Source organism: Coregonus clupeaformis, chromosome 35 (assembly GCF_020615455.1).
Source record: "Coregonus clupeaformis isolate EN_2021a chromosome 35, ASM2061545v1, whole genome shotgun sequence".
Lineage (NCBI taxonomy): Eukaryota > Metazoa > Chordata > Actinopteri > Salmoniformes > Salmonidae > Coregonus > Coregonus clupeaformis.
In genome coordinates this window covers 8,055,515-8,199,693 of record NC_059226.1, presented here as the reverse complement: position 1 = coordinate 8,199,693, position 144,179 = coordinate 8,055,515, and the positions used below count along the sequence as shown (strand labels likewise).

General features: G+C 42.7%; 5 protein-coding genes across 8 annotated transcripts in view; 1 reads left to right on the top strand and 4 right to left on the bottom strand.

The window, feature by feature from the left end:
* Positions 1–60,616: 60,616 nt before the first annotated feature.
* Positions 60,617–72,912, bottom strand: LOC121551736 (MICAL-like protein 2). The gene is made up of 18 exons (XM_045210776.1): positions 72,575–72,912; positions 71,551–71,599; positions 69,362–69,503; positions 68,801–68,979; positions 67,473–67,603; positions 66,322–66,834; positions 66,008–66,177; positions 65,601–65,667; positions 64,936–65,141; positions 64,704–64,814; positions 64,540–64,602; positions 64,298–64,362; positions 63,996–64,119; positions 62,742–62,844; positions 62,544–62,617; positions 62,298–62,412; positions 62,076–62,122; positions 60,617–61,994 (listed from the first exon to the last, which is right to left on the bottom strand). Exons 1-18 carry the CDS (start codon positions 72,715–72,717, stop codon positions 61,891–61,893), a joined length of 2,406 nt encoding a protein of 801 aa, XP_045066711.1. The 5' UTR covers positions 72,718–72,912; the 3' UTR covers positions 60,617–61,890.
* Positions 72,913–75,309: 2,397 nt separating this feature from the next.
* On the bottom strand, positions 75,310–84,349 carry LOC121550629 (retinal homeobox protein Rx1-like). Of its 2 annotated transcripts, XM_041862959.2 has the most exons (5): positions 80,565–84,349; positions 80,308–80,415; positions 77,990–79,025; positions 77,526–77,683; positions 75,310–77,253 (listed from the first exon to the last, which is right to left on the bottom strand). In XM_041862959.2, the coding sequence occupies exons 3-5, from the start codon at positions 78,222–78,224 to the stop codon at positions 76,813–76,815; spliced, it is 834 nt and encodes a 277-aa protein (XP_041718893.1). In that variant the 5' UTR covers positions 78,225–79,025; positions 80,308–80,415; positions 80,565–84,349; the 3' UTR covers positions 75,310–76,812. The 2 variants fall into 2 exon arrangements, with proteins under 2 accessions (XP_041718893.1, XP_045066710.1); XM_045210775.1 differs by lacking the exons at positions 80,308–80,415; positions 80,565–84,349 and having other exon boundaries at positions 77,990–79,529.
* Positions 84,350–84,451: 102 nt separating this feature from the next.
* Positions 84,452–114,489, bottom strand: LOC121550628 (integrator complex subunit 1). 3 transcript variants are annotated; one of them, XM_041862956.2, is made up of 48 exons: positions 114,340–114,489; positions 113,921–114,002; positions 113,539–113,823; positions 113,212–113,408; positions 112,985–113,122; positions 112,720–112,885; positions 112,333–112,438; positions 112,003–112,189; positions 110,375–110,520; positions 109,922–110,063; positions 105,288–105,464; positions 105,015–105,123; positions 104,822–104,942; positions 104,602–104,679; positions 104,323–104,504; positions 104,107–104,203; positions 103,893–103,984; positions 103,732–103,792; positions 103,431–103,628; positions 103,086–103,215; positions 102,808–102,987; positions 102,484–102,633; positions 102,207–102,386; positions 101,961–102,065; positions 101,569–101,736; positions 101,268–101,379; positions 101,004–101,162; positions 98,907–99,053; positions 98,624–98,722; positions 98,326–98,447; positions 97,786–98,043; positions 95,051–95,210; positions 94,703–94,834; positions 93,936–94,116; positions 93,390–93,519; positions 93,209–93,324; positions 92,992–93,079; positions 92,561–92,832; positions 91,301–91,430; positions 91,059–91,192; positions 90,689–90,881; positions 90,264–90,391; positions 90,023–90,129; positions 89,701–89,814; positions 89,534–89,604; positions 85,215–85,306; positions 84,905–85,014; positions 84,452–84,769 (listed from the first exon to the last, which is right to left on the bottom strand). In XM_041862956.2, exons 2-48 carry the CDS (start codon positions 113,976–113,978, stop codon positions 84,654–84,656), a joined length of 6,624 nt encoding a protein of 2,207 aa, XP_041718890.1. In that variant the 5' UTR covers positions 113,979–114,002; positions 114,340–114,489; the 3' UTR covers positions 84,452–84,653. The 3 variants fall into 3 exon arrangements, with proteins under 3 accessions (XP_041718890.1, XP_041718889.1, XP_041718892.1); XM_041862955.2 differs by having other exon boundaries at positions 114,345–114,489; XM_041862958.2 differs by having other exon boundaries at positions 93,390–93,516; positions 114,345–114,489.
* A 3,545-nt stretch (positions 114,490–118,034) lies between these two features.
* On the top strand, positions 118,035–133,831 carry LOC121550627 (transcription factor MafK-like). Its single transcript, XM_041862954.2, has 3 exons — positions 118,035–118,230; positions 131,195–131,272; positions 131,361–133,831. The coding sequence occupies exons 2-3, from the start codon at positions 131,228–131,230 to the stop codon at positions 131,796–131,798; spliced, it is 483 nt and encodes a 160-aa protein (XP_041718888.1). The 5' UTR covers positions 118,035–118,230; positions 131,195–131,227; the 3' UTR covers positions 131,799–133,831.
* Positions 133,832–141,959: 8,128 nt separating this feature from the next.
* LOC121550626 (transmembrane protein 184B) overlaps positions 141,960–144,179 on the bottom strand; it is a 19,045-nt gene continuing 16,825 nt past the window's right edge. Inside the window, exon 9 of the mRNA XM_041862953.1 lies at positions 141,960–143,992. Coding sequence (XP_041718887.1) covers positions 143,754–143,992 — 239 coding nt within the window. The 3' untranslated portion in view covers positions 141,960–143,753. The remainder of the gene's footprint in view (positions 143,993–144,179) is intronic.

Here is a 144,179-nt window from a genome sequence, read left to right as displayed (position 1 = left end):
TCTCTTTAATCTAACCTTCAACTTTATTCAACTTTGAGTACGTGACTCTGAACATTTGCACATAACAGGTAAGAACACTCATGTGGTCTGGGAAACCAAAGCTGCGCATGTATTATTTATACACTTAAAGATGCACTCCAGGATCTTAAGCACAACAAATTCGTAAAAAAATAGTAGGAATTGGATTCGTAACATATCATCCGAAATGGATGACGTAGTACACAATTTGATGACGTAGTACACAAAAAACGGGGACCACTTTTGGCTCATGAGCACCACTTTCAAAACGACTGGCTGAAATTATACCAAGGTTCGAGATTGCATCTTTAAATCATAGTAGTTCAATCTAAGGGCTTCCATTGAAAAGCACTGAGTTAGCCCGTCAGTCTGCAGATCGAATTACTGCTGCTCCTCATATCCTCTAAGTGCAGTGGAAACCCATTTTAATTGATATTGAGATGTTTATGCCCTCAGAAAGTAATTAAGATTTTCAATTAATCCTTTCTAATTTCTGGACATCTTGGCTCAGTGTCCTTGAGCGTCCAGCGATTAATTCCCCAAACCTCCACCAAATGAAAGAACTTCAATTACTCTGCATTGAATCATGGCCCTGTAAGTGACCCCATCCAAGGCTGAATCAACATTTAAATTAAAGCAGATACAAACTCAATTCAATCAAATCAAGGTGGCACCCTCATCCAATGGGGTCATTGATGTTATTGCGGAGGCCTTTTTAAGATCCTTGTACATACGGCTGCACAGGTGCTGTAAAACCTGGGAATGCTGCTTATGAGGGTGTGAAGAGGTTGGTGGGCATTAAAACCAGAGGCTCTTAAGTGATCAATACTGTAGTTCTGGAAGAATCAATTAAAACAGCCCACTCACAAAGTTATTCTGGCTCCTCTGGGACAGAAGTAATGCATGCACTGACCTCTTCAACTCTCACCATGCCTTCATTTGATTGTTTGGTTAATACATTCAAATGTGCACATGAACAACATTGCACTGTAACAACATCCAAAGATAAATATGTGCCTTGGTGCTACACAGCTCGCCCTCAGAGGTGTGTATAGAAGGTGGACCATGTCCTTGCCCTGATATGAGAAAATAATCCATCCTCTACAGTATTTCTTTTTCCTTTGGAATTACATCTCCCCAAAACCCAAATGTGTACATGCAATATAACAACACGTTGACTGTCCAAACCTCTGTTGCCATGCCGAGAATAAATAACAATTCCTCCTTGCTGCCCTTGCACTGGCTGTTTTGCTCACACATAGAATCACCTGCCCGTCTAGGCAACAAAACGCCTGCTTGGGGATTATGGTGACATCATCTCAGCAGTGGCCTGTAGAGTGGGGGCTGAATGGGGTCTGAACCCTCTATGCCAAGCTGAGATAACATTTGTCACTGGCGCTCCTGGGCTCCCCATTCATAGATTAGTGGACTGCGGCCTTTCAGAATGTGAAATGGCTTTGGCACTGCCACATGTTTATTTAAAAAAAAAAAAACAGGCCTCCAAGGACAGGAGGAAGCATCTTCTCTTTCTTGAGAGCACCATTGCCTGCCCTCATCCCACCTCATCCAGTTCAGCCGCTTCCTTTGTGGAGGCCATCTTTAAGAGGGGTATGGGGATCACTATGTCTATGGCTGCTACCAAGGCCAGAGATTTCACCTTATTGTTGTTTCATGGCTCTTTTACAAATACCTATTCATGTTATTCATGCTACATTTGGCTGTTCAGTTTAGCGGGTTTGAAAAGCAGAATATTGAAAACTAGGAGTAAACACAACATACTGTATGGGATTACTCTTGTTGGACTTTTCCCTTTTACCTAAAGATTGAAAAATGATACCATCATTTGAAAGATTATTATTCCAATTCTGTTACCAGACCAAATCATCTTATCCTACCCTCTTCGTACCTAGACCAGACAGCCCAGACTTGGAAAAAGGCCAAAAACAGTTGCTTAGTGGTGAAATTAGCCAGCGTGACAGAGCAGATGATTTGGGAACTCACTAGGCCTACTTCTTCATTGACTCTGTATCGTCCTCCTCATAAACAGCCACAGTGGTTTTGCATCATCTGGCCTCCCTGCTAGAGAAGCTTTAATCAGACAGCATTCCCCATAGTTCTGATTTAAAGATAATTTTTGCATCACAAAAGGCCAAGACGTGTAAATGAGATGTGACATTTTATTTGTGCAGAGCCATGCCGTAAATAAATAAATATCTGTCCATGACAGCCAGAGTGAGGCTGCTGGGAGAATCTCTCTACACGTTGAGCTCCCTGGTTAACTGTCACACCATTAAATTGTCTTGCTCTTCGACACATCGCTTTCCGATTGGTTAGCAGATGTAAAGTGAGGAAACACTTGCCAAATAGTTTCCGAAAGGCATGGAATTGAAATTGTGAATCATATGTGACACAGGGACTTCTCTGCCCTGTAATTGATCTGCATTTAGGCTACAAGGCCTGTGAACACTGGGCACGACTCATCATGAAGCACTAGACGAGAGCTACCGTACGTCCCCAGACAGGAAGTCTGTTTGAGCAGTTTATTCTTACTTCTTACTGGGACTGATTGGATCTTCAATTTTACCTGGGGTGTAGGCAGCTATATACCTCAGTGGGTCAGAAGATATCTGGCTCTAAGTGGGACCTTAGTTATTGCTCTTTCATGTGGTGGATCTATCCATTCACTCTAATTAAATTGAGTTTTTTAATCAGGCTCTTTTAATCCGGAGTCTTGTGTGTTGGGACTTGTGATTTTGAAAGGGAATACTCCTGATTCACAGAAACATCCTTATCTCACTCTCCTTAACTATTGAAATAAAACTTGAAAATTCGGTTTGTGCACTTAAGCACCTTACAATGAGATCCCTGAGCCTTGTGCTCTGGGGTAGAGTGCGTTCAAAGCAGTTCAGAATAAGAGTTTTAAATGTAAAAAGCTTCTCATCAACAATAGCTACAAATGATTTGTTCAATTGAAATCAAAATAAATTGTTGTCACAGTTTGAACTTATATACTTTAAAAATAAAATATGTTAATGATCCAAATCCCTTAAAATCCCTTTAAAAGCAAATAATGGTTGCATTTAAAATAAAATAAAAGTTTGTACATACAGTAAGGACACTGTAATGAAAGTGGTATGATTCTGACAAAGAACAAAACGTTGAATTTATATGTATACTCTCCTCTCTCTACACCCTTCCTGGCAAATTGAGGAAAACATCCCAAGACAAATCTCCAGAAGATTGAAATGACCAATACTCTCCCTTCCCAAAATAAATAGGTTATATCTTTTAGACCTGGGTGACCACTCTAACCTATCCCAGGGTAAGCTTACAATTTCAGACCTAGTAAAGCATCCACCACTTCCTCCACTGTATTAGCTCTCTGCTGGGGGAATTCATGCAGTTCGGTCTTTAAGATCCAGATCAGGGCCAGGGTTGATAAGGCTTGTTCTAGCTGGGTATCCAGAGATAGGGGTCTTACCTATGAGTCATTTTCAGCATGATCGCCCTTATCTGTGCTGAGCTGGGCTCTCCCCTGGCCACTCGGGCCCTCTGTTTAACTCTGGTCCTCGCCTCGCGCTGCTCCACCACCAAACACAAAAGCACTCAAAGCCAAAGATGCTTGTTTGTCAGGGATTATAGCTTTTTCCCTCTGTAGCAGCATCCTTATTTGGCCACAACAGTGGTATAATTCAGCTCTAATGCCATCACTCTCTCTCATCAGCATAGGCCACTGGCCAAGTTTTATTAGCTCACTTAAACCTGAGCAAACCAGGTTGAGTAAACATTGGAGCACTCAACCGCCACAGAGAGAAAACAAGAGAGTGTAAATGTATTTGAGGTCAAATAAAAATCAGTGGTGAAAAAGTGTACTATATATAAGCATATAAAGTAATGGAGGGAAAAAGGGAGAAAAATACAATTGCTGGGAAGAGATCATAGCCATGAGAGAGTTCTGTTGCTAGGATGGAATGAAAAGAATGGAACGATTAATATATTTTAAGCAATTACCTCATTAGATTGAGAGCAGAGTTCCATAATTTATCAGGCTGACGACGATAAAAGTAATCCACAACATAGAAACTAAAGAGCTGATCTCATAATGGATATTTTAATCATGTCCCTCGAAAATAGCAAAGAGCCTATTAACTTCCAATTTCAATTTATGAATAAAAAAATGAATTTGCACCTCACTGAAATTATCAAGGCATCCCACAAGATGTTGTTTTGGATTATATTGATACTATAAAATAAATTAAACCAGAAACAATCTGAAAGCTAAGGATATTACATTTAAAATGTAATCTATATCTTATTATAATACATTTTTTAACCATACATTTTTTCTTACAAATAGAAAAAAAGAAACATTTCGTGACCTAGTATGTTGCTATGGTTAAGAAATAAAGGATGTATAAATACTTTTGAAATGGGAAGTATATTTCTAAAAGAATTTCCATCAATATTTCAGAGAGGTGTTGGAAACCCGATAAGGTTAATAGTCTAGAGAGTTGTCTCTATGGTAACAATAAAAGTTTATCCAGTATATTTACATCTTCACCTTGAGGGAGCAGGCATAAGTGTATTCCTAAAGGAATATCACTGGAAGATAATCACCAGCCTCTGACACAAGCATCTCTCAGACCCCTGTCTCTCTGACACTCAGGAATACTCTCCACAATACTAATTGCCAACATTAACACCACAATGTGCATCCATTGAGACATGATTGAAAATGTCTTCCCCACTTTATTAACCTATATAGCAAAGATATATATTGTTATACTGTTTTTCTTTTACAGGGCCTCATCTTTCAGTCTCATCTTTCAGTGTGAAGGAGGGATCTCATCTTAAGGCTTGATTTGGATAATGGAGAACACCAATTCTGCTTGCCTGATTCCATCTATTTGGATTGATGCACATTACAGCTCAAATAGCTTAAATTAGTGAGTAAACGGCAGCCTAGTGAGTCCAACCTGCTGTAAACAAACAGCAGCGGGGTGGGAATGGGCTGTGCTAAACCCCACAGCATCACACTCCAGGGGGTTTCAGTAGGGACTTCTCCATAGTGACAGCCAATGTAGCAGCATCAGGAAATGTCCCCACTGACATCTATCCAGGTTACAATATTTCACAGCATGCGATAAAGACAAATGTGAACCCTGGAGCTGAACCTTCTGTAAGAAAAAGGACTATTTTGTTTTCTTCACTACTGATGACTATTTGACCTGATACACCTGCTATAGCTTCTAAAAGTCGCATGGAGGGTGTTTAGGTGTGTGTCTGTCATCAAGAAAGAGAAGGAGATAGCGAGCCAAAAAAAAGAGGGGGTAGGGAAGGATTGGGGTCATTCTGACGGGCACTGAATTGTGTTGTGAATGAAATGATCTCATCTCTAAAAGGCTACTGTGGATTTTCCCCTTTATTGAGAGAATAGCAATATTATCATCCGATTCTCTTTGTGAAGTCAAAGTCATATCCGATGATGATTGGGTTTGGGAGACGTTCTGATGGAAAAGTAGAGCCCATTGCATCCCCATCTCCATCTCACATCGCGTTGGCATATGCGGCTCACTGCTCCCCAGTTTTGGCCAAAATTGAAGAGCTTACACAGAGGAAAATAAATAGATGTCTGAATAGCAATGGCCTGTGCCACTGAACCTTTTATCAGTGGGAATCTAACAGCCCTGCTGTTTCAGAATTTCAGTTTAGCTTCCGATTAGGGTATGTCCCGGCATTTTATTCCCTACATCTCTATGCTTCATAGCTTTCAAACACTTCTGGGTAACTGCCTATTATCCAACAGTTCCACTCCACTGACCCTGCCAATAAAACTTTTCATATCCTTATAAATGAACTCGATTGCAGCGTTCTAAACATTTACACTGCGCTAACAGATCATCTCCACACCTTGGAATTGGCTAAATTCCCTTTTCCTGATGAATATATAGGAGGAGATTAGATATATGATAGCTTTTCAGATTGCTGCACCCGGAGAAATTAGTTTAGTGAGCGTTTACAGAGGCTAAATTGGAACCATTAAATAGCGGATTGAATTGATGGCACATTCATTGTCTCTCCATCGGTATCACTGTAAAATCAATTAGCCGTCACTTTTCCATTCTCAATAAAGTATGATTGTCAGCCACGGATGGATACAGAAGACCCTGACAGCTACTCAGGGACAGAACACCATGTGAAAACAAATGTGTGTGCAGGGCGGTGGATGGTAAACGTGACCTGTAATTGTGTGGGGAAGTGCAATTGTCTTCATCAAAAGCCCAATGTGCATGGTATGGGCTATTAGTTTAAAATTCTACCACGGCAAACTGATAAGGAGCTAGTGGAAATTCTTCAAATATTGTTTCAATGCAGGGTGGTCAAATATAAAATGGGATGTTTATTGAATATTTATTATTCAAACAGTAATATTTTGGGTTATTCTAATAAAATATATCTCCTAGCCACTTTATCTATACACTACCAATTAAAGCCATAATGAACAACCCTCTGTTCTGTGTTAAACTGATATGTCTACTGCAGCATCAGATTTACAAAATAACTATTATTAAGGTACTATTCAATAGAAAGTCCTGAATCTTCTTTAGTAGTGCCTTGCATAGACTAAGAGACACCCTATTTGGTATGGTGGATTGGGCGTAGTGATACTGTATGGTAGAGGTCTTCACAGGTCCAAAAGGTCCAACCCGAATGGACCCGAGGACAATCAGACCTGACTCGAATGGACACGATCATAAAAAAAATGTAATGGCGTCCTGGACTCAAACTGACCCGAGAACAATCAGACCCAAACCCGAATGGATCCGATGACAACTCGACCTCGATCCGACACGTACCCTAACTGTTCCCGATTGGACCCGAGTTACATATTTTTTAAAATATCAGCCAAGTTCCTCATCTGGTTAACGAATATGTTGGTTAGGCCTTCTATAAGTCAATAGATTCACCTTATTAGCGTAAAATAAATATGCTATAGGCTATGCAGAGCATTGGTCGGATCCATTTGGGTCCACTCGGGTCTATCAGCTGTAGTTACATAGACCCGAGACCCGATGACAATCAAACAGGACCCGATCGGGGACAAGTTAGAATTTCAGACCCAAACCCGATTGGGCCCGGGTCGGGTCTCAGGTATAAGGGGTCCACCGGAACCCGTGAAGACCTCTACTGTACGGCAATGGTCAAATATATGACAATGGCCAGATCTGTGCAGCATGGCTACAGTAGTCTCCTGAGTGGCGCAGTGGTCTAAGGCGCCGCATCGCAGTGCTAACTGTGCCACTAGAGATCCTGGTTCGAATCCAGGCTCTGTCGCAGCCGGCCGCGACCGGGAGACTCATGGGCGGCGCACAATTGGCCCAGCGTCGTCCAGGGTAGGGGAGGGAATGGCCGGCAGGGATGTAGCTCAGTTGATAGAGCATGGCGTTTGCAACGCCAGGGTTGTGGGTTCGATTCCCACGGGGGGCCAGTATAAAAAAATAAAAAATAATAAAAATGTATTCACTAACTGTAAGTCGCTTTGGATAAGAGCGTCTGCTAAATGACTAAAATGTAAAATGTAAATGTAAATGCTTTTATTCTATAGCTTAATCTTCCACTTATTGATTTGGTATGATAAAACTAACTATATTAAACATTATGTCCATGTCTATCATCCTCAGACTAACTAACAATGACAAACCACAGATAAAGCAGGACCATCACACATTATACACTGTTGTTTCTTGTTTCTTGTTTATTATGTGGAGGGGTCTCATCTGCCGCTTAATAACTTCAAACAATCTGTTTGCGGGAATATATTCAGAGCCAGTCAGCTGTTCAGTTTGGGTTGCAAATAAAACAGCATTATGCCTGTCAATTTGCCAGAGGCGTTGCTAAGTGTCCTCTGAGATCAAGACTTTCATCAAATTTTGCTTCCTAATGAAATCAAAAAGGGGGCCCCGATATCCCTTTCTCTCAGCAATGAATCCCACTATCTTCACATTGAATGAGCTTCTGCCCCCAACAGCTGAAATCCTTCCCTCCTTATTTGCATGACATAGAGACGTGCCCAAGAATACCAGTGGCCGCAGCATCGCATACGGTATGCTATGAAATCCTAAACGATTCGATGAAATGATGCCAAATTCTAAATGTGACCAGTTTGTTGATTTGATGGAACAACATAAATATTTTTTCTCAACACTCCAGCAATAGACTAAGCCTGGAGGAAGACAGTGTTGCTAATATCAAGTTCTGGCTGGAAGAGTATGTTGTTAATTGATGTGTTATTATTTTGCTTGCAGTAACACTTGCCAAGGTAATCAGTGACAAGTGTTCCAAATCATTAAACCTAATACCCTCCATTATTAGACATCTAATACACAAGAGGTATCTTGAGTTAAAGATAAGCGTAGAACTGCTATAGCACTTACAGAGCAGGTTTGGGTATTAAACCCATTGTCCTGGGCACACTCCTCTAATTTCTATGAACCAAATGAACGGTTCTTCATCTCCCTCGCTCTTCACCACAATCACTGCTATGCATCCACCATCTATTGGTGGAGGATTGGTTATCTCCACACAAAGTGAAGGCTTTGGTTTTCACTGATGAAAGGTGAGATGCCTTCCATTATTACTGCTGCGTGTTATCAACACTTGAGCTTTCGCTATATGCATGATATGCATGACACATCATAGATGCTCACCTCAGAGGTAAATACTTTCATTTCATGAATACAAAATGGCTGTACACAAAATGCAGGATAAGAATGCCTTCTATAAATCTGATTCGATGACTATCCTGGGTCCTTAGTGAGAGAATGAAGGGGTCTAAAAGAAAACCTTCAGGTGTCTATGAGCTCAATGTTTGGTAAAAGGGGTGGTGGTTAGAGAGTAGTAAAGGGCCAGTGCATTTTGACTGTTGTCCGCTAGCTGTAGGGGTTCAGGTTTCGTCGTGTGAGATTAACGATGTTTGTGGAAGGTGGGCAGGGCAGCGGTAGGGCAGCGTGGAGGTCAGAGGATATCCCAGGCAGCGGATCATCCTCAGACCATCTGAGGAGCCCTTTAATGTTCAGGAAGCTAGGCTGACGGAGGAAGGTGAGAAGGGCCGACTGGGTGTTTTCTCATGATCCTGGCTGACCTGGGGAGGGAGGCACCATGGCTCTGTGGGAGGGAGGCTGTTAGGCTGTTGGCTCTGGTGCTGGCTCTGAGTAGACAGCTGATGTTTAGGAGCAGGTGGGCTGGCGCTCTGTCCACAGGTGCTGCACAGATGCCTCCAGAGCTAGGGAGGGAACAGAGCGAGAGAGCACCAGTCATGCAGGGACACTGGGACACTGGGGCAGGAGCAGCTGTACACTGGCGACTCCCTGGTCCTGGTCTTGTCTCAGCCACAGCTTCTCGGCCCCTCACATCTGCTGGACCAGTCTGGTTCTGGGCGAGGAATTACCCACACCACACGGTGCAGGTGCATGAGGGATTCTGGGAAAACAGGAGCACAAATACAATAGGGACGTTTTTTGTTAGTTTTAAAATAATTACTGCAACCTTTTATTAGATAACTAATTCAGCATGATCTGATTCATTTTCATCTTAACCCAAAGTTAGATGCTTTGAAGTTGATCATTCTATCACTAAAACAATCTGCTCTCAGTCATGCCTCACATGTCTCCCTCTTCAAGGGGGCATTTTCAAGGAGGTACAGTCTTTGAAAGCCATCAAGATGAATAAATGGAAATGTATGGGAAATGCTGTCCAATTGGTGTCATGATTGCTGTTTGGGAGACTCATAATTACAAAATAGAGGAGTGCAGATAAAAGAAGTGAGTCTGGTAATGGGAATCTGTTTGGAGAGGAATGGACTCTAATAACTCATTTTGCCTAATAAACTATAACCGATTTAATCTCCACCTTATCAGGCCAAGATTTCACCACTTTCCTTTTTAATTGGCTATTTTGTAATCCTGAGTCCCAACAGAGTGGATGGTCTGTCTCCCTCTCCTGAGAGTTAGCATGAAATCAGTTTGAAACGCTGTGTCAATCTCATTCTGAAATGGCCATCTGGCCAGTATACAGGAGCCGGGGATAGCACACTGAACCATGGGGTCTCTGTGAGGCAATAATCAGCAGATTTACACAATGTGTTAATGCAAATGTAATAGAGATTTCCTATTGGCCACTTTAATCTTCACTGTGTCCTCAGTGTCAGCCTGACTGGAGCTTCTACTTCTACCTATCTCCTAGAGAGAACACACTATCGAGCTTCAGCGGACTGGCTCATGTACTGCATATGAGCTGTTTTGGATAAAGCATTGAAAACAGTGACTATAATGATATGCACAGGATCCATCTGAACATGATAACTGTATACATTTACGTAGCTCATATACAAAACTTGATTCTGATTTTGACACTGGGTAATACCAGAAAATATGATATCTAGGATACATAAGTTATATGGCTTACGTTTCGTCATACTGTATAAGATATTGAGTTATGTTCCCATGAAAATATTAATATAAAAACAAAGTAATAACCACATTCAAAAGGGACGTGTACATTTTATTATTGTTTGCTTGTATGAGGTATCTACAAATATAGCATTTTTAAAGTTGATATGATGAGTAACTAGTAATGTTTTTAATCCAAATAAGTTGTGATAATATGTAATATAATTTCACTCTCTGCTCCAGAGCAGAACAGCAACAATAGTATGTAATGAATTGTTTTTAGTTTTCACCATTTTGTAAATATTTTGAGTGCACAGTGATTATATTTGCTCAACTTTGCTTTTGAGACTGGTCTTTCAATGTTATCGGTCACGCTGAATTCCAAAGCAATTAAATGTTTTTGCAGGGCACACAGAAATATTCTCAAAGTTGCATTGTCATATCTACACAAGACAGGAAACAAAATATAAATGCTTGACAGCAGTTCCATGCAAACCTTTGATTTCATTTAAACTTGAATGTTTTTTAACAAAAGGGAAGAGGTGGCTACAGAAATAGAAAAATGGATATCGAAATGGAAATGTTCCCTTTCTATTTAATTGGACCGGCACTTTTACTTCACTTGAATGGAGAGGCCTGTGCAGAGATAAGTAAAGTGAGCTGTTCCACTGAAATGAGAAATGACTGTTTCCTTTCAGTTCAAAAGACTATGATTTATGGCATTTAGGCATGATGGGATGCAACAGTGTAAACAAGTATCTCTCCTGTGTCCTCTGTAAACCCTGTATGTGTCTGGAGACTTAAATGGGCCTGTAGAGTTGTACCCATTTCAATTGCTGTGTTTTATAACATACTGTACATATGTCATTCAAGATCACATTAAATTGAAAAAAGGTTATAAAACATAAAATACCTGTGCTTATATTTATAGCTGTGAGATGATTCTGGCAAAATGAGACACAATCACCCAGGAGATTCTGTGTAAGTAAGTCATTATGACATGAATCAAGATGGAGGACATTTTAAATGGTCCTAAGTTACAATCTTACCACCATCATGAGGTGAGTTAATAGCACATATTTTCATCCTATATAGCTTCCGAATAATGGGAAAAGACCCTACATTATTACCAGTTCTTCCTGGAAGCTATAGAGACTGACATTAATCCTGACTGTCTGTAGAACTGAAGCAATAAAAACCACTAGCGGTGCTTCAAATTTCTCTGTGGCGATGCTTTAGAAAAATATAGATCCACAGACAAACAAAGATATCCAGCCTTGATTGTTTCAGTAAATTGTCCTGGGCTCTCACTGTTCCCTTTGTTGTACATGAGAGAGACATTACACCCATGGCAGGATATGACCTCATTTGCTGAGGAGAATAAATTTAATTAACAAGGCAAACAATGTCTGCGACTATGCCTCAGCAGCAGAGCCTCCAGGAGATAGCTGCTACCTTTCAGTGCTGCCCAAACTGGTTCCAGCAGAGCTTGATAGACAGATTTGAAAAACCACACTGTTGGTGTTAAATCATGCACTTTGTGGCTTTAAAGCAGTAAGTCAGTCAAGATCATAGAGAAAATATACACCCCGTAACAATTGTAACACCAAACAGCATACATAAGCCCATGCTCATGAAAACAAGATGTGTGGAGTTTGTTAAACAGATGCCAGCTGAGCTGACAATATGCTCCTGGTCCTCAGCTGCATGAAAAAGCCTGGGACCCTATGGGCCTTGACATTCTCAAATCAGTTAGGCCTTTTGTATTACACTAGAGCACCTTTGAAAGGAAAGGCACTGATGTGCCAATGTATAAAAACGACATGGAATTCCATGTGAGACCTAAACTTGAATGCAAGGGAGTAGAAATACCTACAATCACAAATGTTTGTTACTGAACAATGTTTGTGCTGCTACCATGTTGTGCTGCTGCCATGTTGTGTTGCTACCATGTTGTGTTGTTGTCATGTTGTGTTGCTACCATGTTGTGCTGCTGCCATGTTGTGTTGCTACCATGTTGTGTTGTTGTCATGTTGTGTTGTTGTCATGTTGTGTTGCTACCATGTTGTGTTGTTGTAATGTTGTGTTGCTACCATGTTGTGTTGTTGTCATGTTGTGTTGCTACCATGTTGTGTTGTTGTCATGTTGTGTTGCTACCATGTTGTGTTGTTGTCATGTTGTGTTGCTACCATGTTGTGTTGTTGTCATGTTGTGTTGCTACCATGTGGTGTGTGTTTTGTCCTACTTTAAAAATGTTTATCCCAGCCACCATCCCCACAGGAGTTCTTTTGACTCTTGGTAGGCTGTCATTGTAAATAAGAATTTGTTCTTAATTGACTTGCCAAGTTAAATAAAGGTTAAATAAATAACACATGTAGAGGTATAAAACACACATAATATAAAGGGTAACAGGAGCCAGCCTTGCCCTCTCCATTCTAGGGAGAACAATGGCTTGACAGCCCAACCAGTAATAGAACCAGTGTCCCATTACCCATGAAGCCCATTCATGATAATGATGTACACCATTACTTGTCTCTCTTCTTTGTCTACTGTGCCGTTCCCCACACTTCTATGCTGTACAGAGGGACTAGCAGCATCTCTACATCCAACATCTCACTGGATGTGAACTTTCATCGTCAATTATATGAAGCACAAACAGCAGATCATGCAGTGAAAGTCACACCAGAGAGTTGTTATATTTGTTGTTTTTTCCCCGTCCAGATTATTCAGTATGGGAGCATATAATTGGTTTTCTGTGATATTAAATTCGTAGCTAAAGAGAGCTGCATCAAAAGCAGAAAGCACAGCAAAACAATTTTAAGCCTAATTTGGTAGGAGACATGACTGGCCCAGTGGCAGCGCGCAACACAGACAATTACGATAAGGATTAAACGCGCGCAATCAAAAGATAGAACAAGATAATGTGCAGAGATACATTTGGAACACAAGCAATTAATTGAAGAAGCATGACACCCTGGCTGCTAAAGATGAAGGAGGAGATGAAGTTTTAACACTTCATCATTATTAATGCAGCCCATCTCACAGCAAAAAGGCTGCCTTATGTTTTGGAGAAGCCAGACGATGCTGTCAGGAAGTCTTCGCTGGGCTGCATGGCGTTCTGTGGCTGCTGTCTCTCTATTACTCATGTGCCTAGTGAACCCAGGAGGCAGAAAATGACTGAGTTCACAAGGTGATTAATGAGTGCTCTGCCATGTCGTGTCAAAATCGGACGCCGATTGTTAACACCGAACTTCTCGCAGGACAGCCACGATGATGCACTCCTCTTATAGGAAATCAATTTACTTGAAGCCATTGAATTATGATTAATAACGTCCTTCAACGTTGTAAACATACAGATATAATCATATTTACTTTTTACCCCACTGGGTAGATACAATTAATCTAAAGCTCAGATTATGTTTGTCCAGAGGGGTGTGGTGGAACGAATCAACCATTCTATACATGTCAGAATGCTCATGCTGACTATTCTCACCAATTGGTCCTAGCAAAGGAGAGAGCATCTCTGTGTCTGAGATGACAATGATTGGACAATAAGTCTCCCTCTCACTGTATATAATATATAGGGAAGACACTAATTTAATAAACTGGGCTGCTAACCATCCAACTGTTAGGAGAGATGAGGAGATTAATCAGTAGGAGGATGACTGCTGAGGGAGAGGAGCGTGTCATTCTAGCTGTTGAGTAATGACTGCTGCTCTGTCTTGATCTTCTGAACCACCCTTCTTTTCTGCACCAACTCTGCCCCAATTAAAACCACAAGTGGTCACTGGGTTATTTCTCCAGAGAACAGCTGAAATGAAGCTGTACGTTTCATCGGTGTATCCTGGTTGGAAAGTCAACTTGACAGAACGCAGGGGCACTTGATAAACAGGCTATCTAGGGCACACACTGTATTGCAGGCCTCTCAGGGGGCGTTGTCAAAACCCCAGACAGTACAGAGAAACCCGAAGCAAATTATCCTGACATGGATGAAACAATAGCAAATTGGACAAATGATATAATTTGAGTCCTATAGTCCCCAGCAGAGCCCTGGCTGTTCCCAACACTCACAGGGAATTGGAAATAAGAATAGTGTTTGTAGTAAAGGTCAGGTGAGATAGTAGCTCTCAGCATGGCTCCCTTACTGAAAAGGAAATAGGATTCCCTGAGAAACATCCCAGACACCCAATGTATTCATTATAGTGTTGCGGTTTTGTAATACACTTTCTATTAAAGGTACCCTGCTTCCATTATTCAAGTCTCTCTCTCAAAATAAGAGCAGGTTTGATGGACTCGTTGAGATGTCACTGACAACCGTGAATCAGTCACGTCTGGGGCTAGTGTTGCTCTGTCACAAAGCGCTGTCCCTCACTGGTTATAGCCCCACTGTTAGACAACGGCTGCAAATGAACCCAGATCAGCAGAGAGATCTAAAACGACAAACGTCTATTTGTGACCTGATTTTTCAGCTGAAATAAATTAAGACCGATGAACAACCTTTTTTTTGTCTTCAATGAAAGAGTCCTTTGGGTTTTCGACGGAATTCAAGCGATAAACCATGAGGGGATAGATTGAATTAAATTGAAAGTTCTAGATGACTTCTACCCTTTTCAATGTTTGAACCTACTTCTGTGCCTTGATTTCACTTGTCTTGAAAATCAATTTGTTTTTATGTCAGGGAACAAAGGTGTTTCAACAAGTTCAAGAAGACAAAGGTCATTGGGACTGAAGTTCTGAATGTTTGGCTATGTCTGTCTCCCATGGTAGGAGAGGGTTTTGGAGGTAATCTTAGTCTAGACTGTGTGTGCTCTGTGCAGCAGGAGGGAGCCATACCAACTCATTAATCAGACCCTACTGACACTGGAAACCTTCCGCCCCTCATAAGGTCAAAATAGCTCCTGCCAATGAGGAGAACTGTGGAACTAAGCAACCAGAAACAATGTGATGTTTTGTCTTACTTCATGTTACTCTCACAAGGAGGCTGGTCAGCCTCAGTGGAGGCGAACACCCATTTAATGCAGTTCCCTTACTCCATCCACCAATAAGGATGGACATTACATGGCCAAGATCACTGGGAGGGAGTCAGTAGACTCTGGGAGCAATGACAGGAGCTGGCTTTCTTTTGGTCACATCTACCTGCCTCTGTGCAGGGTCATTGCATAGCCATTTAGAAAATAACCCATTTACTGATAAAAGGCAGAAAACCACAAACAAACTTGAAAAGTCTCAGGTTAAATGACACAAGAAGCAACTACAATATTCTGGTAATTTCTATTATCATGAATTACACTACATGACCAAAAGTATGTGGACACCTGCTTGTCGAACATCATGGGCATTAATATGGAGTTGGGCCGCCCTTTGTTGCTATAACAGCCTCCACTCTTCTGGGAAGGCTTTCCACTAGATGTTGGAACATTGCTGCGGGGACTTGCTTCCATTCAGACACAGGAGCATTAGTGAGGTCGGGCATTGATGTTGGGCGATTAGGCCTGGCTCGCTAAGGTGTTCGATGGGGTTGAGGTCAGGGTTCTGTGCAGGCCAGTTATTCTCGACAAACCATTTCTGTATGGACCTTGCTTTGTGCACGGGGGCATTGTCATGCTGAAACAGGAAAGGGTCTTCTCCAAACTGTTGCCACAAAGTTGGAAGCACAGAATCGTCTAGAATGTAATTGTATGTTGTAGCGTTAAGATTTCCCTTCACTGGAACTAAGGGGCCAAGCAGAACCATGAAAAACAGCCCCAGACCATTATTCCTCCTCCACCAAACTTTACAGTTGGCACTATGCATTGGGGCAGGTAGCGTTCTCCTGGCATCCGCCAAACCCATATTCGTCCGTCGGACTGCCAGATGGTGAAGCGTGATCCATCACTCCAGAGAACGCATTTCCACTGCTCCAGAGTCCAATGGCAGCAAGCTTTACACCACTCCAGCCGACGCTTTGCATTGCGCATGGTGATCTTAGGCTTGTGTGCGGCTGCTCGGCCATGGAAACCCATTCCATGAAGCTCCGGACGAACAGTTCTTGTGCTGACGTTGCTTCCAGAGGCAGTTTGGAACTCGGTAGTGAGCGTTGCAACCCAAGGACAGACGATTTTTACTTTTGTATATATAGTGTATGTTTCATTAAGTATGTTTGATGCTTTCATAAACATGACACCTGTTCAGACTATTTATTACAGTTTATGACAATGGCGTCATAAATCATTACTTTGTAAGCTCATTTTGCCATGCACAGTCATGATGATATATGACTGTTCATACAGATATAATGTGTAATGATAGCATTAGGATAGGCTTAGCATGGATCTTTAAAATATATTGGTAGCCATTTCTCTAACCCCATGCTAAAGAGTCAAGTACTGTTATCAATTCACCACACATTTTCCCTTGATTTGATCAGCCCCTCAGCAATACAAGTAGGTTACCAGAAAGAGGCACAGGAGAGCAGACAGAGCAGAAAAACACAGGGAAATGAGACCTTTAGCATTAACATGCATTTGCATCCCAGTTCATGAGATGGTCTGAAGCCGATTGATTAATGGAGACAGGGCTTGGCGAGCCATAACAGGGCGTCTGCTCCGGTTAAGTGGTGCTTAGATTGTTTTATATCGGCTGTGATTAGAGGATGAAGCCCGAGAGTTTGATCGTTTAGAATTCTCAACCCCCCCTAATCGCAGGGGCCTTTCGATCCAACCTGCCCTGACAACTTCAATCAGACATAGGATACCTGTGCCAGTGGAAGCCTGTCAAAAAAATTGAGGAGTATGAAGCGTAAAGAGAAGAGAGGGGCAAAATAAACCCCTTCATAAACCATAACCCTATGTTATATCTTCATTCAGCATATGATTACAGTTTTTATCAACTTTACAGCACAAATGATTTACCCAATAGTACAAGATCAGAGGCTGTGCAAATATTTTTGTAATTTCACACAACCTCAAACTCTCTGGGGAGACGGCATTATTATGGACATCATCAAAAACAATCATGGCTGCATAAATCTGCCTGCCTGTCTACACCCCATTGTCCCTTGCTTCTTGGTCACTTGCACAGATAACACACTATTACCATCACAAAGGACACAGCATAATAGAACCGCCCAGCTGGTGAAAAAGGGACACAGTAATGAGTGTGACGAGCCGCAGTCAGTTGTCTGCTACAAGAAAACGTCTCATCCTATTCAAAGGGTGTGTGTGTACAGTCAAACTAGAACACAGAGTATGTAGGCCTGTATTATGACGCCAGACATGGCCATGGAGGACACATTTGATCCATTTCAGAAGCATCTGCCACTGTCCTCAGATAATCATCGATACTTAACCTTCTCATTCAGCAGCCTGCTGGCAGGGTAGAGCTGCTGAGCTCTGTGGCCACCTCCGAAAAATAACATGAGTGCTGTCATTGTCAAACCCCCCTGCCCCTCAGATGCACTTCCCTCTCCCATAAGTGAAATAGGTGACAGTTGCATTATTATCTCAGTCTGTTAGCTCATACGGTATCCTGTATCTGAACTTCATCGTATGTCTCCTATCCCTCAGCTTTTCACTGTGTGAGTTGAGACACTCTAGAAAATTCCTGGCAGCTCATATATCAAGGGAGCTTCTCACAGCACCGCTCCTCTTCCGTTTTCAATGCACCGGGTAAGTATTTTAATTAGTTGGCTAATTGTCTAAGTAATTGGTAGACAACTTAGCTCAAAGAGTAATCAATCTCTACAGGGCTGTGTTCTATCACATCAAATGATCTGTAATTAACACTGCTAACCGTGGGATGGTCTTTGACTGAGCTCGATAGCACGGGGGTGTACGATCACAGATAACACTAGGCAGAGCTGGGGAGATGGATCTGAGAGGCCTCCAATGAGCATCGAGAGGGGTTATCATTATAGACACAACAAGCCCACTCCAAGCTTAAACCAAAACACACATTAGAGAAAGAAGCTAGTCTCATTGTCAAACACATTTCCCATGATGCAATAGTTGCATTGAGTAGACAAAGGTAATGGTCACTACAAATGGTGGGCTTTCATACTTTGGAATTTGTATGGTTTTATAATTCAGAATTGTAATCATTTTTGTGTTGATATGAGTGAAATGCAGAGGCATAATCATAGCACTCACTCATGCTGACTTAATTACTTAAAGCACTTCGTTTCTCAGTAAGGCCATTGGTTAAAGCCATGAATTGGCTTTAAATTGTAAATCTAGTCACAAAACATTGACTGTTTTGATGGTTGATTTGTTTTCTGCAATTGTCACACCACAACTAATCTTAAGGGAATTCAAACAATGAAAGTATGATCTCAAAACCTGCCAAGAAATTGAGGGCAAAACTACCCTAAATTTCATCAAAAAAATCTATTTCACACTCTCTCCACTCGATTGTGACAGCAAAATGGCAATTCATTCTTTCCCATCTAATTAATATTTCCAAAGGAATAAACATTTTGATGTAGGCAGTATCAATTTCAGTTAGCAGTAACGCTCTACCCCAGCAGTAAGCAATTATACATTTGGGATGAAAAAGACTAATCATGCCTCAAATTGATCCATTTAGGGCATTTTTAATTTCCCCACTGTAGAAAACAAGATGTATAATGAACAATTATACAAACAGTCAATTTCAATCCTGTGCAGAAGACTTAATTAAAATGACTAATGAAAAATGGGCTGCTTACAGTGTAGAAGTTTACTTATCAATTTCCAAATGGGGAAATGCTTTGTCTTCACACAAGTCAATGAAAAGTGACCTGAATAACAATAAAGACCATTATATTCACAAATAAAGTACGAAAAACAAGAAGCCCAGGTATACTGCAGTGAACGGCATGAGGATATGACACAAGATGGCTTCTTCATTGAGATTAGTCACTGGGCCCTTTTCAGCAAGGCATTACAGTTCAGGATGATTTAGCTCTAACATCTCATCTCATCTATATACAGGCTTTATTCAGTGCGAATGAATGGGCGTCAAGTGTCATAGAGGCCCAAACATCTAATTATGATGAAGTGTCCAGAGCAGGCATAGGAGAACATGTGATCCCCTCAAGTCATCCCCTCCCCCCTGGCGCCCTACAGTAAGGGCCAGTCCACAGAGTCAGTGGCACTGACAGATTGACAAATACGGTTAATAAGTACTTTCCACTTCTCCTAAAGGCTAATCAAATATTAATCCTCGAGGTGTGGTCAGCAGAAAAAAGAACAAACAATTGATAGGAAGGAATTGATTAAATTGATTCTCTCCCCTCGCAATGTTAGAAGCCATTCAAATTCCTTTAGCATCTGGGGGACATTGAACAGTCTAGCAGAAGGCTTTTCTCCCTTTATCAGAGGGGCCACTGCCTAAACACTGCTTAAACAATAACATGCTTGATAAACCATTTAGTAATTTATTTATTTATTCATTTTCCTTTACTGTATTACTGTAATATTACAATTATTATATTACTTTATATCATTAGCAATGAGTGTTTATTAGTGATTGAGTTAATGATGGATCAGTGTAGCCTATAATCTCAGGATATAGGAATGATGTCTGATTCTGGGTTCTTTCTGTTTTACGACTCATCGTCAGGGAACCTAATAAGCCAACTAGGCTAGCATTGGACCAATGGAGTGCATATGAAATAAAACAATTACAGTATGTTTGACAAAATGTGAATTACACCTGGCACAAAGTCCAGTGACATCTGAAACAGAGCACTGACAGACAAATAAAGCACTGGCAGTAAATTGGTGTTGCTATAGGATTCTTTTTTTCTACCCACATAGCTCTCACTAATCACAAGCCCCAGGACATCTCAAGTCCTAACCTAGTGGACCATGTGAGCAGAGCCACACACACGTACTGATAGGACAAAATTGGATCCAGTGAGAATGCAAAGAAGCTTATCAGCCAGCACTTCCAGGCAGTGCTCCCTCCTAGAGCATATGTCAACATCATTTATTAGATGTGGCCAGGGACTAAATTATGTATGATCACAAAACGAAAAGAGAAAAAAAAGAATCTCTCCCAGCAGGTGGGTAGAATAATATTTGGAAAGAATATTAAATTATTAATAGTTAGCCCTTGAGGGAGAATATTTGTTAACATTATATGGTAAGTAATTTGCAATGCTTCAAGTCCATAATTAATCATATGGGATGTTTTGAATCATATTATATATATGCATATTTTTTGCCATTTAGCAGAAGCTTTTATCCAAAGTGACTTACAGTCATGCGTGCATACATTTTACATATGGGTGGTCCCGGGAATCAAACACACTACCTTGGCGTTACAAGCGCCATGCTCTACCAACTGAGTTACAAAGGACCACCAAGGACCATATAGGTACTAAAGACTATAAACTAGAATGAAGGCTTTGCGTTTACAGTTAGTTGTACTAAGACTATCGTTACTGAGGTCCATACAATAATTACTATCATTTGACTCCCGAGTGGCGCAGTGGTCTAAGGCACTGCATGGCAGCGCTAGCTGTGCCACTAGAGATCCTGGTTTGAGTCCAGGCTCTGTCGCAGCCGGCCGCGACCGGGAGACCCATGGGCGGCGCACAATTGGTCCAGCGTCGTCCAAGGTAGGGGAGGGTTTGGCCGGCAGGGATGTGGGTTCGTTTCCCACGGGGGGCCAGTATGAAAAAAACAAAAAAACAAAACATGTATGGATTCACTAACTGCTGGATAAGAGCGTCTGCTAAATGACGTAAATGTAATACGTATCCCTTTGGTACTGTATATGACATAGCATTTGAACATCCAACTAATTTTAAATGTGTATTGGCCCAACAGCAAGTTAATCATGTGTTTGGAAATCTAGATAGAGTTTGCCACTTTATATCTAATTTAGCTTTTATTACAGGATTTACGGATGGAATTGGAAACCAGTTTGTCAGTGTATTTCCATCAGTCCACCCTAACATACATTAAATACTTACTAAGTAGCTATATTGCCAGATGAGCAATTCCTCAACCAAAATACACTTCAGAGATACTGTGTAATTGACTCTCCATCTAACAGTATGGAACAAATCCCACTAGCTCAGGGAGTCTACAAATTGCATTAAAAATACTAAATTGGCCCAGGATTGGATAGAAGCTCATGTTCCTCTTTATCCCATTAAACATGAAACAGTTTATCTGCAAACCTGCTGACACACTGGGAAATACTCAAACATGTGTGTTTGTTAAAAACATCAAGCCAAAAATGTTCACTCTGAAAAATATACAGAAACTACAACTAGCAAAAGCCTACAACAACGGAACCTCATGGTTATTGCCACTATAAAAAACTATATCATCATAATCATGAATATCCTCATCAGTAGCAGCATATAAAATGCAGCTGTCTAGAGTCAGATGATGAATTACAGTCGACAGTAAAGATCACGTTTCAGCATTCCCTAAACTCACAGTGTAATGTCAAAAGCGAGACAAAGCCTCGAACTGTCAAATCATCCGAGTTTCTCTGTCAGTGGCTTACCCGATTTGAACATGTTCCGCTCCTTTTGATTACATGTAAACAGGTTTTGACATGGGTCTGGTTAAATGTGTAAGACATGCTGAAAAAAGGGAAGGGAAATGCCTGTGCAAAACCGAACCTGTCAACACACAGTACCTGCTTTAAATCTGTTCCCCATTTCAAGCAATCTGTGGGAACCAGGCCTGTGGAGCCTAATCCTGTTTCCATCCTCAGCCCCCTCCTCTGTATCACACTTTCAATTCCACTTCCCCGTTCCTTTGTGTAATTTTCATTTGATCTTGCTTTTAAAATTCAAAATCTATTCAAGGTTTTTTTAGTTGAGTTTCATGCAGCAGCCGTGAAGCCCTATTTATGTTCTAGATTTGGAATTGCAAATCAAGTGCGTATTATTTAAGCGGGAATGAGAGTGCGAAATTCCCTGGCATCACCTTTTATGATTCTGTAGGTTTAAAATGTTAACAAGGGTGTTTTAGCAGGCTGATTTGTGCAGTATCAGCCTGTCATTGGCTGTGTGCAGTCGTCTCAAGCCTCTGTGTTTGTGACATACAACAATCAGGGGAAACTCACTCTTTGAACAGGCATTCCATCACTATCTCAGGTGAGGTGTATACCATAGGAGTAGAATGCTAATGCTAATTATATGGTCTAGACACAACACTGTACTAGCAACACAGACACCTGACTACACACAGCACCAATCAGATGCAAGGATATGATTGTCACAGGAAGTGATCGAATACCATTATTTTATTAAGCCTTTTTTTAGAGTAGACCAATCAAGTACACTCCTTCAAGACACTAAAGATTCCAGGGCTTACATGAGAGGGGTCTAGGAAGATGAACTCAATGAAGGTGAAGAAAACATTCAGAGACAACAGATGCTCCATTGCATGTCCAAACAACTGTACAGTGTGAGTACTTGTTTTCCACCAAAACGTGTGAAAAAAAGGAATAAGATTAGAAAATGCGTGTGAGAAATCATCTGCTTGGATGAGACGTCAGTGTAGAACTGTGATCTGAGCACAGAGATGAAACGGAATAACCTTTTCTTCGTCATTTCAAATTGTGTTTTGAAATGTCAGCATGTATTACATTGTACAACAACAGTGCTTTGCAAAGAGAGAACTGTATGTAAAACAATAGGAATTCTCTGACGAAGCCACACAATACATAACCAAGAGCTGCAATGTCTATATTCTCCAGTATTAATGGCTTTCGTCTAATACCATATGCTGCTGTTCTGAGATTAACAGACGACATGACTTAGCTACATAATAAATAGGCATCCCTTTGGAAATATCAGTGTACTGTACTGACAGACAGAGAGACAGAGAGACAGAGAGACAGACACACACACTCACACACACAAACACACACACACACACACACACACACACTCACTCCACTATGAATATTATATTTAGAAAAGCTTTTGAACTATTGAATACAGAAATGTATTCAAAGAAATGCAATATTGCTCCTCGGTGAACAAATTACTATTTCTCATAATTCTCAACTGAAAACAAATTCCAAAAGCACAAAATACAGCAGTCGCGTCACATCAGGAACTGATTCATGTGTATTAACATTCAGAAAGGATACAGCGGGTTGTTTTTTAAAATGTCATGGTGAAATAAACAACGGAATAAAGATCTTTATGAAATTTGTTTTGGCACTATGCATCAGAATATCCGATTTAGCTATGTGAGCCTCTGCTCAATCATCATACACGTCCTCTCTGCAGCTGCATTTGTTTTGAGACTGATAAAGTTATTACGAAAATACTGCATAGCTACCTATCACCAATATACTATGGCCACACATGGTACTCTGCCAGGGTGCAGGTGAGATATATGAACTCAATCATAATAAGCCCTACTACGTCCTCTGATTATCTGGCACAAGGTGCTGGCAGCTCTTCACTGTTGACATTTCTATAGATATTGACACTGGAAGTGATAGCAATGACATAGACTTACTCTCTTCTGCGTTAGTGTGCTGCTTTATGGGACTTATCGTCAACATTTCAATAGGTGGAGGGAATGACCTGTCATGGCCGACACAGATCACATTTCAGAGCTGTTTTCTCGGTCGTTTCAGTTGTTTGTGACCAGGCCATACTGCTGGAACTGCTGGAAAACACACTATCAGTGGTAAAGCACCACTGTAAAAATAATAAGCATTAAAACAAGCACTAAATCTAATGGACGTAGGGTCACTGGGTCAGTATGTCTATGTTGTGGTCATACCATTGACATTGTGAAAGGGAGTTGAGTTCTTTTTAGAACCATTATTAGGGCACCCGTAGTAGAATAACTCGGCCGTTGTTTACCATAAAATTACAGCGGAGGTTAATAATAAAATACTATGTTGCATTAAAATCAGGCAGAGAAAAATTAGCTTGCACCTGAATCCCTTTTATTCTAATGGATTTCTGGCATTCTCTGAAAAGTACACACTTCTGTGTAGAGGCAGAGGTATTTCCAGGAATACAAGGTCACAGGCTATGAATTCATAATTCAAATAATTTGCCTAAGTAGAATATTACAATGAATGTGGGAAAAATACACTAGAAGCAGAGAATTTTGGTAAGCATTTAAAATATACTGTTTACATGTCTGTATGGAATGAATGTAGGATGTTTTTTATCTTTAAGTGGCCTATATGGCTTTTTTCATGCTCCCGACAAAAGTTTAGCAGAGATTTTAACATTTGTTTCACAAGCATTGTGTGTCTGGTCTGGTCTTCAGTCTATAGACTAGAGTAACAAAGTAATATAAAAATGTTCTACCTCTAAGTGGATAATGGATATGGTATTGAGCTTTCCCATGACATTTAGAGGTTAATTTGTGCTGGTTTCATGGTTACTTATTGATGGCCGGTCCGGATCTTTCCATTCTCCACGCTTTTTATTGACAGAAATGATTAATATACCGTCAAATCAAACAGGATGGTAAGTCTGAAGTGGTGTTGTGCCCAAACGCTGAGGCTACTTTTTCACATCAAATTGCACATACTATAATACTAAGGCCAGGCTCCCGAGTGGCACAGCGGTCTAAGGCACTGCATCTGAGTGTTAGAGGTGTCACTAGAGACCCTGGGTCGATTCCAGGCTGTATCACAAACTGGCTGTGATTGGGAGTTCCATAGGGCGGCACACAGTTGGCCCAGCGTCGCCGGGGTAGGCCGTCATTGTAAATAAGAATTTGTTCTTAACTGACTTACCTAGTTTAAAAAAATCTATCTCAGCTCTTTGAATTCAACAGCTCTCATCCTCAATCAAATTGTACCTGTAGGAACAAAATAAGTTAAACATAACCCCGCATGTAGCTATGTTGAGGTCAACAACATCTGCATATTCAATCAAAATGGGTATTGTGGTAAACATACCTCAGCAAACTTAACATTTTGTCTGTGTTGAGGGATGGGTTTCTTCCTGACGGGTCAGAGATGTATGGCGAGAGGTCACAGTGTTACTGATCCAGCATGTCCAGTTTTGATCCAGCCTATCAACTACCTGGGAAGACAGAGGAGAGGAAGTAGGAAGGAGAGATTCTTCACAGCCTGGTATCTGCTCCTCCTGACCACAGATTTGGTTCCCCTCTTGGCCAACCTTCTGACAGCCCTGGAGAATCAATTGTTTCGCTTTTTGCCCCTCCACCAAGAATGCACTCTTCTCTGATAGAGTTTTTCACTGTTTGTTCAATTCTCCTAACTTTTTTTACACAGTTGTTGTCACATTCATTGAGTCAGTGAAGAGTTGTTTGGGATTGAAGGTGTGATCAGATTATTTTAGATGCTGAAGAAGTACACTGTGGAGCCCTCCACCATATGCATTAACAATGAGGAAGTCACAGACACTTCATCAGACACGGCGCTGACACTTGTAGTCAGCACACATGAAAATGGATGGCATTTTTGTCTGGGAAATTTGTTCAAGTCATAAAACATACCATTCTGTGATTCTTAGCCATCTTCTTTATAGTTTCACCTCCCTTCTCATCTCTCATCCACTAATTCCAAGCGGTTGGGCCCAAATGTGTATAATTTCACATCCACAGATTCACACGGCATGTCACCAACTCAGAATGAAGTATACTTATGTTCAGAGTCCTAATATGGAGTGATGGGGGGCCTACAGTAGCTCAGAGAACTTGACACACAGCTGTCTTTGCTGTAAGTCTTGGCAAATCCACTCTACAAAAAATCCTCTCTTGAGAATTCTTTGTGTGGTAAATTATGTCTGCTCTGAAAAATGTAACTTAAAGTGAAAAGGTACTGTACGGTACTTTCCTTCACCATTGAATGGTAGGAAACATGAAATTAATGATTAGACTCAAATGTATGAACGAAAGGCTATTAAATAACATTTCCAATGACCTACTAAACTCATCAATTGTTTAAAGATCTTGACATTTGGTTAAAAAATTTCAAAAAGTAAACACATTAGATACATAGCGTATGGTTACTAGACAAGGTTAATCTCTTGGGTTAATAAATACAACATTTCCCCATCTTAATAACATGCGTGGCCTTGTCGGGAGTTCCTCTATCTGCAAGCTTGGTCTATTAAGGCTGGTATGTTAATTGTATGATTGCATTTGTCATTTGTGCTCACCCTTGGGGTCAAGAACAAATTACAGCACTCACTGTGTTAGCTTTATATTAAGTCCGTCTGCATGATAAAAGTTCATATTTTTTGTGTAATGAACGTTACATTATTTATGTCATGAATTATTGATGAATTTGAGGAGAATTTCACAGTCCTGAATGGGGATTGGTTGATAATCAATCCCTGTCTGCGGCACCTCTCCAACAAAACAGTCATTAGTGGCTACTTCTTTCACTCGCTGGTGATTTGAATCATCTTAAAATAACCTAACTAACCTAACCAACTCAATAATAGAGGCTATTATCTGCAATGAGGGTATAGATTACAATGTTATCTAAGGTGGTGTAGCCGCTTTGTAATTTGAAAATAAGCATTGAGATATTCTACCTGTCTGATAAAGACTCAAACAACTGAAGTCCCCTGGTGCTTTGAATATACGGAATGCAAGTTAAATGACAGAGTCCTTTGAATTAATACACTGTAACTTATCATGCACTGCTATGGAGTGCTGAGCTGAGATAGTGATGAGAAAATACCATTCATAGTGTTTTTCAACCTCCCCCAGCTTTCTTAGCTTATTTGATTCCCCATGCTCCCTTTAGTTGATTCAATACATTTCCTATTTGCATAAAACTGTCCGGTAAGATTATCTTCACTTATTCGATCTATCGTAAGAGTCACCTTGTTCAGGATCTTATAGGAATAATGAGATTTTAAATTGGAAGACACTCACACAGAGAATGAGCCATTTACAGTTAATTCATCTCATTGAGGTACATTGCTTAGAGGTATTGGAGGGTTTAGATTTTCATTCAAGCATCATATTTAACAGTGTCTGCTTCCCCCCACTTTAGTTGCATTGAAATTTAAATGGCCTGAATCTGACAGATCCAATATTGTGGTCCTCCGTTGCTATTTTCCTGAGTGCAAATATATTGTCAGAATCCCTTTATTCACAGAGAATAAAGAGGCAGAAAGAGGGTGATCACATGGGGGTCCTTCGTCCTGGGTTCTTTCTATTGTGCAGATCTCAATGGGAGCCACCAGTATTTTTTATTGGGCCTATTTATAGACTGATTCACACCAGGAGTTATTGATTCTCATCAACTCCATAGTGTGGGAATTTGAAAATGATTTTGTATGATCATCGGCTTTGTTGCATGATGAAACAAACCTGTTGGCAAATGAAACAACATATCTTCAATTACTCAATTAACATCACACAAAATATACACACTGTGTGTGTGTGTGTGTGTGTGTGAGAGAGAGAGAGAGAGAGAGAGAGAGAGAGAGAGAGAGAGAGAGAGAGAGAGAGAGAGAGAGAGAGAGAGAGAGAGAGAGAGAGCGAGAGAGCGAGAGAGCGAGAGAGAGAGAGAGAGAGAGAGAGAGAGAGAGAGAGAGCGAGAGGGAGAGAGAGCGAGAGAGAGAGGGAGAGAGAGGGTGGGGTTAATTGGCTTTTTATGACTCCAATTAAATAACATTATGCATATACTGGCTTAACGGCTTATATGTGGCCTCCATTAACAATGTCCTCTTGATTGGTTCTTGGGCTTAAGGTCTCCTACAGCTCAGCTACTGCTTGTCATGGACTTTAAACCCATAAATGAAAAAAGCTTTGACAATAATAATAAAAAAAGATTCATATTGGATGTGCTTTAAATCCTGAAAAGGAGAAAGATGATGAGAAAACCTCTTTCGGGGCGCACCACCTACGGCAAAACAACCTTTGCGCATTGTCAACCTTTAAATGACAATTAAATGAAATAAATCTCATCATTAAGGCGCTGGTTTGTTATATTTAAAAAGCGGTGGTGGTGGAGAAAACAAGCCTGTCCTGAAGCTGAAGCTGAAGCAAAGCTGGTGAGGTGTTAACTAATCTCTGGTGGCCAGTCTATGCACTGCCGCCTCTAATTGCTCCCTGTATTTCAGTCTGGTGTGAGAGCAGCCATTGTAGCAAGCGCCCAGCTGGCCCCCAGAGGTCTCACACCTTCATTATCACTCTTTATTGCACAACCTTATACGGGCACTCAGCAACAAACAGCCGGCCCGTTAAAAACAGAGCCTTCTCTCCTCCTCTCCTCCCTCTCTCCTCCCTCTCTCCTCCTCTCCTCCTCTCCTTTTGGTGGTTTCAGTTTTAATTACCAACACGGAGCCAAAGCCCAAGTCCTCAGCAGGCTGGGGTTTTTTGTTCACTAATTAAAGCGAGGAGGGAGTTTATTGAAGGGACTCTGACTCTGCTCTCTCATCTATTATTAAGAGGGCAGGACAAATCATTTTCAAATTTAAACGCTGAAACCTGTCCAGGGACAGCTACAGCACAGGGGCTGGCTGGACGGCTGGTTGGGGGAAGGTGGATCGAGGTAAAGTTGACGACGTGGTAAGGCAGTCAAGGAGGCAGAGTAAAAGGAGGAGGAGAGAATGGGAGTGTTTTGATTTCAAAGGATAAATGCAGGCTCACATCTTCCTTCCAAATACACATATGCGGGTCAGGTTTAAGTAGGTGTACAACAAGGGTGCATCCAAGGTCCAATCACCTTTGCTATCTGTTTTTGGGGAGCTTCAACTTAGATTATACAAGTGGAAAACTTAACTACACTACAAATGTACCACACCACACCACCAGTATCAACAAATCGAATGTAGTCCTGTCGGGATTGATTGGTGGACCCCACTGTGTGCTCTGGGTAAACAGTGGGCATAAATACCAAAACAGCAGGCTGGTAATGTGAGAGCACAACTTCCAGGACAGATTGATGTTCCTTGTGATTCTCTAACCCCTCCTGTCTCACACTCCTAATTATCTAAACAGCCATGACCCTGACAGCTGCACAGGTACCTCAGTCAAAGAGCTCCATTCAGAGAGGACTCTGAAAAAAGAGACAAACAGCTGAAAACAACCATTTTGAGATATGGCAAAGCCAAATAGAGGACAAGAAGACCAACAGTAAAGACCTGCAATCTCTTCATCATTCACAAAGTATATGTAAACTATAAAATGTCAATAAGGTCTTTTAAATAATTACACAAATAAGAAATACATTCAGAAGTGAGAATGGACAAAATAGCCTGTTTCCTGATATCTTTTAATCTGGTATTCTAACCTTCATATGAGAAGGTGCCGTGAAAAGAAAGGGAGAAATAATGAATTTAGCTAGGGTGAGGAGCCAGTGAATCTTCCTTTGGCCTAACAAGCAGCTCGCGTCCTTAGGGCAATTAGTCACTGTCAAATGGGGGCATATGTAGAACCCTCTGCATGCTTGTTAAGTAAAAACCTACATAGAGGTCACTGACATTAAGAAAAATGCAATGTAACCACTGAGCTACATAACATTTTCCAAGGTATAATGTCAGATAAAAAATTAATTAAATCTAATTAAATATTATTGCTAGTATTGATATAAAACAATACTGAAACAGGTTTGTACTGTATTTGCTTAATTTCAATAATACAACAAAGTAGTGGATGCAATGATATCCAAAATTGCAATTGAATTCAGATACTGGGGTTATACACAAATACACATATTACCTATATTAAGAAAATAAATTGACCAAATAGGTGCATGCATTTGTTTTAAATCAGATAGCAAACACACATTTAGGTGACTGTGACTTAAAATTGAATTTCACAGGCTTTCAATGCATCAGATTGTTTAATTTCACTATTTATATGCATTAGAAAAAGGTACATTTCTTTCTGGGGATGTATTTTTCCAATATATAGAGGGGAGGATATATAGGTCAGAGACGTCCAAGCCTTATCAGTAATTCACCATTGCCTGGTTATTAAGGACAGCTTAGGTGGAGAGGGCTGGAGTACCAGGAGGGGTTAAGGTGAATTGATTGCCTGTGGACATGTTAAACATGACCCTGTCAGGTCTCCACTCCAGTCCCAAAATGCGCCAACCTGTGCGCCTCACTCCAAGTAATCAGCTGTACAGATGCTTTAATCAAATTCAGAAAGCCCCGAGAACTTCCCCCCAGGGACTTTTCTACCAACTTGAAAATAATCGAAACCTGCGGCAACAGACATTTGCACTGTTATCGTACGAGAGCATTGAAAATGCTTCTTGATCTGAGCCTTCTTAACGCTTGCTCCAAAACTCAATTGTTTACGGGTGTAATAGAAACGGACGGTGTGTTTTTGTTGTTGTTTAAGGTTAAACAGATCGGAAAGTAATCACGCGAGTGTCTGTTACTCTGCGTACCGGGTTCAGATGCAGCAGCTTGCGGCATAGGGGGCAGTGGGAGGATAATTATAGGGTAACTTGGGCTCAATCTGTCTGTGGGCGCCCTCCCCCTTTCAAGGGGTGTTTCCCTTGATTAGCCCAACTCAGGGTGCAGCCCCCTCTGCGAACGGCAGATTGAAGTTCATCACGGGGGTCTCAGCTGCCAGTGTGTTGCGATGAATTGCCTGCTGTAAGAAGGTGTTGACAGGACCAGCTGGACATCATAGAGTGATGATGAAAAGAAAGGGAAATTCACAGAGTCACCCCAGACACAACGGCCCATTGGGGACAGAGAGGATTGGTCACCTGCTGGCAGAGGGCAGAACTGCAGCCACAGCAAGGCCAGTGGGGGTGATAGGACCAGTGTAGGCCTACCTAGAAGAAGTAGGGCGGTCTCCCATCGTTTACCCCTTTGTGTGTCACTGTCCCTATTCACTGAGATGCACTGAGATGCATACTGCTCTAGAATTACTACCATATACACTGAGTATACCAAACATTAGGAACACCTTCCTAATATTGAGTTGCATTCTTGATACACATGGTAAACTGTTGAGTGTGAAAAACCCAGCAGCGTTGCAGTTCTTGACACACTCAAACCAGTGAGCCTGGCACCTACTACCATACCCCGTTCAAAAGCACTTAAATATTTTGTCTTGCCCATTCACCCTCTGAATGGCACACATACACAATCCATGTCTCAATTGCCTCAAGACTTAAAAATACTCCCGTTCATCTACACTGATTGAAGTGGATTTAACAAGTAACATCAATAAGGGATCATAGCTTTCACCTGGTCAGTTTATGTCATGGAAAGAGCAGGTGTTCTTAATGTTTTGTATACTCAGTGTATGGCTTTCGATAGTAGTATAGATTATCTACAGTCAGTTTAATTATAATAATATGCCATTTAGCAGAAGTTTTTATCCAAAGCGACTTACAGTCATGTGTGCATAAATTTTTACGTATGGGTGGTCCCGGGGATCGAACCCACTACCCTGGCGTTACAAGCGCCATGCTCTACCAATTGAGCTACAGAGGACCACAGTTCACAGTACAATAGTACTCATGTGTCCTCATATCTCGCTCTAGCACACGTCATCCCTACTGGTAACGAATGCTATAGTGAAAATTAGGTTTTATGGTGAGTGTTTTGGTGAATATAGCCTGGTTCTGCCCATGCCCTGAGGTGAGCAGACGCTATATTGGTGTGATTCTACCATTCAATGTATTAATGAACTGCCTAAAGGTGCAAATTAGGTTTTAATGGGTGTTACTTTACTGGGATGTCTCTACCCCACACAAAGCACCCCTCATTCACGATCACCATTTTTTTCTGTCTCTGCAAGAATAACCAATTACAGTTTATGACCACTCCACTAATGCTCAAATGAAATGCAAAAACATCATAATGTTAAACTTATTAAGATAAGATTGCACATTCATTTGGTTGTCATGATACTCAACTGAAATCATTTCTCCTCTAAGATGGAATACATCTCTGAAGTGGCAAATCCTTTTCCCCCCGAATGGGGCACTGGTTTATGGGGCACTGGTTTATCGTGAACAAGCCCAAACCATTATGTATTATACATTGTGGTTCCTGCACTTTTTCTGATTCATTCACAACGTGATGTAGGCTAAATCAATGGATTCAGGCTACCCTATACAAACAACACTTGATTATTACTTTGGAAAGGCGTATCATGTGTATTGTTAGGATGTATCCCTGTCAAGGAAAATATGGTAAGATTTTATTCTGGTGCCTAATAAAGTATGTCTGTGTCCATAGTACCCTGGTTATGATAACATGTCTCTCAGCATCCCTGACACCAGCCACTACTTAATTAGAAACCATCAGCCCAGCCCCGGAGGGGAGGGGAGGGGAGGGGAGGGGAGGGAGGGGAGGGGAGGGAGGAGAGGAGAGGAGAGGAGAGGAGAGGAGAGGAGAGGAGAGGAGATGAGAGGAGAGGAGAGGAGAGGAGAGGAGAGGAGAGGGACTAATGATTAATGATAAAGCTACTTGGAAAGAACCTCTGACAAAACACAACATGTCACCGGGTGTGCTCCAGAGTGAACTATGGATGTATTATCTCCTCCTTTAAAGCCACATCGATTATTTATGAGATCAAACCCTGATTTAAGCTCTGATTTGTTTATCAAGCTCTGTTGGTTCAACACAGTAGGAGCTATGTGATACTGTTTGTTTGCTTTCCTAAACCATATGGTTCCCTCTGTATGCTAAAACCAAATTCAGAGCAGATATGCTAATGGCGGTGTCAGCCATGGAAAGTGTCCGAAGTCTATGGGGAAATTTGAAGAGCCCTGTCTCTCTCTTTGTCTAATGGTTGAATTGCATAGCATTTTTTATGGTTTGACACCTTGGCTAAAGCTCTGGGTGAATTGTAAAATCAATTGCTTTATTGATCTATAACTAATTAGGGGAAGATAAACGGTCTAACTACACACATACTGCCCCTCTGATGAGCCAATAGAGTATAATATATATTTATCCAGTATTGGAGGATTTCAGGAGAGCTTTAGGAGGGATATCTAGTGGTATTTAAGGCCTTGTTAAAGTGTAGTACAGTATGAGGGAAATTGATCATCAAAGAGCATTTTTTAATATCATTTCTTAGGGGAAATTAGATTTGTGTGTAATGTTCAGCATAATTATAAAGACTTAACTTTATAAACATATAGTAAAGCTTCCTTTTGTCTTCATGTGTCCTTTTCTTACCCAATTATTTGCTTTTTTATGCCAATTTACTACCATAGGCCTATTAAAACTGCATCTCCTGTGTGACTGTTGCTTTATTGGTTGTTGTAACAGTCACAAGTGATCAAACCCTAATTAGTTTCAGCTGACAGGGCGTGCCCCTCAGGTCAAAGATCATGACTGATGTCATGGGGATGATGGTGAGGAGAAAGGGTCAGGGAAGAGCCAAGGGATCAACCTCTCTAATTACCGCGGCAACCGCTGCTCATCAACAGCCCAACTAAACATCTTTGTGCTTATAGTTCCTATTATAATCACTTGTAGATATCATGTTCGAAGAGACTGTTTTGGATGTTTGTTTGTCATGCACCACCTCTCTCATGTCCCTGGACATGTGTCTTGTATAGCAGGACAAGTTGGTCCTCCTGGACAGACTTAGAACCAGGGGCTCCCTCTGTAGGAAGGTTCTGGAACTGTACTCACCTCACACCGGTACCCTCACTCACTGCAGCTGAGCTCAATCTTAGACAAGACAAAATGCTCTCAATGCTTGATTTGTCAGAACAGATGTTCCAAAAACTATTTCCCCCTTCAAGCCTAAAAATGGGAAGAAGTAAATGAATAGCCACTCCCTCCCATGTTAAGTCCCCCAGACTCAGTTCTTAGCCAGTACTAAGTGCCCTTGTTGACTCAATTGGATTAGCACTAATATGTAAACACAGGAGGTAATCCTCTAATGAGAAGATAACATTTTTTTAAATAAATAAGTGGAAATGCCATGTCTTCCTTTAACTGAGGCAGATGTCGTATGTAAGCTGGATTGATTGAAATTGGGTCTTAAAGTTTGGGCCCGGAGATGTTCGGAGGCGACTGTTTTGACCATCCAGTGGCAACGTAATTACCCGTTTGTAACTTAGTTGGATAATAGGAGTGTACCCTCCAGGGGATAAGACAAAGACTTGTTAATTATTAAAAGCTTACATCTGCCAAGTGCCAGAGAGTTGCAATTATTAATGTTGTTGTTCTTGTTTGTGCTCAAACACTACTGCTGCTGTTAATATCCTCATTAACCAAAATGAATGATTTTATTACTCTTGATTTGGTTAGGGGTTTGTTAAATGCATCAGAGCTCAGTTGTCATTGCTTATTGAAGGATAAACAGTGCTGGCTCATGTCATCCTGCAGACGGGCCTCTGCTTTGCAGCTTATCTTGTTTCATATTTTTAAAGCTGTGTCCCAATTCAACCATAAACAGCACACTGCTCACAAATTACATTTCCAGATTGATATTGAAATTCACAACACTGTTAGCAGACGATGCTTGTTAATCATATACTGACTAAAGTATAACATGTCCTAGGATGTATTATATTACTTGATTTATTGAAGGTATCTTGACTGAGAAGGAAAACTTGGTAACACAAACCATGTTAGAGTTCAAAATCTATATTATGAAGATAGTGCTTAAAATACATGAATGTGCATCTAATTAAGTGGATTCTCCTCACACAAAATCACTTTCAACAGAAATAATAATTCTCATAATTCAAATTGTAAGCTAACATAATCACTTCTGAGGCCATTAAATGAAAATGGCTTCATGTTAATTACATTATGTCTCAAATATTCATTCTGATTTAATTACAGCATTACAAATTAACAAAATGAATGCTTTTCATGTAATGGCCTGATTTATCTTTTTTCATGTCATGTGAAAGGTCTCACATGGTCTCCTATATTTCTAAATATCATATTCCCGTAAATGGTCTAACTGCAGCACTATTGAGCTAGAGTCAGTGCTACATCTTGCTTTCATGCTTGAAGAAAGGAGAGCAGTAGCTATATAAAAGTGTACATTCTTGATCCCTAAGGATCTAAGATATAGCCTAGCGGTATTTACAATCTTAATAACATCCCTTCAGATTGTTTGGGCACAGTGTTTGGCTGGTAATAGGTCTTAAACAGAAGTGTTTCTCTTGCATCTTGCCAATACTGATTACTGGGCTCTCTACTGTTGCTGCTGCTTGAAAATATTATTTAATTGAGCCCATCTTTGATTCCCCCTAGTGAGGGGGGAAACAGAGGATCTCTAAACGGGATCCATTAATCCTATGCAAGATCTCTCAAGATTTCACATCTCGCCTAGAGCCAATAGGACTCCATGCAACAACACTAGACAATAGTCAGTAAAATAAAAACAATATAAATATTAAAAGATGAGAAACTACTTCACATATATTGATGTATTGAGAACAATTCTATGTCTCTATTTGTTTATTTCATAATATGTATGTTCTTTTCAGTATATAATATACTGTACCATGTTCATGTTCTTTTCAATACCTTATATCAACAAGGTTAACTATACATTAGCTGCTGACGGCTTTGTTTACTATAACTGTTAACCCAAGTGTATTCCAAGCACAGATGTAAAGCTTCTAAACAAAGCCAAGACATTTGAGATGTCTCATATACACCAATCTATAAGTAAAACAGAAAAGCCCATACAATCGCTCCCACTCACCATTGCAGAGCCTAATCTGAACCATATGCAATTTTAAAGGGTGTTCCTCGTTCTAATGGGTCCCTGGGGAGGAAGGGGTTAATTGATGCAGATGTTGATCGCTTCTACATGTGACGCAGGGATCCGCTCCCCAGTGGCTCCTATTAGAGAGACTTTTAATGAAGTACTAAACAGAAGGCTTTCCCTTCAGTGGGAGAATACTACCAACAAACAAAGCACTTCACTGAAAAAAAACAAGGTTTACCATTGATTTGCCTGTCAAATAACTGAATCCTTTTTGCATCAGTGCTGATTTCTTGACTTGCAGGCCCTAATGGAAGACAAAGTGAGAGAAAGTCAATTGGAGAGCCATTATTTTGACTCTGAAACTTGCCCAATGAGAGAGAATCTTTGTTTGGAACCAGTATTTTGACTACTCCTCTGTAGATAATATCCTCTTTCAGTCATTATCCCATTGCCACACATTTAATGAATGCTTTGTAGAAGGATACATGTCATTTTTTGTCATTTCAATTAAACCTTTTATAAGAATGTATAATCATGCTTGCCACCCATTGTAAAGTTAGGAAATTAAAGTGCAATTAATGTTTCAGAAATCCAAATAACAGACATGTGCAAAGATATTTAACAGGCTGACTGAAATACATAATAAGCTAAGAAATGTAAATGACATTATTGGTTTATGTTTAATAAAGAAGATCCTATCAGTAAAATCATCCAGCCAGCTCTAGGAGATTGCAGTGTGTGGTGGTGAAAGTTGGCTGAACTGATGGTGGTGTGATGAGGCTTCACAATGAGGATTACTAACCCATAGTCACTAAATCCTCCTCATTAAAGTGACAAACCCAAACACATAGTTAGTCAGGCGTGATCTTCAGCTGTGTGCGGCATCTGGCCCTGACGTCCCAGCCCTCGCCACCACCCCCCACCCGTCTTCAAGAGCAACACACACACATGCACATGCACATTAACTACAACCTCTATCCAATTTAAAACAATCAACATTCCTTTCATTTCCAATTTACCCACAAAACCCTAGTAGTGTCCACCATGATAAACTAGCTGAGTTTATGAAACCAGGCCACCATCTTCCTCTCCTCTCCTTCAGTCTGGAGGAGTTCTCTCTCTCTCTCCGTCTCTGTCTCCCTACAGTCTGCTTCTCACTCGATCCATCAGCGCTTCCATCCTGATTATCAGGAGACGCCAATTTCAAAGAGACATCTTAATAGTGATGTCAACGTATTAATTAGAAGTGTTAATGAGCAAAAAGCAACCCAAATTAAATTAATGCAGCAATAGACACAGAGAGCGAAATTAGCTTCAATTTCGGTAAATGATTCTGAAGTGTGCATAACATATCAGCCTGTCTGAACATTCCCATCCCCCAAAGCTAATCAAGAGCTACATTGCAATTAGCTGCTTAATTAAAGCAACACTCTGCTCGGAAAATCCGGCACAATTAAGTAATGGCTGTTATAGCATGAAGACAGACTGTATTTTTCTTCGGGAGGAGAAAAAAATTGAAAATAGAAAAACAAAACATATTTTGTCCCTAATGGCCTGCGGGGGATTGAGCCAGCCAAGATGTGCCAAGATGGAGAGATCCATGCCGTGCTTCAATGGGGTTCCTGTGCTCCAGCTGGAAGCTGTGTGAATCGATGACAGCTCGCCAGATCAAACTGCTTTGCCCAGGGTCTCCGAGCCATCTGAATTGGCAGTGACTGTGTCCTAATCCCCAGTTTTAGTGTAAGCAGCTCACTGGTTTCCAGTTGGACGGGGTAGTTCCAGACTATTAACTCTGTCTACATATTTCAACAGTGGACCTGTTACTGACCTCCAATCTAGTCCGACAACGACACTGGACACTGCTCTACTCCAGTTAGCACTAGTTAGTCAAAAGGCCTGGGAAAACACTCTCATAAAGTGATATTTTCTATAGCTCTAGTGAAGAGTAGCATCAGCCAGTAACTCCTTTCATACACCTGTGATAGTTTGTATGGATGAGCCATAAAAAGACTTGAATATGGCTTCGCTTGACTACTGTGCTTGGAGTAACGTGATATAATTTTCCTAACGAGTCATGTTTTTGTTTGCTAAGAGGTTGTATAGGTCATTGATTTAAATAGAACGCAGGCCTGTACTCTCAAATGTTCATTTGTGATGACTTTCTCACTTTCTCCATCCAATAGATAAAGCATGTCTGTGAAAGGACACATTATAATTGAGTGGAATTAGTTTAAATGTTCTGCCATTTCAAACCACACACAGTAGCCTACATTGTGCTTCGATATACATAGCTTAACTAAATAAGTTCCGCTGCCTTACAGGGAAAATGATAACAGTACAGTATGTCCATAGTGGCAGAGACCCTGCAGTTGTGTATTCAGTTATTTACTGGTTTTAAAAAGTGTGTGTGAGCAGGGTGAGCTATGAGCTGTGATTAACACCCCACTTGGCGGTGGAGCCCAGGGACGGTGGTGTAAACGCCATCCTTCAGCAGGTGTAGGTTACAGCAGAGCATATGCCGTCAGGTTGGATGGGGCTTCTCTGCAGAGACTGTGCTCCATGATCGTTTCCCTGGGCCTGCCTCTGCTGGGAACGGGCGTCACTCACACAAACACCATCTGCCAGGAACAGGTTCACCTGCTAGGAGCATTTAACAGAGGGTCTAAGAGTGGTGCCTTCCACTCTAGAAGAAACCCCATGCACCTGCAGAGAGTGATGCCTTCCTCTAGTAGAACCTGCAGAGAGTGATGCCTTCCTCTAGTAGAACCTGCAGAGAGTGATGCCTTCCTCTAGTAGAACCTGCAGAGAGTGATGCCTTCCTCTAGTAGAACCTGCAGAGAGTGATGCCTTCCTCTAGTAGAACCCGCAGAGAGTGATGCCTTCCTCTAGTAGAACCCGCAGAGAGTGATGCCTTCCTCTAGTAGAACATGCAGAGTGTGATGCCTTCCTCTAGTAGAACCTGCAGAGAGTGATGCCTTCCTCTAGTAGAACCTGCAGAGAGTGATGCCTTCCTCTAGTAGAACCTGCAGAGAGTGATGCCTTCCTCTAGAAGAACCTGCAGAGACAGACAAAAGGTCAACAAAAACGCTTTGTTCTGTTTTGTTCTGTTTCTGCACAGCGACACGGCTCGTAGTTTCTCTTTAGAAATCGTCCATGTAAACATTAGAACACCAGAGACAGGAGACACAGGGATGGATCCTCCGCCCCAACCCAAGACTGCTCCAGGATACCTTTCCCTTTGCTAAAGAGAGGGGAAAAGACACCTGAAGTGTTTGACGCTAAATTAGGTTTTCAAATACAATAATTAGCAGTCTCCCCCTAAAGGTAAATTACCTGCTACCCAATTGAGCTGCGTTCTAATTATAGGCGTACGCCTCAGAGCCATTGCCAAGGATTCTCGTTCCTGTGGTGGAAGATGTGAAACATGTTCAGATACATGGAGACGTGGTAACGAACGGCCTGAAGAAGACAGAGCTTAAACACATTGTGTGTGTGTGTGGATGGACCCATGCTGTGTGAAACGCTACTGTGAGCCTGACACTTCAGCTTCAATGGAATTTAGTGATTTCTCACATATAATAATTGCATTGTGTAATGGCTACTCTATGGTGGATCACTCACGTTTTTCACTCACGTCAAAATGGACAAATTAAAAACATTTTTGTCAGACTATCTGTGCAGACTAGTTTTGGTCTCTTGCATATTGTAGACGTCACAACACTGTAAAGCACTTTGTACAGATACAGGATGGTGAAAGGGTATAGAATATTTGCACTCACCAGGTAATAAAAGAGATCCAGTCTGTGATGGAGGTCTAGGTGCCCTTTGGGTCTTGGCATTTTCCATTGTTATAAGGACTCTATTCTCCGCATGGCGGCAGTGTGACTGCAGACTGGTAGGGAACGGGCTGGGGAGACACTGGAGAGAGGGGCCAGTAGTCATTTGAATTCATCACTGCTTCTGATTCCCTGACACTAATTAATATGTAAATTTCACATTGTTTGTTAGCTGCTATGTCAAACTTTGATGTGAGGAGATTTACTGTAGATTGAGGCCTGGATACCTGCCAAATATCCTAGCCAGTCGGTAATCTAATATTTTATTTAAATAGATAGACTAATAAATGTCTCTATAGCTTAGAACCTGGGAGACAGGCTAATGATATTTTATTAAGCCAGAGTAATTGAGGATCCCATCAAAATATGTAATTAAACACTTAAGCATAATTATGCAACACAGTAGGAACCCTGATGAATGAATTAAAGAAACGTCAATACATCAATTTATTTGGATTCCTTTGTCCCTTTTCTACTTGTCATGATTAACATTTTAATTGGCTTCATTTGTGGCCGCGTAAAATAAATGTATACTTTATTTTTCATTAGCAATAAAGCTGGGAAATTAGAGCTGAGATGTGTTCATTGTAAAACAGAGAAGAAAGTTGTCATGGACACAAATAGATCTCCTCAGTTTAAGGTAAAATGTGAAAAAGAAAGAAACTCAGTCAATTGATTCTCCTCTGTTCTAAACATCATGCATCCATTCTACAAAAACATGTACTCCTGCTGCATAAGGAGCAGCACAAGCTCTATGTTGGATTGGATATGGGAAAAGTGTGCTTGTGCATATGCATGTTAGTGTGAGTGCCTGTGTGTGCCTGTCTGTGTGTGTGTGTTATCAGCAGGCTGCCTAGGTTTGATGCATACCTGGAGAGCAGCTTAATATCCTTGGGCTGCCACTACATGGCAGGCCAGGAGAAAGATTCACACACACACACACACACAAACACAGAGACACAGGCAGAGACACATCCCTGGCCCCGGTGGAGCCATTTACCTTTCTCCAAGTAGGTTCAAGATATTAATTAAGATAAATCTAACTCAATTCACACATTCTGCCATCTGGTTATTTATCAGAATTATGTTAATCATTTCTGTAGGGCACGAGAATTATTACCCATTTTGTGTATAATTCATATTAATATTCAGAATGAAATAATTCAGTATTCTGGGTCCATATGGACCCTGTACACCGTAACATCTCTTCAGCAGAGTAGAATAAGGGAAAACACACAGACAACGCATTCACATAATGCATGTGTCAAGCATTCTCCCTTAAGTGTTTTCACAAATAATATGGCCATGCAAAAACTGTAATCACATGCAACCACACAGCCTGGAGTGATTATGATATAGGTCATACATTTTAATTGCCTTAGACTACTAAACAATAATTTTATTGGTCCAACGATCCATTCGCTCTACTTAAATGTCAGAGGAGCCAACCCACGATATGAGATGAAGTAGTCTGACAATGACACATTCTGCTCGAGTTGCTTATGATTTGGACTAATCCAAAGCAGCATTGTTGGCTGCGAGCGGGGGTAGTTAATTAAACACAGAGGAGATAATTAAGATGAGATGACTGTGTGGATCACTGGTCAGTTTGCCATTATTTGGGGGACAGGCCTGGCAGGTGGCACAGTGCTCTGTCAGGTGACAGCTCACAGTCTGCCCAGCAGATCAGATCACATGATAGCAAGTCAGCTCCCTGTGGTTCCCCCTGGTACAACCCCCTACTGTTACACTGAAAACCTTAGTTGTTCAACCAAGACTTTATTTCTGGGCAGCTTTGAGCATGACTTTCCAGCTATTTAGTTGCTAACTGGTTATGTGCCTGGGGCAGGGGAGAGGCAGGGGTAAAGGGGAGTGCCAGGGCTGAAGCAGATCACACTCCAGCACAAGTCAAGCACTAATGAGGGTGAGGCTGGGGCCAGACGACGGCCATGTGATTACATTTAGATCTGGGGGGAGATCATGACCCACGGTGGCCCGCATCTAAGTGACATTTACCCAGGATAACCACACTGCAGCTGAGGCTTATTAACCTTTTATAGACCTGAGCACCTCCGCCCGTCTTACTTGGCAAATGGATTATTAAATAGACCAACTACAACATGTAGGCTATTTTGGGAAGTCCCGTGACCATCTGTGCACTAGCTTTGGGTAGGGGTTAAGTGTAGCGAAGTAGTAATCTTTTCAATATTCCTCTAGCGACATTATTTGAGACTTGTAGAGCACCGTCCCACAAGTACCAATGATTCCCTGCAGGGAAATAATCTGGCATACTTTCAGGAAATGATATCCTGATTCCCTTCATAAATTGTAAAGTATCGCTTCTTTATTTCAGCAATTTGGACCATTCAGCTGAACATGGAAGAAAAGCATGGATATTGAACAATTGTAACTATCTCCTACCCAATCGATAATAAATATTGCATTTCAATGGTTAAAATCTGGATCACATTTGTTTTCGAATTATGTCAATGCGCTGCCAGACAGACTGAGATTCTTGTACTTAATAGAAAACCACAGAATGCATAAAAAGAAGACAGGCAAAGCTCCAGGCCTAATATCATGCTTGTAACCACCATACATCGGACTCCTATGTCTGAAATGCTATATAGCTGATTTTCCACCCAAACCAAAAGTATTTTAAGTCGTGTTTAAGTGTGCTGTATCCACCAGAGTCTGGGGTGCTTTGCCATGTCAAATCAATGCTTTCGAGTCGTGGAGAAGTCAGTCATATTTGACTCGGTTCTGCATTTAGGAGTAAGTGGATCATACTTTAGGCATTACCATGCTTGTGTGGCAAATGCTTTCTCATATTCAAATTGGAGATTATGGCGCAGTGTGTGAGAAATGTCACCTAAGAGCAATGACCTACATTATGTATAGCATTCCTTCAGGAGCCAGTGGCTTTATTCTGCCACCACCACTCAACACTGGCCACCATCTCCAGGTCTGAGACCATGCCCCTGAGTCAAATATGGGCTCCAGTTTAACTTAACAATGCATAGAAGAAACGTTAGCATTGGGTAATATAGTAAACGTTTAGCATCAAGCCTTTTTGTGTTCTGTAAACTAAAGATCTCACCTAATAGATCTCTAGATAAGTATATTTGATAAGGGGGCTTCACTGAGATGTATAGACATTCCAAAAGGAAACTTCCCATATACATTTTTGGCATTTCTCAACACTCACAGTCCCAACATTTGACTCCTCCATGATGTGAAGAAATTAAATGCAGATATGAATTTGTCAGTAGACTGTTACTTGCGCACTGTCAGTTCAGAGCCACAAGTTCAGAGCCACAAGTCCCATACATCTGAGATTGCAAGGGTGCATGCATTTTTTAACAATGCAAGCTGATGGGCACAAAAAGGCATACCAATGAGATATAGAATGAATTTTAGCACCTTGAATGTCAGCATTAACATACAGGTAACTGCCTAAATAAACGAAACAATGAGGGATACAAAGTATATTGAAAGCAGGTGCTTCCACACAAATCCAATCAAAATTAATTGTCACATGCGCTGAATACAACAGGTGTAGACCTTACAGTAAAATTTTTACTTACAAGCCCTTAACCAATAATGCAGTTTTAAGAAAAAGAAGTGTGAAGTAAAAAATAGATAAGTAAAGAAGTACCGAGTCAATGTGCAGGGGCACAGGTTAGTTGAGGTAATTGAGGTAATATGTACATGTAGGTAGAGTTAACAATGCAAATAGTCCAGGTAGCCATTTGATTAGCTGTTCAGGAGTCTTATGGCTTGGGGATAGAAGCTGTTAAGAAGCTTTTTGGACCTAGACTTGGCGCTCCGGTACCGCTTGCTGTGCGGTAGCAGAGAGAACAGTCTATGACTAGGGTGGCTGGAGTCTTTCACAATTTTTAGGGCCTTCCTCTGACACCTCCTGGTATAGAGGTCCTGGATGGCAGGAAGCTTGGCCCCAGTGATGTACTGGGCCATACGCACTACCCTCTTGCCTTGCGGTCGGAGGCCGAGCAGTTACCATACCAGGCAGTGATGCAACCAGTCAGGATGCTCTCAATGGTGCAGCTGTAGAACTTTTTGAGGATCTGAGGACCCATGCCAAATATTTTCAGTCTCCTGAGGGGGAATAGGCTTTGTCATGCCTTCTTTACGACTGTCTTGGTGTGTTTGGACCATGATAGTTTGTTGGTGTTGTGGACACCAAGGAACTTGAAGATCTCAACCTACTCCACTACAACCCTGTCGATGAGAATAGGGGCATGCTCGGTCCTCTTCTTTTTCCTGTAGTCCACAATCATCTCCTCTGTCTTGATCACGTTGAGGGAGAGGTTGTTATCTTGGCACCACACGGCCAGGTCTCTGATCTCCTCCCTATAGGCTGTCTCATCGTTGTCGGTGATCAGGCCTACCACTGTTGTGTTATCGGCAAACTTAATGATGGTGTTGGAGTCGTGCCTGGCCATGCAGTCATGGGTGAACAGGGAGTACAGGAGGGGACTGCGCACGCACCCCTGAGGAGCCCCCGTGTTGAGGATCAACGTGGCAGATGTGTTGTTACCTACCCTTACCACCTGGGGGCGGCCCGTCAGGAAGATCAAGTGCAGAGGGAGGTGTTTAGTCCCAGGGTCCTTAGCTTAGTGATGAGCTTTGAGGGCACTATGGTGTTGAACGCTGAGCTGTAGTCAATGAATATCATTCTCACGTAGGTGACACAGGTGTGGTTCATGAGTTAATTAGCAATTATGCTTAGGGTATAAAAATGCCCAGTTGCCCATTAGTTTGGCTACCATGGCTAGAAGAGATCTCAGTGACTTTGAAAGAGGGGTCTCAAAGGAGCATAGGGGGTTTAAAGTGTGTGTGTGTGTGTGTGTGTGTGTGTGTGTGTGTGTGTGTGTGTGTGTGTGTGTGTGTGTGTGTGTGTGTGTATTACTATCCTTGTAGGCACCAAAAATTCTCAAAAGTCCCCACAAGGATAGTAAAACAAGAAAAATTACCCTGCATGGGGACATTTCCCATGTCCACACGAAGACAAAGGTTATTTTTAAGCTTAGAAGTTAGGTTTAGGGTTAGGGTTACAATTAGGGTTAGGGAAAATAGGATTTTGAATGGAAATACATTTTAGGTCCTCACAAGGATAGTAAAACATATGTTGTGTGTGTGTGTGTGTGTGTGTGTGTGTGTGTGTGTGTGTGTGTGTGTGTGTGTGTATTACTATCCTTGTAGGCACCAAAAATTCTCAAAAGTCCCCACAAGGATAGTAAAACAAGAAAAATTACCCTGCATGGGGACATTTCCCATGTCCACACGAAGACAAAGGTTATTTTTAAGCTTAGAAGTTAGGTTTAGGGTTAGGGTTACAATTAGGGTTAGGGAAAATAGGATTTTGAATGGAAATACATTTTAGGTCCTCACAAGGATAGTAAAACATATGTTGTGTGTGTGTGTGTGTGTGTGTGTGTGTGTGTGTGTGTGTGTGTGTGTGTGTGTGTGTGTGTGTGTGTGTCACCAGATTTCAACCCAATTGAACACTTATTGAAGATTCCTGAGCGGCGCCTGAGACAGCGTTTTCCACCACCATCAACAAAACACCAAATTATGGAATCTCTCATGGAAGAATGGTGTCGCATCCCTCCAATTTATGTCAAGGTGCATTGAAGCTGTTCTGGCGGCTCGTGGTGGCCCAACGCCCTATTAAGACACTTTATGTTGGTGTTTCCTTTATTCTGGCAGTTACCGGTATAATGTAGGTTAATATTTGATGGCTCATCTGGGATGATATTTGGGAGCTCGTCCTGGACGATTGGTTTAAATGATTGACGTTTTGACCAATTAACAATGCATTTACAGACTTTATTGTAATTTAGCATTCTGTAATATGGGGCATTCTTTATTTTTGTCTAACATAACCACTCACAGTTAATATTATGTAAATCTTTTGCGAGATAGACCAGACCATGGAATTGCTATCAAGCTTCCATTGAGTAGTTGCACATTTTACCCAATATGTTTTCAGCCCATGGGCTATAACCATGCTACAATCTAGGATGGCACCAAATTTAGCCCATGACAGCATAGCCCCTGGATAAGAGTGCTGTGGGTTAGCACGGATATGTTAGCCGAGCTACAGTAGTACAGGGTTGAACTAGAAAGGTCATTTTACATGTAGTATAATAGTGTGACTTGGTTCTGCTGTCTAAAAGTATTTTTATGTTAGTGGAAGAAGTTTAAATTGTTAGAGGCTAGTGTTGAAAAATGTAGGCTAGTGTAGTACTGACTGTATTGTAAATAGTAGTGGGATAGTAGCCTTTAGTGGGATAGTAACAGAAGTAGTGACTGCAGCAGTAGTGGACATAGTATTAGTAGTAGTAGTAGTAGTAGTAGTAGTAGTAGTAGTAGTAGTAGTAGTAGTAGTAGTAGTAGTAGTAGTAGTCAAGGTTATAATAGTAAACTAACATTGAAACTAAAACGTATCATAACAAAACAATTTAGTAAACTGAATTCAAATAACTAACAAACCTGTTTGAAAAACTAAAATTACACTGACACTATTATGTTCAACTCTAAAATTAACTGAAATCAAATAGAAACCTGATTTATGTTCAGTTTTAGTTTTTTTCTCTAAAATGTTTTTCTAATGGGGTTTTCAAGCTTCTGAATCTGGCAGGTCACATTGAGATTGACTTTAATTTAAAGGTAGACTCAGCGAGATGCCGTTGCCACAAGCAGCACCGCAGATTTTGGTCGTGTTCCCCTGCTCAGACGTTGCACGCATCAACCAATGGTTGCGTACCACGTCATCGACTGTGCAGTCGAGCACCAAAGTGCTATAACATGTAGGTCGTGTTCCTCTTCTCAGACATTGCTGACGCATGCCAGATCCTACAACGCCTAGATAGGTATTATACATGTGAGTTAACCACATATGGTATAGCAGTCTTATGCCTGACTGCATAGTCGATGACGTGACACAAAACAATTGGTTGATCCATGCAACGTCTGAGCAGGGGAACGCGACCATGATGTGGTTAGCTTATAAGTAAAGTACCTATCCAGGTGTTGTAAGATCTGGCAGGCGTCAGCAATGTTTGTGCAGAGGAACGTACCCATTGCAATGCAAGACTTTGCTCTCACACAGTCACACAGAGTATCTGTGCATGCGCACGGGTGCGCGTCACACTGCTACAACGTGGTAGCTACGGGACCAAAACAGTGGAGAAGTTTAGCCTCGCGCTTCAACACTCCTGGTTGTTGAGGAAATTGACCCACTACTACTGTTTACTTGGTGCTTCTATTTCATCTTGCTGAGTCTACCTTTAAACCTGACCAAACCTAACATACTGTATGACCTGACCCATCTCCTTATGCATTACTACCCCACAGTGGCAAGAAGTAACATCCCAAAAAACACTCAAACTATACAACACGTAAATGGCTCCTAACCTTCCACGCTACTTTCTGTCACTAACACTGAAACTGAAGCTAAATCATATAAAAACTAAATAGATTTTCTTTATGAAACTTAAACTAAATAAAAACGTGTAAATAAGATCTGAAAACGTACTGAAACTAAACTGAATTTCAAATAAAAATCTTTAAACTAATATAAATAATATAAAACATAAAACTATAATAACCTTGGTAGTATTTGTAGTAGTAGTACATTGACTGTGTAAAAGTAGGCCTAATAGTAATAGTGATTGATGTAGATTGGTAGGTTTAGCTATGCTAAGTAGGGTAGTGTTTAGTGAGTTTCAAGTTTCAAAGTTTATTTGTCACGTGCACAGGATACAGCAGGTGTAAAACAGTACAGTGAAATGCTTACTTGCAAGCTCTTTCCCAACAATGCAGAATATAATATTTTTTTTTACTAATAATAATAATCATAGAATAAAAGATAGAAACACTAGGAATAAATACAGAATGAACAATGACACGGGGTACCAGTACCGAGTTGATGTGCAGGGGTATGATGTAATTGAGGTAGATCCAGAATGTACATTTAGGTAGGGATACCTATATGGCAACAGGATAGATAAACAGGATAGAAAAACAGCAACAGCATATGTGATTAGTCAAGAGTTAGTGCAAAAAGGGCCAATGCAGATAGTTAAATAGTTAACCATACCTACCCGGACAAACTATTTAGCATTATTATGGCTTGGGGGTAGAAGCTGTTCAGGGTCCTGTTGGTTCCAGACTTGCCATGCGGTGTCAGAGAGAACAGTCCATGACTTGGTTGGCTGAAGTCTTTGACCATTTTTAGGGCCTTCCTCTGACACTGCCTGGTATGGAGGTCATGGATGACAGGGAGCTCGGCCCCAGTGATGTTCTGCCCGTACATACTACCTTCTGTAGCGCCTTGCGGTTGGATGCCAAGCAGTTGCCATACCAAGCAGTGATGCAGCCAGTCAGTCAGGGAGTACAGGAGGGAACTAAGCATGCACCCCTGAGGAGCCCCGTGTTTAGGGTCAGCATGGCGGATGTGTTGTTGCCTACCCTCACCACCTGGGGGCGGCCCGTCACAAAGCATCATCACCGGGGTTCAGCTGTGTGCCCACTGTGCCACCATTAGGCACAAATTGGGCACATTGCCCTAGGATGAGCTACTTTTGTAATTTTTACCATGCTTGCCAAATCAGAGCTTAATATCAAACTGATGATGCAATATAATATGCTTTGATGTATTTGACCATTTTCAACGATGTTGTCTACTTTAAACGTCTTCTGCAGAACCGCTGGACCGATCGGCACCAAATTTGGTATATACTGTAGCATCTATGGTTGCACATCTTCAAACGCACGATATTCTAAGACTCTAGCTGAAACAATATGGCCGCTATGAGCCAATGGCTTGATTGAATGGTTTTTTCTGTCCAACAGCGCCATGATGTGGCCAAACTCAACCATACTGTACAGGTTAGCTAGACTCATATCCTTGAGCATGTGTGTCAATTTTCATCATTCTGAGTCAAACAGATCGAGAGATATAAAAATGTGCCTATTACAGCGTCACAGTGTGGTCGATATGAAGGTACTTTCATATGTTGAGTCTTGACAGTGTTTGCAACCTGTGTTCCAAGTTGTGATAAAATACGGATATCTGTGACTGATTGATGTGCCAGACCACGCCCACGTGAATGGTTATTGGTCAGTAGTGGCCATGTTGTTTAACATACTAGCCTGGAAAATAGTGGGTTGAGAGACCTTGGTCCATAGATGCCAGATATCAAGTTTAGTGCAGATCGGTCATTCGCTGCTAGAGGAGTAGCGTTGTTCTTCACAAAATTCTAAATGCCGGAAAATCCATCATGGCGGACTTTATGGGTCCTTGAGGCAAATGTGTTCCTTGTGAGGAGAGGGACATGCATACCGAATTTCAGGACTCTAGCGCAAACAGGGTGAAGGGTGTGCGCTTTCAAAGTTAGCATTTTCAAATCGCTTGTTATAGCGCCACCATGTGGCCAATTGGCATGACATAAGAGGGTGTGGCCCATGGGCCTTTACGATCATGTCAAGTTGGGCTGTCCTAGGCCTTACCATCTCAAAGGAATTTGCATGTTATTTTCCTTGGGGGAAGAACCTGGAATAATAATAATAATAATAATAATAATAAACGCCAACAAATACAATAGGGTTGCACCAGCTTAGCTGCTGAACCCAAAACAGTCATCAATATAGCAGCAGTGTTAGTGGTTGGTGGGTGTGTGAATGGTGATGTGATCGTGTGCACATGAGTGTCAGTGTAGGTGAGGATGATGTGTGTAGAGACCAGCAAGTGTGCATAGAGTCAGTGCAGATAGTCTGTGGGTGAGGGTGGGCAGTCATTGTCAGCTGTTCAAGAGTCTTATTGCTTGGGATAGAAGCTGTCTCGGAGTCTGTTGGTTTGCTAAGGTATCGCCTGCCGGAGGGTAGCAGAGAGAACAGTCCATGGCTGGGGTGGCTGGAGTCTTTGGCAATTTTTCGGGCCATCCTCAGACACCGCCTTCCTGTGTTAGGTTGTTACAGTGGGTTAATTTACTGGGTTGGAGTGAGCTGTGTGGCATAACCAGTCTTGGAATGTGTTCCCCCAGTGCTATAATACATTTTTTTTTGAAAGGCCTATTGCAGTTAATTTAACAGTGGGAAGTTAGCTTAATGAAAGTAGCTGATGCAGTTACTAAAACAGCAGTACCTCTTGATTGGTAGATGATTGGTTATTTCTGTTCTGATTTCACATTTGAATAGCATGGAAACAGACCAAGATTTCATACCCTCGAAGTTTGTCTAAGTTAAGAGAAAATGTAGTTGATGTGGTTACTAAAACAGCTGTATCATTTGATTGGTAGAAGATATTGTTATATCTAGCCTAGTTGTAAAAAGAACGGACATCTGCACAGTTTCACATTGAACATCACTCTGTCGTTTAATGACATGTGCCACGCATTCTGACAACCCATTCATCCGTAACGCAGCACCCTGTCGTAAACCATAACAACGTACAGTACGACGTACAGCACGTCGTACCATACATAACATTTCCCCCCTTTCCAAAACCAGGGACTGGTACCATATATAAAATGTCCATAGGGCAAGAACCTAGAGTGATACCTGTAAGAAATAAACATTAACCCTTAAACGGATGGACTCTCCAAACTAGCCAGTTCAGTCCATTAACCTGGAGGTTGACTAAGACACCTAACGGAGCCTAAGAATGAAAAGAGGTTAAGTAGTCCCCCAGATAAGCAGGGCGAGTTCGTGCCCGCATAGGCCTTTCTTCCACCGTCACCGCTTGTGGCTCTGGCCCTTGGGGAACCCACAGAGGCTGGGGCTCAGGTGGTAGTGGTGGAGGAGGTCCATCCGGTGGCGTCTCTGGCCTGCATGTCTGTTTTGTGTGCCTTCGTGTTCCTTGAGGGGCAGGGACTTTTCTGAGGCGGCTGGCGTGCCAGCGTGATCCATTGCTCATCATGAATGTGGCGGGCCCCAGTTGTCGACTGACCTGCAAGGGGTCCGACCAGAATGAGGCCATTTTGTTGCACCGCTGAGGCCGTCGGGCTCGGACCCAGTCTGACACTTGAATGATCGACTTCTTCACCCTGTGTGCCTTGTCAAAACGCTGTTTCATTGCTCTTTGGTGCCTGGTCACTGCCTGCTGTTCTTGGGTGCGCCTAGTCGCCGGTTCTGCTACTCTCTGTGTTCTGAGTCTGTCCAGTGGCAGTTCCATCTCACGACCTAGCATGAGGGATGCCGGGGAGACCTGTGTTGTTGTGTGTTTGCTTGCTCTGTAGTGCATTAGCGTTTGATTCAAAGCAGTTTGGAACGTGCACCCCTGGACCAGGTGCGCTCTGATGCCGTTCTTCAGCGTTTGGTTGAAGCGTTCCACCCCCTCCGTTAGCTTGTGGGTTGTAGTAGGCCGTGCGGATGTGTTTGATTCCCTTGTTGCTGAGATATGAGGAGAACTCGGCAGAGGTTAGCTGGGGCCCATTGTCCGTGGTAAGGGTGAGGGGTAGGCCCCACCTTGTGAACAGGCTGTCTAGGATGTCCACGATGGCCTGTGCTGTGACAGTTCCGACAGGAACCACTTCTGGCCACTTAGAGTGGAGGTCATACACCACCACCAGGAAGCGCTGATGGTGAGGGACTGCGTGTCCATGGATCTCGCCACAGATGTCCAGTTGGATGTGCTCCCAAGGTGGGACGGCCATGCGAGAGGCTGCAGGGGGTGGGGCGGACTGTCCTGTTTTCCCACTGAGGAGGCATGCAGCACAATCCCTGACCAGGGCTTCAATGTCGTGGTCGATGCCTGGCCACCACACAAGGTCTCGACATCGCTGTTTGACCTTGACTATGCCCAAGTGACCCTCGTGCGCCATGGATAGAACACGCGCACGCAGGCCACTCGGGACCACAGTGCAAAACCCTCGAGAGACACAGACTTCTTCCCAGCAAGAAAGTTCGTGCTTCACTCTGGCGAAAGTCGCCAGCTCTTCCGGCACATGTGCTGGCCATCCAGTGCGTATGTAGGTGCGCAGGGTAGACAGTGTGGGATCCTGTTCCGATGCTTGCTTCAGCTCCTCCAGTGAGACGACTGACTGAAGAGGAGCGTAGAGCATTTGTACAAGCTCTGTTTCGTTGTCGTCTGGCAAGACGGTTGGAGTAGGAGCGTCAAAGGAGCGTGAGAGGAGGTCTGCCACCACGTTATCCCTCCCCGGAGTGAACTTCAGCTGATAGTCATACTGTCTGAGGCGGTCGGCCCATCTGTGCAGCCGAAGTGGCTTGTGGCCAGTTCCTGATGCTGACAGTAGCGTTGTGAGGGACTGGTGGTCGGTTCGGAGTGTGAACAGACGGCCATATAGGTAGAGGTGCCACCTTTCGCACGCCCAGACACAGGCCAGTGCTTCTCGTTCGCCCACAGAGTACCGTTGTTCTGTGGGGCTCAGGGCCCTTGAGGCGAAGGCGACGGGCCTCTCAATGCCATTCTGCAGCTGTGAGAGGACAGCTCCTAGTGCTCCAGCTGAGGCGTCACATGTGACAATGGTGTGGCAGACGGGGTCAAAGTGAGCCAAGACTGGGGCTGTGGTGAGCTGACTCTTCAGTGAGCGGACCGCGTCTGAGCAGGCTGCCGTCCAGGCCCATGGCTCATCCTTCTTGAGGAGCTGGCGAAGGGGCGCTGTGGTCTGAGAGTAGTGGGGCAGAAACCGGAGGTAGTAAGCTGTCATGCCCAAGAATGAGGCCACCTGAGAGGCTGAGGTCGGTTCCGGGATCCGGTGGACGGCTTCAATGTTCGACATGAGTGGGGCCGACAGGCGGAAGCCCACAAACTCGACGGCTGGAGCTGCAAAGGTGCACTTTCCACCGTTCAGGGTCAGGTTGTTCCGCAGTAGAGCACTGAATACTCTGTGGAGTCGATAATCATGGATGTGGAGGTCAGGGCCGTGGACCACGATGTCATCCAGATAGACCGCCACCCCAGGTATTCCAGCGAGGATGGTGCTCATCACCTTCTGGAAGCAGCTGGGGGCGGAGCTAAGTCCAAAAGGCATGCGTAGTATATCTGAACACGCCAGCGTGTGTGACAAAGGCCGTGAGGTCTCTGCTAGCTGCATGGAGGGGTACCTGAAGATAACCCTGACGAAGGTCAAGCTTCGTGAAGATCGTGGAGCCATGGAATTGTGCGGTCAGCTCCTCAGCTGTAGGCAAGGGGTACTTATCCGGGGACAACGGCCTTGTTCACAGCACGGAGATCCACACAGGTCCGGATTCCACCGGACTTTTGGTTGCAATGACCAAGTTTGAAATCCAGGGGGCAGCGTTGACTGGCTCAATGATGCCTGCATCCAACTGTGACTGGAGATCTTTTGTGACATCATCACGCAGTGCAAAGGGAATGCGCCGCAGGGGCTGCATGACTGGGGTCACTTCCCGGATTCACTAGGGGCCTGTGAGTAAAGGCTGTGAGGCAGCCCAGTCCATCAAACAGAGTCGGCCAGTTCTGTTGCCATGTGCAGGTAACCTGGTAGATAGCTGACCCACTGTCATCTCTCAGTGTGAATCCCAAGCCTGTGAAGAGGTCGAGGCCCAGGAGGTTGGCACCCCGCTTTGCAACATGAAATGTGAATGATGGCAGATGTTTGGTGCCGTAGTGTACTGGGACCTGGAGGGTGCCTACAATGTCTATCTTAGATCTACCGTACCCACACAGGGCAGTGGAGGGCTGTTGGAGTGGTAGGTGACTGAAAAACTTGTAGTAAGTGGCAAGGTTGAGCAACGACACCGCAGCGCCAGTATCCAGCAGCAAAGGCAAACCCACCTCACCCAGCTGCACAGTGCATGTCCTGAATGACACATGGTTGGTGGAGACGGTTCGGATTTCCGTGTGTTCATGTTGAGAGTGAGATGAAACGAAGGGCCTGTTCTGGGTGGAGCTAGTAGCAGGGGCAGAACGACACACTTTCGCAAAGTGATTGTATTTTGAACAGTTCTTGCATATTTTCCCACGGGCTGGGCAGTTTGAAGCCCTTGAATTGTGAGAGCTAGCCCCACAGTTGCCACAGCTAGTTCTGTTTGTTTGTCTGTGTGCCTGCTGCACGGGCATGTCGGTGTCTGTGTCCATGCAGCTATCGACGCGGGAGGGCGTGCGCAGCGCGTGATCGTTGTAGTGCGCCTGCTCGGGCTGAAGCTGCTGTGTGAGAATGGCTGGGGGCCGAGTGTATGCTGCAGAGCTGTCTGTTAGCATAGAAGAGCATTCCAACGCCGCTTCAACCTGGAGTGCTATTTTAATAGCTCCATCTAGTTGTAAATTATCCGATTCCAAAAGCAGTTTCTCCCTTGTCTTTTCACATAACGTCCCCTCTATCAACTGATCCCTGATGATCTCGTCCTGAAGTGTCCCGTAGTTACAAGAGCTAGCCAAATCCCTCAGATTAGCCACGTAGCTTTGAATGGACTCACCCGGCCGTTGGTGTCTCTTCCGTAGCCGGTAGCGTCGGAGGAGCACTCGCTCTTTCCCGCGAAGTGGTTCCGTAAGAGGCTGACTGCAGCAGTGAATGTAGGAGCCGATCCAAGCGCTCTGAAAATCCTCTGTCCCTCTGTACCAAGGCAGTGACGGAGCAGTGCTGTCCTCCGCTTGTCGGAGATTGTAGAAAAAGTCCATAGCTTCTAAATAAGTGTTAAAACTATCAAGCCAGTTATTCCACGGGACTGGAGGTTCGCCAGGCACGGCGAGGAATGGTGCTGGCGGTGGTAAACTGAATTCAGCCATCTTCGTCGCCAATGTTATATCTAGCCTAGTTGTAAAAGAACGGACATCTGCACAGTTTCACATTGAACATCACTCTGTCGTTTAATGACATGTGCCACGCATTCTGACAACCCATTCATCCGTAACGCAGCACCCTGTCGTAAACCATAACAACGTACAGTACGACGTACAGCACGTCGTACCATACATAACAGATATCTGTTCTGATTTCAGATTTGACTAGCAGAGAAGTAGACTAAGACTACGTTTTTGACTAAGTTGTTGGGAAAGTGGTCAAAGCTGATGTGTCAAAAGTTACATTGTTAACAGTAAATAAAAGGTTGGAAGTGATGGGAGTTAACAATGGGAGCTTTAGAATGTTGAAGAAATCCAATTAAGGTGGATGAAGTCTTTTTAGGATGACAAAAAGCTTAGTTTAAAAAGTATAAATGGTTTCAAAAAGTTATATACAAACAACCTATTCCAGACCAATCTGCATGTTTTAAAGTTTGAATTGAGTTTCTAGCGTAAACGGTGTAAGAGGAGCAGCGTTCCAAATAACTAAGTCAGAATTAAGTTGTACATTATTTAAAGTGGGACTGGCGTCGCAACATGTTAGCCCTGGGCTAATTACTGCCCTAGGTTAAGTATAGCCCGGGGCTAAGACTGCACTGCACTGCACTCAACTCAACCTTACAGTGCATAATGCAGTGTTGGAGTGTGAGGGAGAGTCAACAGCTTTTTCTAATGGGCACAAAGCAGGCTCTCCTTCATGCACATCCTCAACATGTTAGATAAATGAAAGCGTACAATAACCATACAACGTAGTTTGGGTTTAATGCTCCAAAGTCATGATGAAGTGTGCCAGCATCAGACGGCTGGTAAAAAGCCATGTGAAGAGGCTCAACTAAAGCCACAGACGTTCATCATGGCTTTTACGCTATCAAAGTCTAATCTGTCGGGGATTTCATGTGTGTTAACACAACTACAAACGCAGAGAGCAAACACTTCGACAACAGTGCATAAATGTCTCGATATATTAAACAACCAGACAATAAACAACCTATTCAATTCCAGGGATTTGCATGAGAAATGGGAGTATTAGTGAACACAGACAGACGAGTCCTCTCAACACAGACATCCTCAATATCTACTTTCAGAAGAAGCCTGACTTCAAACATTATCCTGTGAGTGAGAGGAAAGGAGAAGAGAGCCAAGCCCGACAGAGCGAGAGCCATGTCTACCTCTCAGTTTTGGGCATATCTGTACTCACAATACCATAGATTAGTACAGTGTCACCACAGAGCTGCAATAAGCTAATTGCTTAATTAGCTGACCCAATTCAATAAGCTTCTTTTAGCATATTAACAAGAGCTATGTAACACATAGCTGTGATTCATGACGACTGGGTTTATTTACGGGATTACAATTATGAGGGTGAAATACAAAATGTTATGGTCAATAATGCTCCTTTCATGAAAGTTCTGTAAAATAACATTTGTGATCATGTAAAACAACATTTCCAGTCCATCACATATTCATGATTAGAATGCTCAGACTACTTGATATGCACAGCTACTTTACGTCCTCTCTGCGTCAGTGTCAGTGTGTTACTGTCTAAACAATTCAGTTCAATCTGGGAATGATTTCACTGCACTCTCAATAATTCTGGACAATGGAGCATGAGGGTTAAACATAAAAATAATTTTCTTATTAGATTGAAATAGACTAATTTACATTTTCTCCTCGCATACTTTACATATACTGTATGATCTTTTGCACAGCGCAGGGAGGTCTGGGTAAAAGAGCACTATTTGTATAAGATGAACTCATCTATATGCTAATTCATTGCCATGTAGACCTGCTTCATTTCTCTGATTCATTCCTGTTTACCTATTAGCTGTTATAGATGCAAAAGAAAATTAGAATATTAAAAACCAAAAAGCTGAGGGCTACAAAGCATTAGCAGTACATCACCTGTTATTATAGTCATATTAGGGTGCCATTGCTGGCCTTTGTTTAAGCTGCACCCAAGAGCCAGGCTCCAAGTGAGGTTTCATAAATAAAATGAGCCATCCCTTTAGTTAAGTGGGACCTGGTGCACCTGACAAACCATAATGGGGTTTCAAATGTACCTAAGCCGAGACAATGTCATATGGAAACGGGTCCAAAGCCTGTCTTAAAATGTAGCTAAGGTTTCTTTTCAGGGGGCAGTCAAACTTAGTGTCTCAAAGCAACTCTGTTACACTTGCTTAGAACTACTGTGCAAGTTGAATGCAACTACCTTTACTAAAACGACGCATGGCAACACCAACATGGGCTTATATGGGAGATGTGACAGATCATATTACAACCAGAGCCTAAATGCTAATGTAATTTCACATGAACTGTGCTTAAAGAGATCCAATCGACCATTCGCTGATACCCACTTCCATTGTGTTTAAGAGGATGACAACCTCCCTCTTATTGTCTAAGTAATTCACTAAAATTGCCACTTATAGCCGCTCAGAGTCATACGTTTCATCTCGGAGCTTCCTCTGGTCTTTGCTACTCATCCCATTCCGACTTCCTTCCGAAAACGCCACCACTTCATTAACCTTGCCAGGCGATAGATAAGACAGGCATTGCATCAAAGCCGTCTGCCCACAGAGAGAGAACAGAGTCCAGTCTCTCCACTACACAGCAGCCTTCACACACCCAAGCAGAGACACTCCACTTTTGTGTTCTAAACTCTCTGCCACACATAGGCTGTCTGAGAAACTAACTACTGTATATCCGTTATGTTTTAAACAGTTTTGAGGGAGGAAAGTGTGTTGTTGTTTGAAAGCAAGATGAACGTCCCGCAATGCACTGTCCACAATTGGAGCACTGTCCAGAATACATCCAGTAGTCTGAAGGGAACATATTGTTTCTTGTGCTCAGTTACACAGAAACACTGTCGATGCTGCATTGACCTCTAACCTTAGAGGCATGGACATGACAGGAGTGCTTGATGGAAAAGGCAGTGGAAAATAACTATTACCAAAATACAGTAATTGCATCTGACAGCAATAATTACTGTAGCAACATAATACAAATATTTACCAAAATAATTTACAAGACTTCTATTTCTACTACACGTTTGTTTCACTTAATCCCTCTGCCCACAATTTCTCAAAAAAATGAAGGGTAGAAAATGATTTTCCTTTGGAGGAAACTGCAAATCCCTGTCTGGATTCTGTTAAAAGGCTTAAAATGTCACTAAATGCCAGGGCTGAAACTCCTGCTAACATGTAGGTCTTTAAGACAAGATGTTAAAGCGTTGAAAGTTACCTGAAATTGATGAGGTTAATATTCTTATCGCAAGCTGAGGGTTCTGTGAAAGTGGATATTGAAAAAAGGTAGACTGCACCGTAACCCTTCATATTAGAGGGTATCAAACAGGACTTCTGCATTGTAAACAGCAATTGCTCATTGAATTGTTTATCATAGTATTTAGATACTGGAATACAATGGCATAATTCAAAGAAATTAAATATTGTGGAGAAGACATCACTATCTTCATATGGGGGTATTACTAAAATATTACACCAACCAAGCTGTTCTTCAATAGCAGACTAGAATTCAACATTAAATCACTTAATACATCCCTTTACTGAACATCTGAAATGCCAAATATGTCCACAGAGGCCTCTCACTTATGATTAGCACACTTTCTGATATCAAAAGGACCAAAGGCCAAATTTTGTTCCTAGGTTTCTTTGGAGACCATCCTCTCTGGGTTTTCAGCCAAATGTGAATCACAGGTAAAATACAGTGAAGTCAGTCATCCACTGAGCCAGCACATAGGCTGGTGAGAGTGAGACATTCTGGCATCTATTAAGAATTACGTTATGTATATTGTGTTGGGAGGGGAATTTTACTGATCCACAAAACCAGCAGGAAAAGGATAAGTGTGAGAGTTTTATAAGACCCTGTGGTAAAGCAACTGCATTGCAGAATCTCTGTTAAGTTAAAAGTTGCTGTGGCGTTGAGCAGAAAGTCAGGCAGAATCCTGCATGCCCACTGATAACATGGTTGGATTAGGGATGTTTAAGGGAAGTGAAAATTATTCATTTGAGATGGATGAAAGCTGCACTTGTCAAGTCTACCAGTCATGCACTTTATATATTTCATTTCCACTAGCCAGCATGCATAATTTCTCCTCAATGCAAATTTCTACACACTGTAATTGTGAGCATATTTACCTCGGCCCTCTCAAAAAACGTTCTCTGACACAGAAAAAGTATTGTCTCTAAAATATGAATTCTCCATTGAAGGCAAGCAGTGAACAAAACAATGCGATTCAGTTTGCCATATTGAGAATCTAATTTCCTACATGCATTTACAATTTAATAACTACACAACTAATAACTTTTATTTTAAATAATACTTTAAGATCAAATTAATGTGATGAGGGTTAGACCCTGGTTTTAGCACATCTCAATTGTGTATAGTGTCTGTCAGTCCACTAAAAGGGCTGCAACTACTGTATGATTATAAGTCATAAAGTCTTTCCCTTTCACTTAGTGTTGGTCTTACAGCCTAGCAACTCATAGAACATGTCTGTCTCTGTACAAATATTATGATCTCTCTGATGAGAATTAAGTCTCCAGCCTGGATGGCCAATAAATTAGAGGCACGCTTCTCGTTTACTCATCAGAGCTAATGAGCCTGATAAAATTACCTCGAGGATCATAATTACAGGCTAGTGGCAGAGACTCTGGCACTCTGAATGAGTACAACACACACACACATTTTAAACAGAGAGGGTTTTAACCCATAGGCCCTCAAAATGCTTACTGGTGCCTTGTTACTATAGCAATTAAGCTAAAACTATCAAATAGAAATGATTATACTATATATGGGTAGTGTATTTGATTGTAAAACATGCATAAGAATGCAATACAATGTTCTTTTAGGCAATACATTTCTATCCTCTACATTGAGATCTACTGGTAAGAATACCGTCGGTGCCTGTAGAGTACTGCACCATTCCTTGTAAAAAATAACTTCAATTAATTGAATGTAAAAACCTGAATAAGTCAGTATAACATGTGTAATTTGTCAGAGCCAGTCCAACACATTATTGCCACCCTTTCATCAAGACTAACCACTCCATCAGTAATGGCATATTTTGATGGACGGCAGCAGCGTGGACACAAGAGCTTACCTCAGAGGATTTCATTTCATCACATTCACAGGACAAATTGTTTTACTTATGAATATTAATGTCCCTCTAATTTGAGGCCGTTGTTAATGCTTGTCGCTAGGAGCCTAGCAAATCAGGTCCCATTCCTGTTAAAACCATGTATTAGACACCCCCCTGACACTAAGCCCTCGCCTTTGATTCTTAATTGCAGAGGTGCAAGCATTTGCAGTAGATGGGGCACAAAGCTTTAATTAACTCTATCACACGTATTCGGTCTTGACTGTCACCCACATCACGCATGGTGTACTGCACCAATATCATCCCCAGTTCCTCTCAGCTAGAAAGATGCTGTTCCAAGTTCGTGATCACAATTTCACGCATCTTCAAAAATTGGGGGATGTCGTTTATAAGTAGCTGCAAATATATTGACTTGAGCAAATTCTTGATGCCTTCCCTAAAACCCACATTAAATGCAGAGAAGTATGTAGCTCTGAATGATCACTGCTGTGCTTTGATACTTAAGTAATGTCCCGGCCTAGCTGCTCCAGAACATCATGTTGGATAAGGACTGTGGTCTGTATGGTAAAATCAGGCTGTAACTTTATGCTTGTATGGGATAGAAATCAAGGAGTATAGGTTTAGATTGTACAGTTCCTAATGAAAAGTCTGACTTGTGAAGAACTCTAGGAATCAAATCATATTGAAAATACATCCCCTACAGTTGATCAAGGAACATGTTAATTGAAACTATAAGCAATTATATGCCATGAGATTTTGAAGTAAAAAAAGGCCTACCATTAAATTCTACAAGACCTTAAAAAAAGTTACATATTAGTGCTTTCAAAACCAAGGATGTTCAAATTATTTATTGGACAGCAAACTCATTACAATTAAAAATATAAATACACTTTATGTACACATTCATTTAACATCCCTTCCAATTTTTTAAAGTCACGAGACATTGGGACCTGTGCATACCTTAAACAGTATTTTTACAGATGACTCCAAAATGCCAACATTTTTTAAAACTTAAAATATTGCAATTATGGACCAGGCATAAAACAATGCTTCAGTACATACATTAGTATATAATGTTTAATTAAACCAGGTTTAAGATTTAAAAAGCTCAACATAACCACTAGTTTATAAGCCTTTTCCTGGCCCATAAGCTACTGCTCTACGTAATCTTTCAATGTTATTGCATCAGCAGAGTTGGAACATTTTGCAGCATTTATAAAATTAGCAAAGAAATTAACTGTCTGTACTGTGGCAAATTGGATTCAGGTTCATATATATATATATATATATATATATATATACACATACACACACACACAGTAAAACCATGGTGCCACCTACAGCACAACAGGAGAAATACAGCTTTTAAAATGTGGCAGCGTAGAACATGCTTCTCCCCACGTCATCCGGTCTGCAGACTGATCTCACTCAAAATGTTATTAGATGTTTGTGGTTACTAATAACATCCTTTTTGAAGCATAATAAAATAAATACGTCGGTATTAAAATAATTACACCTACTGGAGCTAAAAAACATCAGCACGCATTAAGGCAATTTCTCTTCTTTTGATACTAACAACTTAAAATCACAGTGATATGGATTTCCCTTTACCATTATACGGTGCAACAATACCAGTTACATTATTTTGCATTTGACTCATTTTAACAGTGACTCTTCAACACCTCTTCACAACAATCCCAAACTAGATGTGAGGAAAAACAGTGAGTGAAAAAAACAAGAAGCAAACCATAAATTATGACATCTTAGATATACACCACAAGGAACAAAACATCAGATTATGATCAGTCAAGTGTCATGAGACCAGTCTCAAGAACAACAACTGAACACTAAATGTTTTCAAACAAAAAGCCTTTCTAAACAAACCTTTGCGACGAAACACCCACTCGATCTGATATGTAGCTGAATGTTGGTCTTTGACCTTCAGGCTCAGCAACATAAACTTGTTACTTATTAGCTGAACTCCAATACCACAAGTTGATGTATACACACATACACACTCCGTATCACTTCTTGAAAAGGTAAACCCAATTTAAAACATCCCAGACACTACGACACATACTGCACCCCCCAGAGCAGGATAGAACAATTATAACACAGTCCCCTGATCACTCACTGTGACCTTTTTACTACTTTTTCGTCTGAACAGCATTTTGAAGGAGGACTTCCTCTTGATTTTGGATTTTTTAAGTCCTGTCCACCAGAACAAAGAGGAAATTACATTAAGCAAGGCACGTCCCAGGGTTTAAAAACAGGGGCATTTTAAATACTCACCAAGAGTCTGCATCATTTCATTCAACTGCTGATCCTCTTCATCTTCCCTGAAATGGAGAACATGTTGTGGTTTTTCAAGTTAGACATCCAGCTTGATCTCAGTGACACTCCAGTCACCACTTGAGACCATTGCAGATATTGAAATGCTCCAAACATTTTTTTTTTAAAGGGTCACAACGCACATCATATTGTACAAGCAACAAAGTTGCACTATTTCCCTACCTGAGCCTGTCCTCATCCAGTCCTTCTACGATGGCGTTTCTACCGTTCACAATCTCCATCAACCTCTCCATCAGCCTGTCCTCTCGCCGACGCTCCTCTGTGGACTTCAGATGATCTGTGATACCAGGGATAAACAGACCTGTGTTAGAAATAGGAGCACTACACTACAAAATGGTAGCTGCAGATCTGTTTGGGGGATGTAAAGTGAACAGTTGAGATGCTGTGTGTGAGCCTTGTGCCTCCTACCTGGTTTCTCCAACAGTCTGCGCAGCTCACCTTCCACCCCAGGCTGCTGCTCCTCCAGGTCTTGAGTCTTAGCTCTGACAAACGCAATAAGTGATTTTTAAGCCACTATAAATCCGAAAGTGTGTGTGTGTGTGTGTGTGTATATATCTATATATATATATATATATATGGGCAACATTTCACTTGACAAGTACTCACATGTACACAAGCTCCGACTCCCTCCTAATGTACGTCTGCTTCTTTCGGATCAGGTTGAACCAGTCAACCATCAGAGGGTCCATCAAAATGTCCCCCTCGCCCTCTGCAAAAGGCCAGTGTCAAGGAAGTTCATTGGCAATTCATAAAATAAATGACATTTATTTGTGCAAGATTGAATTAACAAAATGAATCACATTGTTCCAGTCCAACATGCACATTGAGCCTTTGTCAGTGCCTAAGGGCTGTGTGTATACAAACACACACCAGCCACAGCCAATTGTACAAACTGGCCTGGGACAGAGAGAAGAGTGTCCCATTAACTCACCCTGCCTTCTATCAGCAGGACAGCCAGGTGCATGTAAGGAGTGAGTAAAGCAGTGAACCGGATGATAATACTAATATAACTGTGCCCAGATGGTGACCTTGAGCAGAGCAATCAGGCACCCTATTCCTCCTGCTCTGTCTGCAGCCACAGCCAGTCTCTTGGGCTGTTCGGCTCTTCAGCACCACCTCTCAATCGCTCAAGGGGGACGGCTAGTATCAGAGGGAGGAGGTGCCCTCATGTGGGCAGTGCCCGCCTCTCGCCTCATTTGGCCATGGAGGGAAATGGAACCTGTTCACCAGTCACACCTCTCCCCTCCAGGCTGTGTGGGTTTGGATTCCTGTGTAAAGTCCCAGGTGGGATAGCAGGGATAACAGGCTCACCATCAGAGTACAACTCAACACTGAGAATAGTGGAGGGACTGGGCCATTTCAATTGAAGTACATTAATAAATATCTAATCATAAAGGCTGGTCTATTTGGACATAAACTGACGCAGAACCTCAATTGCATACTCCTCGCATCCTCTCTCCTTCTCAAAACCCATTGAGGAGAAGGTCAGAGGGGAGGGACCTCTGGCTTTCTCATCCAATGGGTTGAGGCGGCGGCGAGGAGAGAGGACACAATTGAGATTCTCCCATGGTGTCCTTCAAAATCCTGTCCTGAAAAAGACCCAGTTAGGGTTGAAACATAGTCAGTCTTCTTTAACATAACTTTAGTATCATAACTGTGTGCAGAATCACTTGTTGTTTATGTCCTTCAAAAAGCCAGACCAGTCCCAAAACCAACAACTTAACAAAAATGTAAAAGCGAAACAGTATGCACAGGACACCACTCTCCCACGTGCTTTGGCAAATGAACAAATCGCTATTAGTCAACATCAACAAAGGAGGGAGGAACACGTGGAGTAAAGAGAATTTCCTTGGAAAGTACCTTCCTCACAGCTGCGAAGCCTCTTCTCCATCTCCACTCCCTTCCTCTCCAAGTCACCCAGGCAGTCGTCAATCTCACGCAGCTCCTTCACTATCTGATCCATGGGGATATGATGTGACTTACACTGAACAAAACAAAGAACAACCCATTGTGTAACTACCAATTGCTAATCCTGTGTAATTATCTAACTATGAACTAGAAATTTCATTAGAACATTACATAATTTCACATAGGATCGTTACTGCCTCTGATAAGCTTTAGTAACGTGCCACTATTTATGTATGAGAGAACTGTCAACTTACCAAGGGTAACCTCATTTCAGACCTGCAGTTGTTTGTGGGTGACAGATACTTTCCATTTTTGGAGCCTAAGAGGTAGATAAAATAGGATTATTACATATTTAATGGCTGACAGTCAGGGAGCCATTGTCACATGAGACTTAACTTCTGAAAATAAACAAGCTAAGACATAAAAGATTAAAACATCTCAATGGTTGAGAAAGAACATCTGGTAATGGTGATAGAACATGAAGGCCCAGTCTAACCTGTGGGGCCCTGGAGAGGCTGTTTAGGAGACATAGGGGGAGAATAACTGACATTCTTTGAGCCTAAAAAGCAATCAAAATGTAACTGATTAATAAACTGCAATATATATAGATTCCAAATACATTCTTGCGATGCAATCACTGAGTGGAGTTCTTGTCTTTACCCGATCCCGCAGAGCTGTGGTGAGGCTGATTTGGAGTGGGGACCCTGTGCCAGACAGGAACCAGGGGAGGAGTGGACGACAGAGTAGTAGAATAATTCCCATTTTTAGTACCTAGAAGGTGAAGCGCGATATAATTTAAAACCCCAACAAGTCATCGAAAATGTTAACGCAATCATTTACATGACAGTAATCGCTACTCTGCCAACTATAGAGGATAATCAAAAGCATGTACCCAAGCCTCCGGAGCCGCGACGGGGCTGCCTGGGAGACGGAGCTCTGTGAGACAAAGGGCCAGGTGGAGGAGGGTTGAAGGCTGCTGGGGGATTCCGAGGAGAGGTAGAGCTGATGTTGACGATGATACGAGTAGCGAAAGACTTCGAGATGGCTTCAGGTTTGGGTTGCTCAACAACGATCGCTCGATCCTCAGAGTCAGAGGTACTGGAGAAAGAGGGTGCATGTAAGGAGCAAGAAAATATTGGACTTTCCCTGAAATCAACCATTTTGGATTGAACATACAGTAAGTTCAGACAGAACATTCAGCCTCACCTTATATATTTAGGAATAATGGGAGGTGAGAAAACAGTGGAGGGGTCATCAGGGGTAACTAGTTAGTGTTGCACTAGGGTTCATTTCAGCCATAGCACTCCTTGGGACTTGTGAGGATGGGGGAGGAGAGTGGCTGCAATTTCAGCCAGTCAGCCATAACAGAGCAGGGTGAGGCAGGATTAATCCGCAGGCTGGAGGAGTGGATACATGAGATGCCCAACTGGTTAGCTCTCCATATCAGATATAACTGAATCTCTCACCCGGGTGACAATACCTGACTTCCCTTTGTGTGGATGTACAGGATTAGAAAGAGGTTGATTAACAGATAACTGATGAGCAGTCCAGACTTACTTCAGTCCTGGTCCATTTTTAACAGGCTTGAGCTTTGATCGCCAGTTAACAGGAGCCTCTGCACAGTCTGCATTTACAGCCAGAGAAGAAAGGAGAGTGCATGATTCAAGCTCCTTATCAAATTCTACAATTCAATTTAGTGTATATAAAAAAAAAGGGCTAAACAAGATGGGATGACAAAAAAACAAGAAAAAAGTCTGATAGTGAAGACTGCTAATGCACTAGCAGCTTATCTTAATGCTCTTAAACTGGATGGAAATGCTGTTCGTGGCTACATCCTTGTCTTAACAAGGTAATAGAAAGCGTTCCAGCTTTTGAAGTTTCTCTTGTTCCATATGACCTATAGTAAAAACCTGATCTTGATTTTAAAAAAGTTCTCAAAATTAAGTGGAATTGAAAAAGCTTGCCTTTGGTGGTGGAGGATACAGTTGTTGGTCTGGCACTGGCTTTTTTGACAGTGTTCAGCAATTCCTTATTGCTGGTGAAGGGTTGGGCTGCTTGTTGTCCTGCTGTGCCTGGCCCACAGTTAGCCTGCTTCCAGCTGGGGAGGTCAGCTGAGCTTGGCAGGTCTCCAAACCTGGGGAGACAATACTTTCACCATTAGGATGGGAAATGTACATACAGTATTAGCTGACATCCACAAAATGAGATGAACTGTGGCCATGCGCACTTGAACAAGAATAAAATCCTGTAGGTAAACCCACAGGCCTTCTTTTCTCACCTCCTTTCTGCTGGTTGGATAACAAAGTATCGGGTGTTATTGTTGTTGCAGTTCGCCTCAACTAGTTTCTTGGTAATGACAGCCCTAGCTCGGTTCTTCTCTTCCTCAGGACTCAGGGGCACCCTCGGCAGTCCTGAGGGGGCTGGGGGCTTCTGGCTGCTGGGGGGCCCCTCTGGGGATGAGGTAGATGACTGGAAGAACCTCTGCCGTGCTGCCTGGGTTCTCTGGGCCGAGCTGGTCCAGGGTTGGGGAGCTGGGGTGGTGGTCTCCACAGGCTTCAAGACCACCTTGACGGGGGTCAAAGGCACAGAGGTGGGACGGGTGACAGACTGGACTCCGCTGGTGTCACTTTTGGATTCAACGTTGGCACTTGGGGATCCGGTTTGGATGACAGCCCCAGAGGAGGGAGGCTTGTTGCAGCCATTCTTGGTGTTCTGGTGGTCATTACAGATGAAGCTACCTGGCTCCTTCCCTGGTTTATAGGCCCCAGCCAGGAGGATGTTGGAGCATTCACTGCACATGGTGAAAGGTGGAGCGTAAAGGTGTCAACACATTTTATTTTATAATTTTTTAGGGGGTAGATCAGCTTTAATATTGCAGATAGATTGTAACTTCCATCAATGTAATTGTCTACATCACTTCCAATAATAGATATATAGATACACATACCCTTTAAAAATATATATTTCCCTTTATTACTTTCCAACCCCACCACCCCTCCCCTAACTGGAGTAAACAACAACGCTTTGGCCTCTACTTCCATCTTATACATACTATATACATTTTATGGACAGTCAATTTTACAATAATTCTATTTTGTTTGTTTTTACTCCTGAACTTCCTCTACCCTCAACCTCTCCGATCATTTTCATGATGTCCATCCGGTTTGCTTCTATCGGCCATATCTTTCTAACTGTGCTCTTTCACAAAAGCTCTCAACCTATAACCTACATACTTATGGACACAGTATGCTTTACACTAGTTGTTGTTAGTTGTTATTAGTCCCATCCTTCAGCTCCATTCAACACCTTCCATCTATCTCTTAACACCATCCATATTGGATTTCTATTTGTCATATATTTTTCAACTGTACTCAACACATTTTAACCATAATGATGGAGCTGATTTCTATGTTTAAAGTGGACATTTACTTGAAGCAGCTCCTGTGGTAAAGCTTCCCCTCGATGAAGTGCCGTTGGACCAGATGAACGTGGCATTTGCACACAACACATTTACTGCTCAGAGTGCCTGTCTTATTGGAGCTCTCCACCAAAACCTCCGTCTGTGGAGGAGAGAGAGAAAAATAGATGTTTTAGAGACACACTACATGACCAAAAGTATGTGGACACCTGTTCGAACACCTCATGGGCATTAATATGGAGTTGGTCCCCCCCTTTGCTGCGATCACACCCTCCACTCTTCTGGGAAGGAATTCCACTACATGCTGGAACATTGCTGCAGGAACTTGCATCCATTCAGCCACAACAGCATTAGTGAGTTCAGGCACTGATGTTGGGCGATTAGGCCTGGCTCGCAGTTGGCGTTCCATTTCATCCCAAAGTTGTTAGATGGGGTTAAGGTCAGGGCTCTGTGCAGGCCAGTCAAGTTCATCCACACCGATCTTGACAAACCAGCATTAAGATTTCCATTCACTGGAACTAAGGGGCCTAGCCCAAACCATGAAACACAGCCCCAGACCATTATTCCTCCACCAAACTTTAGTTGGCACTACGCTTTGGGGCAGGTAGCATTCTCCTGGTCAAACCCAGATTCATCCATAGGACTGCCAAATGGTGAAGCGTGATTCATCGCTCCAGAGAACACGTTTCCACTGCTCCAGAGTCCAATGGCGGCAAGCTTCACACCACTCTAGCCAACGCTTGGCATTGCGATCTTAAGCTTGTGTGTGGCTGCTCGGCCATGGAAACCCATTTCATGAAGCTCCCGATGAACAGTTATTGTGTTGACATTGCTTCCAGAGGCAGTTTGGAACTTGTTCATGAGTGCTGCAACCGAGGACAGACGATTTTTACGAGCTACGCGCTTCAGCACTCGCCGGTCCCAGTCTGTGAGCTTGGGTGGCCTACCACGTCGAGGCTGAGCCGTTGTTGCTCCTAGACGTTTCCACGTCACAATAACAGCACTTACAGTTGACCGGGGCAGCTCTAGCAGGGCAGACATTTTACGAACTGACTTGTTGGAAAGGTGGCATCATATGACGGTGCCACGTTGAAAGTCACTGAGCTCTGCATTAAGGCCATTCTACTGCAATGTTTGTCTATGGAGATTACATGGCTGTGTGCTTGATTTTATACACCGGTCAGCAACGGGTGTGGCTGAAATAGCCAAATAAACTCATTTGAAGTGGTGTCCACATACTTTTGTATATTCAGTAGTTCATCAAAATGTATGCCAGTCAAACATCTGATAAAAAATTAAATAAAAGAGACATTAAAAAAGCCATTTGTACTCCTCTAACCTGGACAGCAGCTCTGGTTGCTTCGGGGGAGGTTTTCACCATGAGAGAGGAGCGAGGTGGTCGATTCTCTATGGCTGTTTTAGACACTATGGTTTTGGCCACCACCGGGAGATTCTTCTTTCCAGACGGCTCCTCCTTGGAGCCCTCTGCTGGTCTTTTCACAGCACCCACCCCTCCAACTGGAAAAAACATTGGCCATCAGAAATTAGAGCGTTGAGCCACAATATTCAAATCTACAATCCCTGAACCAATCGCTCAGTAGAGATGCTTTGTGCATGTGAAACTGAAATAGTTTGGATATACAATATCTTATAAAGCAATAAGCATTAAAAAAAACATTTGCCAAGCTTTAAATGTACTACTGATCGTAAGGACAGGCACATTAGACTAAACAGGTTTGAAGCAATGTTTTCACCCAATTTAACCCTACATGACACCTGTGTACTTCCCATGATCACCTTAACTGTACACCTCCCCAGGAAAGGAAACTTAACACTTATAGTGCAGCATATAGGCTAGTGCTCCAATGTAACAAAGCTGCCTCAAGACAGACAGTCTTACTAGGGTTGCGTCCGTGGAAGTAGTTGTAGTACTGGGAGACGTAGGTGAGGATGCTCAGTCGGTCTGGGATCCTCAGGGCCACCATGTCCTCTGCATCCAGCAGAGCAGCGATCCCCAGCTTGTCCTCCGCAACCCGGAAAGCCTGAAGTTAAAATAAACACTTGTTTTATTAACCAACCCTAAACCCATAGAGAGCCAACAATTAGAGGGGCCAGATGTATTAGAGTACCCCTAGCAAGCAGAACACTGATAACAATGGTTTATAAAAATAAATAAAAAATACTTTTTTGAACATTTACAAAGCAGAGTTAATACTAAGGAAAAATCTTTCATCATTTAAATAACACTTTCACAATGTTCTTGAGGATTTCTTAATATACATAGCAGCTACTTAATTTAACTGTAAACATAAGCCAGACAAACTGGTCTCTTCATAAATAGAAAATAGAAAAGTCCAGCCAGCAGCTGTTTGTGGCCCCATGCTGGGGAGGTCTGGACAGGGGGTGAATAATGAATAGCACATTTCCTGTGCACACTCAGCCCTGGAAACACAGAGGGAGTAGGAGAACGGGACATTGTTTAGGATCAACCTGAATGTGCTCATTAAAATGTTAAAGTACAGCCTTGCAGAACGGCATATCCGTTCGTGTTGGAGCAGGAGAAAGGCCAAACAATTTCTGCATTTGTGAGATTCTCTGTATAACAGTAACGGAATTGGCCATTGTTGCTGTACCGTAATGAAACAGAGTCTGGACAAGACAACTGCATATTTGAGTTTGTAGTGACAGATAGACCCACCACTGAGAGAAACCTGAGAGACACACATGAAGGACTGGGACCTCCTTGTCATGAAATACAGAGGACTACTGTCACTGTGTATGGGATTACCATGGGTAATTTACATGGGTGTTTGGACTCCACCACAGAGGAATTCGGTTGGTCAAATAGACTAGTTACCAAAACAAAACTGTACTCGTCAAAGGCCCAACTGTGGGTTAAAACACATTCTTCTTATGCAACCCCCCAGCAGTGTAGTGTCCCACCGTACTGTCTAACATTTGTAAACAGAACTTTATCGTGCGGATCGAGTGGCCCACGGATAACAGTAAGCCTCATTCATAATGAATACTCCAGGGAGCCTCTTCTGGTTCTCAGGTTCTTAACGGACACTGTGGGGGATCGGCACGACTAGCAGCTAGTGTTTTGCAACAGATCCTGGAGTGCATAGCACACTATGTGGTCTATAATCCTCAAAAACAGAGGAAACCAGCACAGAGAGAATTCCTAATTATGGACAAGTCCCAACTGCGCTGCTGTTTGACTCATTCTTATCACAACGGTCCTCACACACTTCCTGGTATGAAGGAAATAGGGGGGGAACATAAAACATTGTCAACTTAGACAGTCCGGTGAACGGAAAAACCTCAACTCCACAAAGAGTTAAAATCAAGTTAAATACAACCAAGTCAACCATAATGTCTGATGTTCATCAGGTGTTCATATTTAAGCCGCCATCTGTCGAAGTAGTATCAATAGAAATGAGTGTAACTAGCCAAAGTCACATATAGTAATGAGCCAAAGTCACTATCGAGTGACTTGTTAGGCAGTGTAAGACTTACTGACTTGACACGTTCCATACAACTCGCACATGACATTCTCCTCACAATAAAACAGCAACATGAGACAGACCTTGTATAGCACCAATAGCAGAGATGGTTTCCCAAACTACAGTTGGTATATGAATAACCTGAAATCTTAGGAATACATGTTGTCCAGTTATCAACTGGGAAAGACGTTCTGCATTTGGCCACTGCGTGTACATACTATGCATGTTACAAGCAATAGGTCACATTTATGGTGACCCATCACATTCTTTTAATGAGTTGCATTTAATATCACCCTTCAGAGCAAAACTTTTGCCCCAGTTCTATAGAAACACTTCTGAGGGATATATCAAAAATAACCATGAATTGACTGGTGCACAATTCCAGTCCTTTGGAGACTTCGCTAATAAAGAATAGGCCTAAATGTTACCACAAAGGACTTGATGCATTTCTAACAACGCAATCCACTCAAACACAAACCAACAGACTTCCTGATAAGATGGCCAAACAGTTCAGTAAGGTCATGTCAATTTACAACCTTGAACAGTGCTGATCTTACATGCATAAATAGACAGTAAATCTTACCAAGTTGTTGTTGTCAAAAACATCCTCTTTATTCAGGGAGTCGTAGTCTCTGAATATACAACACAGGGAAATGAATCATTCACATTGTGGCAGTTGATACAAGGTCATTCTCATGTGAATTTGGGTGACTAACTGCCCAGGTTTCTGGGATACATAAATAATATTATAGTGCACTAGTACAGCAAGAAAGCTTGTGGGAATGGTTATGCTGTGAGGTTTCTTTCTGTTTTAGACTTTGAGTACATAAAATCAAAATGTGTTTTCTTGTTAAACAAGAATGATGTTTGACTTAAGATTGACTAGGGAACATTTTATTTCCATTCATGTGACATTATGCAATGTGTTGATTTAAAAATAAAGGATCACACGTATACCTTTATGAAACGAACATTTCTTACTTGTAGTTCAAAATTCACTTATATTCATATGGATATTTGCCTATGCTAATCTAGCCTCATCTCTCAACCAAAATGTCAAGCCTCTGGCTAAATCTGACAAAGGGATCCTTGAGAAGGGGATTCCCGCCACCATTGTTAAGCAGACAGGAAGCCACTGGGAATACTTTCTTTCAAAATAAGTAGTAGAACTTGATAGAAACGATCGCTATTTGCTATTGTATGTACTGCTCAAGGGATTACATTAGGCCTACACGAGAACATTACTTTTCTAAATCATGATTTGAAGCTATAGCCTAAACTACAAAATGTGTTTGTAAAGTAGAAGACAAAGTAAAAGACAAAAACATGAACTGCTTGGTTATGATAAAAGTACGTTGACAGAAGGCCAAGGTTTCCCTTACTCGTGTACCGAGTTTGGGAAACGCCGAGGTAGCTATTCATCATATAATTCAAAATATTACAAGTTTTAACTGTGGCTTTAACAGTGAGTACCCACTGTAGTGTTTGACGTATTGATTGTTTGCAGCTGCTAATGATTTGTTGCACCTGATTCACCATAACATTGAACATCAATTCTTCAACCAAATCAAATTATAATTTTTTGGTTAAGTCATTAAAATGCTTACATTAGGTCCGGTCTGTACTTATGGATAAGCGCACAGAACGCCAACCCGTCCCTAAAAGAAGTTGTCATGTTGATGATAGCCACATCTCGGTACCCATTGCACTGAAGTTTGCACCACTGTTGAAGCGCCTTGATGGCAGCCATCCTTCCCGGAGCGCGTTGTCCTGTCAAATAATTGACTTCCGAAAAATATATATATACCAAAGAGAAATATGCAACCAGTGGGTGTTATTTCTTATTTGAGGGGATGTGCAGGTAGTAGAAAGAAAGATATCGATTACCGAGAAAGAAAAGCCAGCTCAAACTATCCAGTGTTCAATCATCAGCTGATGCTCGCGACTGATAGGCTACCATTGCATACCACATTTAAAAGTATATTGGCGTGACGCAAGGGGGCGAGGCTTTGGTTCAGTAGCCTAATTACCGCTGTTAATTATCATTTTACACCACTGGTGACATAATTGCACTTTTCAATAATCACAGTGTTGACAATTAATCGGTCCTTTTAGTCTCTGTCCGGTTATCAAATATATCATTTGCATTATGTCCTGAATAGCCTGTTTCAGAGAGGTAATCATTGGTATAAAAAAATATATATATATAATCAACGTTTACACTATTGTTGAAGTCTGTGTGGGTTTAATTTCAATAGTTTTACATTTTACATTTTAGTCATTTAGCAGACGCTCTTATCCAGAGCGATTTACAGTTAGTGAGTGCATACATTTTTTTTTACATGGACAAAATAGGCTATAGTCCAACATTAACGCACTAATGAGCAGACATTAGTGTTGAAGCCTTAATGAGCAACTCAATTAGGCTAGGAATACAAAGGATTCTGCTGAGCCCTTGTTTGCTCATTTGCATATGGGACATTTTCATTGGAAAAAACAATTAGACATATTTTAAGTTACATGTTGCAAACTCAGAAGAGGCTTAAAGTCTCCATGAAACGAGTTAACCCAGAATCCAGACCCATTGACCCATTTTGGGTCACCAATGGTGGTTTCAAATTTGAAGATGGAGTGACTGAGGGATACTCTCTAATTGAGATTGGACAAAAGAACAACTTGAGTGTGTCTGAAATTTGAGTATGACCCAACATAGGAGAAACTGACCCTCACAGAGAACTCGACAACCTGAACTAGATGCATAGCCTACAAAGAGATTAGATGGACATTGATATATTTACAAACAGAAAAAAAACATTTACTTGGTGTAAATAATACAAGTAGCCTAATACAAAGTAGGAACAACATACCAAAAAATTCAACAAAGACCATGGGAAACACTTTACAGTTGCTATGTGTAGTAACACTGTAATTACACTAAAACATTGTATTAACATGTTTTTTTATATTAATTGTTTTAACATAAGTGCAAAATAAGTGTTACCAGACCTTGAAATCTACAGAATATAAAGATATGGATAGTTTAATTATTACTGAAGCAAATGCACACGGGCAATATGCATATTGACTACAATATTGACTGAATAAAGGAAGGACAGGACAGGACAGTAATAATAATACATATGGGTTTTTCTCGTTTGGGCAAGACTGTCCTCCGTCCTCTCTCCTCCGTCCTCTCTCCTCCATGACTCAGAAACCGATAAGGGGTCGAGGAGTGTGTCAAGTCATTAGTAGGCAAACGAAAGTATCCTCCCCTCCTCGATAGCCAACTTTCATCGAGGATATTCATGTGTATCCTACTGCGGAATAGTTTTGAAATCTTCCACACCCCCTTTGAATCAGCTTTTGTTTTGTCAGAGGAGAAAGACATGCACACGTTTAAAAACAATATGCTACTTATTGTTTGTTTTATCTATAAAATGTCTTGCACAACTAACGTAATTTGTTTTTATCACTTTACACTTATTTTGGGATCCACCCCTGTAAACGTAATTTGCCTAATGATGTGTGAGTGGAGAAGGACCATATCATTTCAAGTAAGCGCATTTCCATCCACATTCACTCTCCTCGCCGACTGTCCTCGATTAACCTTTTCCTTTTTCAAAGGAGGCAAGAGAGGATGGAGGAGAGAGGACGCAGGGGGTGTGCAAAATCTAATCGATAAAAGGCCCATGAATGGAGAAGAGAGTTCATTACCAGAGGGGGGCACTGTTAGACTACAGAGAGACTTTTGAAAACATACAGGAGACTCAAGCATGGGCATAAGTGACATAGGCGGGCATAAGTGACATAGGCGGTCACCCCCCGGCCTTTAGGGGGCCCCCAACCCCAGAAAAACAGAGTCGGGGACTCAATTTAATGTTGAGCTTTAGAATAGTAGAATACACAATGTGCAATGTCGAAAATTGGTTGTGCATGAGCAGTTCTCCTCTTGCTATGTCAGTCACTCAATTAGCTCTTGTCAGTTAGCATTTTTTAGATTGGTAAATTAGTCTACCCAGCTATCTAAACTTGTAGTAGTCATGGACAAATTAATTACCGACCTGACACGAAGGGCATGTGTGCAGGGGCCCTTACCTCCAGGGGGCCCCCATTGATTTTGTTAGTCACTCTCAATCAGATATCATATTAACATGGCATAAGTCATGGCAAAATATGTCGAATTTCAGTAAATAAGCTGTAAAACTGCACATTTTTCTCTCTGCCCCATGATTAGAATTGCATGAAATGTATTATAAAATTGCTAAAAAAAAAATATCCGCCTCATGGCAAAATATGTAGAATTGCAGGAAATTAACTTTAAAACTTAAAATGTTTCTCTCCGCTGTCAAGAGGGCCCCCAAAAGGCTAGGGCCGGCCCTGCACTCAAGATTTACATTCTCCTTTCATTTAATTCCTTCCAACTCGCTATTCATATTCCCAGATTCTGCATTGGAATTTGCAGTGACCTTGGCCAGGTGGTGTCATATCCCATGTTTCATCCACAGAACTAAAGGCTGTTCATGTCGTACAGGAGATTGGCCATACAAAAAAGGCCAACGTCTAAACCCAAAGGAAGTGCTCTGACTGGGAGGCTGAAAATCCATTAGACTTGGAACAGCTGCTCTATCCATGCTCTGAAAATCAACATAATACGGTTTAGTAGGACAAATAGTGCCACCTCTGGAAATGTACTGATAATGATGATACAGGCTATTATTATAGTCCCATCATGTAAATATGTCTTAGCCTACTGTACTTTTTTTTAAACATCGATATATAGTATAGCTCAAGACGATACAATATGTGAGTCTTATTGATCTACATTTCTACAATACTGATAAAATATACAAACAGTGGTAGCCTATCTGATGTATTTAAATTACAGCATTGTTTTCAACAGTTTAGCTTTCGCAGGAAACAACAACATGTATTTGCCTCGTAATCTTCAGAAAGCGTTCCTGTCATTGGGGGCAGTCATGTTTCAGCCACTTCCATTGTTTCCTGCGAGGGCCTGTGGCAGCATGCAGACATCCTGCTTCTCGTTCTGCAGTGAAGGTAACAGGATAGCCCCGGCCAGGGCTTGTCATCGATGAGATCACTGAGAAGTCATCAGAGCGTTACCTCTTTTAATCTTACCCTAATCTGATGGCTAATGTAAGAGCATTTAGTCACCAGTAATGCAGCAGAATATCTAAAGACCCTATACCTAAATAACACTTCACATCCAGAGGTATTGGATGAAGGTCATGACTGCATATCTGAGTTTTACATGTATTATGTACAGATTTATTTAGGTGTGAAAAACGATGAATATATTAAATTAAGAATTTGTTCTTAATTGACTCACCTGGATGAACAAAGGTTAAATTAAATACAAAATTAAATGAACCACCTCAGTAGGGAATGTAAAATGATAATAATGTAATCTTAGTTTTATGTTTTTTTTTTAAGTAACACTGCTTCCAACAGGAGTTCAATATATAAACTGAACTCGTTCAGCCAAAGTGTAAAGAAACATGAAGGATAATATGTCAAGATGTTGCTATGGATATACTATATATTTTGGAAAGCATTCACCTCTTGCTAGTCTGAGCATTTAAAATACACGTTTAGCGTGATTGTTGATAGAAAAGGATGTCCAGTACAGAAACATAATGGCATTTCAAAACACTTAATACATTTATATAATATTAAACAAAAAATCAGCACCTTTTGTAAATGTTAGTTCATATCCTTATTGAATAACAGAATAATACCCAGGATGGGGTATTTAGGCAAGTTGCCTCAACCATGATGAGGTCTTAGGGACCTGTTTGCAAAAGCCATGCAGAGAGAAAGAACCATATCAGTTGCTCTCTCTGTCGTCAGTGTTCTGTGTTTGTGTCTGCAGTGCCGCTGTCTCTCCTCCTCCTGACCTGGTCACAGTGCTGTGGATCTCAGCCTCGTGCTCCCTGGCCTTGGCCCGCAGCTTGGCAATGCTACAGGAGCGGAACTCTTCTGGACTGGGCCCTTCCATCCCCTCCCATTCCCCTGCTGGCCCCTGAATCGTACTCTGTATGGGGGTGGTCACCACAGCAGAACGAGGTAGTTTATTCCAGGGATAGTTTCCTTTCTCCTGCCTCCTCTCCCAGTGCTCGCCGTCAGAGCTCTCTAGCTTTGGTAAGCTCTTGTTGGGTTTGTCTGTTGTTGTGTCCTCAGCATTGTCCTTCCTGGGAAATGGCTCTCCTAGCTGGCCCTGCAACTTCAGCTGTCTCCGCATCTTAGCACGGCGGTTCTGAAACCACACCTGGTGAAAATAGAACGAATGTAATATGTAGAATAAGAGAGAGTGAAATCTCTTACAATGCAAAACATTAGTTTTGAAAAATGTTTCAGTATCCACTAGATTTAACAGTTTTATTGTGTATTCATAAACAAATAATATATTTTTTAAATATATAAAATACAGTAGCATTGTGGCATGAAAGCTGATAGAAACATAGATGGCTTCTAGAAATCAGAGTTCATGCATTAGTGAAAAGTGTATGGTTTGGAAGGAAGAAGGTGTTGGGACCATACCTGCACTCTGGCCTCGATGAGGTCCAGTCTGAGGGCTAGGGCTTCCCTCATGAAGACGTCAGGGTAGTAGGTGGTCTCAAAGGTCTTCTCCAGCTCCTCCAGCTGCCAGCTGCTGTAGTTGGCCCGCGCACGACGCTGCTTCACTGGCCTCTGTTCATCTGGAAAGCACGGCACAACCGCCAATTACACAATCGCCAACGGTTGACAAGGAACTAATGGCTCTAGATTGGATCATTAGCGCCGACGTTCATTAGGCCCTCTTTAACCGTGCTTGATAATTGATTGTTAGTTAAGAGCTGTTAGAAAATATTTTGTAAACATTTACACTGCCATCAGATGGTGCTCAATGAGTCTCTATGAGAAAATACATTCCAACAACTAACAAGCAACACATATCTGTAATAAATGGTCACACATGAATGTAAATATCCATGTGCTAAGGCAGACTGTTGGTTGGAACTCACCCATGCTGTCTGTGAACTGCCCCATCCCAGCTGCCTGTGTGGCCAGGAACAGAGCCTCCTTGCAGGGCTCTGGTTGCAAGTAACTCCGCAGGGACTCATAGCTGATCAGGGGCCCAGGGATCAGGAGCTGTGGAGGGGAGCCCAGTCTGGTGGGGAACACAGGGAAGAAGTGTGCTGCAGACGAGTGGAAGACCGCAGGCAGAAGAGTGGAGACCAACTGCCCAGGGCCAAACATTATCCAAAAGCTCTTAGAGGAGTCCAGAGTCTTAAGTGTCCATCCACTGGTATAAAGGGGACAGTCTGATCCCCAAACACTGATACCAAAACAATGGGACGTATCTCAGGAGTTATTTCACAACATCAGAGTAAACATTCTTGTTGAGGTTGGCTCAAGATGGAACAGAGTCAAGTCTTGAGGCTTCTTTACCACAGTGAAATCAAATAGGGCTGTTAATGAGAAGTACATCACCAGGTCCAGAATGAAAGAACTCACAGAATCTTTAACCATCAATTCTGAGGGATGAATTGCAGTCATCAGCCATACATTGACTCTCAATCCAGAAGGCTGCCTAAGATGAAGGTTGACATGGAGACTCAGGCGGAGCTCAGGTGAGATGCAGGTGATGGGTGGGGAGGCAAGAGAGGACTGCACTCAGCAGGTAAAGGGAGTCTCACCTTAGTCTGGTGAGGTTCTCTCCTATCCTGCTCTTCCCCCTCCTCCCTCAACAGTCACATGACTCACAGTGGGCCCAGACTGACTCCTGGGTGTGAGTGAGAGGGCTGGGCTTCAAAGAAATGGAGACAGGAATGTGAATCTGACCCATGATCCATCTCCAGGTAGATTTTCACACCATGGTATCATTCAATCAAAGTCGATTTAAAACCACAATGTACCTCTTCAACACACCAATCCCATACAACGTTTTGCATTCAACTTACATTATAGAAGCAGCTTCCACCCTTCATTTCATGTTGCACTCTGCATGGATTTGGTGTCTGAGGTTTACTTTGGACAAGTTAAGACACCTTTTAGCTTCTGAAATTTCAATCAAAGTGATGGATCAGACATCAAGGTGTGGAAATGACATTAAAAAAACAAAGCTTGAACGTTCAGTTGAACACGTACACCACAAATATTTGAGAATATATCTTGTCTTTTAATTAATAGTTGTCAAGCAGAATAAGAAGAAACGATTCCGATGACATAAACTGGTACAGCCCTTCGGAGATGATCAAAACAAGCTCAGAGGTGCCAAACACAGAGCCACTGTTGCCAAGGTAAACAAGTTCACGCTAATTACACCACCTAATTGACATGAAGTTGAATGATGACAATTAGCTGGATCGAAAATGTTTACCTAACACTTATTTCCTGATCTGATGTTCGTTTTGGATGTTAGATACTCTAAATTAAGTCATTATACACTCCAAAAGTTTATACAATTAAAAAGAAATGCTTTCCTAATAGCTAGGTCTAATCTTTCAAATTAAACGTTCAACAAAAACAATGGAAATGCTGTCATTATATGACTCAAGTGGTCCCATCTAGTCTCTACTAGTCTTCTATCGAGAATAGGTTCAAATAGAAGCTATTGTTTGGTCTTCGGTTGAAGACAGAGTTCACTGACAATGGTTGTGGGTCAGGGCTCCTTGGCCTTTGAAAACAGATAACTTTCACAGCTAAGCTTCAACTGGAATTTGCACCTATTTAATGTTTTTATATATTTATTAAAAGGTCTTCTCATTCTCTCTGAGTAATATACACAATCCTAACATAAAGACTATAACAATTACATTGACATAGAGATTCAAATCGATAGGGATGTAATGGAAATAATGATAACTGCAAGCGTTGGAATTGTAAATATGGTGAATTTTTATGATTGTGTGCAGGGCTCCCTTGTAAAAGGGGCCTTGGGTTCAATGGGATTTTCCAAGTTTAAATCAATTTAAATAAAATCAAATAAACCTATAAAGAGGTATTACCAGTGTTATAAACAGATGCAAGCAGGTTTTGTTCCTATGTAATAAGTTAAAGTGTTATTCAATCCCTCTTTCATGTCATCAAGTAAACTGCCCCAAATCACAGCTTAGTACGGGGCCTCAAAGTAAATCTCCACACACGCTGGAAGGAAGGTAATACAGCACTGTACTCCAACAGACCGTGACAGAGAGAGCACATTCTCTCACATAAGAGCACGTATCCACTACACTTATCCACCACAAACCTTATACACAATAATTAGGTCTCACACCTTCACACACACTCTCTCTCACACACAAACACACACACTCCTTCTCTCACATAGTCAACTCACGTTCCTGTGCATACTCTTAGAGATCATCCACACCTTTCCCAAGCGGTCCAGCTGTAGCCTCGGTGTTGAAGGATCTCTGATGAGTTGATCATGATGAGCACTGACTGTCTATGATGTGAATGAAACACAGGTGTGTCAATTAATCCGGAGATACATTTCACCTAACACACCCCGCTAACTGCTTATCGGATCAGACGGTGGCTAGAACACGCCACTGTCATGGTTGTCACCACTAACTGGCGGTTTGAACTGCATACCTTTGATCAGTTCCAGAACATCAGCAGGAGACATCTGGCCAAAGCAATGCTCCCAACACCAGGGGAAGGTGAATCACTGTCTAGTCAGAGGACAGCACCTCTCTCTCCTCTGCAGTGGGGCTTTCATCCACACCTGTTCAAACACAAAATAAAGCCTACGCACAGGTATAAAGAGGTCAATAGGCAAACATCAGAAATACCTGGACAATCTCTATGTTAAGCTGAATCTGTGAGCATGTTCATTGGTGCGTGTGTATGCGTGCGACAATGGGGCATCAATGTTCACTCTGATCCAGCAGCCCCCAGTCATTTCTTGGCTTTGCCATTTCTAAAGTGAAAAGGAAAATAGATTAAAAGTGTCTAGTTTGAAGGGTGGCTAAATAAACATTGTGTGTGGGGTGGGACTGAAATACTGAATGGCCATCTCCGTTCCATTTGTCCTTGGCACACGGGTAGACAGAGGGATTTCTGGGATGTCTGAAAGTAGATCCCACTCCTCCTGCTGTGTTTGGTCTGTCCCGGGTTTCTCTAATGCCCACTGATCCAGCTAATCAGGGGAGAAATTGGTGAAGAAACAGCAGGGGTGGTTTAGCCATCAGTAAGGGGCTCGTGCACAAATGAGCTGCTTGTGGATAATTGAAGGAGGCATTAGGACAACAATGGCAGTGGCTCACACCAGTCTTCACTGGTCTCTCAGGTATTCCCAGGTCCCTGGATCACATAGCAGCCCCTGAAATCCACAGCAGGCTTAAATAAAAATCACAGCATCATTAGTGGGCCTTCAACATTGGGGGGCAAAATGCACCTTCTCCATGGATTTAAAAAACCCACCAACATTGTTGTGCCTCTTTTTCCATTACTGGCTTTAGTTTGAAATGGACTTGTTTGAGCTCGTATTTATGGCTTACAAATGGAAATGGAAAGGGATAGTTCCAAAGAGGACAAGAGAAGCAATTTAAGGAATGTGGGAATGAGAAATACCAATACTCTGCAGTATAAGAACAAAATAAAGAGAAGCTATTTAGGTTAGTGCAGTGTTAGGCAATACATGTATGATACATAACAAAAGCCTTCAATGTTCTTTTTAAAGGACCTTTGAAACTGGCTCAACTATCAGATTTAACTGTGGATGTGTTAGTACAGGACCTTAGATGACAGAGATTGGTAACAATGCACAATATCATTCATACTCATCCATTAGTGACACTTCAAAACATCAGACTAAAGTTCTGCCAAATGTCTTGTGAAGATGGATGATGTTATTTAGTGTCATGGAAATGTGCATATGGCTGGTGTAATTTGCAGTCTGAAATAGCAGCAGTGAGCACTGATAGGATCAACTTTTAATGAGAGCATAAGTGAAGCTTAAGGGTTGTCACTTAACTGGCTCTGTTGTTAATGACTTTTCAGATGATCAGACAGCTTTTTCAGACAGGGTCTACCTAAACTCCAACTCCCTCACTCATTTATTTCTGATTCATTGCAAATTGTCAAAAATCTCATATGAAATCACAGCAAGGTTATCTGATCATCGGTTGCTTGTGGTTGCACTTACTTTTACTGACCAACTTGAACTTTAAATCAAAGCATGGCAATACAATTGAATTCCATATTTTATTAAATCATTATGATGGATGTGTTTGTCACATCCAGGGAAGACAAAGGGACATGTGTTTTAGAGCAGAGAAAGCCCCTATCTGCTCGATGCCTCACTCTCTCTGGTTGCTAGGAGTATCCTGCAGAGAGCAGGCTGATTGGTTTAGTGCTGGATCACTGGCTATGGGATAAAGCTGAGAGCCAAGCCTGCTTTTCATGACAAAACGTTCAAGGGAAAGCGGCCACGATCCAAGAGCAATCACACTTTAGGCTTCAAAGTGCCAGGGAAAAAGAGAGGCGAGAGCCGGTCCACATTTTTTCCACGCCGGCCAAGTGCAACTCATGCGTGGAGGAAGACGAGATGATCTAAGGAGAGGAAGACAGGTGTGCAAGGGCAGGTAGAGGCACATCGGGGCCCCTCCCAGGGGTGAGTGAGAGACAAGGACTCACCCCCACCTTCCACCCTCCTGCACTGTCCACTTTCACATGAACTAGCAAATCAACATATTACACATTAAAACAACTCTTTAAACTCATCTTTATGGGTTTACAATCTGTGACTTTTCATAAAGCCATGATAGGGCTTAGTTACAAAATACCTCATGTGCAGCAGTAAAGATGATTGATATAAGGGAGTTCATGAAGCTTAACTCGGAGCATGGCACATTGAGAGGGTTTTAGTACAGACCACAGCACCAGCTCCTTCTGAGGGCATCAAACGCTAGTCTGATGTGATGATGAATCAAGGCAGAGGTTGTTAGCATGTCAGTGGCCCATCAGGCTAGTTAATGACAGCCCCCACTTTCCACCTCCTCTTCCTCACTGGCTGTCACTCATCTCTGTTCTGCCTCACTGCCACCAAGCCAATGGGATGCTGGCGCCTCACCAAGAGCCCAGGCAGCTACGGCATTTGTTGCTAGCTGATGGATAACCACAAACACAACTTTCAACTCACTGTGTGCTATATAACACCTTAAGGTGCAATTAACACATCAACCAAAAAACAAACAGTGGGAGGAGAGCACAGACAAGTATAATTAGGGCAAGAATAATTGCAGTACATAGAAATTGGGAAAGTATAGAGATACAAATAAATACACACAATACAAACGTGAGGTGACATGTTTTCATACACAATAATCCAAGGCTTTTTTGTGAACAAATTGTAGTACAATAGTTTGCAGTACACGCAATAAGAAACACATTTGGACAATTAGTCAACCAGTCCAAGAGACAATTTGTATCCAATTGATTATGCACAGCAGTACGTATGATGGTGAAAACCTTAACGGGCAGAATCACTTGCACATTTTAAGACATTTCCACCCCTAGCTTCCCATCAATTATGACATGTTAAAAGGATAGTGGGGAGCAGATCATTGGACATATGTGGACCTCATTGAAGGAGGCTGCTTTCATCAGGCCCATGTGTGCAGTATCTAGAGTGGCTGTCAGTCCCAATGGACAAAAGCGTCCCCTGACCCACCAGTGTGGGCATGTTCCACCTTCACATAGGATTCTCCCATAACTAAACAACTGCTTCCGCTCCATGTCCCACCATGTAATCCAACACCAGCAAAGTACATTTCAGTGCTGGCCAAAACAGCCTGCCCACATGCAGCCTTCAACGAGCGCTTTGGTCTGTGTGATTGAACAATTACTGCCTTGGTTAATTTCCCATAAATGGGCGAGGAAGGAACACTTAGCTGGGTTACCTGCCCCTTTGACTCCACTGAGAGGGTTTCTATGGCACTGGGCAAAACAACTCACACTTTCATGGCAAATTGGTTTCCATCACAGCGTTCATTGCATGCCTTTAATTTGTCTTCTACACCCCAGTGCAAAGACTGCATAACTATGACAGCCATTTCAAACATGATCAGGCTCAGAGAATGCATGGAATGAAATATGAAGGCACCAGGGTCTTGCTCCATTAACAGTTGCTTCGTTTCTGTTGTTTGAGGTAGTGAAATGCTGATGCACAAAAGCAATAATTAGTTCTGGTGAAATTCCAAAGATAGTTCTACACAATTTCAGCTGGTAACTGACTTCTCACATTGAAATGCTTAAACATGCCACTGACACCATTATAGTATGAACTCTCTGGGATTAGAAGCAACAGAAAAAAAGACATGTCATTTGGCACCCTGGTTTTATGTAATGTTATTCCTATTATATTTGAGAGACAGAAATCCATCATTTCAAAAATAATATTTTTTAAATTCAATTTATGACAGTGGTTGATAGCCAGTATTCATTATTTCAAAAATAATAGAAGCACTACCACTGCAAAACAAGCATGAGTGAATTTATTTTAATTTCCTTTTTTACAAGAATCACTATCACCATCTAAATCCATAAATCCTGATAAATTGACCAAACAGATAAAAAGCACAGGGCAGTTGTGTATGACTTGAGTCTTACTCCACAATACAAAAACGTTATGGTGACACTGTCTCCCGTCAGAGGAGAAGGACTTGTACCTCCGGGTCGTCATGTTGTTGCCTCCATGTGCAGGACCTTCATGGACTCAGAGATCATAGAGCTGGTGTCAATCTGCCCATAGATCCCCACCAAGAAGGCCTTGTGAAGTAAGATGTCTGCATGCTCTGAGGAGAAAAGCACAATGAATCCTTATCCATCTTGAAACACAGAACAGTTAACTTTCCAACTTGTGAGTTTAGACCCATAATAAGGACCAAGCACAGAAGCTGTGAAGTGCTGAGAAGATAGGACAATCATACCTTGACAGAGCAGCACGTATTCTGGCAGGTTCCTAAGTGCTGTCTGCACCACGTCAAAGTTCCCACTGCCCATACAGTACATGAAGGTGGGCAGGAAGTCTGCTGCCGTGCTGCAGCACCGGAAAGAACACATCTTACTTAGGACACGTAACTTTTAAAAAACATTATTTTACATGAGGCAACACCTTCCAGGTACCACTACAGAAACATTTGCAGCCAAACATTCCTAGACCATGACAACCAGCTCTGTCTCTAGATTCCTATATAAATCAGCAGAGAAATCCTAGAGGTGTCAGCAGGCTAGTCTTACCATGGGTTGTTCTGGATGCAGCGCAGGGCCAGGCTGAAGGCCATGTTACGACACAACTCCTCAGTAGAACTCATCAGTCTCTGCAGGTCATTCTGAGGGCAGGGAAGGCAATGAAAACCTGTTTATTTATACTGTACAGTGGGGGGAAAAAGTATTTAGTCAGCCACCAATTGTGCAAGTTCTCCCGCTTAAAAAGATGAGAGAGGCCTGTAATTTTCATCATAGGTACACGTCAACTATGACAGACAAAATGAGAAAAAAAATCCAGAAAATCACATTGTAGGATTTTTAATGAATTTATTTGCAAATTATGGTGGAAAATAAGTATTTGGTCAATAACAAAAGTTTCTCAATACTTTGTTATATACCCTTTGTTGGCAATGACACAGGTCAAACGTTTTCTGTAAGTCTTCACAAGGTTTTCACACACTGTTGCTGGTATTTTGGCCCATTCCTCCATGCAGATCTCCTCTAGAGCAGTGATGTTTTGGGGCTGTCGCTGGGCAACACGGACTTTCAACTCCCTCCAAAGATTTTCTATGGGGTTGAGATCTGGAGACTGGCTAGGCCACTCAAGGACCTTGAAATGCTTCTTACGAAGCCACTCCTTCGTTGCCCGGGCGGTGTGTTTGGGATCATTGTCATGCTGAAAGACCCAGCCACGTTTCATCTTCAATGCCCTTCAGGGGCGGTGTGTTCAATAGGGCGATATGGGCGACGCACTGCCAAACGGGAAAAGGAAGGGATTTTTTTTCTAATCAATTATATCACGGCAACAGTAGTTATCAGTGTTGTAATCTAGACCTCTGATCTGCCACAGTGCCACACTGCCACTAAATGTCCAATCAGGCTAAAGTCGTGCTTCAAATGGCTCCCCCCCCTTTTGGGGCGATTTCAGTCAGGTTGAAAATCGCCCAGAAGTCTGTCATAGACTCCCATGTAAAATCAATTTTTTTCAAATTTCAGAGCTTTCAATACAATCTCTATGGGTGTCTGAGGGCTTGCACTTACGCTTTCGTCATACGTAACGTAACCATGAACGTAACTAAGAAAAGACCGGGTAGCAGCCTCAATCAATTCACTACTACTATCAAAATGGCTAGGCTTCAGTGCAACTCGATTGTGTCTTTGAAAGAAGTTCCTTTTTGTCGGCGAACAAATGAAGATAAATTGGCAACGAAACAATTAGGACCTCCCAGACCAAATTTAATAATTCAACAGGTTTCTACTAAAGGCGGAAAGTCCTACACCCGAGGATTTTCCAAAAAATTGGTACGAACGAAAAAATAACATTGCCACTCAACTGGATGAGGGATACAGGCTAGCTGTCCGCCGCCACAACGATGAGGTTAGTGTTGATAATCACAAGTTTACTGGAGAACTGAGACCAAGTAGAGACTTTGGACAGGGTGGATATGGTATAATAAAGGCAGTTTATTCAGAGGTAAAGATATCTGGAATCGCGTGCACGGACCCGTTCGTCAAACTCTTAGGGAGCTATACATTAAGCCCCATTACTTACCATATCAGATAAGAGAAATTGCTGCAGCTACATATATTTTACATCCTGGCCCTACATAGTTCACTATTTGCATCACTTACCAAAATATTACATGTGGTCATATATGCTTGGAAAGTGGAGATGCCATAGAACGTCAAAAGTAAACATTGCTGGAGACACATTGCCGTTTTGGAGAAGACATCGCGTTTGCTAGCGAAGAGATTTGTTGTGGCAAATGAACTTGGGCTGGGAATTGCCAGGAACCTCACGATAAGATATATGCATTGCGAGTCTCATGATTCTATACGTATTGCGATTCGATACTGTGATTTTATTGCGCACCATATGTCTGTTGCAGAGGGATCAGAAAGCCATGAGAACGAGTTTTGATCAGTCATGGAAATAAAAGTGCTGAAAACAAATTGGCTCCCAATGTGAAAAGATTGAGAACAAGCTATGAAGGAACAATAATGGTGTTTTGGTGCAGGTACAGCCAACTAGCGCTAAAATATTGCGATATTGTCAATACAGTATATCGTAAAGTATCACTATGTAACTCGATTTCTTTCACCCCAATCCCTCAAATTAACGGTAAATAACTGAATTGTTTGCCCCACATTTAGCTAAGATGATTAGCTAGCCAGCTAAAATGTTTTATTTAGTTAGCAGTCGCATCTACAATAGTTTACTGTCAATAACATGTCTCCAAAAATGACGTGGTGTCTCCAATTGTGTTGACATTTTACAATTGCGATGCGCATCCATGAGTATCCACTTTCTGTAGCTCAGCTGGTAGAGCACGGCGCTTGTAATGCCAAGGTAGTGGGTTCGATCCCGGGACCACCCATACACAAAAATGTATGCACGCATGACTGTAAGTCGCTTTGGATAAAAGCGTCTGCTAAATGGCATATTATTATTATTATTATTATTATCTGAAGAGAGCCCCGAAACATTGTGTGCAGACATTTTATGCAATAAATGAAGTAGGTTGAATCTAGTAGTTCTGATCTTCTGATTGGTCCTGATGAGTTGGGCGAGGTCCCCTCCAGGCTACTGTCACTGTTGCATTGGCTCTGAGTCGGGTTCTCTGTCTTCAAATGTTCAGCCTAAGAGAGGGGATTTTTTGTGTGTGTGTGTGTGTGTGTGTTTAACAGTGATGATGTGTGTGTGTGTGTGTTTAACAGTGATGATGTGTGTGTGCGTGTGTGTTTGTGTGTGTGTGTGTGTGTGTCCTCAGAGCAAGAACTCGTGAGTTGGAAGAACTGAGAGGCCTATGGCGTGGGTGTTGTCCTTGGCCACCTGCTGACAAGGCTGACAAGATAGGACCCTTTTGTCCATTGTTATTGGATAGGAACATAACTTATAACCAGCTCCTGACCTAAATAGATCTTAGCACAACATTTTACTCAACATATCATATTCCATATTCACTATAACAAATATATTTACTACGACATTAGCAAGAACCGCCACATCCTCAGCCGGCTAATCCAGTGTGTGAAGTTTTGCGGAGTGTTTGAGTTAGCTTTGCGAGGCAAAGATGAAACTGAGGGCTCCACCAACCCTGGTAAGCCAACACTTTTGAGATCAGTCAATAAATGCTTCTGGTATTGACTTATATGCTGCCCCTGTCTTCATGTTGTTGCTGGACATATCTTTTTTAAAATGTGTGTAGGTCACCTAAATCATCAGAAAAATTGCCCCCCCTGAGAATTTTTTCAGGAGCCGCCACTGATGCCCTTGCTGATGGAAGGAGGTTTTCACTCAAAATCTCACGATATATGGCCCCATTCATTCTTTCCTTTACACGGATCAGTCGTCCTGGTCCCTTTGCAGAAAAACAGCCCCAAAGCATGATGTTTCCACCCCCATGCTTCACAGTAGGTATGGTGTTCTTTGGATGCAACTCAGCATTCTTTGTCCTCCAAACACGACGAGTTGAGTTTTTACCAAAAAGTTCTATTTTGGTTTCATCTGACCATATGACATTCTCCCAATCCTCTTCTGGATCATCCAAATGCACTCTAGCAAACTTCAGACGGGCCTGGAAATGTACTGGCTTAAGCAGGGGGACACGTCTGGCACTGCAGGATTTGAGTCCCTGGCGGCGTAGTGTGTTACTGATGGTAGGCTTTGTTACTTTGGTCCCAGCTCTCTGCAGGTCATTCACTAGGTCCCCCCGTGTGGTTCTGGGATTTTTGCTCACCGTTCTTGTGATCATTTTGACCCCACGGGGTGAGATCTTGCGTGGAGCCCCAGATCGAGGGAGATTATCAGTGGTCTTGTATGTCTTCCATTTCCTAATAATTGCTCCCACAGTTGATTTCTTCAAAACAAGCTGCTTACCTATTGCAGATTCAGTCTTCCCAGCCTGGTGCAGGTCTACAATTTTGTTTCTGGTGTCCTTTGACAGCTCTTTGGTCTTGGCCATAGTGGAGTTTGGAGTGTGACTGTTTGAGGTTGTGGACAGGTGTCTTTTATACTGATAACAAGTTCAAACAGGTGCCATTAATACAGGTAACGAGTGGAGGACAGAGGAGCCTCTTAAAGAAGAAGTTACAGGTCTGTGAGAGCCAGAAATCTTGCTTGTTTGTAGGTGACCAAATACTTATTTTCCACCATAATTTGCAAATAAATTCATTAAAAATTCCTACAATGTTATTTTCTGGTTTTTTTTTTTTAAGTGGGAGAACTTGCACAATTGGTGGCTGACTAAATACATTTTTCCCCCACTGTACATAGTGGTGCAAAGCAGAGTCTGTGTTGGGGAATTATTTGTTCATAATAAAGGTCTGTTATTAGAAGGTGAACTTACAGTGAAGTGCTGAATGATCTCAGGATTCCTCTTGGACTTGTCCTCCACCTCGGTCAGAACTTCCAGAACATCTGAAACACAGCGGGTAGTAAAATGTTGGTAAAGTTCAGCAAAATCCCTGAAGTTACGTGTTAAACTGACATGAGAGTATATTATACATGAATGACCTTCTATGGCTTCTCCCCTGGAGATCTTCTTCAGGTACTTGGTCATGTCAGCTGCAGTCAGTGGAACGGAGGCTGAGATACTGACCATGGGCAGGGAACCAGAGGACGACTCATCTGATAGGAGGAAACACAGAGACGTGTCAAAAACACCACAGCCATTGATACAAATCAACCTTCTCGCTAAAATGGGTATGTATCTGTATACAGTCAAAATATGTAATTAATATATTATATTTTCTTTCATTTGCCAAATTGTTGATGTGTTCTGATTCTCTTATGTTTTTTCATTCAAGACGAAGTTTCCACAAGCGGATAAGCTTACCATCTCTGTCCTCAGCAGAGCTGTCAGAGGAGCCAGTCTTCACAGGCAGGGTGAGGCCAGCTAGCAGGGACTTGAGCAGCAGGTCAGAGTGCTCTGACGAGAGCCCCCTAGTGGGACAAACAGAGAAACAAAAGTCACTCCTTCGCTGCGCCACACAACATGAAATAACAATTAACATTTAAGCAATTGTGTTGCCAATCCTAACGTCCCAATAATAATTGTGAAAAACTCAATGACTTACTGCAGGATATCGGAATGCTTCTGTAGATAGGGAATGGCTGCTGCTGCATCGTGGGTAATGTACTTCTGAATGAACTGCACAAATTTACTGAAGAAGGCCAACGGATGCATACGAGGTCTCCTGAGGTTCTGCATGGAATATGGACAACAAACATGATTAACTCCATGATCAATATGAGCTTTATTTGAATGCACAAAGCAGTTGACCTTATGGAAATACTACTGTTCTATGGAAACATATTAGATCTAGTCAAGATATCCAGCCAACCACAGCTGTAACAGTGACAACAATGTATTCCTTCCCCACCTATGAGAAGACAAATACCTCTGAAACACTAAAAAGAAAAACACAAGCAAATATCACCAAACCACCTGTAAAAGCCTCTGAGGTTGATCTGTGAGTGCGTTCTGTGTTCATCCCCTCACCTGCAGGATCTTCATGAAGGAGAGCAGGCAGTCCTGCAGCGCCCTCTGGTGTTCACTGTGGAACACTAACGGCTGCAGCAGCTCCAGGATGGCCAGCACGTTGCTGAAGAACGTCAGGTGGTTCTGGCTCCGGAACTCCTGGAAGTTGAGGTGGATGCGTCCGTGGAGAAGCGCTCCGATCATCGGCAAGTGTCTGGAAAGTCAAGAAAGGTAAGCTGAGATCATTCTCCAGATGTTCCACCTCACTACAGCAAAGGTGAGAACAAAAACATTCACCATCAGCGAATGTAGCTACGAAGCTACAATCTACCATAAGAGGTGCATGAATTCATATGTCCAACATGAAGTTTGTAATGAAGATGGTGTTCACCTGAGAAGGAGGACAGGGTGGGACACAGCCAGCTTCCTGCAGGCCAGGTTAGCGTCTGACATCCGGTTCTCAGCCGACTTGGTGTCTCCCGTATCGCCTAGCAACGTGACCAGACGGTGAACCAGGACGTCGCGCTGAGAGGGAAGGATCACACATCAGTCATTAAGACTTCTATAACGGCTTCTGTGTTAGTCAATGACTGAGAAACAGTAAGGAGACTGCCCGCTGAAGGTCTAGTCTACCTTGCATGTGGTGCCGTCGGCGGCCCCCTCGCTGCTCAGAGTGGCGTCAGGTAAGGTCACATGCTGGATGACCTCTGGGAAGTGCAGGTAGAGCTGGAGCAGGAGGTTCTGGCACCGCTTACTCATCACACTAAGGAACACACAATGCAGTTAGTTAGCGAACATCAGACAACAGTTTCTACACAGCAGACAGTGACAATGGTCTCCTACTACAATCCTCGTCTGATGTGGGCCTAGTTAGTTGGCTCATACATGTCAGACCGCCTACGAATCAACAGAATTTGTGTTCACTGGTCATCACTGCCGGTGTTTTCCATAAACAGCAACAACCTTGACCAAGAGTCAGATTCCACTCTGTCTCTTCAACAACCATCATGTAATTGGAGTACACACCAGCTAATCAAGCGATGAGCTTTAAAAGAGGAGCCTGTGAGGAGAAGGCCTAGCACACAGGGAAATGTTTATCTCACACAAGGCCAAACACAGTCTGCTTTGTAAGACGGGTTTTAAGCAACCCATGTTTTCAGTCGCAACTATTTGTACAAGACAGCTTAGCTGTGCTTAAAAATATTGTAATTGGAAAGATAATTTTGCTGCTTGACCTTGGCCAGAGTTTCCCCATTAAAATGGTTTAATAACCAGAGGCAGACTCTTGAAAGAAGGTTTGGCTTCCACAAAGAGGAGTTGCACCCTGATCTCTGACAGACGGCTAAGTCTGAGCAGGAATCCACAACACAGGCAGCAAGTTTAGAGCTGCAGCCCTAATCCTCTTGGCTTTATTATAATACACTGAGCTTTTAAAGAGATCACAGAACACAAGACTTCTGGTCGTTTTCATTTAACACCAATAGACCTAATTATCGCCTTTCCCCTGGTCCACACAGCATTGTCTGACAGAACATTCAGTCTGTGAATTTCATCTGTTCGGTCCAGGGGTAATCTAGTGATATGGCTCCAAGTTTATCAGCTCGGTTTAAAGAGGTCAAAGACCAAGTTCAATACTGGGGCTAATTAGGGAGGGTGAAAAATATGTCTAACTAAATGAACTGTGGGCACTTTAGTGAACCTTATGGGACCAACATTTTATGGAGTGTCATGTCTGCTGTTGCTGAAGGAACAGATGGGGTATTGAGAGAGAGAGAGGTCGTCTCTGTCTAGAGTAAATCACATGGCAACAGATCACCCTGTAAATACTATAAAATTCACATTGGACAAGCCTGACTAAGCATGTCAGTCCGAGAGCCAACACCCCACCCATACCTGTCTCCCCATTTCTTTGTGCAGTTGATGAGGTATTCCGATACTTTCTTCACTCTCTCCAGGTCACCATGGCAACAGCTTTGGAGCAGGGGCAGCCGTGACTGGATGAGGGAGCAGGAGGTGTGGTCCAGGGTGCTCTTGCCATTGCCGGGGCCGTTAGCAGTGGGCGAGGAGTCGCCGTGGCTGTTCAGCTCAGACTCTGACATGATGAGGTCCACCAGACTGATAAGCTCCTCCAGGTTCAACCGCAGGACAAACGTATCTGTCTGTTTCTGGAGAGAGAGCGAGAGAAAGAGAGAGGGAGAGAGGGCGAACAAGAGAGAAGTATTGGAAGCAGTCAGGCTGAGGAACAACAATGTTCTCTGGTTTGTGTCATGTGACTGGATTAATTGAAGTCATTATTTGAGGGCTAGACTGGTGTACTATACTACCTGTGGAGTCTTCTGGTCCCGGCCCTGCCAGATACGAGGGATGTGACTGCAGGCCCACAGGAAGTCCAGAGCAGAAGATGGGTCCAGTCTGGAGAACAGCATACGCAACACCATTACAGAATATTACAATACAACTTTCACTATTAGGGCAACACCATCATGTCAGTGTGAATATTACTGCTGAAGGTAATGATTTGACTTTGATAGGCTAACTGACCGCTGGTCTTGCTGCTTGCTGAGAAGAGCACTGATGCACTGATGAAGAGTTGTCCAGTTGGACTGATGGGTCAGCAACGCCAGAAGGTATGGTCTGTAGGAGGGAGTTCCTTTACCCTGGAATAAACCACATGAAGTAAGGTGGTGTAGTACACACACACACTGATATTTACTGAGATTACCTTGTTGAGAGCAAAGAGCAGCTTCCGCTGAAGGTCTGGACACACAGATGTGACCTCAGGGTCAAGAAGTCCCAGCCAATCAACAAGCAGCCCTGAGCTGGACCCGGTCTTTGTCACCTCGGAGCTGCTGCTGAAAGGGAAGTGAATAGATTGACAGGCTCAAGGTCGGGCTACATGAATGATGAATCTATAGAATCCCTCAGTCAAACAAAGTACTGATTATTAAACATACAATAATAACATTTCTAGGGCATTACAAAACACATAAAGCCATAAACAGACAAACAAAATGCCTGTTTGCTGTTTTCTATGAGATCAATGCCACGTGTAGCTCAGTTGGTAGAGCATGGCGTTCGCCAGGGTTGTGGGTTCGATTCCCACGGGGGGCCAGTATGAAAATGTATGCACTCACTAACTGTGAGTCGCTCTGGATAAGAGCATCTGCTAAATGACTAAAATGTAAAATGTTAACCAGATTTGTTTGTTGTTGTTTGAGTAAGTCAAAGGGACAAAATGATTTGAGCGTGATAGACTTGACCTGCTTACTTGTTTATATCCACCTCTATTTTCACGGCTTGCTCTTCAGTCTCCTGGAGAAGCAGTGCCATCACCATGGCAACAGGGCCTGCGGTGGTAGAGTCGGTCCCCGTCTCTGTTCCAATAGTCATTAGCAAGGATAGCAGTTCCTCCAAATATGGAGACTTCCCCTCCACTAGCCCCTGTAACACTGGGAACAACAAACAAACAGTACTGAGTGTTATGAGATTACATGTGATGTGATGGTTGCAACATTCCCGCAGCTACGGTGGAACATTCAGAAGTTCAAAAAACAAACCTGGCCATGACGCTGAGCTCAGGAAAAATCTTGTGATTCAAAGGAGAAAAATAAACATTGTGGGGGCAAGCCAATACCACACACCAAAACGATGAACTACCAACTACAATTATTGCGTAACCTAGATCACCAGCTTGGCCGCAACCAGTTTAAAGTCAAAACATCCTTCATCTGGGCTTGATGGAGACCTGAGCTCATATTGGACATAAACAAGCTGGAAGCCGCTGGTCTGGTTTGGTTTCAGAGAAGAGCTTATAAAAACTCATAAGGAACAGGTCAACAAAGGAAAAACAGAGACACACAGACGGCAATGAAACAAACTGATGTGGGGAAATTGCGTAACATCAGCCACCACATCCAGACTGGGGCAAGAATAGTTGATGTTCTAGCCTGAGAGAGAGTTGTGAAAGTGTCATTTCAGACTGAAAAGAGACATACTGTTCCACAATAGAGTGAACGAAGCACTAAAGTACCACACCTTTGCCTATCAGTTCTGGCTCTGCGTTACATCTCTCCCCTGCCTTCAGTGTGGCGATTATGGCTCTCACGGCCACCTCGGAGTCCCTCCGATAAGCCAGGGCCTCAGCCAGGTGGAGGAAGCCTGTACGAACTGCAGAGGATAGGCACACTTAGTTATCATCACATCGTTAAGGTTGAGATAGAGTGGAATACTCGACTAACTGTGACTAAGCCCAAGTGTGAAATGACACCCCATTCCCTATATAGTGCAATACGTCTGACCGGCATCAAAAGAAGAGCAATACATACTGTATATGGGCAATAGGGTATCATTTAGGACGCAGCCAAGGACATAAGGAGCACCCACCATCAGTGAGCCGGTGCTTCTGGGAATACTGTCCAGCGAAGGACTTGAGCAGGGCCCGCAGCGGCCCCGCGTCCACGGCCGAGTTCTCCAACCATGTCATCATCTCCATGACTGCCTTGAAGAAGAGAGAGGAGAAGGCCACGTCCTGCGACACCAGACGCTGAGTAGAAGAGATGGAGGAAGATCAAGAGAAGGAGAGAAATACATGTTAAATCAACTCAATACAGTCACATCTGTTTGGTGTAATGGCAAACAGCCATATATTCAGTGATGACTGATGAATGACAGACACACACATACAGTACTCAATATTCATACTTGAGCAAAAGTAAAAAGATACCTTAATAGAAAATGACTCAAGTAAAAGTCACCCAGTAAAATATTACTTGAGTAAAAGTCTAAAAGTATTTGGTTTTAAATATACTTAAGTATCAAAAGTAAATGGAATTGCTAAAATATACTTAAGTATCAAAAGTAAAAGTATAAACCATTTCAAATTCCTTATATTAAGCAAACCAGGCGGCACAATTTTCTTTCTTTTTTTTTTATTGACAGTTAGCCAGGGGCAAACTCCAACACTCAGACATAATTTTACAAACGAAGAATTTGTTTTTAGTGAGTCTGCCAGATCAGAGGCAGTAGGGATGACCAGGGATGTTCTCTTGATAAGTGTGTGAACTGGACCATTTTCCTGTCAAAATGTAACAAATACTTTTGGGTGTCCGGGAAAATGTATGGAGTAAAAAGTACATGATTTTCTCTAGGAATGTAGTGAAGTAGGCAAAAACATAAATAGTAACGTAAAGTACAGATTCCCCAAAAAACTACTTAAGAAGTACTTTAAAGTATTTTTACTTAAGTACTTTACACCACTGCACACACACATATACATACATATATATATATATATATATACATACACACACACACACACACACACACACACACACACACACACACACACACACATACATACATACACACACACAGTGAGGGAAAAAAGTATTTGATCCCCTGCTGATTTTGTACGTTTGCCCACTGACAAAGAAATGATCAGTCTATAATTTTAATGGTAGGTTTATTTGAACAGTGAGAAACAGAATAACAACAAAATAAATCCAGAATAACGCATGTCAAAAATGTTATAAATTGATTTGCATTTTAATGAGGGAAATAAGTATTTGACCCCCTCTCAATCAGAAAGATTTCTGGCTCCCAGGTGTCTTTTATACAGGTAACGAGCTGAGATTAGGAGCACACTCTTAAAGGGAGTGCTCCTAATCTCAGTTTGTTACCTGTATAAAAGACACCTGTCCACAGAAGCAATCAATCAATCAGATTGCAAACTCTCCACCATGGCCAAGACCAAAGAGCTCTCCAAGGATGTCAGGGACAAGATTGTAGACCTACACAAGGCTGGAATGGGCTACAAGACCATCGGCAAGCAGCTTGGTGAGAAGGTGACAACAGTTGGTGCGATTATTCGCAAATGGAAGAAACACAAAAGAACTGTCAATCTCCCTCGGCCTGGGGCTCCATGCAAGATCTCACCTTGTGGAGTTGCAATGATCATGAGAACGGTGAGGAATCAGCCCAGAACTACATGGGAGGATCTTGTCAATGATCTGAAGGCAGCTGGGACCATAGTCACCAAGAAAACAATTGGTAACACACTACGCCGTGAAGGACTGAAATCCTGCAGCGCCCGCAAGGTCCACCTGCTCAAGAAAGCACATATACAGGGCCGTCTGAAGTTTGCCAATGAACACCTGAATGATTCAGAGGAGAACTGGGTGAAAGTGTTGTGGTCAGATGAGACCAAAATGGAGCTCTTTGGCATCAACTCAACTTGCCGTGTTTGGAGGAGGAGGAATGCTGCCTATGACCCCAAGAACACCATCCCCACCGTCAAACATGGAGGTGGAAACATTATGCTTTGGGGGTGTTTTTCTGCTAAGGGGACAGGACAACTTCACCGCATCAAAGGGACGATGGACGGGGCCATGTACCGTCAAATCTTCGGTGAGAACCTCCTTCCCTCAGCCAGGGCATTGAAAATGGGTCGTGGATGGGTATTCCAGCATGACAATGACCCAAAACACACGGCCAAGGCAACAAAGGAGTGGCTCAAGAAGAAGCACATTAAGGTCCTGGAGTGGCCTAGCCAGTCTCCAGACCATAATCCCATAGAAAATCTGTGAAGGGAGCTGAAGGTTCGAGTTGCCAAACGTCAGCCTCGAAACCTTAATGACTTGGAGAAGATCTGCAAAGAGGAGTGGAACAAAATCCCTCCTGAGATGTGTGCAAACCTGGTGGCCAACTACAAGAAACGTCTGACCTCTGATTGCCAACAAGGGTTTTGCCACCAAGTACTAAGTCATGTTTTGCAGAGGGGTCAAATACTTATTTCCCTCATTAAAATGCAAATAAATTTATAACATTTTTGACATGCGTTTTTCTGGATTTTGTTGTTGTTATTCTGTCTCTCACTGTTCAAATAAAGCTACCATTCAAATTATAGACTGATCATGTCTTTGTCAGTGGGCAAACGTACAAAATCAGCAGGGGATCAAATACTTTTTTCCCTCACTATATATATATATATATATATATATATATATGCGACAGACAGAGAGCGAGACAGAGAGCGACAGCGAGAGAGTGCGACAAAGAGAGAGCGAGAGATGCAGCACTGTTGCACTGTTTAGAAGGACAGCAGAGTACATCAATCATACCTGGTAGAGGTGCAGCTGGCGCAGTATGGGGCAGGACAGGGCGTGGCTGCGGTTCATGGCCATGACGAGGGGCCCAACGTGGGCAGAGCTGAGCAGGGCAGCCAGGGCCTGTAGGAGACGCACTGCCACCCCACCCTGCTGGGGGTGCCCCCCCTGTCTGGCACGCACCAGCTCTTGGGCCAGAGCCTGCTGCAGGGCCAGGGAGAGGGGCCGGGGAGGGGTGCTGGGCCTGCGGTGGTCCACCTTCAGAGGGAACATCTGTGGAGACAAAGCCAGAAGTATTAGACCCTCAGTCAGCACTCTGAGAACAGGTGGTAGATCTGACTACATTACTAACCACAAACAACTCTGTCAGCTAGGATAATCAATCATTTCACTGTAGGCTACTTGTGCAGGTATGATTAAAAAATCCTTGGTGTCTGTTTTATCAGACAAACTACAAGAAAATGGTTGGTGAAATCAGAGATAAAAAAATGATTGGCTCCATAAACTTCAGACAGGTATTAATGTGTCAATCTCCAGGCAGATATACATTCTTACCTGAAGCAACATGCCGGTGAGGTCATTCTCAGGCCCAATCACTGGGATCTGATTGGCTCTCATCTTCAAGGAGCCACTAGGAGTTTCCACAGTAACTTTGGCCCTGTTCACCTCAGTACTATCTGTAAGGTTAAACATCATAGTCTTCAGTTATTGACAGGTATGGACCCAAAATACCAAAACTGTGTTTTTACTGGGCTGTTCCAAAACTTTTATAAGAAATGTACCACAGAGAGGCATTAGAAAACATAAATAGCATATTAATATGTAATCACGGAGTAGTAAGAGACTGACTGACCTCTGCGAGGAGGGAGAGAGGAGCTGAGCAACCCGTGGAAAGTGTGCCCCCCTGTGGCACCTCGCTCATGCTGCACCTCCACCAGATGAGCCATGTAGTCTGTAGCACAGGACATACAGAAACATCAGGAATAGAGAATATACCGACAGCACTAAATAGTCAGACTTAGACACAGAATCATCAGGAACAAATTATATGAGCACTAGCTAAATAACTGAGGCAAACATTATCCACGTGGAATAGACATAGTGTTGTAGGATAGTTAGTGGTCAAGCGCTCTCACTCTTGTCCATGATGTTCTGTTCCAGTGTCTGTGAGTCGTGGGACACGGCCTGGTCCAGGTACTGCAGCAGTTTACTCATACTGGACACGGGGATGCCAAACGACTGGACAAACAGCAGCAGCTGCTGGGGCTCCAGATCCTGCAGCGCTGCAGAGGACAGACATAGTATCAGAAATACCATCATTATTTACGGTAGTATTTTACACCATATACACTGCTCAAAAAAATAAAGGGAACACTTAAACAACACAATGTAACTCCAAGTCAATCACACTTCTGTGAAATCAAACTGTCCACTTAGGAAGCAACACTGATTGACAATAAATTGCACATGCTGTTGTTGTCTATTCCATTTGCACAGGTGGAAATTATAGGCAATTAGCAAGACACCCCCAATAAAGAAGTGGTTCTGCAGGTGGTGACCACAGACCACTTCTCAGTTCCTATGCTTCCTGGCTGATGTTTTGATCACTTTTGAATGCTGGCGGTGCTTTCACTCTAGTGGTAGCATGAGACGGAGTCTACAACCCACACAAGTGGCTCAGGTAGTGCAGCTCATCCAGGATGGCACATCAATGCGAGCTGTGGCAAGGTTTGCTGTGTCTGTCAGCGTAGTGTCCAGAGCATGGAGGCGCTACCAGGAGACAGCCAGTACATCAGGAGACGTGGAGGAGGCCGTAGGAGGGCAACAACCCAGCAGCAGGACCGCTACCTCCGCCTTTGTGCAAGGAGGAGCAGGAGGAGCACTGCCAGAGCCCTGCAAAATGACCTCCAGCAGGCCACAAATGTGCATGTGTCTGCTCAAACGGTTTGGCATTTGCCAGAGAACACCAAGATTGGCAAATTCGCCACTGGCGCCCTGTGCTCTTCACAGATGAAAGCAGGTTCACACTGAGCACATGTGACAGACGTGACAGAGTCTGGAGACGCCGTGGAGAACGTTCTGCTGCCTGCAACATCCTCCAGCATGACCGGTTTGGCGGTGGGTCAGTCATGGTGTGGGGTGGCATTTCTTTGGGGGGCCGCACAGCCCTCCATGTGCTCGCCAGAGGTAGCCTGACTGCCATTAGGTACCGAGATGAGATCCTCAGACCCCTTGTGAGACCATATGCTGGTGCGGTTGGCCCTGGGTTCCTCCTAATGCAAGACAATGCTAGACCTCATGTGGCTGGAGTGTGTCAGCAGTTCCTGCAAGAGGAAGGCATTGATGCTATGGACTGGCCCGCCCGTTCCCCAGACCTGAATCCAATTGAGCACATCTGGGACATCATGTCTCGCTCCATCCACCAACGCCACGTTGCACCACAGACTGTCCAGGAGTTGGCGGATGCTTTAGTCCAGGTCTGGGAGGAGATCCCTCAGGAGACCATCCGCCACCTCATCAGGAGCATGCCCAGGCGTTGTAGGGAGGTCATACAGGCACGTGGATGCCACACACACTACTGAGCCTCATTTTGACTTGTTTTAAGGACATTACATCAAAGTTGGATCAGCCTGTTGTCACGATCGTTACCGGAAGACACGGACCAAGACGCAGCGTGATAAGCGTACATCTTTTATTTCGTACACAACACACGAGCAAAACAACAAAACGAAACGATACGTGAAGTCCTGAGGTTATAACACAACAAACCTTTACGGATCAAGATCCCACCAAGACTAGTGCAAAACAGGCTGCCTAAATATGGTCCCCAATCAGAGACAACGAGCTACAGCTGCCTCTGATTGGGAACCACCCCGGCCAACATAGATCAAAACGATCTAGAATAAAAACATAGAAAAACAAAACATAGAAAATCCACAACCTGGCTCAACATTTAAGAGTCCCCAGAGCCAGGGCGTGACACCTGTAGTGTGGTTTTCCACTTTAATTTTGAGGGTGACTCCAAATCCAGACCACTATGGGTTGATAAATTTGATTTCCATTGATAATTTTTGTGTGATTTTGTTGTCAGCACATTCAACTATGTAAAGAAAAAAGTATTTAATAAGATTATTTCATTCATTCAGATCTAGGATGTGTTGTTTAAGTGTTCCCTATATTTTTTTGAGCAGTGTACTTCTACCTGCATGTATTTAATGTGTTTGGACTTGTACCTGCATCCACCAATCGTGCGACCTCTGACCGGATCATCCTCAGCTTCAACCAATCAGGTAGCAGCAGGGCCTCCTCGGAGGTGTCCACCAGGAAGGCGGTGGGGAGGGGTTTCTTGTCGGGGAACCAGATGTCCAGGAGGTTGAAGAAGTCACTCTCCTCTGAGAACAGAGACACATGAATCATTCTATATACTGAAACTGATAATGAGGTACAGTAGATAGGCCATGTTTGTAACAACAACTGTGGTATTCAGAGATACATACCTTTGGGTGGCCCCAGTGTCAGGAGAATGACCATGGCATGGACCACCAGAATGTGCATGGTGGCTGTCTCTCCTGTGGTCCAACGCAGAAACACCTGGTCCTGAGATTCTGACTATAGAAAGGGTCAAAGGAGTAATATAATTTCAGTGACAACTGTATTGACAGCAAGCACCTCTAGTTGAAATTATCGATAAGGGTCTACCAATATGAAACCGTCAGTCTGAAACCATCTTCCAGTTAGATGCAAAAAACGTATGGTTAGCCCCGCCCCACCCCCTCCCAGTAATGATCCAATCCTCACCCAGCTGTAGAGGTCCTCTCCTTCCTTGGTCTTCCTCATCCTCCTGATGTAGCTGGAGAAGATGGAGATGAGGGCTGAGAGCACAGCGTCTGACTCGGGACGGCAGGAGTGCTTGGAGAACAGGCTGTTCATGATGGTAGAGCGCTCGACAATCAGACGGGCCACATCCTACAGGATCACAAATCAAACCCATCTCAGTATCTAACTATGAAGGCAATACAGGGTGTTGTTCAGTGGGGAAGAAAACATTTTGAAAACTACCTGAACTTGTTCAATAAGAACACAGACTTTAGTTCCGCTTGCAAAACGTTTTGCTACGGGGTGCTCTACTGAACACACAACCCAGGTAAATAATAGGAGGTATGACTGAGGATAAGAGGTGTCATGGCTACCAGAGCGAGGTCATTGTGAGATGCCTGCTCCTCCACTGGTGCATGCTGGGACAGGTAGATGAGGTAGGCGCTGATGGTCTGTGGGTCTGTCTCCATGTGGATGGCCTGGGGAAGAACAGAAACACAACACACATTCTTACCACATCTCTTCAGCAAAAAAACTCACTTAGTGTCAACTACAACCTGACAATGAGGCCAAATACGGTTCACATTGGTATGAATGGTCTAGACCAGATCCCCACTGACTTGCTGCAGAGCGGTGGAGGTCATGCCCCGGACGCTGTCGAACAGGGGCAGCTTGGGGAGGTCCTGCAGGAGCCACTGGTACCCTGGCAGTAGCTCAGCATCTCTGGAGTCCTCCTCCATGGGCTGGTCCCTCTCCTCTCCATCCTTCAGACCCCCCTCAGTCAGCACCAGAGACAGACCCTGAACAACAGCAGAACAACCATAGTAGATGAATACATCTCCTGAGTAAATCAATGAAACACTCATATTAGTGTGTGTCCTGTCTCTTATAATGCACCTTCATAGCCAGGACTCTTGATGCCACTTGAGAAGAGCTGAGGCGGCGCAGGAAGTAGTCCAACACCTCACATGTGGTCTGTTCGTCAGCTTTAGGACCCAGCAGCAGATCCTGCAGCCGTCCAAGGAGCTGCCTCTGCTTCTGTTGCCTCTGGTGTAGGGAGAGGGAACAGAACAATGACATTTGTTGGTTTGTGTGGATGAAATAATGAAATAAAACATGACAAGTTGATTCTTTGAGATGCTGGAGTCAGTGATTTCTCTGACCACAAAAGCCATTCAAAACAAACAGAAATATGATAGCTGTTAAGAAACGGCAGCATACTTGTCTTTTCTTGGCTCTCTGCTCTTTGCTCTCTCCTTCCTCATCATCCTCGATGGGCAAGTTGTCATCTGCAGCATCGTGAAGCAGGAATTCACACAGGCACTGCACGGGCAGCACGTCCAAGGACCCCTCACTTGACTGCACCAGGTCAGCCAGCCAGGGCATTGACTGAGAGGAGGCCTGGGGGAAACATCGAACACAGTTGTAGAGTTCCTTCCAGAGAGAATACTTTCTATTGGAGAAGGAAGAGCGGTGAGAGAGGATGTGCTCTCGTTTACCTGTCTCTGGATGATGTTGAGCAGGAAGTCAGGGTTGCGAGAGCGGCAGAGTAGGTGACCCAGGCGAAGGGACTGGTTAAGGCTCTTCACCTGCTCCTGGACTGCGGGAGGGGGTTTGCGAGGGGGGCCCCTAGAAAAAAGAAACAAGTAAGATTACCATTTATTATCACATGACTGAAAATGGGTTGGTTTTCCAGACCCAGATTAAGCCTAGTCATGGACTAAAAAGCCGATTCAATGGAGATTTGAGCATGCTTTTTTTGGTCTAGGACTACACTTAATCTGGGTCTGGGAACTGTCCCTAAAAGTGGTCTACAAGGTGCAGGTATGAAGCAGGAGTCTTACTGTGGGTCCAGACTGGTGAGCTGGGACAGCAGCAGGCTGTTGCTCTCTGTAATGGTCTGCTTGGTGGAGGCAGCTGCCAGGTGGCTCTCGAAGGCCAGGATCTCTTGCTTCTCTCTCTGGGACACCTGCAGCTCCCTGTTGATCATCTCGGTCTTGGTCTCCTCATCAGCCACCGTGCATGGAGGGTAGGAGTAGTTACTGCCAAGCAGGAAAAAGTGGGAGGAGAAGATAAGGTTCGTTGAGTAGTTAGTCTGGTATGTGTTGGGTTTAAAATGATAAATGTTTCATATTTGTGACTTACTTTGTCATGACCATCTCCATGAGCATTTTCAGTGTGGGATAGCCGTCCCAGGCAGCCAAGCCTGAAGAAAAATAAATGATTATAACAAAAGGGAAAACCTGTGGCTAAGGTTCTAATATATACATTGATGATTTGTAGGGAAACCTGGTTGAGACCCATACCTATTTTCTGTGGATTGAAAGCCGCCACCACAAGTAGCAGGAGCCACGCCTTCCAGTAGAGTGTGGCTATCGCCAGGTTCGGAGGAGTATACCTTGAAAAACATCCAATGTGTTATTTACAGAAATATAATTTGTTTTAAGAAAACGACATGAACGTCGACTGCCAGCTGACTGGCAAGTTCATTAATCATACTAAAAAAAGAGAGCAACGTACCCTGCAGGCAGCTGAATGTTCTCTGGGTGGTGGTAGGTGCACAGATTCAGCACTGCATCAATCAGTTGGATCCTCTCCACTCTCAACACATCCAGATCTACAAAAGCAAAACCGGGAAACAAGCTCAATATCCCTCTTTATGTAATGCCAAAAAAACAAAGTTCCCTCAACGTCATCTCTTTTCATGAAAATGTTGATGAAGTAAACTCCACTTACCCATTGCTGTTGCAGATGTTGTACCATCGGACTGGACTCCGGCTGCCCTCTTCACCAGGTGGTCCGCCAGCTCCATAGCGTCGGCCGGGCCCAGGGGCAGGTCTCGGGACAGTCCGATGACCAGGATACGCATCAGAGTGTCCTCCAGCAGAGGCACTTCAGAGCACAGCCGCAGGAAGAAACTGCCGGAGGCCAAATATTTAAGTGATGTCAACGGAGCAGGGACAGACAGACATGAATAAAACAAATCTAAAACAAAGGTTCGGAAGAGATGCTCACTTTCTGTCGCTCTCAGGAGGCCAGTTATCCCACTTGTAGTAGGTCTCTGGTTGCTCCGTGAAAAGCACCTTGTGAAGACTGGGGAAAATAAACACAAGTATATTTTCATCACATGGGTAGAACAATTATCTTAAGTAACTATTGTAGGATGTTAATTAGCTCCTCCTATGTTTATCTTTTTTGAACAATCAAAGTGGCATGAAAACTCCCAAACACATACCAGTGTATATAGTCCTTGGATGGCACTTTGGCAATAGTGGGAACAACAGTGTGAAGCCACCACACAGCATCCCTCTGAATGGCAGCTATATTATTCTGAAAGGATCTCAGACCATCCAGATCTGAAACAGACAAAAAGGATGTTCAAAATGTCCACATTGACGACAAGCAAAGAAGTAACTACAAGAACTTACTCTTCTTCTCTCCTTTGTCCCAGGCAACGCCAGCCTCCTTGACCTGAGCTGTGATGCCCAGCATCATGGAGCACGTGAGCAGGTCTGTCACCTGGATCACAAAGCGTTCCTGTGGAAAACAGACAGAGAGCATGAGCTCAGATCCACAGAACGCATATAAGTTTTTCATATGTGAAGAGGCATAGAAGGGTATGTAACTAGGTAGGGGGTGAGTTATTTCATGGTACAGGAGACTGAGACAGGGTGGGAGTAATATAACGTTTATGAGCTCACTTTGAACTCCATGTCGACGTAGGTGGCCTCCTTCCTTTCCTGCATCAGACCCAGGCAGAAGGACTGGAAGTTGATCTCGTGCTTGGTCTGTTTGATGATCTCTCTCAGCAAGGCTCGTGAGGCACGCAGGTAATCATCCTTATTGGTTAGCAGGTCTTGGAAAACCATGGCCAGGAACTAAAGAGAGGATCAGAAGCGAGAGCGCAGCTTTAAGACGAGCGGTTTCCAAACACCATCTCCTTCTTGTGTTTCAGTTATTAAATAATAAAAGTTAAAATGTGATCACTCCAAGAAAAAAAACATGTGTCCTTCAACCCAAAGCCAATAAAGCTCATCCTGGTCCATTTCTGAACTCGGGCTTGACATAAAATGTTTTACCTGTCCGAAAGCTGAAGTCACTTGTCCCCAATGCCCTTCCCCCCCAAAAAAAAGGTCTGTAACACCATCGACCAAAAGGGCATAGCCGTGGAAAGTAGGGGTGCTGAGGATGCTGCAGCACCCCCAAAACATTTTTTTTTCAATCTTCACAAAAGCAGTGCACTGGGCCTTTACTAGTCCTGTATTAGCGGACTGATATAGCTGTGTGTAGTGCGGGCAATCTTTTTTTAAAGACTGCTAAGCATTTGGCTCGCATCCTACAGAGGGACGAGAGGAATCGTGACATGGACTAAATATATTTAGGGAGACAAATCTTTTCAAATAGCCTATTCTACTCTGGTGGAGCTGTGGCGTGAACTAAATGTGTAGCACCCTAGGTCTATCTGGCCCGCTGTGTGTCTGTGTGTGCAGATGGAGCGAGTGACACAGTCAACGAGAAGCGCTGGCTGTGCTCTTGTTGCGTCTTGTGAGGGGTTGTAAATCATCATGGGCTCCAGAGCAACTCTGCTTTCCTCAGAACTGGATAATTACAAACTGATTTGCATTTACTCCCTCATCTTCCTCTCTTATTAGCCTAGGCTACTATATGTGTTGTAGGTAGGTTGCACACACTGAATCATTTCTTTCAAAAGCTTTCCTCAGCTGTAGCATAAGTTGTCTTTTGACTCATCATTCGATTTTGACATCTTGGTATTGTTTGCTCAATTTCACTTCTTAAAATATTTGTCATTCAAAATAAATGTGTGATTGAGAATAGCATAGACTCTCATAATTATTCCCATTTAAAAGCTGCAACTTTAGGACATTAAACACTTTATTAGAATAGTTTGGAAAATAGTCTTCATAACTTGAATTGGTCTTAATGCTTTATGATATTTCAATTAGTTGGTTCGCAACGGCAAGGAGGGTCTTTTTTTCCGACCTCGCACGCATGCATAATTTCTGTCTTATAATTATTTCTCAACTGAAAGGTTTGTTCAAATTTCACATTCGATTTTTATATCTTGCTATTGTTTCTTCTCTCACTATTACCTTAGGCCTCCCATGTCTTGAGGTTATTCAAAAACAACTTACAACTTTGAGATAGCCTAGAACTCCATTTGATTCATTCATTGTCACCAAAGCCCCATATACTACCCACCATTGTGACCTGTACGCTCTCGTTGGCTGGCCCTCACTACATATTCGTCGCCAAACCCATTGGCTCCAGGTCATCTATAAATCACTGCTAGGCAAATCCCCGCCTTATCGTAGCTCATTGGTCACCATAGCAACACCCACCCGTAGTATGCACTCCAGCAGGTATATCTCACTGGTCATCCCCAAAGCCAACACCTCCTTTGGCCGCCATTCCTTCCAGTTCTCTGCTGCTAATGACTGGAACGAACTGCAAAAATCTCTGAAGCAGGAGACTCTTATCTCCCTCACTAACTTTAAGCATCAGTTGTCAGAGCAGCTTACCGATCACTGCACCTGTACACAGTCCATCTGTAATTAGCCCACCCAACTACCTCATCCCCATATTGTTATTTACAGTGGGGGGAAAAAGTATTTAGTCAGCCACCAATTGTGCAAGTTCTCCCACTTAAAAAGATGAGAGAGGTACACGTCAACTATGACAGACAAAATGAGAAGAAAGAAAATCCAGAAAATCACATTGTAGGATTTTTTATGAATTTATTTGCAAATTATGGTGGAAAATAAGTATTTGGTCACCTACAAACAAGCAAGATTTCTGGCTCTCACAGACCTGTAACTTCTTCTTTAAGAGGCTCCTCTGTCCTCCACTCGTTACCTGTATTAATGGCACCTGTTTGAACTTGTTATCAGTATAAAAGACACCTGTCCACAACCTCAAACAGTCACACTCCAAACTCCACTATGGCCAAGACCAAAGAGCTGTCAAAGGACACCAGAAACAAAATGGTAGACCTGCACCAGGCTGGGAAGACTGAATCTGCAATAGGTAAGCAGCTTGGTTTGAAGAAATCAACTGTGGGAACAATTATTAGGAAATGGAAGACATACAAGACCACTGATAATCTCCCTCGATCTGGGGCTCCATGCAAGATCTCACCCCGTGGGGTCAAAATGATCACAAGAACGGTGAGCAAAAATCCCAGAACCACACGGGGGGACCTAGTGAATGACCTGCAGAGAGCTGGGACCAAAGTAACAAAGCCTACCATCAGTAACACACTACGCCGCCAGGGACTCAAATCCTGCAGTGCAAGACGTGTCCCCCTGCTTAAGCCAGTACATGTCCAGGCCCGTCTGAAGTTTGCTAGAGTGCATTTGGATGATCCAGAAGAGGATTGGGAGAATGTCATATGGTCAGATGAAACCAAAATATAACTTTTTGGTAAAAACTCAACTCGTCGTGTTTGGAGGACAAAGAATGCTGAGTTGCATCCAAAGAACACCATACCTACTGTGAAGCATGGGGGTGGAAACATCATGCTTTGGGGCTGTTTTTCTGCAAAGGGACCAGGACGACTGATCCGTGTAAAGGAAAGAATGAATGGGGCCATGTATCGTGAGATTTTGAGTGAAAACCTCCTTCCATCAGCAAGGGCATTGAAGATGAAACGTGGCTGGGTCTTTCACCATGACAATGATCCCAAACACACCGCCCGGGCAACGAAGGAGTGGCTTCGTAAGAAGCATTTCAAGGTCCTGGAGTGGCCTAGCCAGTCTCCAGATCTCAACCCCATAGAAAATCTTTGGAGGGAGTTGAAAGTCCATGTTGCCCAGCGACAGCCCCAAAACATCACTGCTCTAGAGGAGATCTGCATGGAGGAATGGGCCAAAATACCAGCAACAGTGTGTGAAAACCTTGTGAAGACTTACAGAAAACGTTTGACCTGTGTCATTGCCAACAAAGGGTATATAACAAAGTATTGAGAAACTTTTGTTATTGACCAAATACTTATTTTCCACCATAATTTGCAAATAAATTCATTAAAAATCCTACAATGTGATTTTCTGGAGAAAAAAATTCTCATTTTGTCTGTCATAGTTGACGTGTACCTATGATGAAAATGACAGGCCTCTCTCATCTTTTTAAGTGGGAGAACTTGCACAATTGGTGGCTGACTAAATACTTTTTTCTCCCCACTGTATTTTGCTCATTTGCACCCCAGTATCTCTATTTGCACATCTATCATTCCAGTGTTAATACTAAATTGTAATTATTTTGCACTATGGCCTATTTATTGCCTTACCTCCATAACTTACTACATTTGCACACACTGTATATAGATTTTATATTGTGTTATTGATTGTACGTTTTGTTTTATCCCATGTGTAACTCTGTGTTGTTGTTGTTGTTTTTAATCGCACTGCTTTGCTTTATCTTGGCCAGGTCGCAGTTGTAAATGAGAACTTATTCTCAACTGGCTTACCTGGTTAAATAAAGGTGAAATAAAAAATGAAATAGCACAGCAGGAGAAATCTAGCATGCATTAAACTTAGAGTGGCTTAATTGGCCAAGTCATATTAATATCAAATGAAAGATAAAATAGAGAATGTTCTTCTCTAACAATAAGACACCGGAGTATCCTCTATATAAATAGACGTTGGCTATTGGCCCAGATCATCCGACATTCGAGAGAGACAAAAAAATAAGAAAATTCTGACCGGATATTTTGCGCTGCTTTGGTGAGACTCTTACGCCTCGATCACAGGCTTTGCATTTTGGTACACCAGAAAACATGAATTTCCAATGGAACGCTGCGTTTGCCCTGCAGCATTGCGTTGTAGAGGCAGTTGCAGTGCGTTCTGGGTGGTGCATACATTGGATTTATCGAAAGTATGCGTCAAACTGTATGTGTAATAATATAATGCCATTTAGCAGACGCTTTTATCCAAAGCGACTTACAGTCATGTGTGCATACATTTTTACGTAGGTGAATGTTGAACTTTTGTTGCACATATACAGATGCTGCGTACCATTTTGCGCAATGACGCTGCAGGTGTGATCGAGGCGTTAGCTCTGTCTACATTGTTCTCTTGCTTTGTGTAAATATAACATATTTATTGAAATAGGCTATAGCAAATAGGAATATAGGCAATTTACTCAGAATGTCAATTGTTTGATATTGTGATTTTTTTACTTGTCCTTTCGGACAAGTGGACAAGCCTTAATGTTGAGCCCTGTGAACCACATATATTTACTTTCCCCTCAGTAACTACTAGTAACACATTTTACATTTTCCGCAGGTGTGTTGTCACTTCAGCATGGAATACTCCCTCACCTTAGGGGCCTGCTCTGGGCTGTGCTGGAGCAGTGTGTGAAGGACTTGCATGTTGTTGGGGTTCCTGGCATTGGACAGCTCGTTGAAGATCACCAGCTTCACCATAGTTCCCAGGTTGTCTCTGTGTGCATTCAGTAGCTCCCTGGTAATCAAAGGCCAGACAGCACAGTTACGTGTATGAATAAAGCGTTCTGCATGAAGGCTTTCGAAATATAAATGGTCCCCTATAGACGTTCAAACTAACAACATTGAACACATCAACTATGTTGATATGCAACAACTTTCCAGGGTTAGGGTTGAGGTTACCGTTGAACCAGGATGTGGACATGAAGCTAGGGTTAGGGTAAGGGTTCTGGTTGAGGCACCTGGGTACTTAGTTGAACATCTATAAACCATGTGTAGGGGAATATCCAAATTAAATAATCATATGGCCATAAGAGAGGACCTGCAGACCTGACACAGAGCATGTAGTGATTGAGGATGACTTTAGGTTTCAGGCGGATCTTGATGAGGTTGGAGATCACCTCCATGTCGTCCGCTCCATGGGAGTTGCAGTTCATACAGAGAGACATGAGAAGGTCCTGAGCTGGACGGGTCAGCTGCAGAGTCAAAAGTCTTCATTATACAGTTGAAGTCGGAAGTTTACATACACCTTAGCCATATACATTTAAACTCTGTTTTTCACAATTCCTGACATTTAATCCTAGTAGAAATTCCCTGTCTTAGGTCAGTTAGGATCACCACTTTATTTTAAGAATGTGAAATGTCAGAATAATAGTAGAGAGAATGATTTATTTCAGTTTTAATTTTTTTTCATCACACTCCCAGTGGGTCAGACGTTTACATACACTCAATTCGTAATTGGTAGCGTTGCCTTTAAATTGTTTAACTTGGGTCAAACGTTTTGGGTAGCCTTCCACAAGCTTCCCACAATAAGTTGGGTGAATTTTGGCCCATTCCTCCTGACAGAGCTTGTGTAACTGAGTCAGGTTTGTAGGCCTCCTTGCTCGCACACGCTTTTCAGTTCTGCCCACACATTTTCTATAGGATTGAGGTCAGGGCTTTGTGATGGCCACTCCAATACCTTGACTTTGTTGTCCTTAAGCCATTTTGCCACAACTTTGGAAGTATGCTTGGGGTCATTGTCCATTTGGAAGACCCATTTGCGACCAAGCTTTAACTTCCTGACTGATGTCTTGAGATGTTGCTTCAATATATCCACATAATTTTCCTTCCTCATGATGCCATCTATTTTCCTCCAGCATCTTCACAAGGTCCTTTGCGGTTCTGGGATTGATTTGCACTTTTCGCACCAAAGTACGTTCATCTCTAGGAGACAGAACGCGTCACCTTCCTGAGCGGTATGACGGCTGCGTGGTCCCATGGTGTTTATACTTGCGTACTATTGTTTGTACAGATGAACGTGGTACCTTCAGGCATTTGGAAATTGCTCCCAAGGATGAACCAGACTTGTTGAGGTCTGCAAATTTTTTTCTCAGGTCTTGGCTGATTTCTTTTGATTTTCCCATGATGTCAAGCAAAGAGGCACTGAGTTTGAAGGTAAGCCTTGAAATACATCCACAGGTACACCTCCAATTGACTCAAATTATGTCATAGCCTATCAGAAGCTTCTAAAGCCATGACATTTTCTGGAATTTTCCAAGCTGCTTAAAGGCACAGTCAACTTAGTGTATGTAAACTTCTGACCCACTGGAATTGTGATACAGTGAATTATAAGTGAAATAATCTGTCTGTAAACAATTGTTGGAAAAATTACTTGTGTCATGCACAAAGTAGATGTCCTAACCAACTTGCCAAAACTATAGTTTGTTAACAAGAAATTTGTGGAGTGGTTGAAAAACAAGTTTTAATGACTCCAACCTAATTGTATGTAAACTTCCGACTTGAACTGTACATAATTTCATGCAAACAGCTGCATTTACATGTTAGATTTGAGGCTGATGTACAACTCTATTGAGCTGGAAGGTGATGGCTCTTATGCCCACTATTGCCAATTAAATGATGATTCCTGTTACCTAGTGAAGGTGATGTGTGTTGCTGATTGTTACTCCTCCTCTCACCTTTGGGTTCTGCAGCCACATCTCCAGCCTCTGCACAGCCATAAGCCGCACCTCCTTGTAGCCACAGGTGGCAGTGAGCAGACGCAGCAGGTTACGGGATACATTGTCCATGGGCTGCCTGCGGTTCAACTGGTCCTTCAGGACATCTAGAACATAGTCCTCCACACTCTCAGACAGCTCCTCGTACCTACGATGAGATGAACAGTGAATGAACGCAAACTGTTCAATGAACTGATCAGTCCAAGTAGAAGTAGACAGACAATACAGACAGGCAATCAATATATTACTGCTATGTGTTGTAGCCTATGCCTAAATAAGGTACTACCGTACCTTGGCATAACTTGTCCATCATCTTCAGGGCTAAGTTTCTCCTCAGCAATCAGCAATTCAGTCTGGCTGTCATCCTCATCTGGGGTGGAGGGGTGAGGACTGCTCCCTGGAAAGTTTACATTGTAGTCATTTAGCAGATGTTCTTATCCAGAGCGACTTAGAGGCGCAATTATGGTTAAGTGCCTTGCTCAAGGGCACAGACAGACTTTTCACCTAGTCAGCTTGGGGATTCGAACCAGCGATCTTTCGGTTACTGGCCCAACACTCTCAACCACTAGGCTACCTGCCGCCCTATGTTAAATTATATAGTAATAATTAAGAGTCAAATCCAATGTCACAGGATTCACACCTGAACAAACCGGTAGGTGCATACATACAGTTCTATACCTGCACTGATATCCCCACCGGAGCGGCCAGTGTCAGTCTGCAACTGCAGCAGCATACTCTTTGGGGGCATTTTGGTACTGAAGGCAGTCTGGATGTTGTCCACAAAATTCTTACAATGGGAACTGTCCACCCAAATTCGCTCCCCCAAAGAGTCCTCAATGTACACCTGAAAAGAACAAGAACACGTTAAAAGGGGGCACAACATTGGTAACAATGCAGCTAGAATACAAACAGAAATCCAACAGGAATGATGAGTGGTTCTCACTTTGACAAAGATCTCTGGCCAGTTCTCATCCTCCTCATAGGCTGCCATCAGCAGGTTGCAGGCTAGCACAGACACCAGACTGTTGCCCTTGGCTTTGAAGTTGATGGAGGCATCCCGGCGAAGAAGACTGCATAAGGCCTGTCCATACACAGATAGAGAAAGTCATGAACCAATCTGTATAACAATTGTATGGAACTGATTGTAAAATGTTGGGTTTCAAATCTCACCTCAATAATGCCTTCAGTGGCGAAGACATTGGGCTTAATCTTGGCCAGGAACATGAGGCTGAGGTACAGTGTTATGTCAGGTTTGGCCCGGTTCATCTTCAGCTGTTTGACAGCTCCACAGAGCACCCCTTCAATGCGATCATCATTTCCATCCTGCTCTGCATTCTCAATCTCATCCAGGAGCACTGCTGGGGGGACTGTAAGAAAACCATTGTGTTAGTAATATGCACAGTCACAGCGCATCACAGAATCAGGATTCACAATCCTGGGATTTAACCACTACCTATTCCTCTGGAGAAAAAAAATTGAATTGATACTGTTTCCTACCTTCTATGGGCACCACTGAGGGCTCCTTGATCGAAGGCGATATAGCCCTTTTGTCCACTGCTGCCACATCAGCCAGTCGTCCCAGGGCGCTGACAGGAGGGGTTGAGGAGAGCTTGGGGCGCTTCACGAGGCCGGACAGGCCAGAGGAGGATGGAAGTGACGAGGAAGTCTCTCGTTTACGGTCAGTGGGTAAGGTGGACGCTGGCTTAAGGAGAACTGCAGGTGCTTTGGACTCTCCGCCACTCTTTGACCCCAATGCTATGAAATCTCCTGGAGGAGGGTGACCTATTGGCAACATTTGGAAGAGAAACACGTATAATATTATTGTATGTTTGACAAAGGTTAGATAAAGTGGGTACACATAGCTAGATACTGTACATACCTGAGGGTTTTGCAGCACTAGGCCGCCTGATCGCTGTAGGCTTGGGACGATTCATCATGAATACTCACTGCCAGATAATGTACTGTGTGGGATCAGAGATTTCAACATAAGACACACAGGTAGGTAGCTAGCATAGCTACCTGGAAACTGGTCGGTAAATAATTATCTCATCTCAACATCGAGGCTGCCTATTTGTAAAGCATATTCACATCATGATAACGAATTTATCCCCGAAAAGTGCCTAAAACCTTTGGCATTTGTCAAACTGAAAGGGCTAAGTAGTAGCTACTAGCTAGCTATCTAATGTTATTGTGAGCCATTATAGACAGCGGCTAGCTAGCTAAGGTTACCGGTATGTGAGTTAGCTAGTAGCTAGCTACAAGCAATTACATCGGCAAAAAGCTAGTTAGATGAACAACCTTACGTGTTAGTTCGTTTCCAATATGCATGGGTACTTATGACTGACTGTTGCAATTGCAAACTATTGAATATAAAAAAGAAATAGAGTCGTCTTCACGTCCATGTTGTCTTCCCGAACGGAAGTCCTGCCCCTGAAAGGGTGAGCGTTGAAGAACATCAAAAATGTGCTCCTGCTGTGCAGACCTCAAACCGAATGAAGATTAGGCGACTAGGCTATTTAGGATATAAACATCTGCATTTTGTTATTAATCTAAATTAATTTAAATATTTTTCATTAAAATCACGTATGAGTAATGTTCACATTGTAATTGTATCTATCCTATAATGTAATTTCCCCAGTTTCACAAGGAGGCCTAGGCCAAGTGTAATAATGTCTGGCAATGGGTGTTGTTATGGGTGGCACTATTTGCTTAAAAGCTTTGGAAAAGGAATAAGGTTTCCAAGAATCCTCACAATGATGTCAGGCATTGAAACAGAAATTACTGCTCATGACAGACAAAAGAAAACAGAACTGTCACCCAGAAAGGCACACCACAAAGCACACGCTGTAAAGCACACATTGACAAAAAAACATGTGTTTGTAATCTAGCCTTGTTAGTGAAAATGCTTTAGTTCTTGTATCTGGTTACAGTTACTACTTATGAAAAACGGCATGGCAATTGTGCTCTCCTTTCATGATACACATTCCATTTATCTGATGACATAGCCAATTATAGTGCATAACATAGCTGTACTATTCCCAAACCAAAAGAGGAGCCATTTATTTGACTTTCGACAATGCTACAGTATTCTCCATGCTATTACACCAGACATGTTTGACACTTTCTCTAATAGCAGCAAACTAGCCTACATCTTATTCAGAGACAATATTGCTGAATACCAGTCTTTCATAGCAGACTACTAAGACAAACTGAAACTGCTTCACCACGTTTCCATAGCCCTGTAACCTGACAACGTGTTACATAAAGTGTTTTTCATATTAAACATATTTTGGAGAAGTCAGAGGAATGCTTAGTCATGTTCCAAATATAAATCCTGTGTCACATGGGAAGTCCACAACATTTTACATTTACGTCATTTAGCAGACACTCTTATCCAGAGTGACTTACAGTTAGTGAGTGCATACATTTTTCATACTGGCCCCCCGTGGGAATCGAACCCACAACCCTGGCGTTGCAAGCGCCATGCTCTACCAACTGAGCTACAGCAGGCCTGCGAAAACAATTTGTGAGTATTCTGTTTCTTCAGAAACCACTCATGGGCAACTATGAGTCAATGTTTTTAAAGAGAAATCCACCCAAAACAGAATCTCCCATTTTGTACGCACCTCAGGAAGCTAAAGTCAATGTTGTAGACATAATACAGTGACAATTGCAAGCTATAACCTTTTAATTTGTTTTACTTAGTACCCAGGGTTGGGTAGGTTACTTTCTAAATGTAATCCGTTAGTTACTAGTTACCTGTCCAAAATTGTAATCAGTAACTTAACTTTACAGAAGTATCTGTCATCTAAATACTATATTATTGCTGGTAACGTAACTGATTAGTTTATTTTTTTGTAATCTGATTACATGTAACTGATGATATGTAAACAGTTACTCCCCAACCCTGCTAATAACTAGACTGAATAAGTTAGTGAAGTCATCATTTATATGTTCATCGTCAACAGTCTGTTGGGGTACTGGAAGTTCATGTTCCAACCCTCTGTAAACAGTAAGGGGGCTCTTTGTTTCAGATAATTTTATCTGAGCTCAGCATCATAGATCATGGGTGGGATATCGTGGGCATAAAAGCTAACATCTCCTCTGATCTTTATTGTTTCATATCCCAGTACACTACTGTATAATATTGATATAGTCAAAACAAAGACATGAACAGACAAGTCCTGCCTCAGGTAAAGGCTTCGACACTGCTGGAGTGGAACATCTGGGGGACACATCTGTCTAATAAATTGCCACATGAGCAAAACAACTCTATGCTGAATTGTAATGAATTGCAGATAGCCCAACTATACACCAAGCCAAACAATCCCATGCCTCAGTGCACATTCAATTATATTCGATTTTTAATTATGTGAATGCTCAGGGGGGGATTACAGACGCATATAAACTATTGCGAACATAACCTGATGTTAATTCTGTTGACAAGATGTGCTCTAATAAAGAAGGTTTGGGCATTGCTTTAGAATGAGAACCACCCATAACACAAACTTGAGTAATTACTCATCTCATAAGCCACATTTGCTTTCAACTTTAAATGTACTCTGCATGAGAGATCCCAGCACATCAATGTACAACTTAGTCCATATGCCTCTCCTGAGGAAAACTCTCATGTGTTGAGTCACCCATGGCAATGGTGAACCACAGAAATACAACCATACACCAACCTGCCTGGCTCTATGCCCAGCTACAGTGGGTGAACTCCATGGGAGTTAGTCAGTTCCTTGGGCAGGAAATCAGTGGGAAAATTTCTTCTTTTTATTTACTGTGTAATGGAGTGGTCCTCACTAAAGACATCCTGATTTGAACCAATGTATTAATGCATACTGTAAGGAGCAAGTTGATTATTATATGAATATCAAATAATAATTGACAACCCTTCCATATACATTTGACCTTTTCCATTCTCAAACCCCTGCAGCGCAGTCTATGGTTGCGTTTATACAGGCAGCCCAATTCTGATCTTTTGCCACAAACTGGTCTTTTGACCAATCAGATCAGATCCTTTGCCAATAATTGGGAAAAAGAGCAGAACTGGAACGCCTGTGCAAATGCAGCCAATGTGTGTTCATTGTTTCAATGCTTCTATTGGTGCATCTAAATTGATGTGGCAACCTGAAGCAGGTGAATACTGTTGAAGCCAATTAGTCCTTAGCTTTAAAGCTAGTCAACACTGCTGGTCAATTCTGTGGTCAGTTTGAGGATGTTCAATGAGGTGAGCCCCTGAGTTAGGCTGCAAATGTGTATCACCTGCTCACACATTTTAAACATGCAGTATTAAAATGAGTAAATTATTTTGGGAAGAATGTTGTCATGTTTTTTATCTAAAGTATTTCCCTTAAGAGAATGTCAGTCACCCTTCTCAAACTATATGTTGTCTTGCATGAGTATGGTCTTGGGGCAGTAGTGGCCAGTAATGTTAGTGAGAAGGCGGGATAAGTAAGCTTATCGTTGGGCTCAGAGCCTTAAACAATATGTAGTCTATAATAAATCCAAAACTCAAAATAAATATTGGATGGACAGGACATTGTAAGGACAGATGGCGCTGCTTCTTCTATTAACCAGTGAGGCAGTAACTTTTGGGTCAGCTGCATAGACATTAAAAGGTCAGATGACCTCTCAAAATTATAATACTGTAATGTAAAATGATGGAACGGGATGGGGATTCTCTAATAGTTATTTATTTTGTCATTAGAAGAACGAACATTGTGCAATCAGTTGCGCATGGAATTATTGAATCCGCCTATGAAAGGCTAAAACGTGCTGACATTGTTTGTGAAGTATTAACAGACTATTTATAGTTGGATAACCATCATTAGTTAATGATTTAATCTACACATTATCTCGCTAATTTTCCCTAAAGTATTCGCCAGCTGCGTCTACCGTCTATTTCTAGCTTCCCATAGTTTCCCGCCTCGCCTACGTCAGCAGAAAGTTATTTTCATGAATGGAGGGGGCGGTCACGAGGAGTTGGTGACGTAAATGCTTGCGGAAGCACGGAGTGGAATGTTGATACATTGTTGTTGTTTTGTAGTTAATTTAGTAAGGGGATACATTTCGGTTCGACTGCTGGACGCCTTACCGAATTGCGACAAGTAACTTCAACCGGTATAGGACGGCAACTTCACAAGCTTTACGCATTCCGGACGGAGAATATTCCGCGTTCATAAGGTGAGCGTACGAGCGCTTTTTTTGTTGTTGATGTTTTGACATTCCTCTCTAAAATTGCTGATGCTATCACCTTGACAGATTACATTTTATGCATGTGTCAACAAGTAAGATCAGGCTTAACAAAACATTTAATTTACATGTTATCAACATAATTGGTACATTTTATCTAGGCCTATCTTAACAATTTGAAACAGTTTACAAACCTTTATGGTTATTTAAAATTATTGTTCTGCTATATGGACACGTGTTGGAGTAGCGTAACGACAGGAATGCACCCTTTTCACTCTTGAAGTTGTTGAAATGTAACAATTTAACAAATCGTGTTTTTCTGAATGTATTTTTTATTCCATTTACCCATCGTAATATTTTGAAGGATAATATTTTTTTACTTCTGCCTCTTATAATAACTTTAATAAGTTTCATATTTTCAGAGAACTTCAATTAATTTACTGTATCCACATCGTTGTCCACATAGCGTACCTTAGCCTACTTTTATATTTACGACGTAAGGAAACAACACGTGGTCTGGATTTTAGAAATCTGGGACAAAGGGCACGGTGTGGGGATAGACCACCAGGAGGATAGTAAAGGGGACAAAAAGTATGAAGATTGAGCCAAGTTATAAAACGTTGCCTCTGTTTCAGACATGAAAAATTATACGATTTGTTTGTTTTCCTATATCAAGTCCCTTACGTGTGTGGGCTACTGTAATTTTCAGCAAGTATGTCAATTTCTTTTCCTTAAATGTAGTATATACTATAGAAGTTAGGCTTATATTCAGTTTATATAGTATTTGTGCTGTACAGTGTCTTCAGAAAGTATTCACACACTTTACTTTTTCCACATTTTGTTGTTACAGCCTGAATTTAAAAACAATTGAGATGTCACTGGCCTACCATACACAATGACCCATAATGTCAAAGTGGAATTGTTTTATATTTAATTTTTTATAAATTATAAAAAATGAAAAGCTGAAACGTCTTGAGTCAATAAGTATTCAACCACTTTGTTATGGCATGCCTAAAAACACTACATGGCCAAAAGTATGTGGACATCTGCTCGTCGAACATCTCATTCCAAAATCATGAGTATTAGTATGGAGTTGGTCCCCCTTTGCTGCTATAACAGTCTCCACTCTTCTGGGAAGGCTTGCTTCCATTCAGCCACGGGTATTAGTGAGGTCGGGCACTGATGTTGGGCGATTAGGCCTGGCTCGCAGTCAGCGTTCCAATTCATCCCAAAGGTGTTCGATGGGGTTGAGGTAAGTGCTCTGTGCAGGCCAGTCAAGTTCTTCTACACCGATCTTGACAAACCATTTCTGTATGGACCTCGCTTTGTGCTCGGGGACATTGTCATGCTGAAACAGGAAAGGGCCTTCCCCAAACTGTTGCCACAAAGTTGGAAGCACATAATCGTCTAGGATGTCATTGAATGATGTAGCGTTAAGATTTCCCTTCACTGGAACTAAGGGGCCTAGCCCGAACCATGAAAAACAGCCCCAGACCATTATGCCTCCTCCACCAAACTTCACAGTTGGCACTATGCATTGGAGAAGGTAGGGTTCTCCTGGCATCTGCCAAACCCAGATTTGTCCGTTGGACTGCCAGATGGTGAAGTGTGATTCATCACTCTAGACAACTAGTTTCCACTGCTCCAGAGTCCAATGGGGGCGAGCTTTACACCACTCCAGCCAACACTTGGCATTGCGCATGGTGATCTTAGGCTTGTGTGTGGCTGCTCGGACAAGGAAACCCATTTCAAAAAGCTCCCGACGAACAGTTATTGTGCTGACATTGCTTCCAGAGACAGTTTGGAACTCGGTAGTGAGTGTTGCAACCGAGGACAGACGGTTTTTACACCCTTAAGCAATCGGCGGTCCCATTCTTGTGAGCTTGTGTGGCCTACCACTTCGCGGCTGAGATGTTGTTGCTCCTAGACATTTCCACTTCACAATAACAGCGCTTACAGTTGACTGGGGCAGCTCTAGCAGGGCAGAAACTTTACGAACTGACTTGTTGGAAAGGTGGGATCATATGACGGTGCCACGTTGAAAGTCACTGAGCTCTTCAGTACAGGCCATTCTACTGCCAATGTTTGTTTATGGAGATTTCATGGCTGTTTGCTCGATTTCATACACCTGTCAGAAACGGGTGTGGCTGAAATGGCAGAATCCTCTAATTTGAAAGGCTTTCCACATACTTTTGGCCATGTAGTGTAAATTCAGGAGTAAAAATGTGCTTAAGTTCCATTGACTGTGCAATAATAGAGCCCCACAGTGGACGTGTCATAATACCCATAAAACCTAGCGGTCAAACATGGAAATGGTTTCAATCGTTTTTCCACCATTCATTTTTCCCATAGGGGATATTAGAAACACTTTTTCTAATGATCTATTAGCCTTTTAAAATGATAAACTTGGATAAGCAAACACAACGTGCCATTGGAACACAGGACTGATGGTTGCTGATAATGGGCCTCTGTACGCCTACAGTGAGGGAAAAAAGTATTTGATCCTCTGCTGATTTTGTACGTTTGCCCACTGACAAAGAAATGATCAGTCTATAATTTTAATGGTAGGTTTATTTGAACAGTGAGAGACAGAATAACAAAACAAAAATCCAGAAAAACGCATGTCAAAAATGTTATAAATTGATTTGCATTTTAATGAGGGAAATAAGTATTTGACCCCCTCTCAATCAGAAAGATTTCTGGCTCCCAGGTGTCTTTTATACTGGTAACGAGCTGAGATTAGGAGCACACTCTTAAAGGGAGTGCTCCTAATCTCATCTTGTTACCTGTATAAAAGACACCTGTCCACAAAAGCAATCAATCAATCAGATTCCAAACTCTCCACCATGGCCAAGACCAAAGAGCTCTCCAAGGATGTCAGGGACAAGATTGTAGACCTACACAAGGCTGGAATTGGCTACAAGACCATCGCCAAGCAGCTTGGTGAGAAGGTGACAACAGTTGGTGCGATTATTCGCAAATGGAAGAAACACAGAAGACCTGTCAATCTCCCTCGGCCTGGGGCTCCATGCAAGATCTCACCTCGTGGAGTTGCAATGATCATGAGAACGGTGAGGAATCAGCCCAGAACTACACGGGAGGATCTTGTCAATGATCTGAAGGCAGCTGGGACCATAGTCACCAAGAAAACAATTGGTAACACACTACACCGTGAAGGACTGAAATCCTGCTGCGCCCGCAAGGTCCCCCTGCTCAAGAAAGCACATATACAGGCCCGTCTGAAGTTTGCCAATGAACATCTGAATGATTCAGAAGAGAACTGGGTGAAAGTGTTGTGGTCAAATGAGACCAAAATCAAGCTCTTTGGGATCAACTCAACTCGCCGTGTTTGGAGGAGGAGGAATGCTGCCTATGACCCCAAGAACACCATCCCCACCGTCAAACATGGAGGTGGAAACATTATGCTTTGGGGGTGTTTTTCTGCTAAAGGGACAGGACAACTTCACCGCATCAAAGGGACGATGGACGGGGCCATGTACCGTAAAATCTTGGGTGAGAACCTCCTTCCCTCAGCCAGGGCATTGAAAATGGGTCGTGGATGGGTATTCCAGCATGACAATGACCCAAAACACACGGCCAAGGCAACAAAGGAGTGGCTCAAGAAGAAGCACATTAAGGTTCTGGAGTGGCCTAGCCAGTCTCCAGACCTTAATCCCATAGAAAATCTGTGGAGGGAGCTGAAGGTTCGAGTTGCCAAACATCAGCCTCGAAACCTTAATGACTTGGAGATCTGCAAAGAGGAGTGGGACAAAATCCCTCCTGAGATGTGTGCAAACCTGGTGGCCAACTACAAGAAACGTCTGACCTCTGTGAATGCCAACAAGGGTTTTGCCACCAAGTACTAAGTCATGTTTTGCAGAGGGGTCAAATACGTACTTCCCTCATTAAAATGCAAATCAATTTATAACATTTTTGACATGCGTTTTTATGGATTTTTTTGTTATTCTGTCTCTCACTGTTCAAATAAAGCTACCATTAAAATTATAGACTGATCATGTCTTTGTCAGTGGGCAAACGTACAAAATCAGCAGGGGATCAAATACTTTTTTCCCTCACTGTATGTAGATATTCCATAAAAAATCAGCTGTTTCCAGCTACAATAGCCATTTACAACATAAACAATGTCTACACTGTATTTCAGATCAATTTGATGTTATTTTAAGGACGAAAACAAGGACATTTCTAAGTGACCCCAAACTTTTGAACGGTAGTGTTGGTAAAGTTAAAGTGACTATGCATAGATAATAAACAGTAGCTGCAGCGTAAAAGAGGGGGTTGGGTGGGGGGGAAACAATGCAAATAGTATGGGTAGCAATTTGACTAGCTGTTCAGGAGTCTTATGGCTTGGGGGTAGAAGCTGTTAAGAAGCCTTTTGGACCTAGACTGTGCGCTCTGGTACCGCTTGACGCGTGGTAGCAGGGAGAACAGTCTATGACTAGGGTGGCTGGAGTCTTTGACAGTTTTTAGGGCCTTCCTCTGACACTGCCTGGTATAGAGGTCCTGGATGGCAGGAAGCTTGGCCCCAGTGATGTACTGGGCCGTACGCACTACCCTCTGTAGTGTCTTGCGGTCGGAGGCCGAGCAGTTGCCATACCAGGCAGTGATGCAACCAGTCAGGATGCAGCTCTAGAACTTTCTGAGGACCCATGCCAAATCTTTTCAGTCTCCTGAGGGGGAATAGGCTTTATCGTGCCCTCTTCACGACTGTCTTGGTGTGTTTGGACCATGATAGTTTGTTGGTGATGTGGACACCAAGGAACTTGAAGCTCTCAACCTGCTCCACTACAACCCTGTCGATGAGAATGGGGGCGTGCTCGGTCCTCTTTTTCCTATAGTCCACAATCATCTCCTTTGTCTTGATCATGTTGAGGGAGAGGTTATCCTGTCACCACACGGCCAGGTTGCTGACGACCTCCCTATAGGCTGTCTCATCATTGTCGGTGATCAGTCCAACCACTGTATGTCGTCAGCAAACTTAATGATGGTGTTGGAGTTGTGCCTGGCCATGCAGTCATGGGTGAACAGGGAGTACAGGAGGGGACAGAGCACGCACCCCTGAGGGGCCCCTGTGTTGAGGATCAGCGTGGCAGATGTGTTGTTACCAACCCTTACCACCTGGGGGCAGCCCGTCAGGAAGTACAGGATCCAGTTGCTGAAGGAGGTGTTTTAGTCCCAGGGTCCTTAGCTTAGTGATGAGATTTGAGGGCACTATGGTGTTGAACGCTGAGCTGTAGTCAATGAATAGCATTCTCACTTAGGTGTTCCTTTTGTTCAGGTGGAAAAGGGCAGTGTGGAGTGTAATAGAGATTGCATCATCTGTGGATCTGTTGGGGCGGTATGCAAATTGGAGTGGGTCTAGGGTTTCTGGAATGATGGTGTTGTGAGCCATGACTAGCCTTTCAAAGCACTTCATGGTTACAGACGTGAGTGCCACGGGTAACCTTAGTGTTCTTGGGCACAGGGACTATGGTGGTCTGCTTGAAACATGTTGATATTACATACAGTCAGGGACAGGTTGAAAATGTCAGTGAAGACACTTGCCAGTTGGTCAGGTCATGCTCGGAGTATACGTCCTGGTAATCCGTCTGGCCCTTGTGAATGTTGACCTGTTTAAAGGTCTTACTCACATCGGCTACGGAGAGCATGATCACACAGTCGTCCGGAAAAGCTGATGCTCTCATGCATGCTTCAATGTTGCTTGCCTCGGAGCGAGCATAGAAGAACTTTAGCTCGTCTGGTAGGCTCGTGTCACTGGGCAGCTCGCGGCTGTGCTTCCCTTTGTAGTCTGTAATAGTTTGCATGCCCTGCCACATCCGATGAGCGTCGGAGCCGGTGTAGTATGATTAAATCTTAGTCCTGTATTGACGCTTTGCCTGTTTGATGGTTCGTCGGAGGGCATAGCGGGATTTCTTATAAGCGTCCGGGTTAGAGTCCCGCTCCTTGAAAGCGGCAACTCTACCCTTTAGTTCAGTGCGGATGTTGCCTGTAATCCATGGCTTCTGGTTGGGGTATGTAAGTACGGTCACTGTGGGTACGACGTCTTCGATGCACTTATTGATGAAGCCAGTGACTGATGTGGTGTACTCCTCAATGCCATCGGAAGAATCCCGGAACATATTCCAGTCTGTGCTAGCAAAACAGTCCTGTAGCTTAGCATCTGCGTCATCTGACCACTTCTTTATTGACCGAGTCACTGGTGCTTCCTGCTTTAGGTTTTACTTGTAAGCTGAGTTATGGTCAGATTTGCCTAATGGAAGGCGAGGGAGAGCTTTGTACGCATCTCTGTGTGTGGAGTAAATGTTTTTTTCCTCTGGTTGCACATTTAACATGCTGGTAGAAATGAGGTAAAATGGATTTAAGTTTTCCTGCATTAAAGTCCCCGGCCACTAGGAGCGCCGCCTCTCGATGAGCGTTTTCCTGTTTGCTTATGGTCTTATACAACTCATTAGGTGCAGTCTTAGTGCCAGCATCGGTTTGTGGTGGTAAATAGACAGCTACGAAAAATATAGATGAAAACTCTCTTGGTAAATAGTGTGGTCTACAGCTTATCATGAGATACTCTACCTCAGGTGAGCAAAACCTCGAGACTTCCTTAATATTAGATATTGTGCACCAGCTGTTGTTTACAAATATACACAGACCGCCACCCGTTGTCTTACCGGAGGTAGCTGTTCTATCTTGCCGATGCAGCGTATATCCTGCCAGCTGTATGTTATCCATGTCGTCGTTCAGCCACGACTCAGTGAAACTTAAGGTATTACAGTTTTTAATGTCCCGTTGGTAGGATATCCGTGATCGTAGTTTGTCTATTTTGTTATCCAATGATTGTACGTTGGCTAATAGGACTGATGGTAGAGGCAGATTACCCTCTTACAAGGCACCCCGACCTACGTCCCCGATGTCTCCGTCTGTTTCTCATGCGAATGACGGGGATTTGGGCCTTGTCGGGTGTCTGAAGAAAATCCTTTGCGTCCGACTCGTTAAAGAAAAAATCTTTGTCCAGTACGAGTTGAGTAATCGCTGTCCTGATATCCAGAAGCTATTTTCGGTCATAAGAGACGGTGGCAGAAACATTATGTACAACAGGTTACAAATAATGCGAGAGAAAACACACACAATAGCGCAATTGGTTAGGAGCCCGAGCACCACCACCTATCAGCCTACACCACTATGCACACACCCGTCGGTACTATGACAACTAGCGTAGCCATGTCAGCAAACGACTGCTGTCTGAACACACACATCCGATTTGGTCACTTGATTCTTGCTGTTTGGACAGTCAGTATTCCAAAATGGATTTTAAAAACAAAATTGATTTGAGCGTTAAAGCCTGCAGTGTGAACAAGGCTTTAGAGACTTACCCAGAAAGACTCACAGCTGTAATCGCTGCCAAAGGTGCTTTTACAAAGTATTGACTCAGGGGTGTGAATACTTATGTATATGAGATATTTCTGTATTTCATTTTCAATTAATTTGCAAACATTTCTAAAAACATGTTTTCACATTGTCAATCAGGCTGTAAGACAACATGTGGAATAAGTCAAGGGGTATGAATACTTTCTTAAGGCAATGTATCAGTCTAGTGTGGTGCTTTGTCCTATTGTATACTACTGTAGACATTCCCAAAGACAAATTGTTAGTGCTGTATCAGTGATTTTGCTCTTTATCCTATAGAGAGAGTGTGCCATAGTCCGCCCTGGTTCAGCAGAATCTCTTTTGGAAGCCAGTGTCACAGGCCAGTATGAAATTGAATCTACTGGCCTACTGTGAAAGCAATCATTTTTAGATGACACACACACAAAAAAAAGCTTGTTGCTACGCTGACTTTTGTCTCTGCCTCTGTCCCGTTGCTCAGCTTTATAGAATAAACAAAAATAAAACAAATCCTTATCAATTTCATATTGTGGTGCTGACTGCATGTCTCCAGACTGGGATCATATTCTTGGACATTTGACCATTACTGTCATTGTGATTTATGTGGAAAATATGAGAGGAGTCCTTTCTCATCCAAAACTTTCCACACTGTATGAGGGCCTTGAAACCTTGTCTAAGAGGCTGCCTCTGCCCTGAGTCACTGTTGATGAGGTATGTGGTCATATCCATGCTCTGTCATGAGGTTAACATGTGGCTTGGTTTCCAATGTGATGTCTGGAGGAGGAGAGCGAGGGTCTATCATCTTCTGCTCTTTCACTTCCCTACCCAATATTTCAGCATGACAATATGATGTATACATACTTATAATGGTTAATGATGCTCACAGTTTGCATTGCATTGAGTGTTCAGGAGGTGGAAGAAACCCCACAGTACTCCTTGTGGGTTTAGCAGTGTGTTGTGAAATTACTGTGGTTAGTGAAAACGAATGACTCAAAAGGAAACCCAAGTCAGATATTTTTATGTGTAAACTTAATTTCCTTACTATGTGTTCTGATAATTTATTTCTAGAGACAAAGACTGCGTCATAAGAATTACACAGACATGACAGACAACCAAACTATTGACAGTACTGTATTACATGTACAGTTTAACAGTCCCATTAACATGTTTACACTGAAGCATGGAGGGATATACATTGGCATCTCTCCACACGTGTGTACCAACCACCAGGATCTGCACCCAGCCCATTCCTGCTTCTCTGGATGAATTCCTGGATCTCAGACCAATGATCTCACCACACTGTGGTCTGGGGTGTGGAGGGATTAAAGTGCTTTGTTTTTGTGATTATGGTATTAGGTGGTGTACAGTAAACAAGGAGAAATGGCCTGAACTTTCTCAATTTTACATCTGAGAACTTGGGTGTCAGAACTTGAGTACTCAGACTTAATAAGAATATTAACAACTTAATGGAGAGCCAGGATCTGTTTTTCTCCTGCTGATGTAATCTCAAGTCTAATGCATTAACAAGCCCTGAACTCCTTTGGTATTTGAAGTTGGAAAATGTAATAGTAATTAATTTCTCATTGATTTTCATTGCTATTCATTCCATACTATGTAATGGCTTTAGTTAGGTAATAACTGGACAGGTTTATCCTTGTTGTGTGCATACTTGACATTATTTTGAATCCCTATGTCCCCAGTTGGAAAGACGCTTCGCTCAGATATCTACCTCTCCTCCCTTTCTGCAAAAAAGTTCCGGCGGTTATGCCAGCCGTTTCCTGTACTTTTCCTTCCGCCCTGCGAAACAACGTGATTTTCCAGGAAACGTCAGTTTGGGAGGGTGTGATTCCCTGCCGCTCGTCCTAGTTCTTACCAGTAAACAGCATGACTCATGGCTCAGCAATGTTCTCCATTTCCTTTACATAACATCCCTCCAAATGTGCTGTGTTGGAGAGCAGAGTGCACCACCACAGCATAGTCTGGAGGAAGGCTCTCTCCTCCCCACCTCCCTGAGAAAACAGAGGAGACATTCTGAGCAGAGAGGAGCTCCATCCAGCTCGCTCTCCTCTCTCAGAGGAAAGTAGCATGTCTGTCTCCACCGAACCCACACTCCAAAACAAATAGAAAATAGATGGAAAACAAGCAGCCAAGACAAGCCAACACGCCATCTATCACTAGGACCTGAGCACTCAGCTCTTTGATGTGCTGTGTATTCTAGTGAAAGGTCGGGCCCCAGAGCAGTACCTGTCATAACCCAAGCACACAGACTTGAATTTGAGAAGATGTCTGAATGACAAAAACAAGATGGAGTCACATTTCACACATTGTCTCTGGACTAATACCATAACAGGCCTGCAGTTTATTGGCTTGTTTTTTTTTAGGCAGGTCACAATCTGTGCTCAAATAGGCAGCTATTCATCCATTAATAATGGTTACTGCCTGGGCTGGTACTGTGGTACTAATTTAATATGCACCTAAGTAAAAGGACAACTCCGTTTAGAGTATTTTAGCAAAGGTAAAGCCCTAGTTCTTTGCTCAAGCTTTGAGTCAGTCATTGATGTCAATTACACTGAATGACTAAACAACAAACTGACAAAGGTTATGTTCACTTTTTCCAACAGAGTTTAATTGGGCAGAGAACAGTGATTATTAGCAGTGGGCTGCAACCGGAGCCTACAGTAATGTTGTCAGTTGGACTTGTGTGCTTTGATCCAATGAGTAATTTCCTCATGATCTGGACTACGTGAGCTGATGAAATATGGCGCTGAAATCATCAGGCCTTTCCTGTGGCCAGCAAATAGTTTCTGTTCTCCATCTGTTTAGGCACCCCCTTTGTGTGTAAATGCTCCCTCTCTCATCATGAAAACCGAAGTGTTGTCTAACTAAGTTATTTGGTTCTGGATAGTCCTACTCTGTATCCCTGTTAGTCGTCAACACTTGACTCATTCTGGCTGTTGTTAGACTTAGATATGAGACACATCTGAATTCCAGACATTAGGAACATTTTACAGCGATGTCTTTACATCTGAGTAGACTAAGCCCCCCTCCCAGAGATGGGTGCATTACACAGGACATATTCTGAATGCATTTATCCTCCCAAATGAAACTTGGGGCCTCTTTCCTTTGTGTGTGGGTGTGTGCTCAGTCAGGAATGTGGTTTTGTTATCCACACTTCAGCCACCTTCTATGGCTTTACTTTGAGGTCTTCTCAGACACGAGTAGAAGAACTCAAAAAGATGAGTAGGGAAATGGTTTTCTGGAGGACCGTCAAATGTGCACAGTCAAAAGCAGTGCTGAATTGTAAAATGTGCCTGTTGCTCGTCCTGAAAGATGATCAAAACAGGGCTTTTGCCTTGGGACATTACTGCCCTTTTCTCTCTGGAAGAAGGAACACAGCGAAGTGGGACCTTGAGAGCTCGACCTAGTGCTATTTGCAAAAAACAGAGGAGCACATGCAGAAGGAATTTGAAGGAAACAATGTGGCCTCTGAGCTGTAAAGCTTGAGGTTATGTATGGCGAGGGAGGCCTTTTTCCCATCCCATTTCATGATTCTCGAGTCGCAAGGAATATTACCCAGGGTCTCCCCTCTGATGCAACAGTTCAAAACAGGCTCTTTCAGCCAACTTGCTGGAACGCTGTCTTACGTTTTTGGCTTGATTCAAAGTTGCATACATGTGCCAAAATAAGGCAGTTCTGTATGCTTTGCTCCACTCCTTTTCCTATAATTAAGTTGAAAACCCAAGTGAATTTTAAATGAGGTTCAAAGGGGATGGCCAAAACAAGTATCAAACGTGAGGGTTCACCAAACCATGTTTTCATGTGGTTCTTAAATCCACACAAAATAGAGCATCTATTGGTTTATTTTCCAAGTTAGGATTGTGTGTGTGTGTCCTCTCCACATTCATGTATCCCTTCATTACAGAAACATGCGGCCAGGCATAGGCTGTACCTCCCGTGTGGTTTTACAAAAATACAAAACAGATGGATGACTAAGAATTTATTAGTAATCACCATATGTTCAGCTTTAGTGCCAAAGCCAGTGAACTTTCCATTATCAGACCAATCATTTGGCATTCCGCTCCTTTCAACTTAGGAGCTCTTACTAAGACTTCCGATGCAACAATATAACCACTCCAGCTCTTCAACACAAGGTCAACCCAGCAACAGCTATCAGAAACTGCTGTGATCAGCTATCTATATTTATTTCCAGGGGCATGAGATGAACTTCCCTAAAGGAATAGTCATTAAAACCTCAACCTTTTGGGTTGTTGTATCTTGTTCGAGAAAGTGCAGCTCAAAGCACCGCATGGAATATTTGGCCTCTTAATGAGGTATCACTCATAAATTGTTTGCTGGCAGAATTTTGTGTCAGCAGCACAGTGAGCTAAATATATCCAGCAGTGTTAAATAAGGGCATGGAGCAGCTCAGGAAAGCCCAGTGTAATAGATGCCAGACAAGCAGACAAGTCTTAAACAAAATAGAGTACATTGTCTCATGGCAAAAATACACCCATGACTGTAAGGGAAACTATTCCTCTGTGACACACTATCTTCAGGAATGTAAAGTTAAGTATGGCCATAAATGTAAGCTTGTTTGTTGAGTAGTTTTACTGTTGACATAGGCATATGTTCTGTGTTATAAAGAGGAGCCTCATCCGGGTCAATGTAGGCCATGTTAGGTTGAATAGTACTGTATCTAAATGGAAGAGACTGCATTAGGTCTGAGGGAAATGAAAAATAGGAGCCAATGTTCAGAGTTTATGAAACTGTTATTGTACACATGCTGCCTATACTATTGGTGATCCTCACTTAAAGTTATTCAAACTGACCTGCCCTTGTAATGTCTACCATGTGTATGACAGGGTTATGAATGAGACTTGTTTACCCTTTGGCTGACCATTTGACTACACTCCCACACCCATTTAAAGGGTGTTTCCATGGCAGCCATCACCTAGGGAGCAAATCAGGGTGCTGAAATGGAGCCTTGGGAGACTGTGGGCTTTTATTCACAGTCAGGCGCACAGCAGTCTCGCTCTCACTTTTTGGCCATGACGGCAGTCTCAAAGGCATGCGTTTCACTGTAGTGTAGTGTTCAGATAGGCCTTTCTAAAAACAGCTTTGACCAAAATAGCCCATGCCCAGTTTCTAAGCAGAGGGCTCAGACAAAGCTGTGTGGTGAGAGCTGACCTGTTTCTATTCTTGCGGTCTTGCTATGGTCTAGTGAACTACGTTGTGAGGGCCCTCCCTACAGCAGTAAACAGGTTTACCCAACAGTCTGTGTATTCATTATCATCTTTCAGTGTGATGCTGACCTCTGCTGGCAGTCTCTGTTACTAGAGAATCTACTGAGCTGATTACAGATGATGTAACTATCTCAGGAATGTTGTTGTAGGATCTCTTCAATAGATTGGCTTCTTAGGATGGCTGTGTCTGCACATGGCTACGCTCATAACCCACACTTTCATTTCAAAACGAATACACTATATTATGTATACAAATATATTTGATAACATATATTTTTTATTTCAATCACAATAATTTTCTTTTCTTTGTTTTGCAGTGTGACATCTGTGGGATTCTGACCAGTTTATGCATGCAGGGTATGACGACTCAGTTTAAAGCAAACAAGGCTTTAAAGGTAAGTTTGCATTCGTACACTGTATCTTTAATGTGAATGATGTGTTCAGGAAGGGCCAGAATCTCATCAACGGCTGTCTCTGTTGCAGGTTAAGAAGGAGGTGGGTGAGAATGCCCCGACCCTCAGTGATGACGAGCTGGTGGCCATGTCGGTGCGCGAGCTCAACACACACCTGCGCGGGCTGACCAAGGAGGACTTGGTGCGACTGAAGCAGCGGCGGAGGACCCTGAAGAACCGCGGCTACGCCGCCAGCTGCCGCATCAAGCGGGTCACCCAGAAGGAGGAGCTGGAGAGGCAGAAGCAGGAGCTCCAGCACGAGGTAGACAAGCTGGCCCGGGAGAACGCCAGCATGAGGCTGGAGCTGGACGCCCTGCGCACAAAGTATGAGGCCCTGCAGTGCTTCGCCCGGACTGTCACCCGCTCGCCCCTCTCCCCAGGCAAGGTGGCCACCACCAGCGTCATCACCATCATCAAGTCTACCAACAACCGCAACTCCAGCCCAACCTCCTTCTCAGCCCCTTCCTAGTGCTGACAGGACTGGGCTCTCATCTCCCCGTCCCGCCTGGTCCTTACCGGTTCCGACCCGATCCAGCCTGAAACCAATGGCACCCGACCCATGCTGAGAGGAAGCTCAGTAATTAGGCTGAGGGAAGTCTAGTGGCCACATGCTCTGTGTGATGATAACATGATGCTGCATTCATTCACTACTCTCTCTCTCTTTCTCTCACATACTGTACATAATCTACATTGTCTGTACTGTGCTACAACCTCCCCAGCACCGGCAGGGCATTGGGCCTCTCTGACCCTCCCTCCTTGACTGACGGCAGAGATTAGCTCAGACTACAGTGTGTACTACAGTACTTGGTATTATACCCCGCGATGGCAGCACTGGTCTGAGACAGCTCTGATGCCTGTGGTATCTTGCATTTATAAAGTAATATATTATTGTAATAATTACCATATTAATACATTATGAATATTTAAAATAACAAAACAAAACGCTGATCTAAGCCTAAAAGCCTTCTTTCTTCTGTATATGAAAGCATATACATTGAAGATTTTGCCTTAAACTGATCTAGGAATGATCTCTGTAATATTCAATTTTCTTGTCACACTCTCATACAATATGTTCAATATTTTAAGATTTTATATTTCCAATTTCAAGGGCAGCTTGAAAACCATTAAAAAACGATATATATTTGATAACTGACCAAGCATGTTTACCTGGATGAACCAGGCCCTTTTGACATTGGAAAACTTTTATCTGGTTTAGACTGTAGATTAGACTTGCAGGTATATAGCATTATAGCATAGCCTACATAAAATAATACAAACATATTAATGGGTTCTCCTCCTTACAGCGGTGAGGAACTAAATCTACAGTACATGTAAACAACAAATCAGGCTACGTCAGACAATGGACAGATCATTGAATGGCACTTACTATGAAACTGTTAGATCACGATGTAAAAGTACCAAAATCACTTGCTTTGCAAATGTATAAAATCACACAGCTGCAAAAATAAATCTAAAATCACAGGACACCTGAAGCATCATTTTGGGAAATACCGCAGTCCATTCTGGTATTACTTTAGCAATGGGAGATTGAATGACTCTGATCATAGTTTGTGGTCTATCCCAAAATTGCTAAAGTTGCAGCCAGTTTATAACTATTGCCAAGGGTGGCATATTTATTTTATGTTATGAAGACAAGCACTTACCTATGATCTTTTGCCTCTGAACTTTCCTCTCCACGCAATGCCCTATTTCATGGTAGGTAATCCATATTGGATGTAGTGATGATGGGAGCTGTCTTGACAAATGAAATGCAATTAAATGAATTCCTGTATATTACAGACTTAAGCTAGAGCCTCTATTTTAGTTTCAATGCAAGATAAGGAAAATTGAAGCTCTCAACTGCCTCCTGTCACTTTACATTGAGAACTCCGTCGTCTTAGAAATCATTCCTACTGTTGGGTCATCTGAAAGTGCTGCTGCCGGTGTTGGTAACTCTGAAACGGTATACATTGAACATAAATGCTTTTGACACAGACTCTTGGGTAAGAGAAATCCCGGCATAAAACTCTAGGAATGGTGTTATGACCAAATCCAATGATACATTAGCTTAAAATGTTACCCAACATAAACAAGCACAGGTTTAGTATGCTTTTTGAAGGTTATGAGTTTCAGTTCTAGATAATGATCTAGAATCTATAGTTTTTGCATTTCAGCACTTATCAAAGAGTCATGAGTGAAGTCTAGAGTTGGCTATTGTCAAGGTTTTCTCTTACCCCAGTGGACATTACTTTTCCTCGTCTCCTGTTTCTTAGTTGTAAAGAGCACTAAGGGGGACTTTGCTGCTGCGTGGCCCTCTGCTATTTCAGGCAGGGCCATTGCTGTGCTCTTATCATTCTCATTTTGTGTTTTCATTTGGTTTATATGTTGTTACACCTTAATTCCCACATTTTCTTCCTGATATTTAGTTGTTTTTATATATACATGTGTGTATTTTTCTACAATTGTGGCTTTATTATAGGGATATTAAATACCTGAGAGTGGTGTGGTGTAAAATTAATCTTATTTACTGGCCTATCTCAGCAGGATAGTTCAATTATTATCTGTAGCATCAATTATATCATAAGGAATCTATTCTGCTGACTTTATAGTTATCAGTTCATAATTATTACCTGCAAACTACCCTGAGCTAGTCTGCAAATTAGGCTGTCTGTGTTTAGTCATGACTGTTTTAGAGTAGGTGGATTGGGTATATTTTGATAGGAAATACTTACTTTGGAAGCTAATTTCCATATGCCCACATGCTGGAAGTTATGTTTGGATCACATTGCTAAACAACAAAACTTTTGAAGTTTGAGTTGATGATGCTTTCGTGACAACTGAAATAGATACAAGTATTACAATTTGGAACGGAATATACAGCAGAATGCAAGTTATGAAAATAAAGTTGAGGAAGTGAAAACACTTGAATTATTCAGCACCCTTTTCTGAGCTTTACACTGACCTCTGCTGGTGGTCTTTATAAATGCTGTGAAAAAGCACATTATTATTGACCAAATTGTTTGAGACTTTTGCAGTCAATTAGATATCAATTTATAAGACTTTTATCTGTTATAGTTATTGCTTTCAATTTCATTCAATTATGTTCTAAACAAAGCCACAATACTGTCTACATATTGTATGACTCATATTCAAGTGCAAACCATATACTTTTGTGTCAAAATAAACATCCAACAAAGTAGATGAATTTCTAGGTACCCAAGCTGCATTTTCCTCCCTAGTTGTATTGAAACTCACTAAAGGTTCATACACATCTACCATAGCTCTGCCAGCTAAAGATGGAGTATGGAAGCACTAGCAGTTATGCTCTTCCTGCACAGCAGGTGGCTGTGTTATCCCTCAGTATCCTCTATGTAGCAATAAATAACCTTGCTCCTAGAGTTTGATTGAACATTGTAGTTTCAAATTCATATGCACAGGGCACTGTAATGACACTTCTAGCAACTAGAGGGCAATGTAGATAAGCTGTATTTCTGCCATGGGTGATTGCGTCTTCTCTGATATGATCCATTATAATGCAATGGTAAGGAAATTGGGTAGATGGTTTCTGAATTAAGTGGGTACTTTTACATTTTAATCTTGTATGTTTTGCTATATGTGGCCTTTTAGGCTGGCGAGGTTAAATTATTGTATATTCTTCACCTGAGTATATCTACCGTATGTTTCATGTAGGCCTACACCTCTTTCCTATATTTGCTCTGTCAGTCCTACAAGCTATTTACCGTAAACACACATAGGAAATGTAACATGTATGTTCTATGTTCAGCAGATGTACTTATAAATTCATAGAAAAGTTCCATGACATATAAAGTATGCTGCTCCAAATTATGACTTTGTATATGAGTAACTAGGTGGTGTGTGAAAAAAGAACAGGTGTAATACAATGGATGTTATACTTTCACTCACCATCTTCTACCTTGTATCATGCAATTGTATGTTAACTATAAAAAAGGTTATCATGTAGACTCACCATAAATGGGATCTCAAGTTTAAATGTACAGCCACAAAAACACTAGATTTGTGGTAGTTAATGAGGCATGATGATGGTTCTATACTGCTTTCTAGCCGATGGTGATAAATGGTGGTGGTAAATAAGGAGAATGATGAGGCAACATTACCTTTGAAGAGAATCTGTACCCTTCGTGACCTTTCATTACTCTGCTACTAGTATGTATTTTATTTGAACTTCAATATTTATTTGATTGATTTTCCGTATTTGTATTTTCGACATCTAAATTATTTTATTTACATTCGTGTTTCTGTTTTAATTGAAAAATAAGGATGTAAATTATTCCTGTAAATAGACATCTGCTGTGTCTTTTTGTACTTTCAAATAAAGCTTTTTCTCATTAAAAACAATTGTCTGTTTAACTCCTTGAATGATTTCAAACACTATAGGGTGATTCCTCATGAAACCAGGACAAAAAAATACCATGATTTTGGGGGATTTTCACAAACTTGAATCCATAGAAAGGTCCTTTGGGGGAAGGATTGTTGACAAATATGACATTTGTATCAAAGCATAGAGAAATAATTAATGTTGGCATATTTATAACATGTTGGCCTTACCCAGGCCTCCTTTAAAAGGTGCTACACATAGGATTTTCTTTTAGAATTTTTGCATTGTCATTTCAGAAAATGTCCGTAATATAACTGGAGTAATAGTGTTTCACAGTATTACCTGCCAGTGTTGTGATTGGCTGTGATATTCGCCTATTGATTTCTCCCTCCAGAGTAGCATCTGTTGTCAAAATAGGAAAGCTGTTTTGACTTTGTGGCTGTGTTATCTAGTGGAAATAGGGTCAAGTGGCCAATGTAGAAATCGCTAATCATATCCCGGTTCGCTCAATTTCAGTAAGCGTTACCAACTGTGTGAATTTGAAAATGGACAAAAAAAAATGGTTGCCTTCTGTTGGTGATTTTCAGGATGTGCAATGCAAGAAAAAGGAGGGCTGTTTGGTTACATTGCCTACTGTACCAATTTCTCTGTATAAAAAGGGCCAGAACTTTAAAACTAGCAGAGATCCCACTCTAGAACATTGATATTGTCACGATCGTTGAGAGACGGGTCAGACCAAGGTGCAGCGTGGTAAGCGAACATGTTTATTAAACTCAATAAACAACACAAGAAACAACGTAATGTGAAGTCCTCAGGCTATACACATACAAGCCTAAACACTGAACAAGATCCCACAATTAAGGTAGGCAAACAGGCTACTTAAGTGTGATCCCAAATCAGAGACAATGAGCGACAGCTGTCTCTGATTGGGAATCACACCTGGCCAAACATAGACATACAATACCTAGAACAAAAACATAGAATTTCTAGCATAGATTCTCACACCCTGACCAAACCAACTAAAGACAACCGGCCTCTCAAGGCCAGGGCGTGACAGTACCCCCCCTAAAGGTGCGTACTCCGGCCGCACCAACATGACTCATCAGGGGAGCGTTCGGGTGGGCATTCAGCCTCGGAGGCGGATCCGGCTCCGGGCGTGACTCCCTCTCTGCCTCCCCGTTGCGCCCCTGGTCTGGTCCTCGGCGCGATGCTTCCCCTCTCCTTCCTCCCACGATGCACCAAGCCCTGTCTGGACCCTGGTGTGGGAGACCCCGAACCTGGAGAGGGGCTGACGTCTGGGTCTGGAATGGAGCTGCTGAACTGGACCCCGGTGGAGCGGACTACTCTGGCTCCGGAGTGGAACCGCTGACCGGAGCTGGACTAGGCACTGGTGGAGCGGACTGCTCTGGCTCCGGAGTAGATCCGCTGACCGGAGCTGGACTAGGCACCGGTGGAGCGGACTGCTCTGACCCCGGAATAGATCCGCTGACCGGAGCTGGACTAGGCACCGGTGGAGGGGACTGCTCTGACCCCGGAGTGGAACCGCTGACCGGAGCTGGATTGGGCACCGGTGGAGCGGACTGCTCTGGCTCCGGAGTGGAGCAGCTGACCGGTGCTGGACCAGGCACCGGTGGGACGGGCACGTGCCGTGTCGGACTGGGAACATGCACCACTGGCCTGGTGCGGGGAGCAGGGACGGGCCGTACTGGACTGGGAACACGCACCACTGGCTTGGTGCGGGGAGCAGGTACAGGGCGTACCGGGCTGGCGACACACGCCACTGGTTTGGTGCGAGGAGCAGGGACAGGCCTTACTGGACTGGGAACACGCACCACTGGCTTGGTGCAGGGAGCAGGTACGGGGCGTACCGGGCTGGCGGCACGCACCACTGGCCTGGTGCGAGAAGCAGGCACGAGGCGTACCGGACTGGGAACCGGCGCTGGAGGTCTACGACTGTACCAGTCCTTTACTCTCCGCGCCCAATCCTCCTCCAGTGAGGGCTCCTCCTTGAGCCCCCACGAGTGCAGTGGTCGGGGCTCTTCTCTATCGATCCCCGACTGCCCTTTTAGCCCCCCCAAAACATTTTCTTGGGGCTGTCTCTCGGCCGGCGCCTTCTGTGTTGCCGTTGCTCCTCTCTAACCCGGGCTTCCTCTGTCTGTTCCCAAGGACGGCGATCCATCCCAGCCTGGATCTCCTCCCATGTCCAAGATCCCTTACCATCCAGGATCTCCTCCCATGTCCAGGATGTCTGCTCCTGGCCACGCTGCTTGGTCCTCGTTTGGTGGGATCTTCTGTCACGATCGTTGAGAGACGGGTCAGACCAAGGTGCAGTGTGGTATGCGAACATGTTTATTAAACTCAATAAACAAAACAAGCCACAACGTAACGTGAAGTCCTCAGGCTATACACATACAAGCCTAAACATGGAACAAGATCCCACAACTAAGGTAGGCAAACAGGCTACTTAAGTATGATCCCCAATCAGAGACAACAAGCGACAGCAGTCTCTGATTGGGAATCACACCCGGCCAAACATAGAAATACAATACCTAGAACATAAACATAGAATTTCTAGCATAGATTCTCACGCCCTGACCAAACCAACTGAAGACGACCGGCCTCTCAAGGCCAGGGCGTGACAGATATACCCATAATGTATGTTATGTTCAACAATATATATAAATATTTGCCAAATAATAATTGTATATTTTCTATATTCATGTTTATATTTTTCAACATTCATAAATTAATGTAAGAAAAAATCCAAATACTACCCATATTTCAGACCAAGCGGTAAAGCTTCATATGACAATATTTGCTTTATGGAGTTGGTATTATATCTCAATTACGCTTTTAGATACAAATGTCAAATAAATGTCAACAATCGTTCCCCCAAAGGACCATTCTATAGATTAGATTTCCTGAAATGATGGTATTTTTTTGTACTAGTTAAACCCTTTAGTCTACAGTGAGGCATGGTGGGACATCATGTTGCAGAATAAAAAAAAGGCACACTACTCAAAGTCTCCTGTATGGGGGACTTTGAGCAGATCTGGACCGGTTCCGACTGACATTTTGGTGTACAAAGCGCTCTGTGAACGCTGTAGGGTCCCCTACCTGATAGTGGCAGAAAGCCCCATCTGTCTGCTCTCTGCTTCCACTCTCTTTTCAGACAACACATTTGCATAGGGAGTGACTCGTCACATTTTCTGGCCTATCCAGACAAAGGACTCGATTCAATCAGATCTGCTTTAGCCAACATCTGCAGAGCGGTTGTTTTGGCGGTGTCGGAGGCGGAACTGTGTTAGAGCTGTCAAATCCACAAGTGGCTCCCGGCATTATACCTAAAGCGGACATTGCCATTGGCTGCATTAACAGATATCCCATGCAGCCTTGTTTACATGTTTGAACTCTGGAATGTGAGATGGAATCTGCACCTTGATAGAAATCCTCATTACTAAATGATTTTTCAATTTGAGTGTACTTATTTCTAAATAGCCTACATTTTCTCATTCTGAACTTCTAACGTGAGTGGGGCGGGTGTGGCTTCATGACAATGATTGCAAGGGCAGCTTCTTACTGATTTGACACCGCCAAAACATCTTCTATGCGGGTTTCTGAAGATTTGCATACTTTTTAGCCAGTAGTTCAAATTAAGGTAAAACAGTAATTAAATTTACATTTTAGTCATTTAGCAGACGCTCTTATCCAGAGCGACTTCCAGTTAGTTAGTGCATACATTTTTCATACTGGCCCCCCGTGGGAATCGAACCCACAACCCTGGCGTTGCAAGCGCCATGCTCTACCAACTGAGCTACAGGAGGCTAATTCTGCTCATACACTGAACAAAAATACAGTGCATTCGGAAAGTATTCAGACCCCTTTCCTTTTTCCACATTTTGTTACATTACAGCCTTATTCTAAAATTGTTTTTGTTTTTTTATCCTCCATCTACCCAAAATACCCCATAATGACAAGGCGAAAACTGGTTTTTAGAAAAAACAGAAATACCTTATTTATTTACATAAGTATTCAGACCCTTTGCTATGAGACTCGAAATTGAGCTCAGGTGCATCCTGTTTCCATTGATCATCCTTGATATGTTTCTACAACTTGATTGTACTCCACCTGTGGTAAATTCAATTGATTGGACATGATTTGGAAAGGCACACACCTGTCTATACAAGGTCCCACAGTTGACAGCGCATGTCAGAGCAAAAACCAAGCCATGAGGTCGAAGGAATTGTCAGTAGAGCTCCGAAACAGGATTGTGTTTTTGCATAGATCTGAGGAAGGGTAACAAAACATGTCTGCAGCATTGAAGGTCCCCAAGAACACAGTGGCCTCCATCATTTTTTAAATGGAAGAAGTTTGGAACCACCAAGACTCTTCTTAGAGCTGGCTGCCTGGCCAAACTGAGCAATCGGGGGAGAAGGGCCTTGGTTAGGGAGGTGACCAAGAACCCAATGGTCACTCTGACAGAGCTCCAGAGTTCCTCTGTGGAGATGGAAGAACCTTCCAGAAGGACAACCATCTCTGCAGCACTCCACCAATCAGGCCTTTATGGTAGAGTGGCCAGATGGAAGCCACTCTTCAGTAAAAGGCACATGACAGCTCGCTTGGAGTTTGCCAAAAGGCACCTAAAGGACTCTCAGACCATGAGAAACAAGATTCTCTGGTCTGATGAAACTAAGATTGAACTCTTTGGCCTGAATGCCAAGCGTCACGTCTGGAGGAAACCTGCCACCATCCCTACGGTGAAGCATGGTGGTGGCAGCATCATGCTGTGGGGATGTTTTTCAGTGGCAGGGACTGGGAGACTAGTCAGGATCGAGGGAAAGATGAACGGAGTAAAGTACAGAGAGATCCTTGATGAAAACCTGCTCCAGAGCGCTCAGGACCTCAGACTTGGGCAAAGGTTCGCCTTCCAACAGGACAACGACCCTAAGCACACAGCCAAGACAACGCAGGAGTGGCTTTGGGACAAGTCTCTTAATGTCCTTGAGTGGCCCAGCCAGAGCCCGAACTTGAACCCGATCGAACATCTCTGGAGAGACCTGAAAATAGCTGTGCAGCGACGCTCCCCAAACAACCTGACAGAACTTGAGAGGATCTGCAGAGAAGAATGGGAGAAACTCCCCAAATACAGGTGTGCCAAGCTTGTAGTGTCATACCCAAGTAGACTCGAGGCTGTAATCACTTCCAAAGTTGCTTCAACAAAGTACTGAATAAAGGGCCTGATATTTACAAACATGTTTTTGCTTTGTCATTATGGGATATTGTGTGTAGATTGATGAGAGAAAAAAACTATTTAATACATTTTAAAATAAGGCTGTAACGTAACAAAATGTGGAAAAAGTCAAGGGGTCTGAATACTTTCCAAATGCACTGTATAAACACTACATGTAAAGTGTTGGTCCCATGTTTCATGAGTTGAAATAAACGATCCCAGAAATGTTCCATATGCACAAAAAGCTTATTTCTCTCAAATTTGGTGCACACATTTGTTTACATCCCTGTTAGTGAGCATTTCTCCTTTGCCAAGATAATCCATCCACCTGACAGGTGTGGCATATCAAGAAGCTGATTAAACAGCATGATAATTACACAGGTGCACCTTGTGCTGGGGACAATAAAAGGCCACTTTCAAATGTGTAGTTTTATCACACAACACAATGCCACAGATGTCTCAAGTTTTGAGGGAGCGTGCTATTGGTGCTAGGGGGTGCTGAGGCGTATTTCTGTCTGTAATAAAGCCCTTGTGTGAAGAAAAACTCATTCTGATTGGCTGGGCCGGACAACCCAGTGGGTGGGCCTGACTCCCCAGTGGATGGGCCTATGCCCTCCAAGGCCCACCCATGGCTGCATCCCTGCCCAGTCATGTGAAATCCATAGATTAGGGCCTCATTTATTTATTTGAATTGACTGATTTCCTTATATGAACTGTAACTCTGTAAAATCTTTGAAATTGTTGCATATTGCATTTATATTTTTGTTCAGTATACATTATGCATATGAACTATAGAAAAAAAATGAAAAATATGCACATCCAATTTATCAGGTGCAGGAGAGAAGAACATATCAAAGACAAAAGGAATGTCCGCAACTCTTGTATGCTCCCATCGTGATTTAATCAGACACACAATCAGAGTTGGATCTTCGTCAGATTGACCTGAGTTGCGGACATTCCTTTTTTCTTGCATATATGAACTACACATTGACACATCCAGTCCACAGCGGGAGGTTTAAAAAATACTTATGTTGTCGCCAAAGTTCCGGAACATCTCTTTAATAGTTTATTTTACACTAGTGCAAAATGTGACAAGCAACCAAATAAACCAGGATTCAGTAATAGACACTATAGTTACACTACATCTCAGTGATCACTTTATACACAACTCTACATTAGTTTCTGCTTTCCCAGTAAGGCAGCAATAATTGGCACATGAAGGTATGGAAAAAGTGATTATACTGCACTTAATTTCCCTTACTTAAACAGAGTCCAAAATGATAGGGTAGATCCCTCTTTCACAATTTTCACAAGCAGAAACAAAATATATATAATATTTTCAAATGACAAGATACCAACTTTAATATCATGAAATATCAAACTGATCTGCAGAAATCACATTGTTAATACTACATAGCTTATTTACAATATAGCAATTTATTAAACTTTGTAATTAAGCTAAACATAACAGCAGACATGCCCTAAAAATGAGAACATCGAGACCAAATTACACTACATCATTTAACATTTAAACCAATCAAACAATTGCTGTATAAATGTTATCTTCAGTGAATTGAACAATAATAGAAACATCAGAAACTATAAAAAGGTTCTACTCAAACTATTTACAATACTGCAGGTGTTTTTTGTAAGGTTAACATTGTAGAGCTCTGCTGAATTATACACTCAAATCCATGCTGAGAAAATTAATGAGAAAACCACAACCCTCCACATTGGTGGGAGCCGGCCTTATCCTCCAATTTGTCTGTGGCATGTTAGATACAAAGGATTTCAAAGCGCCAAAGTCTATAGAGTTTGAAGTTCCTGCTCCAAAGTCAGTTGTGTCTTTGAAAAAATAATTCAGTTTGTCGGGAGTCCCAACAGAGGACTGCTGAGCAAATACTTCAAAACACGCAAATGCAACAGATGGTCCTTGAAGTGTCAGAGCCAGCCATGACGGGCCCGATTCCTGGGTTCGCTCCTGAAGTCGTACATTAATCAGCTCCTATTTGAAACTCACATGAATCAGAGAGAGCATAGTACATACTTCAGCGGCCAGAGAAGAGCTCAGTCACTGCTACGATAGAGACCGAATCAGGATCAGGGAAATTATTTTAAAAAATGGCATCACTTCCTGCCTTGTCTGAAACGGTTCAGCAGACATGCTATTTTCCCATAGCATCATGACTAGCGAGGCAGAAACAAAAATCATCTCATCACATAAGTTTATTAAAAAAATCTTAATTCTGTCTACTTCTTGAGCTTACCTGCAGGAATTATTCATTAAAGTAACTGTCCAGTGAAAATCTCACTTTTAAAAGTTCATACTCTTAACTCGTACCCAAATAATGTTGTGGCGAAAGCATCAAATTGGAGAAAAACACTTCAAAAACCACACCTCAAACTTGTATGTCAAACAGACCGTTTAAAACATGCTTGCTATTTCCTCATAGAGGATGATGTCATCCTCCTGAGGAGGATGAGCTGGCCAATCAGCTATCTACTCGTATTCATATTTTTACCTCATCATTCTATTGTTGGGGTACACCGACACCATTCCAACACAGAAAAACTGCATACTTAAACATTTTTGGAAGGAAAATTATTTCAATCATTTTGTAATTAATTATATATAGATAATATTTAATAGAAATCTGGAAACACTGGACAGTTACTTTAAAACCAGGACTGAAGTAAAGACTTCATCTTAAAAAATGAAATGAAAGAAAATGAAAATTAACCACACAGACGGATGCCAGTTCTGACAGTGGGATATGCTGTGCCAGTGTTGCCCTGGGCGTGGTGAGGAATGGATACTTGTGGTGGTGGGCGACTCCTTAGAATTCGTCATCAGAGATAATCAGCAGGACTTTGTCAGACTTCTTGGAGCCCTTGCCGCTGCCGCCTGTGCCTGCTTTGCCGTTGTTCTGGCTGGGCTGCACCACCTCCTGGGTGGACTGCTGGGTATACTGCTGGTAGGCTGGGGAGAAGTTGTGGATGGCATCCTGGACCATGTCCCCAGGGTTCATCGTCTCCTTCAGACCACTGGAGATGCTCTGCATGGGGGCGATGTTGTCTAGAAGAACATAACAACAGACAAATTTTTACATGGTCATTTAACTTGTTTATAGGACATAACTTTGATCTGAATATCAAACCATAGAAAATACAACATAAGAAATAGAGGAGTAGTTACGCTTATGAAAACTAAATTAATCCATTTTTGAAGACAAGGTGCTGACAGACTCATTAGGAAAAACTCC

What these genes read in the sequence shown, in the direction of transcription:
- LOC121551736 (XM_045210776.1), bottom strand. Translation starts at nt 72,717, where the DNA reads ATGGCTGCCATCAAGGCGCTTCAACAGTGGTGCAAACTTCAGTGCAAT. An exon ending in TTTTTGACAACAACAACTTG is followed by an intron (nt 69,504 to 71,550) that starts GTAAGATTTACT and finishes TTTTAACTTCAG; the next exon opens with GCTTTCCGGGTTGCGGAGGA. An exon ending in AAAAATGGACCAGGACTGAA is followed by an intron (nt 65,142 to 65,600) that starts GTAAGTCTGGAC and finishes CTCTTTCTCCAG; the next exon opens with TACCTCTGACTCTGAGGATC.
- LOC121550629 (XM_041862959.2), bottom strand. Translation starts at nt 78,224, where the DNA reads ATGTTTGGCCCTGGGCAGTTGGTCTCCACTCTTCTGCCTGCGGTCTTC. An exon ending in GCAGTTCACAGACAGCATGG is followed by an intron (nt 77,684 to 77,989) that starts GTGAGTTCCAAC and finishes CGTGCTTTCCAG; the next exon opens with ATGAACAGAGGCCAGTGAAG. An exon ending in TCATCGAGGCCAGAGTGCAG is followed by an intron (nt 77,254 to 77,525) that starts GTATGGTCCCAA and finishes TATTTTCACCAG; the next exon opens with GTGTGGTTTCAGAACCGCCG.
- LOC121550628 (XM_041862956.2), bottom strand. Translation starts at nt 113,978, where the DNA reads ATGATGAATCGTCCCAAGCCTACAGCGATCAGGCGGCCTAGTGCTGCA. An exon ending in GGCCAGAGATCTTTGTCAAA is followed by an intron (nt 112,886 to 112,984) that starts GTGAGAACCACT and finishes TGTTCTTTTCAG; the next exon opens with GTGTACATTGAGGACTCTTT. An exon ending in CAAGAGTCCTGGCTATGAAG is followed by an intron (nt 102,387 to 102,483) that starts GTGCATTATAAG and finishes GCTGTTGTTCAG; the next exon opens with GGTCTGTCTCTGGTGCTGAC.
- LOC121550627 (XM_041862954.2), top strand. Translation starts at nt 131,228, where the DNA reads ATGCAGGGTATGACGACTCAGTTTAAAGCAAACAAGGCTTTAAAG. An exon ending in AAGCAAACAAGGCTTTAAAG is followed by an intron (nt 131,273 to 131,360) that starts GTAAGTTTGCAT and finishes TCTCTGTTGCAG; the next exon opens with GTTAAGAAGGAGGTGGGTGA.